General features: G+C 34.6%; 2 protein-coding genes and 1 non-coding gene across 4 annotated transcripts; 1 reads left to right on the top strand and 2 right to left on the bottom strand.

The window, feature by feature from the left end:
- Nucleotides 1–14,973: 14,973 nt before the first annotated feature.
- On the bottom strand, nt 14,974–86,202 carry LOC145269501 (pescadillo homolog). Its single transcript, XM_080125237.1, has 17 exons — nt 86,053–86,202; nt 74,036–74,115; nt 70,012–70,165; nt 66,388–66,497; nt 58,696–58,823; nt 54,936–54,979; nt 53,419–53,508; nt 48,962–49,078; nt 46,380–46,448; nt 44,057–44,143; nt 42,787–42,920; nt 34,407–34,532; nt 27,123–27,295; nt 23,344–23,502; nt 20,647–20,717; nt 17,390–17,566; nt 14,974–15,136 (listed from the first exon to the last, which is right to left on the bottom strand). Exons 1-17 carry the CDS (start codon nt 86,068–86,070, stop codon nt 15,065–15,067), a joined length of 1,809 nt encoding a protein of 602 aa, XP_079981363.1. The 5' UTR covers nt 86,071–86,202; the 3' UTR covers nt 14,974–15,064.
- On the top strand, nt 16,040–16,112 carry Trnar-acg (transfer RNA arginine (anticodon ACG)). The gene has a single exon. It is a non-coding gene; the product is annotated as a tRNA-Arg (tRNA).
- Nucleotides 86,203–97,886: 11,684 nt separating the features above from the next.
- LOC145269500 (beta-1,3-galactosyltransferase 6-like) lies at nt 97,887–117,076 on the bottom strand. 2 transcript variants are annotated; one of them, XM_080125236.1, is made up of 2 exons: nt 116,940–117,076; nt 97,887–99,922 (listed from the first exon to the last, which is right to left on the bottom strand). In XM_080125236.1, the coding sequence occupies exon 2, from the start codon at nt 99,897–99,899 to the stop codon at nt 98,874–98,876; it is 1,026 nt and encodes a 341-aa protein (XP_079981362.1). In that variant the 5' UTR covers nt 99,900–99,922; nt 116,940–117,076; the 3' UTR covers nt 97,887–98,873. The 2 variants fall into 2 exon arrangements, with proteins under 2 accessions (XP_079981362.1, XP_079981361.1); XM_080125235.1 differs by lacking the exon at nt 116,940–117,076 and adding an exon at nt 116,717–116,908.
- Between the last annotated feature and the right edge of the window lie 13,251 nt (nt 117,077–130,327).

Raw genomic sequence — 130,327 nt, 5'->3', positions numbered from 1 at the left:
TCTACATTCGAAAAAAACAAAAAACAAAACAATACTTAGACCTTTGTCTATAAGACATCCTCTTTGCCCTGATACACAAACATGATTTATTTTTAATGTTTCGATTATTCTCTGCTTCAAGTGGTTTCCATCTGTGGAACACGTTACTATAAGGCTGCTTATCTACTGGCCACAACATGGTCGTCTTCAAGTCCAATGTCAACAAATACTTGTGTAGCCGTCCTCTTGAATATTCAAAGTTTTCCCTTTTCCACCCATTGTATTCAATCCTCTCATAATATCATTCATCATCCAAGCGACAATCTCAATAACCCTTATCCTCAAATGTCTTTTGGCCTTGGTAAATAGTAACCCATTAGTATATATATATATATAAAAAAAATTTTTTTTAGAAAACATCATTAAAAGAATTAATAAAAAAGTTCAACCATTAAAAATTTTTTTTATTATTTATTGCATTTTCACCCCAAACAAGGAACAGTGCAACTATGATGTAGGGGCTACTATCCCAGGCGTAATTTTCAAGGAATCTATGTAGGGAGTTGAGCAGCAAGATATCTGTTTACATTACATTTGAACTTCTGCATATCAGTACAGTTGGGAAAGCAGGAATCAGGAAGAGAATTCCAAAATCTAGCAATCCTAGAAAAGAAACTATTAGAGTAGCGGGCTCTCTGGCATCTGGGGAACTCTACTAACTTCGGTGGGATTTTGCTGCTTGCCGAGTTTGTTGGGGGTATTTACGCCAAGTGGGTATACGGGCTTGTAGTTTGTCGGAGCACCTACCATTAAAATACTTGTGAAACAGGCAGAGGGATGCAATATTTTATCATCTAAGCCTAATTGACAGTGCGGGACTTTTGACTCCCGTCTAGGAGTGAGAGACTAGTAGCAGATGCATTAGCTCAAATACTCCATACATGAGTGAATAGTAGCCTTGTAGAGGTATAGGATACTCTCAGGCATAAGTAACTTTCTAGTATGGTAGAGAGAGCCCACTTTCTTTGCAGCAGCCTTGGCAATGCTCTCAATGTATGTGTTCCAACTCATGCTCCCTGTGAACGTTAAACCGAGGAGTTTGAACAAAGTATCATTATGTATCATTGCCAGTTGTCCATTTCTTTCAAAAAAATGTTTGTTTCATTTGCGATGAATGGAAAAAATGGATATACCAAAATAAAACAATACCATCAAACTGACTCACATACCATACCATACCAAAGTGGCACTAGTTCAAGTGTGTTGAATTGGCTTCCTCTAAAGGAGGAAGTTTTATGAGAGTATGAAATTCACAAGCTGTCTCCAATCGTACGTATATCTCTGTCAGGGAAGATATTAGGTTTCTGCAGCTCTTGCAGGGAGATGTTGACGTCCTCCTACATACAGTGCCTAGTATTCCCAAATGGTCACCCATCTGGTACTGATCAGGCTCGACGCTGCTTAACTTGGGTGATCTAATGTCAATTTGTATTATTTTTGTATATCCAATTTTTCCATTTATCTACGTACACACTTGTCGAGTGTCTTCAGTTTCTTTGTACAAAGGTTCGTCAGGATAATATGGCATGATGATATTTCACTCTACAAGTCGTTGTTGGCAGAACTCGGATGCGAGTATACAATTTTGCTTAATAAGGATTGAGCCAGTCTCAGCTACAAAGTGTTTTAGGTGATCCACAAGGCGTAATTTTGTGTTGCACACGCCTCAGATGTCACCATTCGCTGCGGCAAACATGTGCTTGACATGCAGGTTCAGGAAGGCATCTTGCAGCAGGTTGCCGGTAAACCCTTACAAGGAGTACCACCTTGTCACCTACCCACCAGGCGAGTTTATTCAGGGATGCATCTCTCTCAAAATTAAATGAGGTAAACATGTTTTAACCCTTATCCTTGAGTGGCCTCTGGGCCTTGATAATGTGGTGATGCCTTTGTAAAAAAAAAAAAAAAAAAAAAAATGTACCCAGATACCAACCTGGAAATTTCCACAGTTCAGTGCAGGACATACAACACCTAGTCTTCCCAAATGGTCACCCATCTGGTAATGGCTAAGCTCATCATTGCTTGACTTCGGTGCTCTGGCTAGTACCAGTGTGTCAACGTGATTGTACCGTACCCTACAAGTAAACCCTGACCAAATATTCAAAATAGCATAGTATTCGAAACTCAAATAAGAACCCCATTGACATGGTTATATACTAGCCCATATGGAGAATAGTGCTCCTTATCTCAACAGTATTTAGCTGGATACTCCATAATATGAATTACTTGTACTGGAACACCAATAAAATACCACAAGATACTACAAAAAACACAAAAAAAAAAAAAACAGGTAATTAACACTTGAGATAGGAAGGGTTAGGGATTAGGGGGGATCGACCCCCTTCTGTCAGTAAATGTGAGATGGGTAACTGAATTGATAGCAAAACAGTTTTGTTGAAGTAAATAACTGAAAATAAAAGATGCAGACTACCAAGCACTATAATAGATATAAATGTGTATATTAAGGACACACACACACACATATACACAGTTTGAATTACCTACAAGATATCATCCTTGACTGTCTTCAATCTCTCTGTACAAAAGTTTGTCAAGACAACTATAATAGATATAAATGTATCTATTAAGGACACAAACATGCGGTCCTGAATATGACCTTAAACTATATCCGATGGTGAGGCCCCAGCTTGCGGGCTTTGGGGAGTGTGGAGCCACCCTTTAATTGTCATTGCTCCCAGGTCCACTCTGACCCAGAGTGGTAGTACCTGTTAAGGTCCCAACTATGGGTTAAATAGAAACCGACCTGAAAAAAAATATATTCTATTAAAAATTGTTTCTTCAAAATAACTGGATTCAGCATTAAATAATCTGAAAAGGGTTGATATGCCGTAAAACAACCAACCAACCAATACACAGACACACAGAGTTTGAATTACCTATAAGATATCATCCTCCACTCTCTTCAATCTTTCTGTACAAAAGTTTGTCAAGACAACGTGGCACGAGTAGTGTTCATCCTACAAGTAAACCTTGACTAAATATTCAAAATAACACAAAACCAAAATAAGATACTCTTGACATGACTCTACACTGGTCCATATCAGGAACGGTGCACCTTCTCCCAGCGCTGCTACCTAAAGTAACAGCAATTAGCTGGATATTCCACCAGACCAAACGAATTCTTATGTTGGAATTGGGAAAGCTCAAGAGGTCACAAGAAATTGTGGAGACAAAAATAAATTAAGTCAATAAAGAATTGAATTCTTTTCGAGCATCCTTGGCCTTTTTTGGCTAAGATCAAAGTGTAGTATCTGCTCCGGCAGATGCTGCACTTAAGATGATTTGTACCAGTCAATGGAGGGGAAACCCTCTATACTGGGACAATTATTATTTTTGGTAACCAGAGTGCCCCCTTTTTGCCTACTTTTAGGGGAGCTGGTTTTTACCTCACATTAAAAACGGCCTTGTGCCTAATTTGCTCAGTGGGGGAGCAAATAAACACCATCTGCTCCGGCAGATACTGCAAGCTATGACTAGCTATGATTAGCAAAGACCAGATGTGGGGGCAACCCCGCATGCCTGACCTTTAACCAGCTCCCATTTCCCACCTCTCGGGAGCTGGTCCCCTTTTTCCCTTCACCCTCCCTTCACTCCTCACATTAAAAATCGGCCTTGTGCCTAATTTGCTCGGTGGGGGAGCAAATAAATACCATCTGTTCTGATGTTTCACTTAAATTAAGTTAATTGGTCCTTTTTCAATGTAGGGAAAACCCTTTGTGACAATTACTATTCTTTTTAGATACTGCCAGAGTTCCCCCTTTTTTTGGGGGGGGGGGGAGCTGGATTTCCCCCACATTAAAAACGACCTTGTGTCTAACTTGCTTTCGTGGAGAAGCAAATAAATACGATCTGTTCTGATGCTACACGTCACTTTTCTGACCTCGATCAGTGGAGGATAAATCTTTCTAGATTGAGACAATTTTTATCTTTGTTTTTATCCAGTGCCCCTTTTTTGGGGAGCTGGTTTTTCCCCACATTAAAAACCGACCTTGTGTCTAACTCTGCCCTCGTGGGGAGGCAAGCAAATAGGAACTTAACAGTTGAGAGGTAAAGGAGTATTTAATGCAACACTTGAATATCTATGCATCTCATATATATATATATATATATATATATATATATATATATATATATATATATACTAGCAGAGGCACCTGGCCTTGCCTGGTCATAAAATATGCTTAAATATGTTTTAATTTATGCAAATTTTATATATATTATGATTGTGTCAATTCTCTATCAATTATTATATATTATATTGTACCCAATATATAGTAATGATTTCTAAAGTAAAAAAGAATATACATATGACTTGAGTGCCATCAGCCAGAATCGAAACTGAAACCAAAATTTATGAAGAATACTTGGTAAAATTATTTATTATAAGACAATCCACAGAGTTTTATAATTATTAAGATAAGATAAGAAATATATAGATGTTATTATGCTGCATTCAAATCATCAAGTTTAAGAAATGATGATTCTAGCCAGTACCAGATGGGTGACCGTTTGGGAATAGCAGATGCTGTATGTGCTCTCCATTTATCTTGGCATCGTTTTCAATAGTCCTGAAATTTATGTTTGCTACTGGAATTTAACAGTGTCAACTCTAGAGAGGTGTGGTCGCAGATTGTGCAACTCTTGCAATAAAAATTTCATATGCAAGTCACAGTATCATCCGTGATGGTTCATGGTATTTATCAAAATTAATGGAGAGACATCACTGTATATATATATATATATATATATATATATATATATATATATATATATATATATATAAACATGTTAAAAAACACTTTGAAAAAGAGTTAAAAACATATTTAGAATATTTTAAAATTAAATATGTTTTTAACTCTTTTTCAAAGTGTTTTTTTTTTAACGTTTTATTAACTACTTGTTCTTATAAGCTCTATCTCCTATTTGGTTTTATCAAGCTTTTACACCTGGTTGAGATTACTTTATAAATATTAATTAATTCGTTAATATTTATAATTTACTTTAGTTTTGCCATCTTGGATCATTTTGATAAACTTAACTGTAATTCTTATTTTACATATATATATATATTATGCATATGCTTTTAGCTCACATCTACAAGTAAAGACTTTCATCCACAACTACTCCATAAGATAGGGAAGTGCTTCTGAATAGGCCAGGTCATAATCTCGACTTGTAGAAATAAGTAAAAAAAAAGAATCCATCTTCTTCTGACGTGCTTACAAACAAGTAATATCGTAAAACTTTAACATTTGATTCACATTAGGTGACATATCATCTCTAAATAATGTTGACAAAAAAAAAAAATATTATTAAAGTCACATGTAAAACTACTATATTTCATCCGTCCATAATTGCAACCATTCAATGCTATTTCAGTGAAGATATTTTGGAACATTTGCATCGTTGAATACATATATTAAATATCTTAGTCTTTAATTTAAAAGAGTGATATGTAAAGGGGAGATAATTCAAACTTTGGGAGATTAATACAAAATCAAATAAAACTTCAGAGAATTTGTGTCACTGATGCAGGTCTTGGTATCTTAAATAAGTCTGTGTGCTTGTAAAAAATTAATTAACTAGCTGTTATCTATCTATCTATAATAATAATAATAATAATAATAATAATAATAATAATAATTTACCACCCAAGACTAATGGTTGCCACCTACAAGAGATCAATGATAAGTGACTGTTGTGATGACACAAATTCATCTGCAAAGGTTATCAAAAGAAGTGGAGAGTACTGGAAATCTGGGGAGACTTGTTGTCACTCAGACTCCGAAGAACACCACAAGTTGTTGTCAAAGAGAAATATTTGATGATGACCTGTGTGACTACTCCTATTGAATAAATAATAAACAACCTTTCTAACTTCATATCGTTTACATCCATATTTGAAGAAATCAGATTTGATAAGTTTTATTTCATTATGTACTTATCTCCCCTTTTCATGTCACTCTTAAATTAAAGATGAAAATATTTCATTGGTACACAACGATGCAGGAGCACAGAGATTTCGGGTTTGTATTACTATACACTTAGATTCGAAAAAGTTGTCAAAAACAAATATATAACAAATAAATGTTATCAAAGGCAAGATAAGTTACTTTTCCACCCAACTGGATAATTTTTTTAGTGTTTTTATTCAATGTAACACGTTTATTCATCTCTAAACATAGTGTTTACCGATGCAGATGCATTAGAAAATTTTAAATGGCACCCGACTCTGCTGAACACAGTAGGTTTGGGAAAAATGAGTTAAAAATAAAAACAAAAATACTATACAAAATACTGTTAAAAATCCACCGAATGTATGTCAGCCTATGTCATGGTAACATATATTGAGCGAGTTTCTAACGGTATTTTGTATAGTTTCTATGTGTATAGTAATACAAACCCAAGATTTCTTTTTTTTTCTTTTCTTTTTTTTTTTTTTTTTTTTTTGTCTGGCTTTATTTTAGTCATACTTAGTTTTCATAAGAAAACTATACATATATATGCAATAAAAGACCCTACCATAAAATAAAGCAGAACAAACGTTCTTTACAATCATTTACAATCTAAACTGTGACTGTTTTAGAAATCTTGTATGAACTTTTAAAAAAATTATTTATAAATAAAAACAATTACATTCATTTGGGTTTGTTTCCAATTACTTTTTGACAACATGATTGACCAAACAGCAAGGGAGGTAACTCATTTTGCTTATTCCTCGCTATGAAGTCTAAATTAAAATCAATTCACAACTACATCGCCTTTTGATATATCAATTTTAAACAAAAACAATCTTACATTACCTGTAGATTTATGCGTTGACAACATGGACATCCAAACAGCAATGGAGATAACGTCGATTGCTTACTGCAACGCAAATTACTTGGGTAATAATCCCAGACAAAGCCATGGTGGGATGGATAGTATAAATTTTTATTTTTATTATGTTTTCTGGTTATATATGTGCATATATGTTTCAGCTAGAGCTTAAGTCTCATCAGTCCAAGGACTCAATAGAAAATGAGTGCTAAATCATAGAAAAATATATTCCGTGGACGTCATGTGACCAGACTCCAATCCAAGAAATTAATTAATGTTCAAAACGATTATTTTCAAATCACTTAATTCTGTCGGATCAAAGCATTTTTTTTTTTTATCTTGCACTTCTGATCAAAATAATGGACTCCACAAACGCTCGTGTGTAATCTAATTCTGTCAGTTTATTCAATTTTGTATTATTTCGGAAACTCAGATTAAATAAATGGATATTTTTTTTTTTTTTAATTATTTGTTTGTTTATTTATTTTTCTGATTATCTAATCATTCTTTGGTAGAATTTTTTTTTTTTTTTTTTTTTTTTTTTAGATTATTCTGACTATTTTTCTCATCTTGAGTGTTATTCTCACAAAGTTTCAGCCGGTCCAATCTCTGACCATCTTCAGGTGTATCTTGTTGAACTAGAGAATTTTTGTGGAATTTCAAACTCTGAGAGTAGCATACTCTCATTTTCGTCAGCCATCGAAGTCTTAAGTAATTTACAATTATATTCTTTGTATCACTTTTTTTTTTTTTTTTTTTTTTTTTTTTTTACAAAGGCATCACCACATTATCAAGGCCCAGAGGCCACTCAAGGATAAGGGTTAAAGAGTGTACAGTAGAAGTTGGTCAATATAGTAATCATTAGTAATGAAAATTTGGTAAATTTAATAACTTATATGGAACGGCTCATCAAGAACTTATTTACCTTAGACTTGAACACAACCATATTGTAGTCAGCCGGAAAGCAGGAAAACGGAAGACAATTCCACAGGCGTGCAGTTCTAAGAAAGAAGCTTTGTTCATGGAATCTATGTTTAGGTTTAGGCACAGATAAAGAGTGGGGGGAATTATTGATAGTGTTTACAGCTAGACGAGTGTTTCTTGTGAAAGTTTGGCGAGGGGGGACCATAGATTGAAGCTCAGTTGAACACTTTCCATGAAAATAACGATACATCAGAGACAAACTCGCAACATCTCTTCTGTGAGATAGAGGTTGTAAGGAGGAGAAAAGGACATCTCCTACGAGGCTACGAAGTCTATTTTGAACTCTATCAAGGCAGGACAAGTCCTTTCTAGCAGCTCCTGCCCAGATGTGGCAACAGTATTCCATCCTTGGACGTACCTGGCTCTTATATAGATAGAGAATAGCATCAGCAGTGAGATATCTACTGGATCGATAGAAAGATCCCACCATTTTTCCAGCGGTCTTGGCAACAGATTTGATATACGTGTTCCATTTAAGATCAGGAGTAATGGTCAAGCCCAGAAGCTTGTCAAAACTTGAGGCCTCCTGAAGACGAGAGCCATTCATTTCAATTGATGACAAATGTGGATTAAAATGTTGATGATGTAAAGAGAGAAGCTTGGTTTTAGATGCATTAAAAGTAACCAGCCACTCCTTTCCCCATTGTACTACATGCTCAAGATCAGAGGAGAGAGAATTGGAGAGTACTTGCTCGTTTACTGTCTTAGATGTGGTACCATAAATGGTAGTGTCGTCAGCATAAATGTCTACAAATGATGTAAGGATATGATTTGGAAGATCATTAATGTAGATCAGGAAAAGAGTTGGACCCAGGATGGATCCCTGAGGGACACCGGCATTAATACTGTGAGCTTCTGATTTTTGCCCCCCAACTACTACTCTTATGAACCTATCAGAAAGAAATGATTTAATAATTGAGAAGACTTTTCCAGCTATACCATAGCTAGCGATCTTATGAAGTAAACCTTTATGCCATACCCTATCAAAGGCTTTAGATATGTCAAGAGCAATTGCCCTAGAAAGATTGCCACCGTCGAGAGATTTGCTAATCCTATGCGATATAACTGTAAGGACATCTGCTGTAGATCTAGCAGAACGGAAACCATATTGAGTGTCACTAAGAAGGTTATTTTTGTTGAGATGTTTGATTACTTCTGTATTTAACACAGATTCTAGCAACTTACTCATGACGCACAGGAGACTTATTGGCCTGTACTGAGAGGGGGATGAGCGATCACCTGAATTCTTAAATACAGGGCATACTGAGGAGATTTTCCAGGGAGATGGGAAACTATTCTCCTTAAGACAACGTTTAAACAGTTTTGTAAGTATGGGCGCTAGTTCAGGTTGAAGTTTTTTGAGTACTATAATTGGAATACCATCAGGGCCAGTTGCTTTACTGGAATCAAGGTTTTTGATTAGCTTGGCAACATCACGTATAGATATACGTATATCACATAGCGTGTTTTCTGATACAGGAGGAAATATTGGGGGTTGGCGGTCTTGGTCGCAAAGGGTAGAATTAGCTGCAAAGTTCTTGACAAAGAGTTTGGCTTTGTCTGATGCTGACGAGATTACCTCAGGTCCATTGATAATAGTTGGGATGGAGCACACGCTTCTGTTCAGGATTCTGTTTGCTATTTGCCAAAACTGGTGGGAACCAAGCCGCTGCTCAGCTACTTACACAAAGGATTGAATTTTCAACCTTCAGATCCGGCCCAGATCACAGTGTAGTATCTGTTCCGATACTACACTTCACTTTTTCTTTTTAACATGAGAGATACCACACAGAGCATTCTTTCTTGCCTTAACAGAGTACAAAATCGACTTTGCAATCTAGTGGAGACTAATCAGTTCTGTTCTCTCCAGCCTAGAAGAGATATTACTAGTCTTTCTCTACTCTGAGATTGAGCTCCAATCTTTGGTTCCTCATTGTTAGACATTCACAGCAAGAACTTGTTTTCTATCACAACTGCAAATGGCTTTTCTTCTTTCCATGTGCATGATATCAAACGGAACTTCCATGAACAGAGTTTTTTGCCAAGAACTTTCCAGGGGCTACTTCCCTTAAGATTACAGCATGACTGACTTGAAATCCGATGCCAACAAATACATCTAATAAACTTCTCATAAGTAATCAAATTTTGTTTATTCAATTCAGCAGCTTCAATCCTCTTGTAATATTCTTCATCATTCAACTGATAATCTTTCTTTATCCACAAATAGCCTTTTTACCTTGATAAGTGATGTTGTACACACGCACACACTACCTGGAGTTTACATGCTCATGCCAGATATCCCAATTCTGTATGATTGTTTCCACGTCCTACCTCTTATCCCTTGCAATGACGTCTGGGTATGTGAGCATTCTACGTCTGGAGTGGGTATTAGGGTTCCACAAAAGTTGGGAGGGTCGGGCCAAGATCAAAGTGTTACAATACTACACTTCACTTTTTCTGTCCTCGGTCAGTGGAGGAGAAATCCTTCATGACTGAGACAATTTTAATTTTTGTTCCTATCCAGAGCACCCCTTTTTGGGGAGCTGGATTCCCCCCCACCCCACATTAAAAACCGACCTTGTATCTAACTCTGCCCTCATGGAGAAGCAAGTAAATAGAAACTTCTTGCTTTGACAATAGTGATAATAGATGATGCAAATGGAAGTTCGCCACAGATTTGCTGTTTGCTCGAACGGGTCTTCCATGAGAAGTTTTGAGTTTGGGCTCTTTTACAGGAGGCAAGATTTCAAGTTAGTCAATCAATCTGTTAGCTGCTAACATTTCTCTCTCATTACTCTAGGGAAATTTTGTTAAAGTTATCTTCCACTGCTATACACATATTGATTGCCTGTAAAGATCTCCAACAAACCAAGCAATAATACTAACAAATCTAATTTATAAAGCTCACTATGTCTGTCGGTCTCCATATTTTCAAACTCTATCTCTTCCGAAACCAAAAGTTGTAGAGCAGTGCTCGGGGCCTCAAATGATTGCATTTTTTTATGGACTTTTCTTTTATGGGTCTTAAGCCGATTAAAATAGTTTTTAAGGGGTCAAAATTGAAAATAAAAAAAAATCGTTATACATTTTGTAAATTCACGTTAGTTTATTTTTAATTTTTTAATTTTTTATTTTTTTTATTTTTTATTTTTTTATTTTTTATTTTCAATTTTTTTATTTTCAATTTTTTTATTTTTTATTTTCAATCAGTTTGTGTGTGTCACAATTTGGATTCTAGCTGATGCCGCCGAAATACTTTTTTTATTTTTATTTTGGAAATCATGACTCTATAATAATATATATGAAATCTGGATGAACTAAAATATCAGATTTAAGCGTATTTGACGACCGCCCCCCCCCACATCCACCTCCTTCTTCTCCCAGTAGACAAAATGAAGAATCTGTTTAACAGAATTCATGTAGACAATATCTTTGAAAGAAATTTCGAAGAAATCAGCCTTACCATAAAAAAAAGATCCCAACCAAAAAACAGAGAACTTACATTAAATGCACTTAAAGCGATGGTAAGAATCTTAAAAAGATATCACGAGTCGGATACCTCATTCCTAACTTGAACAAAAAAAATAAGAAAATTTGATACTTATACAGTTTAATCAAGACATTAAAAAATGAAAATATCGAAAAAAAAAAAAAAAAAAAGGTTATATTGTACGTATCCGTTTTGGACTGAAGATCTCTGAAAAAATTTTTTCATTTAATTTGATCGAATAGTTTTTTTTTTTTTTTACAGCGGAAAAACACGTTTTTATGAGAGCATGTTGCAGTCAGCCATTATGGAATTTGTTAAACACGCTCACAAAGAGATAACTCCAGTTAAAGCGCTGATACCCCCTCCCCATATTTAATACTAGCTTTTCTTCCTAAAAATCGAACCTTTTGCTCGGTATCATAACAAATTGTTTTTTCGCTGTAAAAAAAAAAAAAAATAAATACTTGATGAAATTAAGTGAAATTTTTTTTCAGAGAACTTTGTTTCATAATGGATACGTGCAATATAATCTTTTTCGATATTTTCATTTTTTTAATGTCTTGATGAAACTTTACAACTACAAAAAATTTAAAACAGACAGAGTGATGCAGATTTTGTACTGGATCTCTAGAGGTTGACGGCAAGCTGATAATGATTCATATCCTCCGACTTAGAGATTAGAGAAAAGTGCAGTGTGGAAGGACGGGCATATATGATCGATTCAAGAAGACTGTTTGCACAGATAGTGTATCACCGACCTTTTTTTCTGAACAGGGTACACTAATTTGCATAAAATGGTGGTGCTTTGCAGTTAGCCATTCATGATTGAGCCGTGATGAAGGCAATGTACAGAGGCATTTAGACTGCTTCCATCTAGAGGATATTGAAGAGTAAGACCAAAGATGAAACTGCTTCTAAATCATAAGAGAAATTCGGAGATCAAAATATTGAATTTCAGGTAAAACAAATGGTACTATGAAATTGTCATGTCGCAAATAGTTACATATCCAAAAATTACGAAAAACGATAATGTAGAAAAATAATTGTTAATGAAAAAAAAAATTTGTGAAATCAAGCAATTTTGCTAACTAAAAACGAGAAGAGTTGAGAAGTTCAGTTAAAACCGAGTTACTTCCCTTTTTGCTTATGTCACGTGACATTGCAAACACAATTCAAAATGTCGGAAACATTTGTTCCCCATATAATCTTTATTGAAAATTGTTTTTCATTAATTATTTTTCTATTTAATCGTTTTTGTAATTTATGTTAGGTACCATTTGTTTTACTTGAAATTCAATATTTTGATTTTCAAATTTTGCTCCTATGATGTAGAAGCACCAAGATGACTACGAAAGTGGAAGAGAAGGTCAAACATTTCCGTATTCATTTCAAGGATATGTGAGAGTACAGTTCTGATATTTTCCTTTCCTTCTGAAAGAATGCTTCAGTGCTTGGGAATGAAGGAATACTTATTGGGACTGAAGTTCTAGTAAACACCCCTGTCCACTTTATGCTAGTTTCAAATAAAAAAAATAAATAAATAATATAAGACGGCACTTGTTTAGTTTCAAGACATTAAAAAATGAAAATATTGGAAAAAAATATATTGTACATATTTGGGATGGAATAAAGTTTTCAGACAAAAAAAAAAAAAAAAAAAAAAAAAAGAAAGAAAGAAAATCAGTTAATTTGATCAAGTAGTTGTTTTGTTTTTTTACAGAGGAAAATTAAAACGAGGAGGAGGAGGAGGCCTTTTTTTTTTTACATAGGCGGCACCACTTATCAAGGCCGATAGGCCAATCAAGGATAAGAGTTAAAGAGTGTAGAGTAGTCAAAAGGACAATATGGTAATCGATAGTAATGGAAGTTCGGTAAATTTGTTAACTTAAGTGGAACGGCTCATCAGAAACTTGTTCACGTTGGACTTGAAGACAACCATATTATAGACAGCTGGAAAGCAGGAAAACGGAAGACAATTCCACAGGTGTGCAGTTCTAAGAAAGAAGCTTTGATTATGGAATCTATGTTTAGGTTTAGGTACAGATAAAGAGTGGGGAAAATTATTGATAATGTTTTCAGCTAGTCTAGTGTTTCTTGTGAAAGTTTGGCGAGGGGGGACCATAGATTGAAGCTCAGTTGAACACTTTCCATGAAGTTAAACCTATGTATAAAGAGTGGGGAAAATTATTTAAACGAAAAAGTAATTAACAGAGGACAAAAAGAAAACGGGATTAAAAAGGAAATAGAAACTCAGTAAAATAAGAGAAAAAAACTAAAATATTTATCTAGGTATTTTTTCTGCCCCCATGGTTCAAAATATTCTCGTCAAATTTTGACAAACTTTAAGCAGTGATTATATCTCCCCCAATGCTCCCTCCTCGTCTGCGAAATAAACAAGATGGCCACGACACTATCAATGTCATTAACGTTTGAAAACTTTTTACAGAGAAAAACCTCTGTAAAATCAAATTAAGCAAATTTTTTTTGTATGAAAACTTTATTCCATAACGATTACGTACAATATAATTTTTTTGTTTTAGTATTTTCATTTTTTAATGTCTTGATTAAACTAAACAAGTACCAATAAGAGAAATAAATAAATTAGGACCAAGTAAAGATTAGATAACCCATAGCAGAAGACGAAAGTTAGCGAACATTTCAAGTGACACCAGTTGTTCAACCTTGACATTACCGGTGGTTGTTTGTAAACACGTCAAATAGCAGACATGGTTGAATGTTCGAGAGCAAGATTTTTAAAAATATATTTACAAAACTTTAAGATTTAAAAGAAAAAAAATCTATATTTACAAAACTTTTTTTTAATATTAAAATTGTTGTAAATATTTAATATTAAAAAATGTTTTGGAAATATATTTTTAAAAAATCTTGCTTGCGAACATTCGACCATGTCTGCTATTTATTTACAAACGGCCACCGATAATATCAAAGTTGAACAACCAGTGTCACTTGAAATGTTTGCTAATCTTTGTCTTCTGCTAAAGGGTATCTAATCTTTACTTGGTCCATAAATTAATATAAAAGTACAACTACACTATAATAGTGAAATTCGAAATTTTTTATATTGAATTTCAAGGCAAACCAATGGTCTCTACTTAATTGTCATGTTATAGTAATGGATATATCCAAAGATTACGAAAAATGAAAAGGTAAAAATGATTATTAAAGAAAATATTTTTTGCCGAAAATTAGCGAAAATAAAATGTTCGGCTAACAAAAAACAAAAAAAAAAAAAAAAATGGAGTTCGAAAGGGAGGTAAATATTGCCAATTTTTTTTTTTTAATAAATTGTACATTTTACCATTTTTTTTTTTAGCATAACTGGGTTACTTCCCTTGTTTTTCCAAAACTATAGTGACAGGTTTTTTTTATGATAAAATTTTTTAATTGCGGTAATATTTAAGTATTTCTGACATGACAATAAAGTAGATATCATTGCTTTTAGTTGAAATTGACAAAAAAAGTCAGTAGATACCATTGTTTTTATTTTTTAAATCGATTTTTTTTTCATTTTCCAAATTTTGTTATTATAGTGTACTTGCACTAAAATATGATTAAAATAATATATATACAATATATATATACAATATATATATATATATATATATATATATATATATATATATAAAAAACTCTTTATTAATTTTACATATTTTACGGATATTTTTTTTTTTTTTGTCGAAGTGGGAGATTTCAAAAGTTTTTGGATTTCTTCTTTCTTTGCATTTTGTCAATAGCCATTCTCTTCTTCTGCAAGGCATTGGTCTGAAAAAGAAAATAGAAAAGTAGAAAATATTAACACTCATGGTCATGGTTGTGGCATTCATCATGGGTTGGTTGATCAGCTCTTTCCAACAAGTTCACTACGCCCTGAACACTGGCTGAGCAGGTACCATGATTCAAGCCTGCTTCTGTTATGAGTGGAAGTCATTCGTGGTTCCAACGATGGGCCCTGTAAAGATGGGGAGCCAGAATAAGTTCAGTATCCTGCTTCATGGTCCTGAGCCAGGTTACGAGTTGGCCACCGTAACGTTTTCTTCTAGCCTGGATCAATGCCTTCACAGATAAAGTAACTGAAAAGCATGGCTGAACCAGCAAAGATGTTTGGAAAACAGATTTTTGGAGGGAGTGGATCTTGCACCGAACGAAAATTGTACTGTTGGAGACAAACTGTTGCCAACAGACACGGAGGATGCTGTGAAGGCAGTGATGGTCGAATACCTCCAGTTTGCATAGGCCAAGTCTCACAGCCATAAAGAAGAATTTTGTGGAAAAGGGCCTGATAGATTTTGACTTTGATATTCAAAAATCATTAACAGGAAAAAATAAAAATAAACTAATAAAAAAAGATAAATAATTTAAAATAATATAAAGATATATAATTTAAAATAATAAAAAATATAAATATCTATATTATTAATAAAATTCTAAATGTTTATTTATTTACGTGTGTGTGTATATACCAATAAAACTTTCGAACGGATGCACCAAATTGAAAAATTATTTTTTTCCCTGAAACGTGTGAGTCCCTAGATTGTCCTTATATGGTCCGTAACGAACAAAAGGCCCAAAATAAGGGTGCAATTGTCAAAAAAGTTACCTACTCATGTCAATGGAATTTAACACTGTCCGTATACAATCACGGTAACATCTTTCGGCATACAGACAGGACTTGTGGCGTAATGGATAACACGTCTGACTACGGATCAGAAGATTCCAGGTTCGAATTCTGGCAAGTTCATAATCATTTTATCCAACGTTTACTCACTATCCTTACCCTTAGTTAGGTTATTTTTGTTTTTTTAGTGATTTTGTTGTGTGCATATGGGAATTTCCTATACTCCAAGTTCACAGGTTAAGCATTGATTGTAAAACGATGTTAGGTGTACTCGAGTTTGTGTTTGACTTGGCGTTGTGTGCCGACGCGGCGCAGCCGCTAGTTTTAAATATTTTCTATTAGATCTTATTTTGATAAAGGAATGCCTAATATTGTAGACAGAGAATTAATTTACAAAAAAATTCTAAAGATGAAAAATAAAAAAAAATTGTATTATTTATTGAATCAGCAAATGTTCAAAAACAGGAAATATAATAAGTTTTTTTTTTTTTTTGCTTATTCCATGGATTTTTAAAAATTTATATTTTTCGCTTCAGAGAAAATAGTTTACTAGTTAATGTAAAACTGAAAAACTTTGGAGCAGATTCATTTGATTTCTCTTTTTTTTTTTTTTTAAGGGATTTCCGATTCAGGATAGATTTAAGCAACTTAATACATTGATCTAGATTTTATCTTTGGATTAGATTTGAACTCATGGACCCTTTTTTCATTTTCACTTCTGCAAACATTGTTTATAACCACATTTTTAAAGTTTTCAGTTTTATGTTAACTAGTAAAACCTTTATTTTTACCCTGCTGGTTATTTCCTCCAAAGAGAACTCAATGGAATAAGGGAGAAAAGAAAACTTTGCTGCTTATACAGAACTACACTTATTAAAAAAAAAAAAAAAAACTACAGAAAAATTTGTATGTGCGTAATTTGGTATATAGGGTATTCAGACATGGGGAAATTTTTTTTTTTTTTTTTTAATCGGGTTTTCATCCAGAAAAAAGGGCTGCTAAGAGGTCAAAATTAGAAAAAAAATTGGTATTTGGTGGTGGGGGGGGGGGTCAGATTTTTATGTTTGTCAACCGATTCACAAGATTTGAAAATGCTTTTTATGTCAAGCTGGTCTAATGGTTATTCTTTAGATTTTGGTTCTGATCTCAGCTTAGGTATTTTTTTTTTTTACTAAGAAGAAGTGAACTGTTTAGAAAAAACATAATACTCGCATGCACATGTCTAAGTTTACTTCTGTTTTTATTTTTATTTTTTTATTTTATTTTATTTTTTTTTTTTACTTCATTTTTTTTAAAGGCATTTAATGTTACATTTAATACCGGGCAACGCCGGATACATCTTAGTATATCTAAAGAGAAAGTGATAAAATCTAAATCGATAATAGCAAACGCCAACTTACCTCCTGTGCAATTTTCTTCTTGCGAGTGACAATCTTATCATAAAGACGTCTCTTCTTCTTTGGAATCATCATTTCTGCCAATTTCAGTTCCTCGCGTGCACGTTGCTTGATCCTGACATCTACATCTTCCGTCTCCTCAGCACCAGGAATAACCAACATCTTTTTCGTGCTCGGCTTCTGAAAACAGAAAACGGAGACAATATTAACAAGTTTAAAGATTATGTATACACTGCCGTTTAACTGACGAATTTTGCTATAAAAACGATGTTTCAAGCATATGCGTTGCAGATGCACAACGCCTTTTGTAGAAATGCATGGAGATTTCAAAATATAAAACAGGATTGTGTATTCATTACTTTGCGGACTGTTATCTTCATCTTCGTTGTTGTTGTTGTTGTTTCACCACGTTTCGGCAGACTCATTTTCTGGCCTTCTTCTGCGATGGGATAGAAATGCTAAGTTTTGTAACTGCATTCTCAGCAACCACTGCCTTCCATAGTTGTTGTTGTCCCACCACGTTTTTAGCCAACTAATCCGCTGGCCTGCTTTGGGTAGGATTGAAACCGCTATCTTCAGACAATGCTCACCTGGAACTGTAGAGACTGAACGCCTCTATCCACTGCGTCACGGACCCCAAAGGGCAATCAAGGTTGGATTTTTTGGTCTTATAAATCCAAGTTTTTTTTATTCTTATCTGGTCTTCCATTTGTACCGAATGGTATATCATTTTATTATTGGAATCCTTTGAGACGAGTAAATTTGTATTTGCAGACTGTTTTCCTCATCTCCACGGTTGTTGTTTCACAATGTTTCGGCCAACTATTCCTCTGGCCGTCATCACGTAGTTAACTGCAACGTGATAGGAATGCTGAGTCTCTTAACTGCATCTTCAGTAATTACTGCCTTCCATAGTTGTTGTTGTCTCACCACGTTTTCGTTGTTATCTTACCACTTGCATTTATAGAACCAAAAAATCCAACCTTGAACGCTCTTCGCGGCCCGTGACGAAGTGGATAGAAGCATTGAATATCTACGGTTCCAGGTGAGCAATGTCTGAATTTAGTGGTTTCAATCCTACCCAAAGTCGGCCAGAGGATTAGTTGGCCAAAACGTGGTGAGATGACGACAACTATGGAAGTCAGTAATTACTGAGAATACACTTAAGTGACTCAGCATTCCTATTCCATCACAATTAACCACCTGATGATGGCCAGGGATATAGTTGGGTGAAACGTTGTAAAACAACAACTATAAAGATGAGGATAACTGTCCGCAAAATAAATTTCTACCGAGCTTATATGATAGTGCTCGATAATCAATGTTATATAGTCAGATGGGAGATATATATTATAAAACGTGTTATATGTTGTATGATGGGATAGAAATAATGAGACTTGTAACTGTATCCCCAATTATTACTGCCTTCCATAGTTGTTGTTGTCTCACATTTTGCCCAACTAATCCTCTGACCTGCTTTGGTTGGTTGGTTGGTTGTTTTTGTTTTACGGCATATCAACCCTTTTCGGGTTATTTAATGCCGAATCCAAAGATTTTGAAGAAAAAAATTTTTAATAGAATATATTTGTTGTTTTCAAGTCGGTTTCTATTCAACCCATAGTTGGAACCCTAACAGGTACTACCACTCCGGGTCAGAGTGGACCTGAGAGCAATGGTAATTAAAGGGTGGTTCCACACTCCCCAAAGCCCACAAGCTGGGGCCTCACCACTGGATATAGTTTAAGGTCATATCCAAGACCCTGGCCTGCTTTGGATAGGATTGAAACCGCTATCTTCAGACAATGCTCACCTGAAATTGTAGAGACTCAATGCTTTCATCCACTGCGCTACGGGACCCAAAATATAATGAAACAACAACTACAAAGATGAGAATAACAGTCCGCAAAAAAAAAAAAATGAATACACAAATTATGAAGCCGCAACTCAAAGGATTCCAAATTAAAAAAATAAATAAATAAATAAATACAAAACAAGTTCATTGGAGAGAGAGAGAGAGCAAAATGGAGGAAAGAAAAAGAAAAAAAGACGTGCTTAATGAATTTGTACCTAAAAATGTTATTTGGTAAAAGAGAAACAGTCTACTTGATTACGGCTTCCAGTTTCAAAAGGGAAAATAGCAAGAACAAAAATAAAATTAAATAAATAAAAAAAAATAAAAAAATTGGGTTGTCCAAAAAGTTGGTCTGTTTTTTTTTTTTTAAATATTATCTTTCCAACCTATTAAAGATCATTTTCTTTTTATTCTTGCAACCGATGTAACAAGTATGTTGACGTCTGTGTGTGAAGCAAAGGAGTTCTTACATTTTTGCTTGTATTTCATATCTTAAAATAGAAGATTAAGCAGAATATTACCAACATCTGATGCTTTTTTTTTTTTTTTTACTCCAGAAACCTGTACAAGCCGATCACGCAAGGTCCCCCTTCACAGGTGAAAAATTTACTTTCACCCAGACTAATGATTGTGCAAAATTTTTTTTTAAATCCTAGGCTTTTTATGTCAAGCTAGTCTAATGGTTATTGTACTTAACTCACTGTCTTTAGATTTTGGTTCTGATCTCAGCTTAGGTATTTTTTTTTTTACTAAGAAGAAGTGAACTGTTTAGAAAAAACATAATACTCGCATGCACATGTCTAAGTTTCCTTCTGTTTTTTTTTTTTGTTTTTTTTTTTTTTTTTTACTTCATTTTTTTTAAAGGCATTTAATGTTACATTTAATACCGGACAACGCCGGATACATCTTCTTAGTATATCTAAAGAGAAAGTGATAAAATCTAAATCGATAATAGTAAACGCCAACTTACCTCCTGTGCAAAAATTTACTTTCACCAGGACTAATGATTGTGCAAAATTTTTTTTAAATCCAAGACGTGGTTATTAAGAAAAGTGCAAACAAATAAACAGATAAAAGATTTGGGAGCAATTTTACCCCTATAATGTTCCCTAGGGGGCACAACTAGAATTATCCCGGAAAACCCGCTCTGGCAAAAATTTACTTTCACCATGACTAATGTTTGTGCAAAATTTCAAAAAATCCGAGACATGGTTATTGAGAAAAGTGTAAACGGACAAACAGAAGTGAACTACTAGGTCCAATCCCTCCTTTGTCGGGGGACTGATAAAGATATACCATGTGTATGAGGAGGTATTTAGTTCTCTCTGACTGCAAGAACTGTGACACCAGGTTCAGAAAATAGGATAGAGTAAAAGAAACAAAAAAACGTGATGAATGGTCCACTGACCTTTGGCACCGTACTGACATCCTGTTCTGCCAACTGTCGCTTCTTTCTTGCTCTTTTCTGTTTCTTCCACACTGCAATAGAAAAAAAAAGACAAATAATTAAAAAAAAGTAATTAGGACCTATGGTGAAATGAATAAAGTACTAAGAATACAATTACAAATTACTGTTCCAGTAGATATCTCACTGCTGATGCAATTTTCCACCTGTATAAGAGCCAAGTACATCCAAGGATGGATCACTGTTGGCACGTCTGGGTAGGAGCTGCTAGAAGCAGCTTATCCTGTCTTGACAGAGTTCAAAATAGACTTTGTAGCCTGGTGGGAGGATGCCCTTTTCTCTTTCCTGCAACCTCTTTCCCACAGAAGAGACGTTGCTAGCCGATCTCTGCTTTATGGCAAGTGTTCATCTGAGTTCAAATCTATGGTCCCTCTCCATTCTGACTTTCATGAAAAACACACGTCTAGCTGAAACCACTATCAATAATTTCCCTCACTCTTTATCTGTGCCTAGACCTAAACGTAGATTCCATGAACAAACCTTATTTCTTAGAACTGCACACTTGTGGAACTCTGTTCCACTTTCCTACTTTCCAGCTAACTACAACATGATTGTCTTCAAGTCCAACTTGAACAAATTCCTGATGAGCCATCGCCTTAAGTAATCCAGCTTACCAAATTTCTACTACAAACGGTTACATTAACCCTTATCCTCGAGTGGCCTCCAGGCCTTGATAAGTGGGGACTCCTTTGTAAAAAAACAAAAAAAAAACAAAAAAACTTAAGACCATGTCACAAATGAAAGCATGATACTCCCATGGAATAAATGAAGTGTTCTGTTTGAAATTACATGCAGACCCGCCGAGTTCAATGAGATACATCCGAAGAATGTCGGAGGTTACATCCACCAAAATGTAAGAATAACACTCAAAATAAAAACAGTAGTCAGAATGATCCAAATTAAAACAGAATTTTTTTTTTTTCAAACATTACTCAATCCCAGAACTGAACAACATTTTAGTGTGTAATTTCGTTATCTATACTAATAATAAAATTCTAAATGCTTATTTATTTATCTATATGTGTGTGTGTGTGCCTATATACCAATAAAACTTTTGAACAGATGCACCGAATTGAAAAATTCTTTTTTTCTCTGAAAGTTGTGAGTCCCTAGATTGAATGCCAAGTCACACAAAAAGGGTTTTTTGGGCCGTTTCATAAACTTGTTCAAAAACTTATCTGCCATATGTCAACGGAATTTAGCACTGTTTGTATAGTCATAGTAAGATTTTTCGGCATATGGACACGACTTATAGCACAATGGATAACACACGTTTGACTATGGATCAGAAGATTCCAAGTTCAAATCCTGGCAAGTTCGTATTAATTTTAACCATCATTTTATCCAACGTTTACTCATTATCCTTAACCTTAGTTAGGGTATTTTTGCTTTTTCAGTGATTTTGCTTTGTGCATATCGGAAATTTCCCATACTCCGAGTTCACAGGGTAAGCGTTGATGGTAAGACGATATTGAGTGTACTTGATTTTGTGTTTGATTCGGCATTGTGTGTGCGGACACAGTGCAGCCGCTAATCTATAATATAAATCTCACCTGTCTGTTTTAATGTACGTACGTATGTTTGTATGTCTCACAAAAACTTTCGACGGGGGCAACAGATCCTAATACGATTGGTATCATTTTGAAGCTCGACGTCTTGGACGACAAATATCGAAAAATTGGCCCAAAACATTAATTCCTTCACCCTAAACTCCGCCGTTTTGTACAAGGATGGGTCGATTTTTTTTCGCAGACATTTTAGCAAGTCATCGTCACCATTGGATTGACTTCGGTTAATTTCAACGCTTTTGACTTCCGATCGCGTCATGGAAACATCGCCTACGATGTCAGATTTTATTTCACTTTTTTTTCCACCTTCGCGTCACGAACCCACACCTCCAAACATCCGGGCAACACCGGGCACCCAGGCTAGTCTATAATATAAACCTCACCTGTTTGTTTAAATGTATGTATGTATGTATGTATGCCTAAAACTTTCGACAGAGGCGACGGATTTTCACAAGAAAAGTTTTGAAGCTCGATCCTTCGGACGACAAACATCGAAAAAAATTAGCTAAAAACATTAATCCCTTCACCCTCAATGGGCACTTTTCTACAAAGAGGGGTAGCTTTTTTGGCCAATTTTTTCAAAAGTTATCACCTCTTTTTCGATTGACTAGCCTTAATTTAAACCTTCGCCACTTTTGATTTGGTGATGGACGCAACGGTAAAACCGTCATCTTTTTTTTTGTTTTCACACATTCTTTTTCTCCTTCACAGTATGGGTTCGAACCTGCCTGCCTATTACCACTTTTTTTTTTTTTTTTGCTCAACATACACCTCCAAACACCCAGGCAACGCCGGGCACTCAGGCTAGTTAAAGTATATAAGAAAAAACGTTTAGGGAAGAAATGTTGATTTACTCAGTTTTAGTATAAAATTAGATATAAAAGCATATTTGTAATTTTGCTTATTAAATGTTATTAATTACATCTTGCCAATAAGATGTTATAAAAGTCAAAATTGGATTGGATGAATTTTAAAAGAAATAAGATTTTTTTTTTTTTGGTTTCTATTTCTAAATTTAGAAAAAAAAAAGTTTCAAAACAAATTCAAAAAAAATTTTTTTTTTTCTCCTTACATTTTTTGGTTTCTCCATTTTCTTTGTTTTCAGATTTTGTCTTTAAATCGGTCGATTCCGTCCCTGATTCTTCAGATTCCGATTCATTGGCCTCGTCCTCTATTTCTTCATCATCTTCATCCTCCTCATCTTCTTCTTCCACTTGTTCAACTTCGTCATCTGGGGAAATAAAAAAAAAATATAAATAAACATTTAGGTTCTGAAATTTTTATTACAACTAAACATGCTTGGGCAGGATAAAAAAGCAAATCCCCTACTTGTTCATTTTCGCTAAAACTTTAAATAAAGAGTTTCCTATTTTAACAGGTCCCACACTATCAATCAAGCTCTAACCCCTGTCCCATCATCACAATGTTACAACCCTGCACCTGTTTTACAACTACTTTAATGGAATGTGCTCTGATGAACTTGCTGCACTTGTACCCCTCCCCTCAATGTAAATTCCTCTGACTAACCTGACAAGCAGCAAAATTCCACCCCTTCATTGTAGAGATCCTTAGATGCTGGAAAGCTTTTTATTCTAACAGTTTCTTTCCTTGAACTGCTAGATTTTGGAATTCCCTCTCACTTTTCCTGCTTCACTGACTGTACTAACATGCAGAAATTTAAACAAAATGCAAAAAAATATCTCGCTGCTCAACTCCCTATATAAGACGTCCCTGATTACTATTTTCTGTTAATTTCAGTGTTATATGACCAGTAGTTTAAGAGTTTATAGGTTAAATATTTACACACAGACAGACACACATACATCTGTTCTTATATATCATCTATTTGTTTATTTTGTTTACGATACTTTCAAATGAATTCAATTATGTATACAAAGGAGCATTTTACCTTAATGCTAATTGGGAATAAATTTTCCCTTCAATCAGATGAGTAATATATATATATATATATTAAAAATTTAATTATCCACAGACACGTGTTTTGTTGTCTACATCTCATCAGCATGATTGAACCTAGCAAAATTTGAAACTAAGCCTCCCCAAAGTCTGAGCCGGAAGCTATCTTGGTGGATCCGCCATTTTTCTAGAAATCATTTGTTTTTGTTTTTTTGTTTTTGTTTACGATATTTTTGAAGAACTTTATTTATACAAAAGGGCCACATGTATAGCATTATAACATGGATGAAACACGCAGGCTAGTAAAATATTTTGAATCTCATATCAAACTCTTTTGCTGAATATGTTGTCCAACTATTACTTTGGAGATATTAGATCGAACCGCTTAAGTTTTGATTAGGTTCATGATAATGTTGTAAAACAAAATAACTCATTAAAAATAATAAATTATATTTTGAGGAAGGTGGTGCTTGATCATCACTGCTGGGGAAGGATGGCAAACAATCTCTACAACAATGAAATGGTGCAGTTCATGTAGGTTTTCATACCAAGTCAAGGATATGTCCTCGATTATTATTTCAGCAGAGGTAGGGTAATTTTTTTTTTACACCTATCAGATGGTTCTATGCAATTCTAGAGAATCCACCCTCCCAGGCTTTACCTTCCCACCGTTTGAGAAGAGGTTAGTTTATTGGTAATTAACTGTCTACCAAGGAATGCTAACAAGGCTGTTTAGACATTTTCTTTTGACCTTTTATCATATCTTCCCGCAGTATGTGGGGGTAGGAGTACTAATAATTCCGTGTGTAAACAAATTCTTGGGAGCAATTCCTAAAGAAAATGTCAGTATTGAAAAAATATGATACAAAAATTTTTTTATCTTAACGTTCTGTCGATGGAAAGTAAAGCAAAAATTTTGCAAATAACATCTTTAAATACAGAAAAACGAAACGAGAGAATGAAACGATGCATGCATTACAAAAGGAGTCTTAAAGCCAGGATTAGATCTGATGAGCTTATAGAGTTGGATATTGACCGTACAACGCCGAAAGGTGTGCTGGGCGATGATTATTATAGTTATTATATTATAGTTGTGTTAAAGTTTCGGCAGCTAAAATATGTTTCAGAATAATAAAAACTAACGGGACCTGTGGAAATTGCACAGCGGAATCTTTCATGTGTAATATATTGCTGCTGAACATTCTGTGAACATTCAGCGTGAACAGAGACTCCACAATATTATTGTATCCCTTTTGTTAAAACTGTAAAAATATTTATCTAAGTAATCTGGTTAATGTAGTGTCAGAATATATCTGGTTATTACGGGTTATCTCCAATATCCTTATAGGAGTTTGTGACATATTCCCAGTGCAAGCAGAAAGAAACCCCACGATATCATTATACCATCTTTAGACAGAACATATACTACCCTTGGATCCTAGCCAGAAGACCAAGAAGGTATATTTTAGTTTCATGTACAGCTTTTAAGCGACATTTTCTTCTTTTTTTTTTTACATTGCGTCTGGCTATTTTTGACAAAAGAGGGTAGAAGGTGATAACATACTACAAACATTAAATTAGCATTTTTACATACTAATTTAATGTTTGTAGTAGGTTATCACCTTCTGTCCTCCTTTTTAATAAATAGGATCACCCAATTGAATAACTTATAATCTGGAAACCGTGACACGTATGTATGTATGTTAACAGTACTACGGTATTGATAAATAAATGTTTAGAACAAATATTTATTTAGATTAATTTAGGAATGTTAACTTAAAAAATGTTATCATAACAATTTATTTGGCAACTTAGAAATAATGACGTAAAAACATCAAGTGATTATCTCAGTGGCGTATTCTAATAATGAGGGGAGATGATCTTTTTGAGATATGTAGAAATTAGTTAGGGTATTAGAAATGGCGATAGTCAGAATGTAAACGGGACTTAGATCAGTGTGCAACTTTCCAAGTGGGGGGGAAAAAAACCCACTTTGGAATAAAAAGTTGCCGAAAATAAAACGAGAGGCCCAGTCATTCTTATGGAGAATTTTCATTGCAGTTTTTCTGTCGAAACAAGATCCAAGATGGACCAGATATGTCACCCAATTGGCCAGATATTAAAACCCCAAATAAATTTTATTTATTATTTATTTTGTAAAGGTATTATATATATTATTGTTCCATCATGAACTGTATTTAAATTTACCCACTAGTGATGGGACGATTCTAATATTTTTCTCCAACTCCGATACAATTACAGATTCCGTACTAAATTCCCGATTACAATTTTTTATAAATCTCTAAATATTTAACTACAAAGGTCACTTTAGCATCTTCCGACAGTTTACAGTAAACAGCTGGAAAAAGCTGACGTAATTAGTCAATCAACGGAACGTCAGCGGAGGACAAGTTCTAATAAAATTCATTGCTACAAGAAATTGTTAGATTATAATTGAGATGAGGAAAAAAAATTTCTTGGATTTTTGTTCATGTTTTTGTTTAAAAAAAAAAGAAAATTCTTGGATTTTTGTTCATATTTTTGTTTAAAAAAAAAAAGTTCTTGGATTTTTGTTCATATTTTTGTTAAAAAAAAAAAGAAAAAAGAAATAATCACTATACTTTGCTTGAAAATAAACAAAAATTTCTATCATATAATTAAACTTGCATTAAGTGTTATCATTTTTTGCGTTTAAGTTTTATTTCTAGTGTTTTAACATTATCATCTGACAGTGTTCGCATCGTCACTTTTCCGGCTGCTCACCATAAACTGCTGGAAAATGCTGACACGATCTTGGGTTAGATTCTGGATCAGTACCTAAAAAAAATTAATTCTGTCACTCAAAGGACCCTTCCGCAAGACTTGATTTAACCAAATAAAATTCACTTTATTATGGGTGGATAACCACACAAGAATAAAGACTTTCAAACGTACCTCCATCTTCATACATACGACTGAGTTTCTCTGGGGGTACATATTCTCCATCTTCTTCAGTCACAAACGGTGACAAATGCGGTGGAAGCAACACGCCAGGGAAATAATCCTCAACCGGGAGAAGCTTACGGCAATTCACACTATCAAACACCCATTGTGGCTGGATATAATACCTGCGGAAAAAAGCGAGAAAATAATAAGTATCAAAATTATATGCAAACTAGCAGGGCTATCCGATGTCACCCGGGAAAAAATATGAAACATATTTCTATTAAAACTTGTATCTTTCTTACCTCTCTCTTGCTCATTTTCTGCCTCACCCTCCCAAACCCTTGGTCCTGGATATGACCTTAAACTATATCTGATGGTGAGGCCCCAGCTTGCGGGCTTTGGGAAGTATGGAGCCATCCCTTAATTGCCATTGCCCCCAGGTCCACTCTGACCCCAATGGCTGACCAATCATCATTCCACCATCAAAGGTGGACCACCTATATACCTGAGAGCTCAATCAAATTCTCCTTCATGGTTGTTATCCAGCTTCTGTCCACCAAAATGTTTGCACTCTGCAGGCAGAGATAGGAAGGATTACATCTAAATAAGAGTTAGGATTACTTTGTGAATTAACTCTTCCTCCAGACAATGAACTGCAGATCTGATATCATATTAAAAACCCTTTTTTCTATTTATTTCAAAAGAAAATACAACTTTGTTATATATGGATCGTGGAATTGCATGTATCTGCAAAAGATCTAGCTAATTTACATATTCTTTTAAACATTCATTTCAATTAATTCCCTGTTAGTATTTTTCAGTTTTCTTATGCGATCATCATCTTTAGTTAACTTTTACGTATAATTATATTCATGCAGATATTATACATGATTAATATTTGCGTAAAAAGGTTATCGCAAACACAAACCTCTTTCTATATATATTTATGGATACATATATTTGTTTAAAAAATTTTTGCCTACAAAACTCCTGTCAATTTTTTTGTTTACAGACATGATACTTAATATATAGGGTATCCGAACCCATGCAAAACATTATATTTGGATTTTAGCCGGGGAAAATCGGTGCAAACGTGTGAAACGATGGCATTACGAATATGCATGCATAACGTGTTAGTTATTAGTTCATGTTTAATTTTTAGCCTTGCAGCAAACATATCTTCGTAGGTCAGACATTAACGTCAAAGAAAAAAGTAAATTGTAAGTTAAATGTTTTGGTTTCAATTCTTGGTGGTAGCGCACCAGACATTTTTATAATAACTTTTTAAATCATTACTATATTCTGGGTCTATTATAATAATAAATACAAAATCTGCATTAATCAAAATATTATATTTAAGCAGATTTTACAACTGGGCAATGCCAAGTGGGGCCTGCTAGTGTATATATATACACACACACACACATCTCTACTATTATATAAAAGGAATTTTTTTGTATGTTTGTATGAGTCTGTTCCCTATGGATTCAAAAACAGCTGGGCCAATTTTTATGAAATTTCGCACAAAGGTATTTTATGTGCCTGGTAGTGTTCTTAGATAAGTTTTGTAGCGGAATGTCTTTGATAAGTATCGATAATCAATAATTGAAATAATCTGATTAAAGAATAAACAGGCAGTTTTGACCAAAGTTAACACCTTACACAGCCTAACATCACAATTACATTTAGGGAGTTTTATTACCACACAAGCCGATAGGCTCAACATAAAAAAAAGCAGCAGGTTCTTTTATATAGCAGGGTTGCGTTTGAAATTAATGTTTCTGTTTAAAGCACAACTGCACCATGATAATTGACTTTTTAAAAAAAATTTAAACTTAAATTCGAGCCATTATCACTGCACAAGCAGTAAAGCCAGGCATATAAAATCAACAGTATGTTCTTTGATATGACAGGTGTGCGTTTGAAATGAATGTTTTTGTTTAGAGCACAATTTAACCATGATACTTGACTTTTGCATTTTAAACTTAATGTATGCCATTATACATAAAAGATAATTTCATAAGATCAACAGTAGATTCTCTACAGTGCAATGTAGATTAACATGTACTGTAGACTAAATTACTGCGAGGAGGCATGTGATACTTCCTCTAAGTGCACCACGATGGGTCCCTAACTAGAGCAGGCAATAAATCAATTTGATCGAAAAATGGTCGATTTCATTGATTTTGATGACGACAGAAATATGGGAGTGTGGAACATTCTTGATCATCATTCAAGCAATGTCAGGTCTCACTGCTAGTATATATATATATATATATATATATGAGCTAACAGTTAATGAAATATGTTAAAAAACACTTTGAAATGAGTTAAAAACATATTTAATTTGAAAAGGAAACACTAGATAAATGGATAGTCCTTAATCCACGGAGTTTCGAAGAAATACTCTCCTTCTCATCAGAGGGTAGGAATTAGCAAAATGCAGGATCGGATTTTGCATGCAGAAGTATTTGATGAAACAACAAATAAGTCAAAGATCTTACTTGAAAACAAAATAAGTTAAGCAGAGGGAATATGGTAAAGAAAAAGGTGATTACACATTAATAGATAGTCTGGTGGAAGATAAAAAAAATCCAGTGACGGTAAAATCCAAATGTAAAACTTCAAGAAAGTTAAAAGAATTTCCATTTGTTCAAGTAAAATCCAAAGAAATCCCGTAATTGGAAGAAGATGGTCCATAATAATCCAAAGGCAGAAATCCATGGAATAATTCACAAAAAAGTGTGTACAAGGAAAAAATAATATTAATAAAAGAAAAATAAGATGTGCTTTTCACTCTACTTCCGAGACATAACTATATATATATATATATATATATATATATATATATATATATATATATATATGTGTGTGTGTGATGGGATGATTACAATATTTTTCCTGATTCTGTTACAATTACTGATTTTGTACTAAATTCCTGATTCCGATTCTTTATAAACCTCTAAATGTTTAACTATAAAAATGATGGTTTTGTCCTGATTGCTGTAAAAACTGATCTTACATGTGCATATATTTTCTCAAACATAAAAACACTTGTGAGGAGGTGATCTTTGGATTTTAGTTTTACTGGAAATTTAAATAAATGAATATTCATTATTTTATCGCTACTACCAGTGGTGACAGATTTTGTTTTAAACAAAATCAAATAAAAAAAAAATAATAATAATTAAAGGAATCGTTTTTGGCATCAGAAAATAGGTACAAGTTTTTCCGATTTCAATACTTCAAAAGATTCTCAATTTCAATCAATCGTCCCAACACTTATATATATATAAAAAGCACAAATTATACAGGGTGTTCCAAAAGTCTTGGGCACATTTCAAGTCCTCATATCTTCATAACTCTGAATAGTAGAAAGATGAAAGTGATACCATTTTTAAAGCTAAATGCATTAAGTTTTTTGTAAGGCTTTTGATATTTTTCATTTCTTTTTAGATCCAATATCTTAATAGTTCTTAAGATATTCAATGTTAAAATGTGCCCAAGACTTTTGGGACACCCTGTATATATGAATACTTAAAAAAAAAAAAAAAGGAAAAAATATAGATGCGAGTTAGTGGAAGTTAAATTGCTTAAATCATGAAAATATCAGCGTGCAAAGCCTAAATCCAAAAATAGTCATTCACTTTATCTCCCATCCCACTCCCTCTCCAGCTATGGGTTAAGTAGTATCATTTTGCTTATAATGGACTGTTACAATTCTTTAATTTTCTTAACTGTGTTAAGAAAACGTAAAATAAACAAGAATGATAGACTAAAATAAAAGCTGGGAGGAAAGGGTTAAAACAACATTCAGGGAGAGAAGGTGAGATTGATAGAAACTAAGACGGATGAGTGAGTTAATTGCAAATTACGGCTAATTATAATGAATTTTTTTTTAAAAACATAACTCAATCCCAAAAACTAAAGAATATTTTAGCATGTATTTTGCATGATTAAAAATATATGCGTAAAAAAAAAAAAAAAAATGTCATAGAAAAACCAATGTTGATTAACTCAGCTTTGGTATAATAATAGCTTAAGTGAATCAAATTGTCTGAAATATTTCAACAGACAATGAAGTTGTACATTAGTTTTATTACTTCTTTCATGAATACAGCCAATTTATTGGCCATTTTTTAGGTTACAGTTTGGAAGAAGATTTTTGAGGGGGGGCATTTTTAATGAAAATGTTTTCCTTGAAAATATCCCCTTCAAAAATCTTTAAACCATTGAAGGAAAGCTTTACAGCAAAAGCAACTGTTATATGATTAACAAGTGAAGCATGAATGGACCCCAGGAGTGCACAGTGAACGAGGCATAAAAATTTTTTTTTCAAAGTTCAGCATTGCCTAGCCCCAAAAGTCCCCAAGGTCTTAACATATTTAAATTTGAGTTTAGCACCATGCAAAACTGCTAAATAGACATACACAGAAAATTTTGGACAAATATGGCAAAATAGTCCCAAAAATGGAATGTTTTTATTAGCCCTAAAAGAGTCCCTGGGGCACACCCAAAAGTTATCGCAAAGTATAGACAAACAAGATTACATAAAAATCGGTTAGTTATAACTTTTCAGAAAGTTTTATAAAAATCCAAGACATCAATTTTTTTTTTTTAATAAGCACAAAAGTGTCAATTTTAGCCATTTTAACCCAAAAGGCACCCCTGCGGGGGCAACCAGAGTTTTCTCTGAAAATCTGTTCTGTTACTTTACTCATATCATGTTTAATGTTTGTGCAAAATTTCAAAAAATTCCAAGACGTAGTTATTGAGAGAAGTGCAGACAGACAAACGAACAAGGGTGAATTTACAGGTCAACTCTCCTTTTGTCAGGGGACGAACAAACAAAATAAGTTCAAAAGTTTGTTAAAGAGATATTTTTATAGGTTGGAAAGTGGAAGTTTAGATAGGAAAACATACTTTTTTTAAAAAATATTTTGAGAATCCTTGTAGAAAAAAAGGAATTCATAGAGAAAGCCTGAATTATCCACAAGTCAGAAAAATTGTAATCAAAACTTCCCCATCCAATTACAAAACTTAGATTTGATTAAAAGTTATTAATAAGAGTCAATGCTAATTTATTTTCATTGTAATAAGTTCAGTGAGAGATGTTAGGAGTATTTAAAATGAATAAGTTTATAATAATATGAAAGAGTTTAGGAGTTGTATGTATGTATGTATGTATGTATGTATGTATGTGTGTGTGTGCATTAGCTCTGTTGTGGATTTTGGCTCAAACTTACTTATTGAAGGAAAGACCTAGTTTCTTATTCAATCAGAGTGGATTAAAACGACAAATTTGATAAATTCAGAAAAATGCATCTGATTGGTTTAAAATGTTTTTATTTGTTTTTTAATCAATTCAAACAAGTGTATGCACAGAAACCATTGTAAGCATTTTCATTTTTGGACACCAAAGTGTAAACGTTGTCACTTGGTACAGTTATTGCTGTTACAACTGTGTTCATCTTGGTTGAGTGAAGCAAGCTATCTCCCTGGTCCGTACCACATCTGAAACCAGGCAGCCATTTTATCTATATCAAAGCTAATTTTAACCCAATTAGGTAATTTGTTTAAAAACTATATTAAACTTTATTAGAAAAAAAATCTAATTATATGATGGATTTAGTTTGATTGATTTGATTAAATCTCTTTTTTTTTTTCAATACATTTCTATTATTGATGACTTGGGAATATTAGTAGATACATACACAGTGTATGTCATCATCATCATCATCATTATTATTAGAGGAGATTACAAGTTGGCTTTTTATCATTATTTTCTTTTATTTTTGTCAAATTCAACAAAGGTCTAACATACGCAAAATCAACAAAGGTCTAACATACGCAAAATCAACAAAGGTCTAACATACGCAAAATCAACAAAGGTCTAACATACGCAAAATCAACAAAGGTCTAACATACGCAAAATCAACAAAGGTCTAACATACGCAAAATCAACAAAGGTCTAACGTACGCAAAATCAACAAAGGTCTAACGTACGCAAAATCAACAAAGGTCTAACGTATGCAAATTCAACAAAGGTCTAACGTACGCAAAATCAACAAAGGTCTAACGTACGCAAAATCAACAAAGGTCTAACGTACGCAAAATCAACAAAGGTCTAACGTACGCAAAATCAACAAAGGTCTAACGTACGCAAAATCAACAAAGGTCTAACGTACGCAAAATCAACAAAGGTCTAACGTACGCAAAATCAACAAAGGTCTAACGTACGCAAAATCGACAAAGGTCTAACGTACGTAAAATCAACAAAGGTCTAACGTACGTAAAATCAACAAAGGTCTAACGTACGCAAAATCAACAAAGGTCTAACGTACGCAAAATCAACAAAGGTCTAACGTACGCAAAATCGACAAAGGTCTAACGTACGCAAAATCGACAAAGGTCTAACGTACGCAAAATCGACAAAGGTCTAACGTACGTAAAATCAACAAAGGTCTAACGTACGTAAAATCAACAAAGGTCTAACGTACGCAAAATCAACAAAGGTCTAACGTACGCAAAATCAACAAAGGTCTAACGTACGCAAAATCAACAAAGGTCTAACGTACGCAAAATCAACAAAGGTCTAACGTACGCAAAATCAACAAAGGTCTAACGTACGCAAAATCAAAAAAGGTCTAACGTACTCAAAATCAACAAAGGTCTAACGTACTCAAAATCAACAAAGGTCTAACATACTCAAAATCAACAAAGGTCTGACATACTCAAAATCAACAAAGGTTTAACATACTCAAAATCAACAAAGGTCTAACATACTCAAAATCAACAAAGGTCTAACATACTCAAAATCAACAAAGGTCTAACATACTCAAAAGCAACAAAGGTCTAACATACTCAAAATCAACAAAGGTCTAACATACTCAAAATCAACAAAGGTCTAACATACTCAAAATCAACAAAGGTCTAACATACTCAAAATCAACAAAGGTCTAACATACTCAAAATCAACAAAGGTCTAACATACTCAAAATCAACAAAGGTCTAACATACTCAAAATCAACAAAGGTCTAACATACTCAAAATCAACAAAGGTCTAACATACTTAAAATCAACAAAGGTCTAACATACTCAAAATCAACAAAGGTCTAACATACTCAAAATCAACAAAGGTTTAACATACTCAAAATCAACAAAGGTCTAACATACTCAAAATCAACAAAGGTTTAACATACTCAAAAGAAGACACAGAAATAGAAAAAAAAAAGGGAAAAAGAAAAAACATGTAAAAAAATAAATAACTGCATAAAAGTGTTTTTTCTGTACCTGGATAGAAACTTTTTCTCTTGTTGTGGTCGATCAACAATCTGATGTGTGATAGTTTGATCATCTTCCTGATAAGTGTAGCCAATTGTACCCGTATTGCCCCAGGACACTGTTCCTCCAAAACACCTAAAAAGAAGACACTTTAAGATTATTTTTTTAAATACCAACCGTGTTTGTGTGTGTATGTATATATATATATATATATATATATATATATATATATATATATATATATATATATATACACACACACTAGCATGGGTGCCCGGCGTTGCCCGGGTGTTTGGGGGTGTATGCTGAGCAAAAAAAAAAAAAAAACGGTAAATTTTTAAAACTTTGACCCCTATTATGACCCCTTAAAATTTATTGTTTAGGGCTCAAATAAAGTTATTAAGTTAGATCCATGTCTAAGGAACCTATATCTAAAATTTCATGTGTTTAGACCCAATATTGTAGGAGGAGTTTGGTAGAGTTCTCAAAGGTCAAATCGTTGAACTTTGACCCCTTAATCGCCAAATTTCTGTCCGAAAACCAATCACATCGATTTTCCCAAATCTCAGTACCCTGTATATCAAATTTCGAATCTGTAGGCTTAAAATTGACAGAGTTATTGCGTAGGGAAATGTACACAGACACACGTTCACTTTATATATATATATATATATATATAGATAAAAGTGAAAGTGTCTGTTTGTCTGTGTACATTTCCCTATGCAATAACTCTGTCAATTTTCAGTCTACAGACTCGAAATTTGATATACAGGGTACTAAGATTTGGGAAAATCTTTGCAATCCGTTTTCGGCCAGAAATTCGGCTGTTAAGGGGTCAAAGTTAAACGATTTGACCTTTGAAAACTCTACCAAACTCCTCCAACAATTTTGGGTATAAACAATTGAAATTTTAGATATAGGTTCCTTGGACATGGATCTAACTTAACTTGATTTGAGCCTAAAAGAATAAATGTTAAGGGGTCATAATAGGGATCAAAGTTAAAAAAATTTGACCTCTGCAGTCTACCAAATTACTCAATTTCTGGTCCAAACATTTGAAATTTGACATAAAGGGTATTCAGAGATAGGGCAAACTTTTTAATCGGTTTAGGTAAAAATTTTGAGCTACAAATATATAAATGTATGTATGTATGTTTGCATGTCTGCCTAAAACTTTCGACAGAGGCGACAGATTTTCACAAGATCAGTATCGTTTTGAAGCTCGACCCTTCGGACGACAAATACCGAAAAATTGGCTAAAAAAATTAATTTCTTCACCCTCAACTGGGCACTTTTCAACAGGGAGGGGTCGCTTTTTTCACCGATAATTTCAATTCTCTTTTCGATTGTTTAGCCTTAATTTAAACCTACGTCACTTCCGGTTTGCCGGTGGTCATAACAGCAAAGACGTCAGGTTTTTTCCTGGTCTTTTCCTCCTTTGCGGTACAGGTTCAAGCCTGCCTTCCTACTACCACTTTTCTTTTTTTCTTTTTTTTTTTGCTCAACACACCTCCAAACACCCAGGCAACGCCGGGCTGAAATGCTAGTATATATATATATATATATATATATATATAAAGCAGTTATCTGTTTATTCTATATTTTCCATTTCAACACGCTTTTATTTGTAAACACTTTTTCAACTTACAATTTGGCATCTGCACGCCTTTCTAGCTTATTAAATCAAAAAAGAAAACTAAAAGAGTGACCTCGACAACACAACATGAGGCTGGATTTTGTACTTTTACTTCCAAGGAAAAAAAAAAGATCAACAACTTAAGTTTTGTTGATCCTTTTCTGACAAGAGATTTTTAACCCTACCAGACCTAAGCTACTGAACCTAATTTGCCCCTGTGCTTTACCTTCATGACAAAATTGTGAAAAAAATTTAAACGTGTTAGTAATTTTTTGCCTTTCATCTACCGCCAGTATTCAGCCTTCAGTTACTCGTGTGCCAGTCTACCCAACAGATGGAGCCCTCCTTGATGCACAGGTACTTTCTGCAGTGGGTGCACCAGAACCTTGTCTTCACCTTCTTTTGGGGGTGGTTTTTGTAAGATACTCCTGGGTGATGTCTGTTGTATCTCAGGTGTTTCTCCATGCACACAGAACAGATGTGGTCAGATGATGTGCCAGGGGAAATTTTAAGGTAGTGATTGCCTGGCTTCAGGCATTGAGCACAGGGTTCTTCTTGTAGAACGGTAATTTCATACCAGTTTCAAACACACTGTTTGAATGTATCTTGTTAAGTACAGAGATTTTCTAACAGCTTCTTATGTAGAAAGGTACAGCACATAAGAGTTGTAGCAAACTCACATGAAAATTTGATGAAGAAGCATCGTGGCTATTGGTAGTGGCGTCGTGAACGATGAAGGCAGGTCATCTGGTTGTTCTTGTCGCAACCGCCCATATACTTCTTGTAGTCCAAGGCAAACTGTGGAATGATCACTTCAGTGACAGTACCATCCTTCTTTTTGTTGACAGCTCCTGTCTTTACAGGATCATGGTAGTTGAAGATGAAGGTGATGGGCGTATTGTCCTGCGATACGATACATGTTGGAACTAGCTCAACCTACCCATTGGTGAATTCCACTATAGTTACAGTAAATTACAGGGTCAAATTTTAAAAAATAAATAAATAAAACAAGCTAATAATTTCTGACAACATGCATCAATAAATAATTGCTGACAACATGCATCAATAATCAAACTAAAGAATATATGTATACGAAACAGAATTCTGTATTCAGCTATACCAGTCAAAGAAATAGGGGAAAATCTTATTTTACAAATTAATAATTTCTGACAACATGCATCAAGATCAAACTAAAGAGTAAAAGAAAGAGGAAAATTTTACTTTATTTCATATATCATGGATTAAAATATCTTTGCGGATTTAAATTTTTAGTGATTGAGCATAACAGAGTAGCTTAACTTTCAAACACGTCACTAGAGGGCACTCACATCGCTCAATTGAAGTATGGAAGCACAAAATGGAAGCAATACCTCCACTTTTCTCCAAAACTGCTTACTTATATATTTGGGCAAAATATTAAGATATTTTTTGTTAATATATTTATGATTTAAAATTCATTTATTAACAGAAATATGAAAAAACAATGAATGTGTATTGCAAAATATTGTTTTAAATTCTTAAACTTTTTTTTATCAATTTTTTTATTTATTTTTGGTCACCACTTATCAAGGCCCAGAGGCCACTCGAGGATAAGGGTTAATGGGTATACATTAGTCATTGTGATTCTAGCATAGTAAACATAAGTGGGAATTTTGTAACTTGGATTACTTAGGGGGATGGTGCAATAAGAACTTGTTTACATTGGACTTGAAGACAATCAGATTGTAGTCAGCTGGAAAGCAGGCAAACAGAATAGAGTTCCACAGGTGAGCAGTTCTAAGAAAGAAGCCTTGTTTATGGAATCTACGTTTAGGTGTAAGCACAGATAAAGAGTGTGGGAATTTGTTGATAGTGGTTTTGGCTAGACGAGTGTTTTTTTGTGAAAGTCTGGCGAGGGGGGACCACAGATTGAAGTTCAGATGAGCACCTGCCATGAAAAAAACAATAAAGCAGGGACAGGCTCACTACGTCTCTTCTGTGGGAAAGAGGTTGCAGAGAAGAGAAAAGGGCATCCCCACTAAGCTACGAAGTCTATTTTGAACTCTGTCAAGGCAGGATAAGCTGCTTCTAGCCCCTGCCCAGATGTGGCAACAGTACTCCATTGTTGGCTGAACTTGACTTTTATATAGGTAGAGAATTGCATCAGGAGTAAGATATCTACTGGAGCGGTAGGAGGATCCCACCATTTTTCCAACGACTTTGGCAATGGATTTGATATACGTGTTCCATTTAAGATCGGGAGTAAAGGTAAAGCCCAGAAGCTTGTCAAAACAAGAAGCCTCCCCAAGACGAGAGCCATTCATTTTGATTGATGCCAGATGGGCAACAGAGCGTTGATGATGTAAAGATAGAAGCTTGGTTTTAGATGCCTTAAAAGTAACCAGCCACTTTTTTCCTCATTGTACCACATGCTCAAGATCAGGAGAGAGAGTCAGAGAGAACTTATTCATTTACGGTCTTCAAAGTGCTACCATAGATGGTAGTGTCGTCAGCATAAATGTTTACGAATGATCTAAGGATGTGGTTTGGAAGATCATTGATGTAGATCAGGAAGAGAGTTGGACCCAGGATGGACCTCTGAAGGACTCCAGCATTAATACTGAGAGCCTCTGATTTCTGCCCATCAACCACTACTCTTATGAGCCTATCAGAGAGAAATGATTTAATAATTGAGAAGACATTTCCAGCTATACCATGACTGAAGATCTTGTGAAGTAGACCTTTATGCCATACCTTATCAAAGGCCTTTGATATGTCAAGAGCAATTGCCCTAGAGAGGAAGCCTCCGTTAAGGGATTCGCCAATCCTATGAGATATAACTGTAAGCATGTCTGCTGTAGATCTAGCAGAATAGAAACCATATTGCATGTCACTAAGAAGGTTATTTTTGCTGAGATGGTTAACTATTTCCTTATTTAGCACAGATTCCAGCAGCTTACTCACGATGCATAGGAGACTTATTGGTCTGTACTAAGAGGGAGATGAGTGATCACCTGGGTTCTTAAATACATTGCATACTGATGAGATTTTCCAAGATGCTAGGAAGCATTTCTCCTTAAGACAACACTTAAACAACTTTGTAAGTATGGCCGCTAGTTCCAATTGAAGCCTTTTGAGCACTATAACTGGAACGCCGTCAAGGCCAGTTGCTTTACTTTGATTAGCTTGGCAACATCACGTACAGATATTTGTATGTCACATAGCATGTTATCTGATATACAAGGGAATACTGGGGGTTGGTGGCCTTGGTCGTAAAGGATAGAATTAGCTGCAAAGTTCTTGGCAAAGAGATTGGCTTTGTCTGATGCTGATGAGATTACCTCAGGTCCATTGATGATATTTGGGATAGAGCTCACATTTATGTTCAGGATCCTGTTTGCTATTTGCCAGAACTGATGGGAACCAAGCCACTGCTCAGCTACCTTGGACTTGAGCATACAACTCTCTTGCCTTCTTTATTACTTTTTTTACAGTGGTTGCTGACAGTCCTGAAAGCGGCTTTAGTCTCAGTACATCTATTACGTTGGATGCAATGGAAAAAGTGATTTCTGTGCACAATGGCAGCAGCACATTCTGGGGAGAACCATGGCTGGTTGTTAGGTTTTTGCTGGCACTTTTTCGAGGGTATGAAACTGTCTATACCTACAGTTAACCATTCCGTCAGGTCTGATACTATAGGGACACATCCATTTTAAACATGGCATGTAGAGGTAGATCTGATATAAATGTACAGAAGCTATCCCAGTCAGCCATAGAGTATCGATACACTGTATGATGGAGAGGTATGTCTGAAGATCTATTACATTTTGTTTTTACCCTCATGTAAAAAAAAGAAAAAAGAAAGCTATTTAGATATTTTAAAAATATATTTACAAAAACATGAAAAAAAAATGAACACATCACATTTTTTAAAGTTTTAACAGTTACGAAATGGTGAATGCGCAAGGGTAAAAATAGTTTAACAGTTGTACGAATCATCTTATCAGAATTCAAAACAATATTTCACATTTCTATAAATAAATATATTTTCAAAATATCTAGATAAATGAAACATTTTAAGAAAGCTCCTTTTAAGGTGGAACACAATGTGACACATTCATTGATTTTTTTTTTATATTTTTGTAAATAAATACATTTTTTTAAATATCTAAACAGTTTACCAAAATATATAACATTAAATAAACATAGTTATTAAAAAAAAAAAATGCAATAAAAAAAATGAGTATAAAAAAATAAGCAAGCAGTTTTGGAGAAAAGCAGAGGTATTTTTTCCATTTTGTGCTCCCATACTTCAGTAGAGCAATGCGAGCGCCCTCTAATGACAAGGCACAGTGCCATTTTGATGTAGGGGGTTACTATCGGGGGACATAATCTGCAGGGATACTATGTAGAGAATTGATCAGCAAGATATCTGTTCACATTATACTTGAACTTCTGCATGTCAGTACAGTTGGGGAAGCAGGAACCCGGAAGAGAATTCCAAAGTCTAGCAGTTCTGGGGAAGAAACTATTGGAGTAGAAGGCTTTCTTACATCTAAGGATCTCTACTGTGTAGGGGTGGGATTTTGCTGTTTGTCAGGTTTGTCGGGAGTATTTACGTTGAGGGGGGTACAAAGGGTTGTAGTTCGTCAGAGCATCCACCATCAAAATACTTGTAGAACAGGCACATGGATGCAACATTTCATCGATGGGACAGAGGTTGAAGCCTAGATGACAGTTCAGGACCTATCAGGTTGGCGACTCTCTTTTGAACCCTGTTCAGGAGCGATAGGCTAGTAGCAGATGCACTAGCCCAAATGTGACAACAATACTTCATACATGGGTGAATGGTGACCTTATAGATGTACAGGATACTTTCAGATGTAAGTAACTTTCTAGCATGGTAGAGAGAGCCCACCTTCCTCGCAGCGGCCCTGGCAATGCTCTCAATGTATCTGTTCCAACTCATGTTCCCTGTGAAGGTTAAGCCAAGGAGTTTGAAAGAAGTTCTTTCAGGTAATGTATCTTTAGCCATAGCTATTAGTGATTGAGAAGGTTTCTTGTAATTATTGAAGGAAATCAGCTTAGTCTTGGCAGCATTGAATGTGACCATCCATTTTTGTCCCCTTTCTATTACAGATTGAAGGTCTTCCTCTAGTGTTTCTTCGATTTCCTTAGATATGCATTGATTTGAGAAGATTTCAGAAGCATTTGTTTTCTCCTCGTGCTTGTTATAGAGCGTGGTGTCATCAGCAAATATATAAATTGAAAGTTAAGCTACCATATTATGCTCAATTACCAAATTCTTTTTAATGATTTTCTTTTGTACTATATTATTATTTGTTTACAAAATAAATTTAACATTAAAAATCATCAACTTTTTGGTACGTATTCAAATTCTGACATCATGTCAGCATCTTTGGCATGGTTACGGAAGCAGTCGGAAGATTCCGATGATGCAATGACTGTCAAAGATGATAAATTAAAAAATTTGGTGTTGTAATCAAATTAACAAAATTGGGGGGAAAAAAAAAACTAAAAATGTAAAACAAGTTACCAAAAGTTTAATTGTATGAAAGAAAAATGAATTTATCTCCCAAGAAAAGCTTCAAATTAATTAGGTTTTATTTTTTGTTTCTTCAATTAATAATTTTTTTTTTTTTTTTTTTTACAATAAAAACATGGAAACAGTGAAAGAAAAAAAAATTTTTTTTTTTTTGTTTTCAATCAAAGTTGTAAAATAATTGTTTTTGACAAAAATAACAACTGAAACAAGCCGTGAATGCATGGTCCCCCTTTGGTGCTGCATGTGAGATGATACCACAAAAAATAGTGAAGAAATGATGAATGTGAAAAGTGTGAAGGACCAACGTTGCCTTCACATTTTCGACAAGTTTCAGAAAAATCTAATGTATGGGGCAAAAGTTATGGGATGAAAAGTGTAATTTTTTGCAATTTTAGGGCATTTGTGACCCCTTTTGAGTTCCTGGGAATGTTGAATCCCAGTGAAAAATGAACAAAGTTGCAGTTTCATGCCTTAAGACACGTATATTTGAATTCAGCACCATGAAAAACCACTATATAGACATACATATCAAGTTTTTGAGTAATATGAAAAAAGAGCTCCAAAAAGGCATTTTTTTTTAGCCCTAAAAGTCCCATAGGGATGCGAACTAGAATTTTGCCAGGTCACCCATACTGGATTTATATTAAGAACAATGGGCTCCACATTTTGGCTAAGTTTCAGAAAAATCTAATGGACGGATCAAAAGTTATGGGGCAAAACGTGTCATTTTCAGCCATTTTGACCTCATTTTGAGCCCCTGGGGACGCAACGGGAATTTTTGCAGAAATAATTTTTTTTACTGTGTACATCTATTTAATGAAATACAATTTGTGGCAAAATTTCAGGAAAAACTAATGGATGGTTATCTGGCAATAGTTCGGCACCACTGAAAACATAGGTCCCTCTCCGATAAATCGGGGGACCAAAAAAGAAATTTACTTTTTGTCTTTGGCAAAGAAAGTTAAGTGGTTAACCATGCTGGAAGATGCCGATGCTAAATCACCAGAACTTGGATTAGAATCCTAATATCAAATTTTCTTATGGCTTCCAGAAAAAATAATACTACAAATATTACTGTTACCTAGGAAAAAATAAAATTACTGATATGTCACAGATGATTGGAGAAGCAGTATGCTAAACCATTGGTGTTTTGTTTGATTTCCCTCCTACCCATCCCAACTCAAACTCCAAAATAACAAACAACTAACCTGATGATGAATACCATGTATTCACGCGGAACTTCTCGATTCAGGAAAAATTTCAACCCCTGGAATAATTTTTGGAATTTTGCATGATTCTTGATTTCCATTTTAGCTTTTTCCATTTCATCTGGATCTTCAGACTAAGAAAAAAGAAAAAAAAAAAATCAACTTTACGATAAGCAAAATACAATAGAGATAAAGCGTTAACCCCAGGAAGTGGGCCCCTTGAGTTCTGAGAACTTTGAAGTAAAATAAAACCACACAAAAAAAATGTATGTACTCTTTAGTTAGAAAACGGGAAGAACTTTCTGTTATTTTAATCCCATATTTTCTAGGCATGTTTTAAGAGGGAATACAGACAAAAAAAAAAAAAAAAAATCAACTTTACGATAAGCAAAACCTAAGTTGCATAATAATAGAAGTGCAAATAAGAAGCAGAGGTAGACTTATAAACCGACTAACCACCTGGTTGTAGGTAGGTTTCAGTGGCTTGCACAAGTCTGGCCTTTGCCGACTGCTCGGACAACTGTTCACCCTTTACTTCAATCCATGGTATCCTTCTCCTGAAGTTGCCGAACTTTCAAGTCCATGATAGTTGCAACCCAAATCTTGCATGGGCAACCAAATAAGCCACCAATTTATATGATTTGTTTAGCCACTCACCACTGTGCCTGACATGATCAAACCAGCGGAGACACTTCTCATGTAAGTGCCACATTCAGATGTGGGATTTGGAGCTTTTTGCAAAGAACAAACTTGCTGACATGCTGTCAACTTTGTATGGCATATCTAGCAAAGCATAGCAAACTCACTATACAGAAGTTGCTACCTGTTCTGCATAGAATTCAAACAAGCCGAGCATGTGGGGTCCTGCTCCACGAGTGAAAAATTTACTTTTACCATGACTAATGTTTGTGCAAAATTTAAAAAAAAAAAAAAAAAAAAAAAAAAAAAAAAAAAAAAAATCCAAAGCATGGTTTATTGAGAAAAGTGTGAACAAATGAATGGATGAATGATTTGGGGCAATTTTACCTCGATAATGGTTCCTGGGGAGGTCAACCAGAGTTATCCCGAAAAATCCATTCTGGCAAAAATTTACTTTCACCATGACTAATATTTATGCAAATTTTTTTTTAAATCCAAGGATTAGTTATCGAGGAAAGTGCGAGCAAACGAACGAATGAATGGGAGTGAACTACTAGGTTCAATTCCTCCTTTGTTGAAGGAAATAACAAATGGCAAAGAGACATTCAAAGAACAGAAAAATTAAACTTACATCTGTTATTGGAAAATGATCAATTTCATCTTCATCCTGGACTCCATCACCATGTTTCTTCAATTCTGGTGTCAGAGCTCCAAGTTGCTGGAGAAGAAAAAAAAAAAAAAAGGTAAACAAATGACCTCGAGAATAACGATTTTATTCAAATACACTGAGGGGGGTAAATTTTTTCATGTACACTTTTGAAAAATTTAAGGTACTTCCACAGTTTATGAACTGAAAACATTTAGAAAGCCATTCTTAATAGAGGAGGGTTTATCAACTACTAGCAGGGTAACCTGACATTGCCCAGGATTGCATGATGATCAAGGAATGTTTCAAACTCATGTTTCAATCAAATCGATTGATTGCCTGCTCTAATTGGGGACTCTTCACGATGCACCTGGAGGAAGCTTCACATGCTTCTCACAATGACTTAGTCTGCAATGCATTTTAGTCTACATTGCACTGTAGAGAACCTAATGATTATTTTATAAAATTGTTTTTATATGTAATGGCTTGAACTAAAGTTTAAAATGCAAAAGTCAAGTATCATGCTTCAATTGTGCTCTAAACAGAAACATTCATTTCAAACGCGGTCTAGCCATATCAAAGAACCTACTGTTGATTTCATATGCCTGGCATTACTGGTTATGCTGTGATAATGGCTTGAATTAAAGTTTAAAATGAAAAAATAAAGCATCATTGTAAAATTATGCTTTAAACAGAAACATTCATTTCGAACCAAGAACCTACTGTTGATTTTATATGTTGGGCCTTTCAGCTTGTGTGGTAACAAAACTTCTCAAATTTATTTGTAATGTTAGGCTGTGTAAGGTGTTAACTTTGGTCAAAATCACCTGTTCATTCTTTTATTGGATTTTTTTCAATTATTGATACTTATCAAAGACATTCCGATACAAAACCTATCTAAAAACACTGTCAGGCACATGAATTACCTTCATGTGAAATTTCATACAAATCAACCCAGCCGTTTTCAAATCCATAGGGAACGAACTCACAAAGTTCCTTTTATATTGATACTCCTATAAATTTGTTTTATTTTGTATATTGATATATTAAAAACCTGTTTTTCTATTTATTTAAAAAGAAAATACAACTTTGTTATATATGGGTCGTTGAATTGTATTCATCTGCAAAAGATCTAATTTGCATATTCTTTTAAACATTCATTTTAGTTCATTCCCTTTTGTTTTCTTTTTTTTGGTTTTCTTATGGGATGATCATCTTTAGTTAACTGTTACCTGTAATTATATTCATGCAGATATTCTACATGATTTATACTTGCATAAACAGTTTATAATAAACTTGAATTTGAAATTTTTTAACACAACAGCGCAACACTAGAAAATCTTTGTAAAAAAAATAGAAATCCTTAAAGACTGAGGTAATGTTTCACATCCTTTGTGCTTGTTTCGGGTGAACTAGTTTTCCCCCACATTTAAAACACTGATGTCTAACTGCCCTCATGGGGAGGCAATTAAAATTATTATTTTAAAAAATTCTTTTTTCTTCCCTTTTTTTCAATAATATTGCATATTTTATTATAATGCTACTCTGGTTATTTCTAAAAAAAAAAAAAAAACATTTACTCAAACATTTGTAAATTATCATTATTTATTACTTTTTTTTTTTTTTTTTTTTTTTTTACTGGCGTATAATTAGTAAAACCAAGGCGCAATTAATCGAAAAGATAAAAATCTTTGTAAAAAATTAAGTTTAATGTAAAAAAAAAAAAAAAAAAGTGTCACAGAATTGAAAAAAATAATTGTCTCGATCTTTAAGGATTTACTTATATAAATACTTATGAATCTATTTACTTTCTGCTTTAAGAGAGAATATTTTTAACAAATAATTTATTTTTTGTAAATACTTTTTATATAAATCTAAAAATATAATTGCCAAAAATAATCACTTGATTGAAAATTGTGAATAAATTCATTTTATTGTTTATTTTAATAATACCACAACAGATTTTTACGATAGTTTGCACTGACAAACCCAATAGTTCTTTCGTGTCAAAGTTGCTTTAATAGCAAATCAGCAGCAGGAGCAAATAGGCAAACATTTTTACTAAAGCTCATTATGTACAACTAAATTTCGGCACAGCTAAACTGTCTGATCGGATCCTGCTGACTCAAGCAACTTTACACATTGTTTTTATATGACAAACAGCTGAAGAAGGCAGTCAGACATTGGTCAGGCATGAATTTTAGTCGTACATTTTTAGTAAACCCCCCCCCCCGCTTTTATTATATTCAAGAGATGTGCAAATGTATAAAAATAAAGAAAAAACAAAAAAAAACAAAAAAAAACGCACCTCTTCATAAAAATCTTGATTTGAGCATTTGTCTTCCTCGTTTACTTTCTTTTTACGTTTTATGGCAAGCTGAAGAAAAGAAAAGAAATAGCAAATCGAATTGTTAAGGAAAAAGAAAAATGGAGAAAAAAAAAAATAAATAACAGATTTATATCACAATGGATTCTGAAACTTTGTAATACTTGTAATACTTATATAACAATGGATTTATTACAATGGATTCTGAGACTGTAATGCTTGTAAAAACCAATTTCAACATTAATAATCTATATAAATAGGATAGCGTGTTATTTATTTTGTGTGTCACGCTTACATCCGAGCGACTGTCGTTTAATTGATATTGACTTCCATTTATTGTAATAAATAATTTTACCAAGAATTCTTCATAAGTTTTGCTTTCAATTATAGCCGATGGCACTTTAGTCATTTATTTTTTTTAAAATGTAAACAAACGTCTCGCTCATCTATTCTAAACATCCAAGTGGCAATATGCTTTGTTTGAGGTGAACAGGACACAAAAAACTTTTAAAAAAAAAAAAACGATTCGCTGAAAACAGTAATAACTCTTGTGATAATAGACAAACGATCCAACTCACGTAAATGACTAAAGAGAAAAAAAATTTGGTTTAATCCTCCCTTGAATAATAATGTTAAAACAAACATTCTTTAAAATCATAGAAAACTACTTTAAATTTCCACAAACATAGTACTATATTTAATAAAAAATTTATAATAATCTCAATAGGTTTTCATATAACAAGTGAAGCATGCATGGTCCTCCATGAGTGCACAGGGAATGAGGCATAAAAAAAATGACTAAGTTCAGCATTTGCCCTCCCCCACCTCCATTTAGCCCTAAAAGTCCCCAGTGGATGTTAAATCTTGGTGAAAATGAACAAATGATGCAGTTTTGGGCCTTAACATATGTAAATTTGAGTTCTGCACCATGCAAAAAAAAAAAAAAAAAAAAAAAAAAATGACTAAGTCCATCATTTTCCTTTCTCCCCCCACCTATTTAGCCCCAAAAGTCCCCAAGGCCTTAACATATGTAAATTTGAGTTCTGCACCATGCAAAAAAAAAAAAAAAAAAAAAAAAAAAAAAAAAAAAAAAAAAAGAAATGACTAAGTCCATCATTTTCCTTCCTCCCCCCCCACCTATTTAGGCCCAAAAGTCCCCAAGGCCTTAACATATTTAAATTTGAGTTCAGCACCATGCAAAAATGCTAAATAGACAGACACAGAAAATTTTGGACAAATATGGTAAAATAGTCCCAAAAATGGAGTGTTTTTATTAGCCCTAAAAGAACCTCTGGGGCACACCCAAAAGTTATCACGAAGTATAGACAAACAAAATTATATAGAAATCAGTTAGTTACAACTTTTCAGAAAGTTTTATAAAAAATCCAAGACATCAATTTTTTTTTAATAAGCACAAAAGTGTCAATTTTAGCCATTTTAACCAGAAAGGCACCCCCTAAGGGAGCAATCGGAGTTTTTACTCATATCATGTTTAATGTTTGTGCAAAATAAAAAAAAAAAAAAAAAAAAAAAAAAAAGGAAAACAGACTTTTTTATTTTTTTTAATTTTTTTTTTTAAATATTTGGAGAGTTCTAGAAAAAACGGAATTCATTAGGTGAAATATAGAGAAAGCCTGAATTATCCATAGGTCAGAAAAATTGTAATCAAAACTTCCCCATGCAATTACAAAACTTACATTTGATTAAAAGTTATTAATAAGAGTCAATGTTAATTTTATTGCAGTGTAATAAGTTCAGTGAGAAATAAGAAATCCTCACAATCTAGACCAACGAAAGGAGAACATTACCAATGCTATCAGGAGAATCACCAGAGAATATCTACAGCCAGTATCTGCAAACGTTATTAAACGTGCCCCAAAATGCATAGATGTCAACAGGGAGCACTTCCAGCATTTTTTTTTTTATAATACTACAGGTAATTTAAACAACAAAAGAACGTTCCTCCTCTACTACATTTTCTGGGCTACCGTGTATAAAAGACTATATGTCTGTCTGTCTTTATTTTCAAACTATCTCCTCGGAAACTAAAAGTTGCAGAACGGCGCTGGGGGCCTCAAATGATTGGATTTTTTACGGACCATTCTTTTATGGTTCTTTAGTCAAAATAGTTTTTAAGGAGTCAAAAACGGGCCAAAATTGAAAAAAAAATCATTATACATTTTGCACATTCATGTTAGTTTATTTTTAATAAGTTTATATGCGTGTCACAATGGTACAGTGGTAACATCACCAGCTTTATATGATACAGTTTTGATTTCAGTTTCAATTCTAGCTGATGGCACCCAAATACTTTTTTTTATTTTTTATTTTTGAAACCACGAGTCTATAATAATATATACAGAATCTGGACAAATTAAAATACCATATTAAAGCGTATTTTACGACCGGGAAAACAAAGTCCCCCCCCCCCAAGTATATATAACAAATACTGACCTAATGATTAGAACTCAATTAATATGCATTATAATAAGCAATATAAGAAACAAATGGATTTTTTTTTATTATTAAAATATAGTCTATTATAACTGGAGTTGTACACTTACCTGTGGAGGGTAAAACAAATTGATGGAATTGTACAGTCGATAATTGACAAAGCCAAGTAGTGTTGTGTAAAATTCAACAAATATTTGCATGATTTTGTAGTCAACACCAATCGAGAACTGTAAAGAAAAATAGAAAGATATAGTAAAATATAATTATATATATATATATATATATATATATATATATATATATATATATATATAGGTACTAACTTATCACAGGGTGAGTAGAATTAATGCCCCAAACAAAACAGTTTTGCATCACTTTCATATCCTCTTACTAAGATGCTTCTTCGGAATAAGAACGAAAATTGAAAACTGCAAAACTGAATTTACATTAAAAAAAATGCCATCTGCTTAATTTTTATGTGAATTTCCACTAAAAGCAATGTTATCTACCTATGTCACAATTAGTTAAATATTACTACATCTTATATATATATATATATATATATATATATATATATATATATAAAAAGGCAGAATGGCAACGCGCACGTTTTTGTATGTCCAAGAAAGGCTTTTTTTTTGGTTCGCGAGAGGGTTACCATTTCTTTCACTTTCTTTTCTGCCTTTGCGTCACCGGTTCAAACTTCCTACTACCAAAATTTTTTTTTTTTTTTTGCTCAACACACACCTCCAAACACCCGGGCAGATGTCTGTTGGTGTGAATCTATGTATGTGTGTATGTATGTGTTTGCATATCTCACTAAAACTTTTGAAATGCAAAGCAGATAAGAATGATTCCGGTACTGTCTTAAAAGACACGGACTCTGACACATTTGCAGCCCAAATAAGATCTCCTCACTACGGCTACCACACAGCTTTTCCGAGGAATGGTGCACCTTCTCCAAGTGATACTACCTCAAGTAATAGCATGAAGCTGGATAATCCACCAGACTAGATAAATTCTTGTCCTGGAAACCATGAGACCAACATGAAAGATATACTACAACATATGAAAATGGTTAATTGGAGAGAGGAAAATTATGTTCTCAATTTCTTTACTAACTCAGTGTTTGAGAAATAAAGAACTTTAATGGAACATTTGAATATCTATGTATCTCATATAGAGTTCAAGTGTTAGCCCCAGGTTGTGGGCCCCTTGATTTCTGAGGACTTCTACTGAAGTAAAATAAAACAAAAAAGTGAAATTTATAACAGAATATTCATGATTTCTAACTTAATAACCGCAGAATCGGGGGGGGGGGGAGGCATATAAAATCGTCTCTTTCGAAACGATTTTGGCATCTGCTCATGCATGAACCACTCCACCCCTCGGATACGTTAACTACATAAATTTGCAACGTCATGGTATGACTGTCGCTGTGGCCCAATGGATAAGAACATTTACTGAGGAATTCTTTTTGTGTTTGCGCCCACCTTGAGGCAGACGTTTCAGTTTTATTTTTAACATATTTTGAAAACGTTTGTTTCGGTAAGCTTTTGTATTTAAACAGTGTTAAAAGATTTTTTATATTTTTTGTTTTGTACTTTGTATTATTAACTTGGCACAAATTAAATAGAGGGAATTTTCAGTGGTTGATTTAGGCGAGGGTTGAATTTATTATTAAAGCATAAACATTACTTATATAAATCACAATTTTTTTTTTTTTTTTTTTAATCGTAACTGCTTAAAACTTTTTTCTCACTCACATGCCTCTATTCCTAATTCATAGCAGTGGGCCGATATCAGTGGACTTCTTTTTTTTTTTTTTACTAAAACAATCATTAAGAAAGGTTTAACCTATTTTAAACTGATATAAAAATAATTAAATTGAAACAAAATCATTTTTCTAATTTCAAATTTTTTTTATAGGCAGTTAATTTAAAGATCAGATCAGATTACTATTAAATGCAAGAATATTAGTTACGTAAATCACAAATATTTTTTTTCTGCTTTTCTACACTATTAGGACAAAATTTTGTTGTCGATAAATGGAGCTTTCAAATAAAAAAATATGGCTTCGTCTGATTTTTTGTCAATTCTAATAAATTACAATAGTAGCTTCCAAATTATGCAGTCAGAATTACCTGAATATTACTGAATTATTTAAAAAAAAATAAAAAATAAAAAAAATAATCGTGTTAGCAGCTGAAAAATTGCAGCCATCTTGTTTAAATCAAAACAGAAAATTACCTCCCTTTTGGACTCTCCTGTGTCTTATGATCGTTTTCATCAAATTCTATTTTATATTTCTTTTATTAATTTTCTATTTTATCAATTTTCGTAATTTTTGGGTATAATTATCTTAAAAATACAAGGACTATTGTTTCCATGTGAAATTCAGTATTACGATCTCCGAATTTTTGTCCTATTAGTGTAGAAGCGCCCTTTCGTAACCATCTAATATTTTTTTTTCTCTCTCACATGCCCCTATTCTTAATTCGTAGCAATGGGCCAACATCAATAGATTTTATTTTTTCAAACTGATATAAATTATCGCACAGTAAAAATAATCAAATTAAAACAAAAGTCATTCAGCAAGTGTAGTCAAATACAACTCCATTTTCTTTTTTTTATATGGCCCAGACAACGTCGGATAGCCCTGCTAGTTATTACATGAAACATTTCACAATCGATTGACCACCATCATTTTGGGGAGAAATGTGACAAGGAAAACTTCAGTTACCTCCCCTGTTTATTATTTAAGTATAATTTGCATATTTTGGAAATATAATTTGCAGTTTTTTTCTAAAACTATTTTCATTAATAATTAATTTTCTATTTTATTGTTTTTCATAATTTTTGAGTATGTTACTAATTTCAACATGACAATTAGGTGGATATGATTGGTTTTAATTGAAATTCAATATTTCGATTTTCATTTGAATATTGGCCCACCAATTAATCCTTATTCCAATTTTGGTCAAAGTTCATTGCATGATTTTGATTTTGGAAAATGTCTAAAAATTATAAGGCTTAGGCTTAAGGGATCTTCAAAAGACTGTTGGTTGGTTGTTTTTGTTTTACGGCATATCAACCCTTTTCAGGTTATTTAATGCCGAATCCAAAGATTTTGAAGAAAAATTTTTTTAATAGAATATATTTGTTGTTTTCACGTCGGTTTCTATTTAACCCATAGTTGGGACCCTAACAGGTACTACCACTCCGGGTCAGAGTGGACCTGGGAGCAATGGTAATTAAAGGGTGGCTCCACACTCCCCAAAGCCCACAAGCTGGGGCCTCACCACTGGATATAGTTTAAGGTCATATCCAGGACCTCTTCAAAAGAAACTGAAATTCAAGGAATATTGCTTAACTAGCATGACCCATGGAAATTCCACAGAATGAGCCATATAGTTAGTCAATAAATACTTTGATAAAGCTGATATTTTTCTGGACAGTAAAAAAAATTAGTTTTTTGAACAGAAAAACCAATAACATGCAGTAGATATGAGTGTATTAACATTTCTGTGAATAATACTGTACATTGTATTTTAAATATAAAACTGACCGAAAGAGATTATAAATTTCATATGAGCGTGTCACTTATAAGTTCTCGGAAGTGACCAGTAGGCCAAAGCTTTTTCTTAACGAGACAAAGGTGTTCATATAGACATTTCTTGAGAGGATGTTTCTTCCAAGGCAAACATTTACAATAAAATGATCAAAAATTTGTTTGGAAAAATAAAATACTCCTGATAAAACCTGGCCCAGTTTACCCTCAAAGAAGGAATAATTTTTTTTCTTCTACTTTTAGATATTATTCATCCGGGGCAATGCTGATCAAGACTGTACAAACTTTGTGGGTGCTTGTTTTGTTGTTTTAACTTCTAGCTGGATGTACAAACACACATGCAACTGCCCTTTATATTATAGATTTCATACAACGGTGTCATTCATAAGTTCTCACTTACTTCTCCAGGTGCAACATAGTGCATATGAGCGCGTAGGAAAATAGCAGCAGAAGCAAAGGATGGCTGGCTTGCAAAGAGATTAGCAGCAGCAGAAAAACACACATATGCAAATTAAGAAGTGTATGCAAGAAGAAAAAGGAAAAAAAAAAAAGGAGAAAAAAATGCACCACGTGGTCAGCAGAAGCAAAGTTGACATCAAAGAGAATGGATGTGTGAAATCGAAGACGAGAAAGGGCCGGCTGTGCCCAGCATGTGGTTCGAAGAAAGAGAAACGGGCCAGACTAAAATAGACATGTGGCAATGAGAGACTTTTTAAGTGATAAGTAATGGTAATAAAATGCTTGTGTTAAAAAAGGAAAAATGCGGACTCGGATTTTTATTTATTTGTCCATTTGCAACGGTACCACATTACACAGAAGTGACCAGTGGGCAAAAGCTTTCTCCCTTTTAGCAAGACTGAAATAAAGACAGTGGTGTCCATATAGACGTTTCTTGAGTGGGTGCTTCCTCCAGTTGATGTCCAAGGCAAACATTTACAATGAAATGATCAAAAAATAACATTGTGTTAATTATATTGAAGTCTGCAGGTTACTTACTTGATGAGAAAATTTATGGGGAATTACCCAGTTGACCTTCACACCATTGATATCAGCTTGGAAATAAATGCCTTTGATTGAGATAAACACCTGAAAAAAAAAGAAAGAACAGCACTTCTTTTAAAAATCACATATTTCTATTTATATGAATTTAGTTATGTGTATCTATATATCTCTACCTCTACTATTATAGAAAACGAACTTTGCATGCATGTGTTTGTGTGTGAGTTCATTTCTGATGGACTCCTAAACCACTGGGCTGATCGTTTTGAAATTATACACAAATGTACTTTTTATCTGTCTGGCAGTGTTCTTAGATAGGTTTTGTATCAGAATGTCTTTGATAAGTATCGATAATCAAAGAAATCCGTTGAAAGAAGGAACAAACAATTTCGATCAAAGTTAACGCGTTATATAGCCTAACATCACAAATGCATTTGAGAAGTTTATTACTGAATAAGCAAAAAGGCCAGACATATAAAAATCAACAGTAGGTTCTTTGATATAACAGGGGTGCGTTTTAAATGAATGTTTCTGTTTAAAGCACAATTTAACCATGATACTTTTGCATTTTAAGCTATAATTCAGGCAATTATATAAAAGAATAATTTTATAAAATCAATAGTAGGCTCTCTACAGTGCAATGTAGACTACAATATATTATGGAATAAGTCACGGGGGGGGGGGGAGTATGTGAAGCTTTCTCCTGATGCATTGGGATGAGTCCCCAGGCAATCAATCAATTTGATTAAAAAATGGTCGATTTCACCAATTTCAATGATGATAAAAATATGGGAGGGTGAAACATTTGTTGATCATCTAATCCCGAACAACGTCGGGTTTACCTGCTAGTATGTTTATATATTTGCATGCACAGGTTTCACTTCTAAATTAATTAACTGCTTTGACAGAGTTGAAAACCGACTTAGTAATCTAGTAGGTGATGCCCTTTTCTCTTCCCTGCAACCTCTTTCCCACAGAAGAGACATTGCAAGCCTGTCTCTGCTCTATAGTTATTTTCGTAGCAAGTGCTCATCTGAGCTTCAATCTATGGTTCCCCCCTTGCCCAACTTTCACAAGAAAACACTCACCGAGTTATAAGGACCATCAACAATTTCCATCTGTGTCTAAATCTAAAGGCAAATTCCATGAACAAAGCTACTTTCCTAGAACTGTCTGCCTGTGGAACTCTTCCACTGGCCTACTTTTAAGCTATTTTCATGTTCAATATAAACAAATTCTTGTTAAGCTGCCTCCACCTAAATAATCTATTTCTATCCTATTTCCACCACTAACAATTAATATGCTGTTGTCTCAGTGACCACTTTACAATCTTATCGTCTAGTGGCCTTCGAGCCTTCATAAATGGTGACACCCATGTAAAAAAAAAAAAAAAAAAAAATTATTTTGACTGAGGCATTATTTTATATATTAAAATTCAAACACTAGCAAAGCATGTTTTTTTTTTTTTTAATTATGATGAAGGCGCATAAAATTTAAAATAAAACAATACTTACTTTACTTAATGATCTTGAAGCAATGACATAATGCATGAATTCAACTAAAAAAAAAAAGATAAAAGTTAATAGTCTCATTAATTAAAATAAGAAAGAAAAAAAAAATCTTTAAATCATAATTTAGATCATATATTTTCAACATTTGACACAATTCACAATGTAATAATGTTTAGACATAAAAATATGGTTGCAGTGGAAAATTCCCAGTTGAAAATTGTGTAAAAGAATGGAAAATTCCATTGACAATAAGAGTAGAATGAGTACAGGAAGTTAAATCATTGGCAGAAGTTTGAAGTCGCACGGAGGAAGGTTTTCTGTGCTTAGAGGTGAAATATGACAGTTCCAAATAAATTAACAGGAAAACTCTTGGATATACTTGTGTATCAAGCAAAAGTAAATATCTACACCAAAAATTATGAAAAATTATCAAACAGAATTTTAACTGAAAATATAAATATGTTTTATCTTAAATTTCCTATTCTCCATTGGCACAACCACAATTTACGTATTTAATGAGATATTAGACCGACTTACCTCCCCTGTTCTTTTTATGTACCTCATCTAAATTAAAGATCTAAAGATCTGAGAAGTTTTGCTGTGCTCCCATATATAGCACTTTGTATTCTCAAATGGTCACTCCCTCCCTCGGTACTGGTCAGACTCATCATCACTTCAGTGAAGTACACAATAATCGCTATGTCACTGGAATTACATTGTATCTTCTGACTAGATTATTTTTACCCAACAGTTGGTGTAGGAACGAGTTGGATCACCCCACACCTTCTTCTATTGCAGAGTCATTTTACTTTCAATTTTTTCCACTTTTTTAGCTAGTCTTTACTTTCTGTTGAGTTTTCAAATTTCTATAACATGTAGTGTCCCCAAGTATCAGTGGCATTATTATACACCTTTGATATCAGAAGTCCGATAGAGTAAAGTTTTATATTAAGGAGTTGTATTTGACGGCTATAACAATGCAGTATACATGTTTGTAGAAACACACCATGTGTGTGTAAGTGTGTAGATGTGTGTGTAGATATGTCTGTAGGAACATAACACGTGTGTGTGTGTGTGTGTGTGTGTGTGGATATCACTGATGGGACAATTCCGATATTTTTCCCAATTCCGATACAATAGAGATCCCTAGGTGCAAGAAAGCCTTTTACTCCAATAGTTTCTTCCCCAGAACTGCGGGTCTTTGGAACTCCCTTCCGGGATTCTGCTTTCCCAACTGCACTGATATGCAGAAGTTCAAGTGTAATGTTAACAAACATCTTTCTACTCATCTCCCTTCATAATGACCCCGCTAATTAAGTCCCTGATAGTAGCCCCCTGCTTCAAAGTGGCACTGTGCCTTGTTTGGGGTGAAAATTGAATTAAAAAAAAAAACAAAAAAAAAAACAATTACCGAGTCCATATAAATCTCTAAATATTTAGCTTTAGACTTGTTATTTTTCCCAGATGAGCATAAAAACACACTGGGGAGTTTTACTGGTTGCTTAACATCAATAAATATTTACTATTTTATCATTATTTCCAGCAATTATAGATTTTGCTTTAAACAGATCAAATAAAAAAAAAAAAAATAATAATTCAAAGAATCATTTTTGGCATCGGAAAATAGGCACAAATTCTTCTGATTCAGATACAGATTCCGATATCAATTCATTGTCCCAACACTAGTAGATATGTTTGTAGGAACACAGGTATATGTATGTATACATGTTTGTAGGACCATGTGTATGTGTGTGTATACGTTTGTAGGAACACCCGTGTATGTGTGTGTATATATGTTTGTAAGATACAAGGAAACAAAATAAATGACAATACTGAAAGATATTAGAAATTATTTATTTACGAACATAATGTATTGAACTAAAAAGATATCGGTGATGTTATGTTTTTTTTTTTAATTTTCAAGGTAAATCTCATCTTCATAAAGACTAAAAATACAGGGTGGCCCATAAGTCACGCACCAAAGAATTAAGTGATGTGAAACTGTAAAATCTGCAGGGCAAAATATATTTTCTTTTCTTCGGGTATAAGATACATCTTTTATGATTGTATCAGCGTGTACAACATGTTTTTCAGTTTATTGGTTAAGATTGATTTTAATAAATAACGTTTATTACTATCAGAATTATTTAAAATCCTTTGCTGCGCGACTTATGACCCACCCTGTATATACAACGTTGCTGTGTTTTTTGTCATAAGTAAAAGATGGCTGTTACATTAGACTCACAGAAAATAATTTATTTATTGTTGAAATGTGATATGACATTTTTATAATTTTTTTGTTTGTTTGTTTATTTTATAGCATTTATCTTAGATGGGTTGAACCGGCTTCCTCTGGAGGAGGAAGTATCAAGAGAATATTAAATTTACAAGCAGTCCCCAGTTGCCTGTATATTTTATATTTGTGTTCATATGAGGATGTTAATATTCTGGTATTCTTTTTTACATTTTGATTCTTCAAGTTGCCCAATAAAAAAAGGGCCGCTTTTACAGAATTCCTCCATATTAAAAAACAAAAAATAAAATAAAAATATGTATGATGTACTTACCCATGATGGAAAAAAAATATTGTAAATCAAAAATCATGTAAATTTGTAACATGCCAGTTACGCTCGAATCGTGTTTGTTACAGTGCAAACATCTCTCGGACTCCCATGCCGTCCGGCATCGTCAAAAACGAACAAACAAATAAAAATAAATCCGAGTCAGCTTTTCTTTTTTTTTTAACACAAGTCGTTTATTATCGTTTTTCTTTCTCCCCGTCTCGACACCAGCTTAAAAGTTTCTCACTTCTGCTCCACTACATGCTGGCCCATAGACAGCTGTTTCTAATGCGTCCATCTTTTTCAACCACACTTTCTTCTTCTTCCGACTACGTGGTATCCTTTTGTTTCCTTTTTTTTCTCTTGCGAACTTGTGCATACTTCTTAATTTGCACATCTTTTCTTTTTTTTTGGCTACTGCTGCTAATATCCTTGCAAGCTATCTAACAGCTCCTGCTGACATTTTCCCCACACGCTCATACGCACTCCGTTACAAATTGATTAAATAGTTTTATTTTTATGTATGTTTTTAAGGTTAAACGTAGGTCAGCTTACTACAACAAAAGGATATCTACCTTCCCCATAAAACACACAAACCAGCAATAGGTTATATATTTTATGTAAAAAATATTATAACTTTATTCTTGACTTCCCATCGGAGTTGCGAGACGTATTATACTAAAGTTGCATTTCTACCAGTTTCCAAAAACGCGGAGACAATATCTTTTGTGTAAACTTGTCCGACTTTTTCAGTCGGACTCCAAACTGCACATCTCTCAAAATCTCATTACGTCAAGATCACGTGATGGCATCACTAAAATCATCTCCATTATTCATGTTTTTAACATTTCTGATATATTTCTACCATTACATTTTTATCCTATAAATATCTTTCTTATCATAGAATTTTTAAGCAATTAATAGGAATTTGTAGGCATTACAATAATAATCTTGCAAGTTTGAATTATGTTGAGTTATCTCCCTTTTTTTTTCCTCTTCAGATTTTTTTTCCAGATGGCATCTCTTTGGATAGCCATAAAATTTTTTTTTTTCTTGTTTAAAAATAAAACCACTTGATTAATTTACGTGATTTTTGGAATATGATATGTACATCGTAAAGATTTTTTCTTTATTTCTGTTCTTTACTATCGAGAGAATTCTGGACAAGCATAAAAAAAAAAAAAAGTGTTTAGTTTTCTTACCCGTAAGACGTCTGCAAAGCTGAACTCTGTGCAACAAGATGTGTGACGATTTGGGAAAGGTTGCAAATAGGAAGCACATTGAAAGACAATCATCGAGATCCCTCAAAGCATCAGTAAATGTTGGATACCTAGAAAAGAATGAAACGGAGAAGAGAGACCAAATAAAACAATTTAAAGCATATTAACCCTTTTCAAGTTACTTAATCTCTATATAAATAAAATGAACTCATTTTTTCCCGTCTGATTTTGACATTAATAGGATTAAAAATCAAGATATTTCATGTAAATATAATATGCACAAACGGCAGAACAATATCTGAGGTGTGTTATAGGCTTATTATTTCTCAAATTCCTCGATAATCTTAGATTTCTATACTTTTTCTGCTGAGAAGTCACGGCCAAAATCGGTTAAGATCAATGGAAGTGGTAAAATATTTTCTCTCTAATAAATTCCTCCTCCCCCTGCCACCACTTAACACCGTTTGGGGATCGTTCACAAGGAAAAGTTGAGAAGAGAACACCGGTTTGGCTTCGTAGTTCTTTCATGTGAAGTTATTTAAAATCACTAAACAAAGCTGCAGTGCTCTGTGGCGTAGTGGTTAGCGTGCTGGACAATTCACATTATATTTTCACGTTCGCGCCGACCTATCGTAGTCGTTTTTTTTTCCTAAACAACTGGAATGGACTTTTCTTGGTGGCCGAACTGTTAACGTTGCAGATGGTTTTTTTTGTTTTTTTTCACACTTTATTTTCCTACTTTTACTCATGACTCCGGGTTTGATCCTTCCTACTTACCTACCATAACATTTTTAATCCCCCCCCCGTCCTGGAAACAAACACTCGGGCAACGCCGGGTACCCCCGCTAGTACCAAATAAAACAATTTAAAGCATATTAACCCTTTTCAAGTTACTTAATACCAAATAAAACAATTTAAAGCATATTAACCCTTTTCAAGTTACTTAATACCAAATAAAACAATTTAAAGCATATTAACTCTTTTTCAAGTTACTTAATACCAAATAAAACCATTTAAAGCATATTAACAATTTTCAAGTTACTTAATACCAAATAAAACAATTTAAAGCATATTAACCCTTTTCAAGTTACTTAATACCAAATAAAACAATTTAAAGCATATTAACAATTTTCAAGTTACTTAATACCAAATAAAACAATTTAAAGCATTTTAACCCTTTTCAAGTTACTTAATACCAAATAAAACAATTTAAAGCATATTAACCCTTTTCAAGTTACTTAATGCCAAATAAAACAATTTAAAGCATATTAACAATTTTCAAGTTACTTAATACCAAATAAAACAATTTAAAGCATTTTAACCCTTTTCAAGTTACTTAATGCCAAATAAAACAATTTAAAGCATATTAACAATTTTCAAGTTACTTAATACCAAATAAAACAATTTAAAGCATTTTAACCCTTTTCAAGTTACTTAATACCAAATAAAACAATTTAAAGCATTTTAACCCTTTTCAAGTTACTTAATACCAAATAAAACAATTTAAAGCATATTAACCCTTTTCAAGTTACTTAATGCCAAATAAAACAATTTAAAGCATATTAACAATTTTCAAGTTACTTAATACCAAATAAAACAATTTAAAGCATTTTAACCCTTTTCAAGTTACTTAATACCAAATAAAACAATTTAAAGCATTTTAACCCTTTTCAAGTTACTTAATACCAAATAAAACAATTTAAAGCATATTAACCCTTTTCAAGTTACTTAATGCCAAATAAAACAATTTAAAGCATATTAACAATTTTCAAGTTACTTAATACCAAATAAAACAATTTAAAGCATTTTAACCCTTTTCAAGTTACTTAATACCAAATAAAACAATTTAAAGCATTTTAACCCTTTTCAAGTTACTTAATACCAAATAAAACAATTTAAAGCATATTAACCCTTTTCAAGTTACTTAATGCCAAATAAAACAATTTAAAGCATATTAACAATTTTCAAGTTACTTAATACCAAATAAAACAATTTAAAGCATTTTAACCCTTTTCAAGTTACTTAATGCCAAATAAAACAATTTAAAGCATATTAACAATTTTCAAGTTACTTAATACCAAATAAAACAATTTAAAGCATTTTAACCCTTTTCAAGTTACTTAATGCCAAATAAAACAATTTAAAGCATATTAACAATTTTCAAGTTACTTAATACCAAATAAAACAATTTAAAGCATTTTAACCCTTTTCAAGTTACTTAATGCCAAATAAAACAATTTAAAGCATATTAACAATTTTCAAGTTACTTAATACCAAATAAAACAATTTAAAGCATTTTAACCCTTTTCAAGTTACTTAATACCAAATAAAACAATTTAAAGCATTTTAACCCTTTTCAAGTTACTTAATACCAAATAAAACAATTTAAAGCATATTAACCCTTTTCAAGTTACTTAATGCCAAATAAAACAATTTAAAGCATATTAACAATTTTCAAGTTACTTAATACCAAATAAAACAATTTAAAGCATTTTAACCCTTTTCAAGTTACTTAATACCAAATAAAACAATTTAAAGCATTTTAACCCTTTTCAAGTTACTTAATACCAAATAAAACAATTTAAAGCATTTTAACCCTTTTCAAGTTACTTAATACCAAATAAAACAATTTAAAGCATATTAACCCTTTTCAAGTTACTTAAGGCCAAATAAAACAATTTAAAGCATATTAACAATTTTCAAGTTACTTAATACCAAATAAAACAATTTAAAGCATTTTAACCCTTTTCAAGTTACTTAATGCCAAATAAAACAATTTAAAGCATATTAACAATTTTCAAGTTACTTAATACCAAATAAAACAATTTAAAGCATTTTAACCCTTTTCAAGTTACTTAATACCAAATAAAACAATTTAAAGCATATTAACCCTTTTCAAGTTACTTAATACCAAATAAAACAATTTAAAGCATTTTAACCCTTTTCAAGTTACTTAATACCAAATAAAACAATTTAAAGCATATTAACCCTTTTCAAGTTACTTAATACCAAATAAAACAATTTAAAGCATATTTTCAAGTTACTTAATGCCAAAAGTAACAATTTTGAAAGAAAGTTTTTCTTCAAGTTCTTAATATTTTCAAATACTAGCAGTTCAACCCGGCTTTGCTCGGGCTTTGTGTACTCTTCATAACTTGCCCTACGTGTGAATACACTTTATTTAAGATTTCAAATGTTTAGACCAAAATTTGTCCAACTAATTTCGTAGAGACCACAGAGATCAAATTTTAAAAAACTTTAACCCCAATTATGACCCCGTAACATTTGTTTTGAGCTCAAATCAAATTAAAAAGTTTGATCCATGTCCAAGTAACCTACATTTAAAATTCCAAGTGTTTAGACCCAAAATTGGCGGAGGAGTTTGATAGAGTTTTCAAAGGTCAAATCGTTTAACTCTGACCCCTTGACAGCCAAATTTCTGGCCAAAAACCAATATTTCCAAAATCTCAATATTCCTTATGTCAATTCTTGAGTCTCTAGACCGAAAATTGACAGAGTTATTTGGTAGGGAAATGTACACAGACACACACACACACACACACACATTTTCACTTTTATAGATACATAGATTTGTTTTGGTGCTTGGTTTGATTGTTTTGTAGTGGAAGATTGCGGTTTTTGTTTTTGGATTTTGCAGAACATGATTGAGTTTTGCAAACGGAAAAAAAAAGAAAAACAATTATTATTTGGTGCATTTTAGGTTAGGAAGCCAGTATCTTTCGAAAGCCGGATCTGATAGAAAGTCCATTATAAAAATCTTAGTTTAAGAAACCAAACAATGCAGAACTATTTTTCTTTTAAATATTTTATTTATTTAAAAATCAATGAAGTTTTGCAGATATAATAGCATCTTCAGGCAAAGAAATAGTTTTTTTTTTTCCTTTTGCATAGTGTCACTAGAAAAGTAAAGACCATACAATGTTCAATGGTGATTTTTATTTTTTAAACATTCTAATCAGGTGGCTTGCATGAAACGAATTAACTTTTTTTCCTCAATGTAAGCGTGTAAATTTGAATTTGTAAATTTAATCAGAAGAAGCACTGGGAGCCATTATTAATTAAAAAATATTTCTTTCATCTTAATTGCATTTGCCTTGTTGCTGGTGTAAAGTTCAGGGAACTTCTGTCATTACTAACTAGCAGAGAGTTACAAGGTAAGAGTCTAGTAGTGTGATGATGCATGGAAGTGAAACTGGAAAAATAAGTATTAAGGATGCGTTTAGGAAATTTCTGCCATTACAACTAACAGAGCGCTACTGTTGCTAACCAAGGAAAGAGTCTTGTTAGGTGTATATACGCAGTGGGATGATATACAAAAGTGAAAGCTAATCAGTGAGAGTTGAGGATGTGTGTTGCATGAAGAGAAATGATATAAGAATGATACAATGGATGTGTAATGTGAGTGCTAAAAACAGACTTAGATCTGATGACCTCAGAGGAAAATTAAATCTGGACAGTATAGGGTGATGTGTGCAGAATTATTAAATTTTGTTGGTCTGCATTTCTGAGATGAGGATTAGTTATTGATATTATTTAGAATCTTCGGACTACTATTCTCATCTTCAGTGTCATTTTTATGACATTTCGGTTGATGTAACCTCCGGTCTTCTTCAGGAGTATCATACAGAACCTTTTATTTACTTCACAGGAGTAGCATACTTTTAATTAATACAGAAACTGAGACATGTGCATGTGAGTACTGTAGAAAAAAAAATACTCAAGCTGAAATCAAAACCTAAACCTAAAGAAAATGAGTCAAGTATGATAACCATTAGGCCAGTTTGACACGATCTTTAAAAAGTGTCTTCAAGCCTACTTATTCTTAACCAAAGGAATCTGTCATGTGAACCATTCACACATTTGTGAAACATTTAACAAACAGATAAAAATACAATGACCTCCTCTCACATAACCATGTTGACTCCTTAGAAGCCCCTTTTTCCAGGTGAAAACCAATTAAACAGTTTTCCACATGTCTGAATAACCTATATACCAAATTTCAAGTCTGTAGATCAAAGTTTAGTGAGTACATAGATTGAGAAGTATCCTCACATACACACACACACACTTTTCTATGGATAAACTTTTATATAGGTATGGCATAAGGGCCTACTTCACAAGATTTCCAGCTACGGTATCACTGGAAATGTTTTCTCAATTATTAAATCATTTCTCTCCGATAGGTTCATAAGAGTAATGGTTGATGGGCAGAAATCAGAGGCCCACAGTATTAATGCTGGAGTCCTTCAGGGGTCCATCCTGGGCCCAACTCTCTTCCTGGTCTACATCAATGATCTCCCAAAACACAGACTTAAATCATTTGTTGACATCAATGCTGATGACACGACCATCTATGGCAACACATCAAAGGCCGTAAATGACAAAGTTCTCTGATTCTCTCTCCTCTGATCTTGAGCACGTGATACAGTGGAGGAAGAGGTGGCTGGTTATTTTTAATGCATTCAAAACCAAGCTTCTATCTTTACATCATCAATGCTCTGATCCCCATCTGGTAACAATTGAAATGGATGGCTCTCGTCTTGGGGAGACTCCATGTTTTGACAAGCTGCTGGGTTTGACCTTTACTCCTGATCTGAAATGGAACACATACATCAGGTCTGCTGCCAAGGTCGCTGGGAAAATGGTGAGATCCTTCTACCACTCTAGAAGATATCTCACTACTGATGCAATTCTCTATCTATATAAAAGCCAAGTACGTCCAAGGATGGAGTACTGCTGCCACATCTGGGTAAGAGCTGCTAAAAAACAGCCTATCCTGCCTTGATAAGAGTACAAAATAGACTTTGTGGCTGAGTGGGGATGCTCTTTTCTCTTCCCTGCAGCCTCTCTCTGCAAGCCTGTCATTGTTTTATCGTTATTTCCATGGCAAATGCTTGTCTGAGCTCCAATCTTTTGTCCCCTCTCGCCAATCTTTCATGAAAAACACCCGTCTAGCTGAAACTGTCATTAATTTTCCCCATTCTTTATCTGTGCCTAAATCAAAACGTAGATTCCATGAGCAGAGCTTCTTTCTTAGAAGTGCATGACTGTGGAACTCTCTTCCGTTTGCCTGTTTCCCACCTGACTAAAACTCGGATGTCTTCAAGTCCAACATAAACAAATTCCTGACAAACCGCCCCCTTAAGACACTTTATCAAATCTCCAATACTAACGATTACTACAATACTATCCCATTGATTACTGTACATGCAATAATCCTTATTCCCGAGTGGCTTTCGTGCCTTGATAAGTGGTGACCTCCATGTAAAAGAAAAAAGAAAAAAAAAAGATGTTTAAACAATTTTTTAACTTAAGGCAACATTTTCCTTTTTATGTTTATCTTATATTTTTTTTTTAATATTTCCACTAAGTTTGAAAAATAAGTAAATAAATAAATAGTGTTTATTTTTTACAAAAATTTTTAGTGAAAAAATAAGGTGGTTATAAAGTGGGTGTTTATTTTACGTTAAATTAATGTAGAAAAGTTATCTCCCACTTTTTGAAACCACAATTTCTTCATGCCTTGGAAACTACTCGTTTCCTGGAATTTTAAAACCTATGATAGTGGTAATTTTAAAGGATTTTTTGAGGGTGAGAAGATACAGCACTTTTAAGAATGTTTGAATCATAGTCATTTGTTTTCCTAGTTTTGCATATGAATTACAAAATATCTGATATTTCCCCAAAACGTCTAGCCTTGATGGAGGGAGACAAAAACTTGTTGCGATGGTTTCAAATGATCTGAAATAACAGCAAGAGGAGACTTGATTCCAAATATTTCTCATATGTTATATTTCCCCTTTCTGGTTTACATACATATAGTAAATTTCACAGTGTATAAGGATTATTTGATACTGGAGATATTCACAATTGTACCCTATTTCCAAAAGAGGAGGGATATTTGAAATGAAGTCTCTCCTTGCTGTTATTTCAGATCATTTGAAACCATAGGAGAAAGTTTTAGTCTCCCCTCCATCAAGACCAGAGTTTTGGGAGAAATATATATATGACATATGAAAGAGAGAAAGAAAAAATTGTTTTTTGTTGTTTTTAACACAAAATCCAAGGTTGCTTGAATGACGTGTCAAAATATCATACAAATAAAGAATCAGCAGTAATCATTTGTCATGTCTTGATTTGTTGTAGATAAATAGTTAAAACCAAGCCAGGTATACAAATCAGTTTAATTTTTTTTTCATGGAAATCACTCCAGATAATACATGAAGCCACTTGATGTAAGGAGCTAAGAAAAATAAAATACTTCAAGGTCCAAAAATAGCCATCATTTATGATGGATAGATTTCAACCGAGAAAACATCAATTCTTCCCTCTTTGTCAGAAACATCACTCACAGAATGGCAAATTAACAAGATAAACAATTGCATTTTAGAAATCCAGAAAGAAGAGACGTTATGCAAAACATCCAGATAATGGGTTCTGATTAAGGACTGGATCCAATAGTTAATACAAAATATACAAAGTTTCAACCGCTGCCTACTTTTTTTCGACATGGACATAAGGGTTCCAGTCATTGGCCAGACTACAGCATTGACCCATGCCCCTTCAGCCACCATCCATATTCCTCACAAAGGACTATGCAACACAAGTTCATCAGATGAAAAAATATGACCATTTAAAAGCAATACAACTTACCGTTCTCTGACGATGTGGTCAAGCTTATACACTGGACGATTGATCCGAAGACGCTCGGCTTTGGCTCGTTCGTTCTTCTCTTTTGCTTTTTTAATCTTCCGCATGAAATGCTGAAGAACAAGATATTATTATTATTAGGGACAAAGTTATATACACAGAAATGCAAGAGAAACCAGGTGGGTTTTTAAAAAAAAAATTTTTTTATTCAATTTTCACCCCAAACAAGGCACAGTGCCACTTTGATATAGGGGGGTACTATCTGGGACATAAGTTGCAGGGATATTATGAAGGGAGATGAGTAGCAAGATGTCTGTTCACATTACACTTGAACTTCTGCATGTCAGTACCGACAGTATTAGTATTCAAGTGAACATAAACTACCTGGCAGGATTTGAATTCATACGGCTTAGTCTTAACCATTATAGGCATAAAAAGCCAAATTCATCCTCAAGAAAGTAAAAGTTCCCTACTGTATATGATGTACTCATCGAATGGAACTGGTTATCTCCCCTAATTTTCTGCTGAATTACTACCGGAATTGGTAACAAGCCAAAACAGTATCTTCGCTTTTTTTTTTTTTTTTTTTTTTTATTCAATATTTGTATTTTGAAACGATTTATTGAAATAAAATATAAAAAAAAAGGGCATTAATGAAAATTATACAATAAAAAAAAATAAATCGCTTCAAAACACAAATACTGAATTACAAAAAAAGCAAAGAGACTGTTTTGCCTCATCACCGGCTCTGATAGCACCACACAGAAAATTAGGGAAGATGCTAGTTGACTTTAAACCACAGAACTTAAGATGGTCTGACCATGTGAACAGACTACGCAAACGGATTTAATAATCGAAACTTAGAAAAGGCGTCTATGTTATCAGAAATCTAAAGTTATGAGATAAGTGCATAAACAAAAAGAAATTTTAAGAGCAGAAATATCCCTACAAGCCAATTTTCATTTATTTTGTTGTATCATGTTATTGGCAATATAACAACATACTTAGCAACAATTTATTCTAAAAATATCCCTACAAGTAGAGTTTATGCGAATAATATAAAGTTAGGCATTTGTCCAGACCCCCCTCCACACACACACAAATTTTTTTTTTTTTTTTTAAATAAATAAAAATCTTTATGATTTATGTACCCGTGACAAAAAGTAAATATTGCAGACCAAACATAATGTAAATTGATTAAGTAGTTTTAGTTTTATTATTTTTATGAAGAAAATCATTTTTAAGCGATTTGGATTTTTTTCCAATGCCTCGTTTCAAATTAAGAATGGCTTTCTAAAATCTTGCAGAAGTTTTAATTATTTGGAGTTATCTTCCTTTGTTCCTTCAGACTGTTTTCAAGATGGCGTCATATCTTGTCACCTATCTATAATATAAAAGCGAAAATGTGTGTGTATGGGGGGGGTCACTGTTTCTTAGAACTTTTTATATACTTCCTAGATTATAATATCTCCGATTTACGAGACGAGGTCATCTCAATCTTTTATTTGATATGTTACAAAATTCGAACTGTGATTTCATTTCTCTATGGTGTGATATTTGACCTAGAAAAGCACACGTTGACGTTCGTTTAACCACCTGCTTTTTTAAACGTTTAACCTCACTTTTCTGCTCTCGTAGCATCGTGGTAAGTTATCAGGCTTTCTTTTCCGACTTCGCCTCAAGGCTTCGGGTTTGAGCCTACCTTCCTACCAAACCTGTTTTTTTCCTTTTACACCTACAAACACCGAGGCACCCCCGCTAGTTTAGCCATAAAATTTTATTTTATTTAAAAATACTTTTATATACATTTTTGTGTACAATATTTTCTTGCTGTCACGATAAAGTACATCATACAGAGTTTTTATTTATTTTTGTTTTGGGGGGATGAGGGAGAGAGGAGGAGCTGAACAATCACCTTATCGAACAGGAAAAAGAAGTAGTCAAAATTTTAAAACCCAAAAATTGAAACTCCTTTCCCCGCCCCTCCTGTCATTACCCCCTCTTTTTTCTTTTCTCTTTACCATCCTCTCCCCCCTCCCCCTCCCTATATCCACATATCTCTACCCAAGGCTACCTGAATCTGCTACCCCCACACACACAATACAACCTAATATACTTTAAACTTCAAAACTGAAATATTGTCATTACCCGCCTTCCCCCTCTTTTATCTCCTACCCCAACCCCCCTCCTTTTTCTTTCTCTTTTTTCTCCCCCCCCCCCAATATTCCTCCTAAAAACAATTCTTCCTAATACTAACCAACCATTTAACGGCCTCCTGCCTAATTTGCTCAGTGGAGAAGCAAATAAATAAACAACCATTTCTGTAAGGTCTGACGAGGCTGTTAGATCGTAAACACGGTCCAACATCTGAAACATATGTAACCAAACAGATAAACGGTAATAAAAAAATAACATATATATATATATAAAATTGAATTATTTATTATTCATATATTTATTTATTTATCTTCACACAATGACTGTACATTCCTGCATCGTTCTAGCCTTCTAAAAATACCTTATATTTTATCAATTTTTTTTTTTAAATAGTTATTTTTTAATTTTTTTTTTTTAATTATATCAGTTTTTCTTATGGTGTCTACATTCTCTACTCTTGTACTTTAAATATTTAATATTTTTTTTCTCTGAAATTGTTGCTGCTTTGTTACACTTGAAACTTTGGTGTCTATAACCTGTACTGATTTCAGGTTATTTAATGCCGAATCCAGTAAGTTTTTATGCTTCAAGTTCTTTATATCTTCAAATATTTAATCGTTTGGTTTGGTTTGGTTGTTTGATAGAGAAAAAGTCTGGTGTAGCGCTAAATCAGTTCCTTCATTTTTTTTTTCTCACCCCTATATCTCCCCTATGTATGTACTCTTCCCCCCCCCCCATTTTTCCAACCTTTTTTTTTTTAATTTAATAATTATTGAAAAAATTTTTTCGGTCTTATTTTAATGAAAAATTATTGAAATTAGTTTTCATTTTTTTTTTTTTTTAATTTATTGAAAACATTTTTAAAAATATTTTTCAACTATTTTGAGAATATTATGTATTGGATACATTTTTTTTTAATGATATTTGAAATTTTGTTATTTTGATTTCAATAATTTTATGTTTATACTTTCATAAACATATTTATTATATAGATTCAAATAAAAAAAAACTTACTTTTAAAATCTATTAAAAAAACATTCTATTTTTATAATTTCATAAACATATTTCTTATAAAATTTCAAATAAAATAACTTTTATTTTTTTAAATTTTGTTATAAATATTGTGTTATTTTAACCATATAATTTTGTTAATTTTTATTGTATACTTTTCTTATATTTTATTTGAATAAATCACTTGAATAAAAATTGTTTTTGGTTTTGAAAAACGATTTGAGGTTTTCAAAAAGAAAGAAATAAAAAACAACTTTTGGTACATTTAAATCAAGAAACCATTATCTCCAGACAATCTGATCTGGTAGCACTAGACCTATGATTGAAAGACACAAGCAGAGTCTTGAAGGGATTAAACGAAACAAACCATTAATTAGTCAAATGCCAATTCCTGGAGAAAAAAAAAAAAAAAAAAATCAAAATTTTGTAGAGCTCTAATAGAAAAAAAAAAAAAATTACCTTAAATTCTCTGAACTTTCTGATAATTGGCTCATGTGACAAAAAGGCAATGTCCTTGACATGATAGTACGTCCGTGGTGTCTTGCTGCCATGACCTACAACCTTCTTCTTTTTGGGTTCCTGGGGATAGATTCCTTTCAAAATGCAAAGACGTCTGCAAGAATTGAAAGAAAATGTTTCCATGTTAAGTAGATTCTTCGAATTATTCACACAATGTTTTGGACAATGTAACCCCCAACCTTCTTCAGGTGTATCCTGTCAAACTCTAGAATCTGTACGAAATTTCAAATAGAACCCTTTATTTAATCTACAGGGGTCACGTTCTTGTTCCATCAGCCGTAACTAAATTGAAAATTCGCAATTATATTCTTTGTATCGCCCACACTGAGAATTGAACCTTCAACTTTCAGAAGAGTGTCACTTAGAACTGAATGTTTACGTTATAGTCAGCTAACATATTTCCTAACTTCTAGTGTAGCGTTACCAGAAGCGGCGACAAGGCAAATAAGTTCCTTCACTTTTTTCTCTCACACTTATTTCTCACCTGTGCACATACTTTTTTTTTTTTTTTTTTTACATTTTTCCGGCCTTTTTTTTTTATTGTTAAATAATTACTGAAAAATGTTCGGATTTATTTTAATTAAGAATTATTGAAATTAGTTTTCATTTTTTTTTTTTTTTAAGTCTTAATTTTATTTTTATACTTTCATAAACATATTTTTATTATAAATTTTAAAAAAATATATATTTTTATAATTTCATAAACATATTTCTTATAAAATTTCAAATAAAATAACTTATTTTTTTTAATTTTGTTATTAAAAGTGCAAATAAAGATTGTGTTATTTTAACAATATAATTTTGTTAATTTTTATTGTATACTTTTCAATAATGTCCTTTTCTTATATTTTATTTGAATAAATCGCTTCACAATAGAAATACCGAAGAACAATAAAAGTGAAAGAATTGATTGCTTCCAGTAACGCTACGCTGGAAGTTAGGAAATACGTTAACTAGAACCAGATTTTAACTGGCACTTTATCTTAAAAAAAAAAAAAATAAATAAATAAATTGTTTTTGTTCGAAGTCGTTTTGAGGAGCTGAATTCTGTTATAACCTGGCAAACTGCCAAGAACAGAGGTTTTCAATGTGATAACAGCAGCTAGTTATTTGTGCATCATCTTCTAACATCTAAAATTATCTTGTGGACTTTTCAAAGTCAGACCCAGGTAGCAATCTGTCTGATATATCAATACTTGATTTAGACTAGCCTATTTTTTTTTTTTTTTTCATTTGTTTCTTGCACTATGTTATTGCGTGTGTCGAGGAAGTTTCAATGGAATATCAAATTCAGAGGTTGTCTCCAGTCACTTGTAATGTTTGGTGCATTTTTGGTCAGGAAGCCAATCTCTTCAGACAACCTGCTCTGGTAGCACCAGATGCTCTCATCAATATTACCACTCCGCACCATCGAGGACCTTGGAGCAACGGTAACTAAGAGGCAACTCCATATTTCTCACATCCCCTAAATGCGGCCTCATCACTGGATGTCTTTCAAATCATACCCAGGACTATGCTATTGGCAAGAATATATTTTATTTGGCATCAGTCTAATTCAAAAAAATATTTGTTCAAAATAAGAAACTTGTTAGAGTGAATACTTTTAAAAATTCTTAGCAATTAATCATGTATTAAAAATTTTGGAAGCTGTTTATTCGTTTGTTGTATGGCAATCTGTGGTACAATGACGTAGCTCCCATTTTGGAGGAGCTGAGAGCTCATACATTAATAAAGCTTACGCCTAACTTGTTCTGTACTTGTGTGGAGGCAAACATGCACACATTTCAGTGAGTACATATTTTTAAAGGTTGACACTGTCGGCACACGAAGATTGACAGCTGTTTATGAATTTGGTGCACCGAATAAGTTAAGCTATGTTGATATTTAATTTTGAAAAACAAAATATGGCCGATGAAATATTTCTCTCTTTTTCAACAAAGAAAAAGAGAATTGAATACATAATTTTATCGTTTTTAACCAGTTGAAGTTTGGATGCTGTATACGACAGACGCAAATAGCAACTAAATATGCTCCCCCATTGTTAAACATAAAATAAATTTAATATTTTTATAAAAATGCATTTGTTCGCTATTTTTGTGCAAGCGTTCAATTTTGGCATGCGGTCACTGCCATTTAATGCCAACGATGGAAATGCTGCCTGTAACGATGCAATGAAGACTCAAGAAGCGACCCATGCCAGCCAGTTATGGCTGATAACATATCGACCCGTTGATGTTTCCATGTGCATATTCGTTTGATATCGTTGATCGGGGAGCTGGTTTCCTCAACCAAGTAACACTTCCCGGCAAACGATAGTGTCATAATTTGATGTATGGCAATCACCCTAGGTGGTTTGAACCAGCTTCCTTCAAAGGAGAAAGTGTCAAGGGAATATTAAATTCACTTTGCCCGGTCATGAAATATGCTTAAATATATTTTAATCAAAACAAAATATATGCACACACGGACATCTTGACTCGTACATTATCCTATATAGTATATATGCTAGTGATGGGATGATTCCAATATTTTTCCCCAGATTCCGATACAATTACCGATTCCGATTCTTTATAAATCTCTTTATAATCAATTAAATATAGAATTGTTATTTTCCCTGATACTCGTAAAAACAATATATTTTTCCTTAACATAAAAATACACTCGTAGAGGAGGATCTATCGATTTTAGCTTTGCTGGAAATTTAAGATCAATAAATATTTATTATTTTATCATTATTATTACCAGCAATAGAAGATTTTGGTTTAAACAAAATCAAATAAAAAAAGACAAAAGAATCGTTTTGGCATCGGAAAATCAGTATCAATTTTTCCGATTCCGATACCCCCAAATCTTCTGATTTTTCCAATTCCGATTGTCGCAACACTAATATATGCACATTTGTGGAGTTTTAGTGCACCTGGGCACTGCTTAAAATGATTTAATTCTAATTTTAAATTAGCAGGGGCGCCTGGCCCGGTCGTAAATTTTAATTCATGCAGATTTCGTATTTATTATTACAGAGCTAATTCTCTATTGAATATTATATAGTGATTTCAAAAAAAAAAATAACTTGGATGCCATCCGCTAGAATTGAAACCAAAACATTTAGCACTCCAGCCATGCTCCTTACCATTTCAGCTACCCCCAACAGATAGATGAAAAAGATTTAAAATTAAACCACTTCAAGCAATGAATGAATTTGCGCATGCACAAAAATAATAGAAATATGTCAGCAAATTGAAATTAACATTTTGTATTTCAACTTGTTGACTTCTTTACGTGTTATTCATTCATTCAAAGATTTTACTTGTTATAAACAATCCTTGGTGTATGATTACTATTTTCTGTTAATTTCAGTGTTATGCGACCAGTAGTTTAATAGTTTATCAGTTAAATAGTTTCAGACATACATACATACATTCATTTACCGCTTTATTTACATAGATTAATCAAAAATGAAGAATGACAGGGAAAAGGAAAAAGGGTTCTTCATTATTGTAGCGAAATTCGAAATTTAGAATTTCAAGTGAAACCAATGGTATCTCCTGTATTGTTATGTCATAGTAATGAACATATCCAAAAATTACAAAAAAACGATAAGGTAGAAAATAAATTAAAAATGAAAATAGTTTTCAAAGACAATTAGTGAAAATTGAGTTTTACAAAAAAAAAAAAAAAAAAAAAAAAAAAACCCGGAGAGTTTTAATTGGAACAAAAGGGAAGTAAATATTTTCTGAAAACTGAACATCTTTGGCTAATTTAGCAAAACTTAATTTTTGCTAATTATCCTTGAAAACTTTTCAATAATAATTTTCTACCTTATTTTTCATTATTTTTGGATATGTTCATTACTGTGACATAACGATTCAGTAGATACCATTAGTTTCAGTTAGAATTCAATTTTTAAATTTCAGTACAATAACAAAGAATCTGAAAAGAAAGAGAAAAGGAGGGAACAACATACCTAAAATCGGGCAGAGACAGCTGCAGCCTTTGAATAGCCTTTCGCCTGGTTATAAATTGGGTAGCCTCACCCTTCTCGTACTGAAAAAGGAAAGAGAAGGACAATAAAGTTGACTGTAAATTATGTTTACATTTCAAGTATTATACTTGAGCATTACAAAAAAAAAAGTTGATATCCCATAGTACAAACAAACCAAACTATATCCCTTTGAGTTCAATGAAATATCACATAGGAAAAAAAAAAATTTTTTTAAAGGCTGTTGCAGGTAAGTATAAGAAATACTACCACCGCCACTACTACTACTCTTATGGTAATAACACCAAATTTCACCCACCCCCTCCATTTTAAAGTTTGTTGAGTTTTTGTTGCGTTCACTTACTTCAGAAATAAAAAATGTTATATCATGGTGGTGTTCAATCACGTCGGGGGTCACCAGTTTATGTGGTCGGATTCAGGGCTGTTTTGAGCTGCCTCTTCCTTACTTTTTATTTACTTTTTTTTTATTTCTGTCTTAAATTTGATTGGTCGAAAGGAAGAAAAGAATCACAGAGATGAAAATAAAGAGGGTGGTACAATTTGGTATTATTACCATAGTAGTAGTGGTGGTGACGGTAATATTTCTTAGACATACTCGTCACAAGGTCTACTCCACCACCTGACAATAAAGAACAGAAGAGCATAAACCACTGCTACTGTTAAAATGGTTTACCCTGGATCCGGTTTCTTCCCAAATCATGATGACAGCGTTACTGAGCAAAATCGCACGAGATGTCTATTACATATAGTCATTGTCATGGTTGCGCTAGCTCTTACAAGTTCACCATGTCCTGAACACCAGCTGACCAGATACGGCGATCAAAGTTATGAGTGTAAACCATTCGCAGTTCCAGCGACAGACCCCGTAAAGTTAAGAGTTTAGAATCACTTCAGTATCATTTTTTTTTTTTTTTTTAATTACATTTTCACCCCAAACAAGGCACATTGCCACTTTGGTGTAGGGGCTACTATCAGGAGCAGCAACTACTGAGGCACTATGTTGGGATATGGGCAGCAAGATGTCGGTTCACGTTACACTTGAACTTCTGCATGTCACTACAGTTAGGGAAGCAGGGACCTGGAATGGAATTCCAGAGTCTAGTGGTTCTGGGAAAGAAACTACTGGAGTAGAAAGATCTTTTACATCTAGGGATCTCTACTGTGTGGGGGTGGGATTTAGCTGCCTGTCGGGTTTGTCGAGAGTGTCTACGTCGTGGGGGCACAAGTGTCTGCAGTTCGTCAGAGCATTCACCATTAAAATACTTGTAGAACAGGCAGAAGGATGCAACGTTTCGTCGATGGGACAGAGGCTGAAGCTTAGATGCCAGTTCAGGGCCTATCAGATTGGCGACTCTCTTTTGAACCTTGTCTAGGAGTGAGAGACTGGCAGCAGATGCACCAGCCTAAATCTTGCTTCACTGTCCTAATCCAGATTTTGAGTTGACGACTGTAACGTTTCTTTAAGCCTGGTCATGGTGTTGGATCGATGAATTCACATTGGGTGTTGCTGAAAAGCATGGCCAAACCAACGTACGTGTCTGGCAAGGAGAGATATTTGAAGAGAGTGGATGTTACGAGTGCGACTTGTACTGTTGGGAATAAACTGTTGCCAGTGGACGCAGAGAATTCGGAGAAGACAGTGATAGTTGAATGCCTCTAATTTGCGTTGGTCTCTTGCTCATACAGACCAAGTCTCGCAGATAGACAAAGAGTTTGGGTACAAGCATATACAGATTTTTCTTTTAGAGATCATTTTAATTTTTTGATGGTTATATACAATTCAGGCCAATTTCATGCGTGAAAAGCAAAGTAAAAAAAAAAAAAAGTCAGAAGATATTAACTGCATTTTAGTTCATTTAGAATCAAAATTCATTAGAATCTGACAGACAGTAAAATCACAAGCCTTCACTGTACAGTGATTTTGTTACCTGTCAGATTAATATCATTGAGAGGGCACCAGTGCAAGTTTATAAAAATGGCGACGATACTTTACCATCATTTCATGTGTACATTCAAGAGTATCTTGTCGTATTCTAGAAGTTGCATGGAATTTTGAACAAAACTCTTTGTTTAATCCATGGGGGGTAGCATGCTCTTGTTCCATGACCAGGTAATAGTCAGGTTGCTTCTGAACTATTTTGCATGAATCGAGCATCAGTTTTTGAGTGGCATAAGAGATTCAAGGAAGGAAGGGAGTCTGTGAGGGATGATGAGGAGTATGGGAGGAGTAAAGACGTCAGAACATCAGTTGATTGGCCAAATAAAGAATTTTACGGATAAGGATTGTCGTGTGTCTATAGAGACAATAAGTGCACAGTTTTATGTCAGTGTGGGAACTGCACACACAATTATTCGTGAGGAAGTGAAGATACAGAAGATTCGCACAAAGTTTGTCTCAGGAGTACTCAGAGAAGATCAGAAAGAAAAACGTAAGAAAAATGGATAAATGTTACAACAGAACACCGACCACTCTAATTTGTTTTTTGAGAGGTATTCAAGGTCGCTGACAACGAATCTGATAATCAAACCTGTCACAAATTTACTGTTTGCATGGTATGAACCCTTGGACCCTGGAATTATTTTGTGCCATTTCACCGTCTTCAGTAGTGTTTTCTTAGAGTGAAGTGACTTATCACATCACAGAGGAATCTTTAGCAGACATTTTGAATAAGTTAAAAAACAAAAAAAAAAAATGGTTCATTTTTTTTTTTTGTTTTTAATGTTTTTTAATTGATCTAAAAAATTAAGTGTTGACGAGCGGTTTACAAAAACATTTTTGTTTTTCGTTCTTTTTGGGAGGAGGGGTATTCAATTATAGAACTTCTTGTAGTTTAACAGGTGCTTCTGCAGTTTAACCGTTTTTCTGTAAGTAATGTGTCGACATTTACTGAGTAAAATACCGTTTAATATTTCACAAAATATAATTTAATCCCCCCCCCCAAAAAAAAAGAATGGAAAGCATAAAAATGTTTTTGTAAACTCGTGTAAACTTTTTTTAGATCAATTAAAAAGCATTAAAAACTACGTAACATACAAAAAAAAATAAACCACTTTTTTTTTTTGTTATTTCAAATGTCTGCCTAAGATTACTGGAGTAAAAAGATCTTTTACATCTAGGGATCTTTACTGTGTGGTGGTGGGATTTAGCTGCCTGTCGGGTTTGTCGAGGGTGTCTACGTCGTGGGGGCACAAGTGTCTGCAGTTCGTCAGAGCATTTACCATTAAAATACTTGTAGAACAGGCAGAAGGATGCAACGTTTCGTCGATGGGACAGAGGCTGAAGCTTAGATGCCAGTTCAGGACCTATCAGATTGGCAACTCTTTTGAACCTTGTCTAGGAGCGAGAGACTAGTAGAAGATGCACCAGCCTAAATCTTGCTTCACTGTCCTAATCCAGATTTTGAGTTGACGACTGTAACGTTTCTTTCAGCCTGGTCATAGTGCTGGATCGATGACTTCACAGATGAAGTCACCTGGGTGTTGTCGAAAAGCATGGCCAAACCAATGTACGTGTCTGGCAAGGAGAGATATTTGAAGAGAGTGGATGTTACGAGTGCGACTTGTACTGTTGGGAATAAACTGTTGCCAGTGGATGCAGAGAATCCGATGAAGGCAGTGATAATTGAATGCCTCTAATTTGCGTTGGTCTCTTGCTCATACAGACCAAGTCTCGCAGATAGACAAAGAGTTTGGGTACAAGCATATACAGATTTTTCTTTCAGAGAAATCATTTTAATTTTTTGATGGTTATATACAATTCAGGCCAATTTCATGCGTGAAAAGCAAAGTAAAAAAAACAGTCAGAAGATATTAACTGCATTTTAGTTCATTTAGAATCAGACAGACAGTAAAATCACAATCCTTCACTGTACAGTAAGAGGGCACCAGTGCAAGTTTATAAAAATGGCGACGATACTTTACCATCATTTCATGTGTACATTCAAGTGTATCTTGTCGTATTCTAGAAGTTGCATGGAATTTTGAACAAAACCCTTTAATCCATGGGGGAGGGGTGAGGGGGTTAGCATGTTCTTGTTCCATGACCAGGTAATAGTCAGGTTGCTTCTGAACTATTTTGCATGAATCAAGCATCAGTTTTTGAGTGGCATAAGAGATTTATTCAAGGAAGGCAGAGAGTCTGTGAGGGATGATGAAGAGTATGGGAGGAGTAAGGACGTCAGAACATCAGTTGATTGGCCAAATAAAGAATTTTACAGAGAAGGACTGTCATGTGTCTATAGAGACAATAAGTGCACAGTTTTATGTCAGTGTGGGAACTGCCCACGCAATTATTTGTGAGGAAGTGAAGATACAGAAGATTCGCACAAAGTTTGTCTCAGGAGTACTCAGAGAAGATCAGAAAGAAAAACGTAAGAAAAATGGATAAATGTTACAACGGAACACCGACCACTCTAATTTGTTTTTTGAGAGGTATTCAAGGTCACTGACAACGAATCTGATAATCAAACCTGTTGAGACACTTGTAGTCTGTCTAAACTGTACGAACGAACTGACTAAACCAAGATGGCCGACTCCTATTTATATCACCACAAGCAAGGGAGGTAACCATGTAACTGAAGCAAGGGAGGTAACCAATGTCTACATTAACATTGCTGCTGTCCTCAAGTGAATAATTTATTTCTGATTTAACAAGTCCCTTAGAAGCTCAGACGAAGCTCCTGCCTTGGTCAAACAATCAGAGACCTGATCACAACCCTTGATCCATTCTATCTGTATCTCTCCTCTACTCTTCATTTCCTTCAGCCTTGCTACATCTATTCTCAATCGTCGATCGCTTACCAGATTGTTGGAATTCAATGTCTCAACAAGTGATGCATTATCTGTCTTGCAGAGAACGTCTGGCAATTTAGATAACTGAAATACCTCTTGTATCATAACCGCAGTCAAAACACCAGCATCAGCTCCCTCATTCAGAGCAAGAGTCTCTGAGGCCAATGGGCTTTTTGTCACTCTGTCCAATTTCTTTGACGCCCAACACATGGGGGCCATTTTGTCAGTACTTCCTCCAATAAAGACAACAAAACCACCCTGTGAAGATCCATCTTCCAGACTGGCATAAGAGGCATCAGTATAACACAAAATGTGTAAATCTGAGGGCTTTCCCAATTTTGGAAATGTTATAGAACCCTTCTTGGATTTCAATTTTGATAAGGCTTTATTCGCCTCAAATAAGGCTTTTACTTTGGGATGCTTTCCAGTGTTGCTCATTTTACACACATCAAAAGCTATATCAGGGCGTGTTTGAGTTGAAACCCACATCATCTGACCTGCAAGTCTCTTCAACTCATGCTTTTCTTCTTCATTCAGTTCATCATTTTTCCTCAGTATCCTCCCTTTGCTTATTTCTATTGGAGATATGGAAGATACATATAGATCTTGTTCTACAGTGATCCCATTTTCCTGTTGATTAACATTCAGTCCAACATATTTGAATGTTCCACTTTCATGAGATCCCACCTTAAATTTTTCTTTCAATGTTGCAATCACATCCCTTTCAAACTCTGTGTTTCCACAGAAAACAAAATCATCCACGTGCATAGCAAGAATTCCAGTCAAATTTCCTTTAATATCATGCCACAAAAACAATGCATTATCATAAGCACTTGCTACTCCTTTTAATTCAATCAAAGCCTGAGTAACTCTCTTGTACCATGCCCGTGGAGCATCATTCAATCCATAGATGCATCTTTTTAATTTCCACACTTGAGATTTAGGACAAACATCAGATGGTGGCCTCAGGTACACATCTCTCTCTAAAATACCACCTTGCAAAAAGGCTGAGGTAAAATCTATGGTCTGCAGCATCCAATTCTTTATTGATGCGGTTAGCATGACCATTCGCATAGCTTCACGGCTACATGTTGGGGAGTCCGTTTTCAGATTACTATTTTCTTCATAGCCTCGTGCTACAAGGCGAGCTTTCATTGTTTTCTGATTATCCTTGAATTTTTCAGTAATCACCCATCTTGTGGATATTGTTTTTTGACCTGTGTATGGCACACATTCAAATACTTCATAGGTGTTCATGTTTTTTATTTCTTTATGCTTGGCATCCATTACAGCTTTCGACTGCTCTTGTTCAGCGGTGAGCAGGACTACATTTTCCTGTTCAGTATATTGGGGCACTTCTCTCCAATGATCAATATGATTCCAGTTGATACAAACTTGATCCTCGTTTTCATCCTCAGGTTCTATATTGATCCAATGACTATATTTGCCAGTTGATTTAGGCTGTACTGACATAACCTTTCCTTTCTTCCACTCCCCACTTCCATTTATTTTATAAGTTATGGTCTTATTTCGGCCAGGTTTTTCAGTCTTATCTCTTAAACTGGTAGAACTATCAACAACTTCTTCTCTGTCTATATCTTCACTTTCTACCACTTGATTCTGCAACTCCTCCTCCTCAACTGAAAGGTATTCATTCTTCCCTTCTGTAGTGTTTCCCAGCATTTCAGCTTTTTTTGTTCTTTTTTCGTTGTTTTTATTCACTTTCATCAATTGGCACGGATGCATCCTATAAAATGCTCCGCCATGTCTGATTAAGACAAACTGGCCTTCTCTGCCTAACACTTTTGCTGGACCACGCCATCCTTTAAAACCCTGCCTCCGATAATAGATTTGGTCTCCGGTAGCATAATCTTCATCAGCATAAGTTCTGACATTAGACCTGAGAACTCTCCTAATTCTCTCACTGGACTCAGCTTCCAAAAAGTTTCTCCTTGCACTATGGAGAGCATTTAAATTTTTTCTCACCATGTCACTTGTAGTAGAGGACTCCATAGCAGGTAACTGGTCTGTCAGAATTGAGGGTGTATTTACATTGAAACCGAATACAAGTTCATTTGGACTGTGTCCAGAGTAATTGAGGAGGGCATTTTTTGCACAAATAGCCCATGCCAAGGCAATTTCAGGTTCACACTTCTCATCGTCAATTGTTTTTTTCATTGCCTCAGCAACTATCAAATTATGACGTTCTACAGTACCGTTGCTGAATGGACTTTCTGCGGCAGTAGTACAGGTCTCTATGTTGAGTTTTTCATTCATCTGTCTATAGTGTTCGTTGTTGAATTCACCCCCATTATCACTCAGAAAACGAACAGGAGATCCGAAATAGGTAATCCACATCATAAAGATGTTTTTGATGATCTCCTCCTTCTTCTTTGTTTTGATCAATGTTGCCGCTGAATACCTGGTAGCGGCATCAATGAGATGTAGTATCCACACCTCATTGTGGATGAACTCTTTCAAATCCATGCAAACTGTGTGATTAAATCTATTGCCAAGAGGCAATCCCACAACCGGTCGCAGTGGAGTTTTTTTAAATCTAAGGCAAATTTGACAGTTTTCACAAACCTCCTCAATCGCCTTTATAAATTCCTTGTCATTGAATTTGCCACTTTTTTTAACCAAGGAAACAAGTTTTTCCTTCGAGGCATGAGCAAACTGTCGATGAAGTTTTTCTGCTTTTTTTTTTTTTTCTGTGAAAGAACACTGACCAAAATTCTGAACATGTAATACAATGTTCTTAGTACCACTATGATCCAACAACTTATTTGTTAAGGGGAGACAATAGTGCCCTGAAGTTGTGGTCTTTAGTTCAATACATTTATCAAAAATCCAGCACATATCTTTCCGGAAATCTAGCACTATTCCTGCTGTCTTCATTGATTTGTGACTTAATAGAAGAGGCAAGTCGTTTTTCACAATATCTGCTTCGATATAAACTCTTATACCTCCGAGTGTAACCGGAAATTTAGCAACTTTAATTGCTGTGACAGCCACTCCATCACCAAAACAAAAACTCCGGTCTGAGTTCGTATACTTCACTAGTTGCAGGTCACTTTCATTTAAAGTATCTAAATAAACATCAAGCCACACTTCGCCAGCCAGTGTGCGAGTACAAGCAGAATCCAAGACTGCCATTCCAAATGTTTCCTTTACAAGATTTGAGATTTTTTCATTTGTACTGTTCAAATAAATATTTTCTTGAATGAACAACGTAATGTGTATTTGTTCTGTCGCTTCCGTAAACCTGGGCGTATTTCTAGGACACTCTCTAATTAGATGGTTCGGAGACTGACATTTGTAACACAACAACACGTTTCCACTTCGGTCACATGGATTAGATTGTCCTCGACGAAAACGCCTTTTGTTGTTACCCGGTTTAGAATAATTATAGTTGACGATTTCGGGCTCTGATTTCACTGCCGGTACATTTTCATCACGATAAATGTCACCAAATACTTTCTTTATCGATTCCTTCATGTTTTGATACGTCAAAACAGAACACGTTGTCCGCGCTAATTTTTCGTTCTCTTCCGATATGTTAACCGCATTCAAAACAAGAAAAGCTTGCACTCCTTCCGGTAGAATAATGTTGAATTTTTTTAATCTTTGGTACAAAAACTCATAATGAACAAGAAAGTCATTTATACTGGTACCTGACGATCTTTTATAAGTGTAAAATTCCTTAAAAGTCATGTAAGCGCGCGTGTGTTCATCCTTTAAATATATGTCATCCAGTTTCTTTATTAAGATCTTCAAGCCATCTCGTCCGCCGATGTCACTTGTTGGCAATTCACGGACACATTCTCTAATATTCGGTGGTAGCGTCAAAAACACTGCTGGCCCTTTTTTTTCCTCAGAAAGATCCGTGAACAACGACCACATTTCAACGTCTTGTTTCCAGTTCTCGTAAACATCCTCCCCCTCCAACAATGGAGGTTGTTTGTTCGAAGTTGCCATATCCGATATCCGATCTGTCTAGTGCTACAGACAAGCTGTACAAAAAAAAAAAAAAAATTTTTTTTTTTTTTTTTTTTCGTTTTGTCGCACACAGAGGGATATCTCTGCTACCATTTGTTGAGACACTTGTAGTCTGTCTAAACTGTACGAACGAACTGACTAAACCAAGATGGCCGACTCCTATTTATATCACCACAAGCAAGGGAGGTAACCATGTAACTGAAGCAAGGGAGGTAACCAATGTCTACATTAACAAAACCTGTCACAAATTTACTGTTTGCATGGTATGAACCCTTGGACCCTGGAATTATTTTGTGCCATTTCACCATCTTCAGTAGTGTTTTCTTAGAGTGAAGTGACTTATCACATCACAGAGGAATCTTTAGCAGACATTTTAAATAAGTTAAAAAAAAAAAAAAAAAAAAATGGTTCATTTTTTTGGAGTGTTACATAATTTTTTTAGATCAATTAAAAAAACATTAAAAACTAAGTGTTGACGAGCGGTTTACAAAAACATTTTTGTTTTTCGTTCTTTTTGGGGGGAGGGGTATTCAATTATAGAACTTCTTGTAGTTTAACAGGTGCTTCTGCAGTTTAACCGTTTTTCTGTAAGTAATGTGCCGACATTTACTGAGTAAAATACCGTTTAATATTTCACAAAATATAATTGAATCCCCCCCCAAAAAAGAATGAAAAGCATCACCTGTTAAATTACACAATTGAATACCCCCAAGAAAAAAGAACGGAAACCATAAAAATGTTTTTGTAAACTCGTGAAAACTTTTTTTAGATCAATTAAAAAGCATTAAAAACTACGTAACACACTAAAAAAAAAAAAAAAAAAAAAAAAAAAAAAAATGAACCACTTTTTTTTTTTTTTGTTATTTCAAATGTCTGCCTAAGATTCCTCCACGGTGTGATAAGTCACTTTACTATGTGCGTGCGCATGAGAACGCATCATGTAAGAAAACACTACTAAAGGGGGTGAAATGGCGTAAAATAATCTCAGAGTCCAGGGGTTTGATTATCAGATTCGTTGTCAGTGACCTCGAATACCTCTAAAATAAAACAGATCTGAGTGGTCAGTGTTCTGTTGTAGCATTAGGTAACATTTACCGAAAAATCATATTTTGCAACTACTTTATTTATTTATTTTTTTTTTTTTACAAGGTAGTCACCACTTATCAAGGCCCGGAAGCCACTCGGGGATAAGGGTTATTGTTTGTACAATACGTTAGTGTTGGAGATTTGATAAAGTGTCTTACTTAACGAGGCGGTTCATCAGGAATTTGTTCACATTGGACTTGAAGATATCCAGGTTGTAGTCAGGTGGGAAACAGGCAACCGGAATATTCATATATTTAATTAATAACAACATAAAATGCGACGATATTATAATTTTTCTTAAAACATGTTTTTTTTTCAACTACTTTAGTAAAATAGAGGGTACTCATTTAGTGCATGAGTACCCTCTATTTTACTAATAATTTCTATTTTCTGCATGAGTCATGCACTTATTGATCCGTGCTGCAATAATAATATTATTTAGAAAGCCATTCTTAACATGGGGACGGTAGGGTGTTGTGTACCTATTCTGTGCTTTCACTTAACAATTTAATAAAAACGGATACCGTTAAACTTTAATTAAACTTAAAAAATACTATTGAAAAACTAGCGCGGCGGATCAATAAGCGCACTAGCACAAAATAGAATTGCCTCCCTTAGAAGAACAAATTAAGCTTGCGAATTGCCAATAATTTATTTGCTTGTGGATGTTAAACTGTAGTAGTGCCACATGCCACACATTCTAACATTAAAAAAAAAAAAAAAGTAAAGAAACGTTTCCGATATGCGCCTTGTTTTGTGTAAATGCCGTACTAAAAAAAATGTTGCAGTCCAAGGTCCTTGGACTCCAAGGATGCGAATAAAATAAACGCATAAACATTTTTTTTTTGGCACTTGTACAGTTTAATCAAGACATTAAAAAAGGAAAATATCGAAGAAAAGGTTATAGGGTACGTATCCGTTTTGGACTGAAGATCTGCGAAAAAAAAATTCATTTAATTTGATCGAGTAGGTTTTTTTTTTTTTTTTTTACAGCGGAAAAACGTTTTTATGAGAGCGCGTTGAAGTCAGCCATTGTGGAAATTTTTGACACGCCACGGGGAGATAACTCCAGTTAAAGCGCCGACACTCCCTCCCCATCTTTAATACTAGCTTTTCTTCCTAAAACTCGAACCTTGGGTTTGTATTACTGTACACATAGATTCGAAAATGTTGTCCAAAAAATATATATATATAACAAATAAATATTATCAAAGGCAAGATAAGTTACTTTTCTACCAAACTAGATACATTTTATTTTTGTTTTTATTCAATGTAACATGTTTATTCAGCTCGAAAAGCATAGTGTTTACCGATGTATTGGAAAATTCAAAATGGCGCCCGACACTCTCTTTAACATGGTAAGTTTGGGAAAAGGTGTTATAAATAACAAAATACTATTAAAACTAGACAAAATACTATTAAAAAAACACCGAATATATGTCAACTTATGTCACGGTAACATATAATGAGCGAATTTCTAACAGTATTTTGTCTAGTTTATTATTTATAACATCTTTTCCTGAACTTACCGTGTTAAAGAGAGTGTCGGGCGCCATTTTGAATTTTCGAATACATCGGTAAACACTGTATGCTTTTCGAGGTGAATAAACATGTTACATTGAATAAAAACACGAAAAATATATCCAGTTAGGTAGAAAGGTAACTTATCTGGCCTTTGATAACATTTATTTGTTATATATTTGTTTTTTGACAACTTTTTCGAATCTATGTGTAGTACAAACCCAATAAATTGCCACATGCTTTTAAAAAAATAAGGAAATACAAATATAAAAGTTTAGTTTTAAAAAAATAGTCTTGCTGTTAAGCAAGTATTTTGTAAATTACTTAATCTTTAGTCGTACTTTAATTTTCAAACAAATAAAGAAATCTTGATTATGAAAAAAAAAAAATTTTAATAAAAACCCATATTTCGAGAAGGTGTATGACGGGAATAGTTGTTTTTGTTAGGCAAGCTACGATTTTTAATACGTAAAATAAAAAACGTTCTCCAATATTGATTCATTTCAGAATTTAATTCAAATTATAATCCTTTATTTTAACGATTATGCTTTAAAACGATATGGTGATATAAATAAATAAATTACCTTTCTGTCTCTTTGCATCGTGATAGATACCAGTTAAAAAGCGAAACACGTGGTGGACTTTAATATTTCCAACCTTTTTTCAATGAAGAGCTCTCATACGAAGGGACGCAACTCTGTTTAATTTTTCAGGATCTATTCAATTTCTTAGCAACTAAGGCTGGAGAAAGGCAAAATAGTTTTCATTAGAAAAGATCTTATCTTCGGGTGTAGTATCTGTTCTGATGCTACATTCCAGTTAATTTTTCCTTAGTCAAGGAAACCCTTCTATACTAAGGCAATTTTTATTTTTGCCTACTTCCGGAGTGCCCCTTTTTTGAGGAGCTGATTTCCCCCCACATTAAAAACGACAATGTGTAACATATTGCTTTCATGGGGAAGCAATTAAATACCGATAATTTCCATTTGTTAATTTAAAAGTGTTTGCTTAAATCGAACTTTATTTAAAAATTGAAGTCAAAGATGATTTAGGATTGTAAAAATAAAACTCGTTGAAAGAAAAAGGAGAAAAAAGAATGGTTAGTCAGAATCAGCTATTGATGTGCTAGATAAGATGCTATCTAGGTTTAATTTCTAAACTCCAAGAAGATAACTTAATCTATACTCCACTAAATTTGTGTTTTTTTTTGTCTTTTTTATTGTAAAAGAAAGTACAACTTTGTTATATATATGAGTCGCGGAATTGCATTCATCGGCAAAAGATTTAACTAATTGGCATATTCTTTTAAACATTCATTTTAACTAATTCCCTTTTAGTTTTTTCAGTTTTCTTATGGGATAATCATCTTTAGTTAACGATTACGTCTAGTTATATTCATGCAGATATTATACATGATTTATACTTGTGTAATATTTGCATGAAACGGTTATAGTAAACACAAACCTCTTTCTATATATATTTATGTATGCGTACATATATTTGTTTAAAAAATTTTGCCTACCAAACTTCTGTCAGTTTCTGGTCTAGAGACATAAAACTTAATATATAGAGTATTTGAACCCATGTAAAACTTTATATTTGGGGTTTAGCCAGGGAAAATCAGTACAATAGTGTGAAAATTAAAGAAATAAATTTTGCTAGGTGAAGGTCAAATGATGGTATTACGAATATGCATGCATAACGTAGTAGCTATTGGTTCATGTTTTAATTTTAACCTTGCAGACATGTACTTGTAGCTTTGGCAATCATGTCAAAAGGAAAAAGGAAATCATAAATTAAACGTTTTGGTTTTGATTCTCGGTAGTGGCGCCCAAATCATTTTTTTTTTTACCTTTTTAAATCATTACTATATATTGGATCCAATATAATAATCTCTCTCTATATATATATATATATATATATATATAAAAGCGAAAATGTATGTATGTATGTATGTATGTTCGCTTTTTGTGTATGTCTGCAAAGGCTTTTTTCATCGACCTTCTCGTTCCTTTTTAAAACTTTTTATATCACGTCTAAATCGTAATATATATGACTTAAGAATGAGGATCACGTGTGTATTTAATTTGCCCGACTTTTCCCAGCTCGCTGCGTCTTCAAAAAGCAAACGATGTGGCGGAAAAACAGTAACTGGCTTGCAGCGCAAAACTAGGTCAAACATCACGCCACTTCCTCACACCTGTATATTTCACTTTATAACCCTTAACTTAACACACTTATCAATTCCTCTCCCCCTCGTGGCCGAGATGGTTAAATGCCTGGCTTTTTTCCCTTTCGTTTCCACCTTTGCGTCAAAGCTTTGGGGTTCTATCCTATCTTCCTACTAAAACCTTTTTTTTTCTTTTACACCTCCAAACACCTGGCCAACATTTTATTTTTTTTACACACACACCTCCAAACACTCGGGCAATGCCGGATACCCCTCTCCCGCTAGTCTAATATATAAAAGGCAATATAAGCGTGCACGTTTGTGTATGTTCACGAAAGGCTTTTTGCGTCGGTTACATTCTGGGAGAAGTTTTCTTATACTTCATAGATCATAATATTTCAAATTCACAAACAGACATTGTCTCTATCTTTTTTTGGATCGAGTTTTAAAATATTCCCTTGTTCCAAGTGTTTCTTTGTCTTTCGTATAAAACAAAACTAATCGAACAAAAACGCCTGGTGCCTGGCCTTCTGCCCTTCTGGCCGGGTAGTATCAGTTCTGTTATTGGTCCTTGGCCAATGTAGGGAAAACCCTTCATATTGAGACAATTACTATTTATTTGGATACTGCCAAAGTGACCCCTTTTTTGGGGGAGCTGCTTTTGCCCCCACATTAACAACGACCTTCGTGGAAGCAACGCCATTTCTGCAAATCGTCTTTTTGATTAACTACGTTTAATTTTAACGCTTAACACTTCCGGTCACATCATGGATTAACGGTAAGACGTCAGATTTTCTTTCTCTTTCTTTTCCACCTTTGCGCTACGGGTTCGAGCCTACCTGCCAACTGTCACTTTTTTCTTTTTAAACCTCCAAACACCCGGGCAACGCTGGGCACTGAGGCTAGTTTATATATATATAAAGGGCGAAATGTGTGTGTGTGTGTGTGTGTATGTCTCGCAAAACTTACGACAGATGTGTTGGAACGTGACGAAACAGGCACCATTTTAAACCTCGATCTTTTGGACAACAAATATTGAAAAATTGGCCAAAAACATTAATTCTGGAAAAATACTTAACATAATTAAATCCTTCTTAGATAAGAGAAAAATCCAGGTTGTCCTCGATGGTCGTACATTTAAACAATCTATAAATATAAAAGTGAAAATGTATGTATGTATGTGTGTTCGCTTTTTCTGTATGTCTACAAAAGGCGTTTTTCAGAGAAGCGGTCGGTTGGTTCACAACTTTTTAAAACTTTTTATATCACATATAAATCGTAATATCTCAGAGTTAACAACGAAGCTCACCTGTCTATTTAATTTGCTCGATTTCGGGAAGATAAATATTCAACATTTGTTGCTCGCCGCATGTGTGTTAGTCTTTTTCCTATAACATCTTGGGAAAATAAAAATAAAAAAAGCGTTTCCGCAGTAAATGAAATACTATCCCGCAGTCAAACTTGACCTCATTAAGTCATTAAAACGGGCACCTGCCAAATTCAAGTAATTAAATAAATTCAAACGTGTTTCCGTTAGCATTTCGCGGTGGGGCAATGGTTAACGTCGCACTTTTTTTTTTTCACACTTTAATTTACAACTTTGCCTCAAGGGTTCGGGTTCGATCCTCATACTTACCTACCAAAACATTTTTTTTTACCCCACCCCTACCCCCGGAGTTTCCACACACACCTCCAAACACCGGGTACCCCTCGCTAGTCTATATATATGAAAGCAAAAATGTATGTATGAATGTATGTATGTTTGTGTGTCTGTTAAAAACTTTCGACAGACATGACGAAAATTCACAAACTCGGTATCATATCGAAGCCCCATCCTTCGTTCGAAAAATTGGCCAAAAACGTTCATTTTTTCACCCCGAAATCGACAATTTTTGACGAGGGGGGAGGTCAACAAAAACGGTCTTCTCGTGACGACGAGCGGTTCTACGCATGCGCCTGATGACGTCATGACCTGATTTACTTTAAATAGTATAAAAACTGAACAAATTTCATGTATGTTGCGTTAGGTCAGTTGATTAGCGCATTAGCTCATTATCTAAACGTTTTGGGTTCGAATCGTGGTGTGAGATGTCTTTCTTTTTTTTTTTTCAATTTTTTAAATTTAAATATTGAACCAGTGTTATTTAAGCCATTTTTCACGTAATGTAACGTTCGTTTTCTGGGGGTTTTTTAATTCGCTTATCTATCCCCGACCACACACCGAAAAACACCCGGTACCCACCGATTTTTTAAATTTTAATATCGAAACAGGCTTATTTAAGTCATTTTTGACATGTTCGTTTTTCTGTTTTCATCGTCTGTTTGCCTTACGTTAGTTTTTTTTTTGATGTTTTGATTACCCCCCCCCCCCCGCTTAATTAAAACATTAAAACGTTTTCTTTTTTTTACTTCACTTATAACAAACGAACCTGGTCATTGACATCGTCGTCGTGACGCTCGATGACTTCCGGGCGCGCACCTGTCAATTTGGTTCTTATTTAAATAAATTCAAACATCTTTCACTGACTCATTCTGGCTGGCCGATTTTATTTTCAAACTTTGCCTCAGGGCTTCGGGTTCGAAGCTTATGTCCCTAATAGTAGCCCCCTACATAAAAGTGGCAATGTGCCTTGTTTGGGATGAAAATGTAATAAAAAATTTTTTTTAATTCCTTTATCCTCAACTGGGCAGTTTTCTACAAGGAGGGGTCGCTTTTTTTGCCGATATTTTCACAAGTCGTTGTCTCCTTTCGACTGACTAGCCTTAATTTCAACGTACGCAACTTCTGGTTTTGCCATGGAGACATCGGCTAAGATGTTACGTTTTTTTTTAACCTTCTTTTACTCCTTTGCATGATGGGTTCGAGCCTGCCTGCCTACTACCACTTTTCTTTTTTAATACTGCTCTCTTCCCAAACGCCTACTGTCGTTTGACTCCCCCCCCCATACTACCATTTTTTTTTTTTTCGATGTTCCTTACTACACCACCTCAACACATTTCGGTAACGCTGAGTACTCATGCTACCATAATAAATATGAAATCTGCATTAATCAAAATATCATATTTAAGTGTATTTTATGACCGGGCAATGCTGGATGACCTGCTAGTATGTTAGAAATGAGAATAAGAAGTTTATAGAAGTGAAAAAGTAAATATAACAATAGTAATATGGGGTTCTTGGGGTACTCAAAAGATTCTCATTCATTTTCAGACATTTGTGATATAGTTGAGTTGAACAAATAGTGGTTTTTCATCAGCCCAAGAAAAATGAACTCACAATAGAAATTCATTTGTTAGAAAAATATAAAATATTTTATTTTTTGGTTTGGTTAGGTGTTGTGCACTTTAATTGGTAGACAGGAAGGAGAGAGCAGGGGGGCGGATTTCAGCAATGATTCATGACTGTCATTGCTCTTTTGACTGACTCCTCTTCGACCTCGCTTGTTTATATCAACCTGTTCTCTAGCTGGTGTCTTAACCTCCGCAGCTGTGAAGTCAACTATTTGACCTACTCATCCCAGTGATGTCAGTTTTGACAGGTCTACCTCATCACTTGATGCGTTTAGCCTGCAGACTACCCTGCGTGCATGATGTGTGTGTAGGGGGGGGGTAGGGTTAGGGTTGGGGGGGCATTGGATAGCAGAATAATAAAAAACAAAAATCAAGTGTTAAAATAAAAAAAAAAATTTTATTCAGCAGTTATTTCTTTTTTCATTGAATTTTATTTTCATTTTTACACCAGAATTCTCGGAATTCAATTATTTTTTTAAAATTTATTTATTATGCCATTTTGAGCATTTTTGTATTTTTATTCATGATCCCATTTCAACTTTTATTGAAAAAAAATATTAAAAAGCAATAATTTTTTTAAATAATAAAACATATATACAAATATATATACAAACACATACAATCTCAGAGAACATAATATCAGTATGCAGATCAAATTCTATCAAATATTTCATTAGATAGCCCCTCCAAATGTCCTTCCATGTTCATTCTTACTCAATTTATTTAAAAAATGTTATATACTAAGGCTAATTTTAACTTTATTAGGTAACTAGCCATATATACTGGGCGTTTCCAGGTCGAAACATATTGCTGGGTGGAGGGTTTAGTCATCTATTACCTAAGATATACAGAAGTTCTAATTTGTTATGATATTCCTGAAAGTGGACTACACGTTGGCTTTCTGGAAGCATAAAACACATCCATTTGTCTCTATGAAAATCAAACAGGAAATAACTCTAATAGCTAAAAGGGGAAATAACTCTAATAGCTAAAAGGAGAAATAACTCTAATAGCTTAAATAAAATTTACTTCCGGTTTAAATGCAACTGATACTGCCTAATAAGAATTGAAAATAAATTATATATAAGTTAAATTAAAGAATAAATAATTAAATCAGCTTTAAATAATATTTCTAAATAGATCAATTAAAAACGATTCTATTACAACAAATAATTAATAACATGGAGGTAATTTTTAAAATAGATTTTCTTTAATGTAATATGCAAATGAAGTTACTTCTTGAATATAGATTTCTTTTGAATAAATAGTATATATAGAAATCATGTGGGAATAAAAGTGCACAAAAGTCTGTTTTCAGTATGAAAATTAATTTGTGAGACAGTGTACCCTTTTTTGTACGTTTTAATAAAATTGTGAACAAACAGACAAAAATACAAATTTATTATAATAGACTATTCCATAAATCTATCTCTCTATCAGAAAATAATCAAACAAGCCAAAGACTATATGGTCCCCTGACTGATGCCTTGAATTTTAGGAGAAAAATAAAAATTAGCCATAAAAGGTGTGTTTTTGACCCCTAAAACATCCTGGGGCTCAAGCCACAGAATTTTCCCAGGTTCAAATATTACATTTCCAGGTGTATATTCATGTAATCTTGCTTTTGAGTAATTTTCAGTAAAACCTAATGGTCGGAAAAGAGTCTATGTCCCGGAAAATGCTATTTTTAACCATTTTGACCCCCCTCCCTTCCTTTTGAGCCCTGGGGACACAACCAGAATTTTTATAAAAAAAATCTGAGAATGTTACATTTCCTCCCTTGGGTACTTGTAACTTCATGCAAAATTTCAGAAAAATGTAATGAGTAGTTACGGAGAATTTAGGGACAAGGGTGTATTCTAAGGTCCAAATCCGACTAAGTTGGTAGACCAATTATGTGGTAGATTTAGTTTTTGAAATCTTTCTTATAAATAGATCTCTAATGTGACAAAAACGAAAATATTTCTTATAAAAAGAAAAAAAAAATTTGTATCCCTTGACATTGAACTTCTAATCAAACGTTTTGTCTTTGACACAATTGATAAAATATGATCCTTGAAATTTATTCTGAATGAAATAAAAAAATAAATAAATAAAAACATGAATAAGCAATCAATATAAAAAGCAAAGAAAGTTCTATTGTCTGTTAAAAGACAAAAAGTCATAGTTTTAAGTCTTTTTTTTTTATTATTTGGAAATTTCAACATGGTGACCAATTATAGCGGACAAGATCATTTGTGAAAGCTGAAGCGATTTAAGAACAAATGGAGAACAACAGACGAAATACTGTGACATCATTAATCATCAGATGTGAACTTGAAATTTTTAATATCATAAACAAGTTTTCTGCTGCCCTAACATATATGCAGATTTCGTATATACTATTATAAAGTTAATGTTCTATCAATTTTTATATATTTTGAAGTTGAGATTCTAAAAATAAAAAAATATATCCATATGACTTGAGTGCAGCAACTTGAATCAAAACCAAAAACTTATGAAAAAAAAAAATATATATATATAACTTGAGTTCCAAAATCGAAACCAAAACTTATGAATAATTCTTGGTAAAATTATTTATTACAAGAAATGAAAGTCCATAACAATTAAACGATGGTCACTTGAATGTAAACATGACACACAAAATAAATAACACACACTATTAATATATAGATTATATTTTGCAAAATTTTTGCTAAAAACGTTTGGACTCCCCCCCCCCCCAACCCGGTCCTTCCTGGCTTTGTCCTTGATTCTATTTGGCTTTATGTACACAGAGGCAGAAAGGAATGTTGCTACTGTGAAAGCTTTACACAGTTTACAAGAGATTATGAGCTCAGTTGAACACCTTCCATGACGGAGTAGAGAAAGACTAGCAATGTACAAAGAAGAAGAGATTATTTCCCACTAGATTGCAAAGTCAATTTTGTACTCTGTCAAAACAGGAAAGCTTGTTCTGAGCAGAACCTCCTCAGATGTGGAAAGATGAACCTGAAGAAGGTCAGAAGTTAGATTGACCGAAACATTGTGAGAATAATACCAAGATGAAAAGAGTAGTCTAAAGAGACCTGGAACAGGGTGTCCAAAAGGTCATTGAAAGGTTGATATCTTTGTCATTTTACTATTAATGCTTTTTTTGTTTTTTCTCTATTGCAGATATTTTGGAAATTAATTATGGATAAATATAGTATGGAACACCGTATGCAAGTTGTGAAATTTTTTTTTACCAAAATCAGGGGTCAATTGGTTTGACTCAAAGAGCTTAACGACTTGACTAGCCCCGACTTTTTCTTGTGGGGATATCTTAAAGAAACAGTCTATGTTAACAAACCTCAAACCCTGCAAGAATTGAGGGAAAACATTTGGAACGAAATAAGGGAGCTAAATCACAATCCAGAAATTGTTTTACCAAAATCAGGAGTAAGTTCAGTGACTTTTTGGACAACCTATATAAGGACAACCAGACAATGTTGAACCGCTTGTTGAAGGAAAGATAGGTGATAAACCTGGGTAGTGTGTGAATGACATGTGAGAATTAAATAGACACTTTTTGAATGTGTCCAAACATTTCTATATGATGCTCTGTCTGTCTGTCATGCTAATATTTTGTAATAGCAATTTTACATGTGTCCACATATTATACTATGGCAGCATAAAACAATTAAAAACAACAATGTTTGTACGTCCAGCTAAAAGTAAAAAAATACAAAACTAACCACTACAAAATTAGTATTGCTTTCACTGGCATTACCTTAGATGTATAAGAGATAAAATTTAGAAAAACTAATTTATTCTATGAGGGTCAACTGGATAAGTTTTTGTGAGATGAAGGTCTGGGATATTCTGGATTTTAAATGTATTTATGTAATAACATTTTTGAAGATATCTCGGACAGAAAAGAAAACAAACCAAGAGGTATTAGAAATTGCAAACACAGAAACGTCTCTAATAAGAATAGTATGAAAAAGGCAAATGAGGTTCATGGGTCATGTCTATAGAAAAAATGGAATAGAACAGATTAGCTTGACAGGAAAGATTGTGGGTAGAAGAAGCAGAGGACGACTGTGAGAAACATACATTGATAGTCTGAATACCTGAGTAACATCAAAAATGATGAGCAACAATGAATTCATGAATGCATCGAGAGAGAGAGAGAGAGATAGCTGGAGAGTGATAGCCGTTAATGCCTGTACCAGACAGGACACCACTTGATGATGATGATGTAATAACTTAAAAAAAAACAACAAAAAAAATCAATATATTTAAATTTGTAAAAACTGTTGAGTAATTCCTAGAAGTCTTCTGGAAATGACATCATTTCCCTTCAAGGAAGGTAAAGAAACAATGTTTCATCGCATCATATCCCAACGATAGAATAAAAAAAAAAAAATAAAATAAAACTCAAGTTCTGACTATGGAATTGTATAAATTCTTTCTTTCATAACACTTTGTTGGCAGCATACAGCAATTGTGTGAGTTCCATATAGAAACGTTTATTTAATTTGAATAAAAATAAAATATGCATCAAGTGTGCTTGAAAGCCAAATCACAACGTAATATTAAGAAAATAAACAAATATTTTACTTATTTAAATTTATCACAAATATATTTCAGAGGTATACTCCATCTTCAGTGTTTTGTTTCTTTTGCTTCTTCCTTGCCATGTTGTAAATTTGGAGAAAGAAGTCTGTATAGGGCCGCGCGTTGTATCTGGCGGTTGTATTTTGAATTATTTGAACTGTGAGCAGGACACACTGAATATGGAGTCTACCTCCGAAATATATTTGTGATAAATTTAAACAAGTAAAATATTTGTTTATTTTCCTAACATTGTGATTTGGCTTTCAAGCGCACTTGATGTGTATTTTATTTTATAGTTATGTACATACGAAAGACGTTTCTTAAACTTGCTACGACAGAGTTTCCCCGTCATCATCAGATAATTATGTTGTCTCGAATATCACCCGGAGTCTGCTTGTGTGTAATGGGATACCGACTGCTGCAGCCTCCACACACAAACTTGATGTTCTTGTAAGGGAAAACCATCTTTGTGGGTCAAGACATCTTGAAAGAAGCAAGGGGTCTATCGCCACTTGCAGACATGTTGACAAAAGCAACTTGCAGAGACCTAAGACCGGACAGCAAAAAGAAATCTGGGCACTCTAAAAAGACACAGAAAGAAACCATCAGGCAAGACTGTAAACAGAAGCAAATGGACACAGTCAGCCCTGCACAGTTATGATCATTACAGGCTTAGCATTCGTACAGCTAAACAACGTCGAACCTTTGGTCAAAGCGAACATAGACAATAAATTAGGATTACAGGTGAGTGCAAGTGTATATTTTCTACTTTGTAATATATTAGCATTTAAGCCCAGCATTGCCCGGGTGTTTGGAGGTGTGTGCTAAGAAAAAAACAAAAAACGGTCAATTTTTTTAACTTTGACCCCTATTATGACTCTTTAACATTTATTGTTTTGGGTTCAAATCGAGTTATTAAGTTAGATCCATGTTCAAGGAACCTATATACAAAATTTCAAGTGTTTAGACCCCAAATTGTGGGAGGAGTTTGGTAGAGTTCTCAAAGGTCAAATCGTTGAATTTTGACCGCTTAACAGCCAAATTTTTGGCCGAAAACCGATCACATCGATTTTCCCAAATCTCAGTACCCTGTATATCAAATTTCGAGTCTGTAGATTTAAAATTGACAAAGTTATTGCGAAGGAAAATGTACACAGACATACAGACACGTTTACTTTTATAGATATATAGATTATAGACATCAGATTTTGGTGTATAAACCCACTGTCTTCAAAAAGGAGATTACGATTTCCATCCTGAGGTCATTAAATATTCCTTCATAGTATATCAGCACTTGCAGAGAGCAGAGACCTACGACTGGGCAGCAAAAGAAAAAAAACGGAAGCCTTAAGAAGACACGAAAAGCATCAGACAAGATCATAAATAGTGACAGATGGAGACAGTCGATCAAATTAAATTAAATAAATTAAAAACAACCTTTATGTTATTTGGATTCATCCGACTACTGTTCTCATCTTGAGTGTCATTTTTCACAGTGTTTCAGCCAATGTAATCTTCGACTTTCTTCAGGTGTGTCTTGTCCAACTCTGGAATGTCTCTGTTCCCGAGTTCGACAGAAACATTCCCGAGTTCGACAAGATACACCTGAAGAAGGTCGGAGGTTACATCGGCCGAAACGTTATGAAAACTACACTCAAGACAAGAACGGTAGTCGGATGAATCAAAATAACACAAATAACCAATCCTCATCTCAAAAATTCAGAAACATCATAAAAACAATATATTCTATCGTTCACCAAGATAATGTTCCATCTTATCATCTCCCAACGATATAATTTAAAGAAAAAAATAAAGCTGAGTTCTAACTATAGAATTGTATAATCATTTCTTTTACCACACTTTGTTAGCAGCATACTCTAGTTTATATATAAGTTTAATGATTAAAGTTTAATTCTGTAGATTAAAATATATATAAATATATTTAAGTTAAGAATTTATTGCTTGAAACAAGGAATATATAGAGAAAAATTATGTTCATTTCCTTAATCCATGGATTTTCAATAATGGCTCATATAATCAGAGGAAATGAAATGCAATTAGCAAAATGATGATATGACCCATTATCGACAATCCATGGATTAAGGAAATGAACATAATTTTTCTCCATATATTCCTTGTTTCAAACAATAAATTCTTAACTTAAATATATTTATATATATTTTAATCTACAGAATTTAACTTTAATCATTAAACTTATATATTGCTCTACTTTTTTAAATATTGAACTTTACCTTTTTGGCTAGGACCGTCCTGAAAGTATTATCTCAATGTAATATCTGTCAGGAAAATTCACTTGATTTCTAATCTGTGGCTTATCTCATTTATATATATATATATATATATATATATATATATATATATATATATATATATATATATATATATATTATATATATATTATTTTTTATTTATTTATTTTTTTTTTTTACATATCCAACATTTTTGTCACATTTTTATTTGGCAATTTATAACTACAATAAATTGCGGTTTCGCTTATTGCCATAACTAGCAAATTCTAGCATTGCTACAAATTTGCTGATTTCTTTATGTCCTTTGATGAGAAGAATAACAAGAATAGCATTCTTTGAAACTCCGCGGAATAAGGATTTTTTCAATTGTTTTTTGAGTATTCAGTCGAGCAATAAATTTTGATTGTAAAGTTTGAACTTACAGTTTTAATTTTCTTTCTCTTTTATATATATATATATATATATAATATATATAAAAATATTTTTAAAAAATTCCCCATCATCATCAGATGATTGTGTTTGCCTCGAATGTCACTCAAAGATTTATGTGTAACAAGATACTGACTAATTATTGCAGCCTCAAGACACAAACTTGATGTCTTTGTAAGGGGGGAAAGCATCTTTGCTGGTTCAGACATGTCAAAAGAGGCAAGGGGGTATATCAGCACTAGCAGCGACCCAAGACTGGACAGCAAAAAGAAAGCCGGACGCTCTAAGAAAACACAGAAATGAACCATCAGGTAAGACTATAAAAAGTGGCAAACAGACACAGTCAATCCATCACAGTCAGAATCACTGGAGACTTAGCATAAGGACGGCTAGACAGCATTGAATCTCTTGTCAAAAGAGAAGAGCGGCAATAAACCTGGATAGTGAGGGGGATGACGTGTGACTATTAAATCTTATTTTGGATATGTCTAAGCACTGTCCGTCTGTCACACTTTAGTTTGGAGCATTTTTTTCTTGTGTGCATACATTATACTACGGCAGCATAAAATTAAAAATAACGTATCCGCTTTCTCACCAAGACAGTGCTCCATCTCATCATCTCACAACGATATAATATAAAAAAAAAAATACAACTGATTTCTGATTATGGAATTGTATCATTCTTTCTTTCACAACACTTTGTTGGCGGCACACTCCAGTTATATACATAGGAGTAACGTTTCTTAAACTCGTTACGACAGAGTTTCCCTGTCATCATCAGATAATTGTGCTTATCTCGAATATCGCCCGGCGACTGCTTATGCGTAACGAGATACTGATTGTTGCAGCCTCGAGAAACAAACTCTGTGTCAAAGCGCACATCGTGGATACGGTTGATCGCCAGTGGGGCCAGCCACACACCAATCGACACGTCCTCGCTGTGGAAACGCTGCAGAAGCTGCCAGTTTTGAGCAATGTAGCGAACAAGATCTGCTGAAAGAACATAGCCACCCCCCATTGCATAGGGGAGGTAGCGGTCGCAAAGAACAAAGTTCTTTTCTAGCCATTTTCCTTGTTTCTTTACATGAGCCCGCCCATCAAAAAAACCCCAATAGATTCTCTGCAACCCGTATTGCAACAGGGCCTTTTTCAGCTCGTCGACTCGCACATAGGTGTCCTGGTCAGTTTTCATCAGAAACTTGTAATTGACATTGGTATTAATCCATATAAGACTTTCCAGCAATTTCACCGTCAGGTTTTTGTATGAGTCGGCAAGCATTGGAAGGAGGAGTAAGTCTTTGTGTTTTAACTGTTCTCGTTCAAGTTCTTGGAGTTTCTCTGGTTCCAGAGTGGCGGTTCCAATCACAAATTTAGCCAGTACATCCTTGGAGGTTTTGCTTAACCAAGTTTTCCGGAGAAGGTCTCGTTGGCCGTGGTTACTGGGGCCGGACATAATAAGAATCACAAGAAAGTAAGTTGGCGACTGCTGTGGCGCAGGCTCCATAACCTTCTTTACAATGATTTGGTTCTGGAGAGAAATGGCTTCGGCCAGATGATGTCGGCTTAAAGGGGTGTCGCATTGCATGGAGCATAATGAGAGACAAAGAATCAGGCTGATCGACACAAAGAGCCCACAGACAAGGACTGTTGTCCCATACCTTGCGCTAAAGCGCAGCAGTTTCGACACCATTTATGGTAGAGTTAGTGATACACCTGCAAGAAAATAGAAAGAATTAATTCACTTTGTGCAGCAAAGTCAATATTTTCATGAATTTAAAAAAAAAAAAAAAAAAAAAAAAAAAAAAAAAAAGGGGGTGCTTGTGTAGATTAGTGATTTTCTAAACCAACAAGTTTCTGGTGAAACCATTATTACATAGAATGCAAAATTCAAAATTTAATTTAAATAAATAAATATTTATTTATTAAAATTAAATTCGATATTTTGATTCATATCAGAATCTTTATCAAGAAATGTAAGTTGTTTTTTTTTTCTTTTCTTTTTACGTACCGTGATGGTGGTGAAGATTATGCCTGGCATGTCCTCTCTCAGATGGTGAAAAGTAATGTCCGATATAGTAGAAAACGCTGGTACAGCGTGCATTGTTAAGTGATAAAAAAGTCTATTGTATGAAAAGCACTGTTAACATGGAATTTATTACATACTTACAGGTCATACCGAAATTAGTAATATATCCAAAAATTAAGAAAAATGATTGGTGTTTGTTAAGAGAGAGGCGACAGATCGATTTTTTTTTTTTAACATGTCATTTTAAACAAAAAACAATATTACTTACTTGTCACGTCAAAAATAGGAAAACTCATCAACTAGAAAGTTATTTATAATTAAAAGTAATTTTCATGGAAAATTGCAATTTTTGGTAAATATTTGAGAGTAGATAATGAAGATTTCACACACAGGGGACACAACTCAGAAAACATTTTAGATTACATTGTAATGGCAGTCGACCTGTGCAGACTTTTTTATTATTAAAAACACAATAACAGTTGTTCTACTCACTGAATTTTCATAATGTTTGGATATATTACTATTTTTGACATGACAAGTAAGTACGTAGTATTGTTTTTGCTTAGGATGACATTTTTTTTAATCGATCTGTCACTTCTATCTCAACAAGCACTAAATGATCTTAGTAGAAAAATAACTACAAATAAAAATAGAATTTATCGAATTATCGAGTTTTATCAAATGTTTTGGTGTTAAGATTTGTGCAACCAGTTCAGTATGACAGACTGACTTATCTCTCTTGACTTAAATTAAGGGTCTTCCATTTTAAAAACACAAGATGTCAGAACCTAATTGTGGATGTTTTTGTTTTTTTTTTGTTAAAAAAAAATAGATCAAGCTGCATCTTTCATAATGTTTGGAATATATATTAATTTCGACATGCCATGTAAGTACATAATGTTTTCACCTGAAATGGCTAGTTGTTAAGATATAGTCAACAAATCGATTTCTTATAAATAGACTGTTTTAAGCAAAAAGCAATATTACGTACTTAATTGTCATGCCGAAAATAGTAATATACCCAATAATTACGAAAATTCATCGCATAGAACAACTGTTGTGTTTTTAGTAAAAAAAAAAGAAAAAAAAAGTCTATAGCTAGAGCCAACAAATTAGTAATTTAAAATATTCGTTTAAGAGTTATGTCCCCTGAGTGTAGTATCTTACTATCTACTTTATAACGTCTATAATGCAATTTTACCCAATTTTGCGTACAAAAATTACCTTTAACTATAAATACCTTTCTACTTGATGGTTTTTCGTTTCTTCTTTTTTTTTGTTGTACATATTACAATTTTTGGCATGACAATTAAGTAATTGTTTTTTTCTTAAAACGACATATTTAAAAAAAAAAAAAAAAAAAAAAAAAAAATCGAGGTAAATTTTTACAACATGCCCCAGTGTATTATAAACACCCCCAGCCCCCCCATGTTAAGAACGACTTTCGGAATAAACTACCTCCAACCTCGAAAGCCGTTCTTAACATGGGGTGGTTTTGGGTGTTTAAACTATGCTAGGGCAGGTCGTAAAAAAATACCAAAATCGATCTGTCGATTCGATCTTAAGTACTCTGGAATGTGTTGGTTTAAAAGATCACCAAACTAGACAAAAAAAAAGAACCTTCAAAAATACTTAGAAGCAATCCCTGGGAAACCAAGCTGTAAGGAAATACAGATAGTAGCCATAAAGGGAACAGTGTCTATTCTTAAAAGAGTCCTCGGATGTAAATTTAAACTATAATAGAATCAAGTGTTAGCCCCAAGAAGGAGCCCCTTGATCTCTTCAAACTAACAAAAGTAAAATTTAAAAAAAAATAAACACCAGAATAGTGTTTGTCGACATACCAGGAAGAGTTTCATTAAAAACTAGACGAATAAACACCTGCATTAATAAAGCTGTCAAACAGGATCTTGTGTAGGTGTGTCACTTATACATAATTTGGTGCTTCTACACTATCAGGACGAAATTTCAGAAATTGTAATACTGAATTTCACATGAAAACAATGGTATCTAAGTACTCCTTGTATTTTTAAGATTATTATATCCAAAAATTACGAAAATCGATAGGTAGAAAATTATTTTTTAAAAAATAAAATAAAATTTGATGAAAACGATGCTAAGACACAGGAAAGTTCAAAAAGGAGGTAATGTTCCATTTTGATTTAACCAAGATGGCGGCAATGTTTCACCTGCTAACACGATTAGTTGTTTTGTTTTATAATTCAGTAATATTCAGGTAATTTCGACTGCATAATTTGGAAGCTACTATTGTAACGTACTAGAATTGACACACACACACAAAATGTTGAAACCATTGTTTTTTTTTATCTGAAAACTCGATTTATCAACTATGAAATCTCGTCCCAATTCTGTAGAAGTGCCCGTAATTTTGATAAATACAAACCGTATTATTTCTTTATTTATTATTGATTGGCTATTTATGGAAATAGAACAAACAAAAAAAGTGGGTACTTGAGCAGTTTTCGGACCATACTATTTTTTTAGATGGGATTTTCAAGTTAAATTCAATTTTTATAGTACCTATTATTTATCAAATTGTTAGATCAAAGTACGGAATAGTTAACAAAGTCACCCATGTTAAGAATACCTTTCTAAATAATAACATGCCTTTTATTCGTTCCGGCTGCATTGTTGAAGGCAGTTCCAAGAAACATTTTCTGAAAACTGTCAGACAAGATCTCGCATATACGTAACTCTGATAATATTGAAATGGAGGTACTTATGCACTTATTGCACCGTGCTGAAATAATAAAAGTATTTAGAAAGCCATGGGATTTTTATAAAGTAAATTTTTTTTTTTTTTTTAACAAATAAATAATTTAAACGAAATATTTTTCGAATTAAAGCAACTTTGAAGGGTCGACAACAAATTAATAATTTAAATGAATCATTTTTCCGAAATAAAGCAACATTGGATTTTTCCCGAAACTTGTTTTTGAATTGAAGTAAAATTGTGAATGAAAAGTCTACGTAAGTTCTTTGACAGCCACTTTTACAAGTAGGGATGTACCGATGTGTCAGAAATTTTGTGAAAAATGTTGAATAATTCCACCCGTCTTTCCAAGCTTATAACTCCTCGAAAAATGTAATTCAAGCCCTAATTTTCTTTTTTTTTTCAATTAAAGGAGCAAGGACCAAGGTTTCATTAAAAAAAACAAAAAAAAAAAACAAATGTGTTTTTTTAAAAAAAAAGGTTTTAAACTTCGTACTTTACAGGTAAATTTCTAAAAAACACTACTTTTTTTGTTTTAAATTTGAATATATTATTTATTGATCTTTTATCTTCAATTTGTGATATATAATACTTTGGTGAGTAAATTAATTATTTACATTTTAATAGACATTTCAAAATGGGAGGCATGAATTAATTCGACCCCCTGTCTTTCCAAGCTTATAACTACTCAAAAAATGTAATTCAAGCCCTAATTTAAAGTTTAAAAATTGAAAAATATTGAGCTCGTAAAATTCAATTAATTTCATTACTGTTTAAAAAAAAAAAAAATTTCTATTACTTTTAAAACAACTTTAATAGTTTATTTTGGAAGTAAAGAAAATAAACAACTCACTTTTAAAAGAGAAATTACGAGTTTCTTATATTTTATTCGCAGTTTCGTGTTAGAGGTGTCCAAAATTCCTACAAAAATTCTGATACACCTACCGATTATCAAATTGATCGAATACCGAATAATCGGCATTTGATAATTGACCGATTAATAGATTTTCTAATGTCGATTTATCAGCAAATTTTGTTCTCATAAATGATACTAATATTAATTATATTATAAACGAAGACAAACTAACTCACTCTTTTGCTTGCCAGTGAAAATTTATCGAAGAGACATTATCAAATGACGCGCTATTAACATGTAAACTTTTACAGCTGCACTGAATTTGGGGCAAATAGATGTAAGCATATGAGAAACTTCCCTCTTTTCTCGTCCTATCGAATTATCATTATCATTTTTTACTTTAAATAATTCGTCAAAGAAATCGGTTTTCATGCAGAGGGACAGTAAATTGCAACGATGTGTGAACTGAAAATAAAGCATTCTTCATCTTGTTTCTTCATTTTCAGACTCTTGCTACCATTGCAGATATATTTTATTGCGATAAATTACTAATTAGATATCAGACATAAGTAATTTAAATATGTAAAAAATTAACTAAATATTAAAAACAATCTTCAACCATTATGGCAACCAGTTTCTGCTGGAAGTATTTTGATGGCTATCCCAAGAATAAGAATACAGCTGCTTGCAAGTTATGTCAACCATTACATCAAAAGGCTTTCATTCCACCCACCCCCCATCATTCTTATATCATCATCATCATCGGCGGTCACTCGTGTCCGAGTAAGACTGTCCTCTGTTGTGGCTTCTGTGGGTCCTCAGGTGAGCATAGAGCCCAATCCTAGACCCAATTTGTCTTGTGCAATTTGGGCAGATAAAGGTAGTGGTGGTGGGGTGGGGTTGGGTGTGTCTGGTTAATAATCTGTCCTTTCTGTGCTTGTGTTTATCCTCAGCAGCTTTATTTAGGTCACTACTATAAAGCGCAGCACCTTTGTGGACAGCGCTCCTCCATGCCAACCTGCTCCCAGCCACGTCCTCCCATGTCTTAAGGTCCATGTGAAACCGCTTTAGATTTGCTTTGATGTTGTCCTTATACCTCATCTTTTGGCCACCCTGGGCACGCTTTCCCTCAACAAGCTGAGAGTAGAAAATCTGTTTTGGGAGGCGGAGATCCGGCATTCGGACAACATGACCAGTCCATCTGAGCTGGCGTTGAGCAACAGTAGCGGTGATAGTGGGAATGTCAGCCTCACTCAGGACGCTGGTGTTGGTGCGTCGGTCCTTCCAACTAATTCTGAGGATTTTTCGGAGGCATCTTTGGTGGTACGTCTCCAGGGTTTTTACGTGCCTCCTGTATGTGGTCCAGGTCTCCGATCCATAGAGAAGAGTGGGCAGCAAGACAGCTTTATATACCATGATTTTGGTCTTTGCCAGAAGGTCACGGTTCTCAAATACTCTCTTCCTTAGCCTTGAGAAAGCCCCACTGGCACAGCTGAGACGGTGTTGTATTTCATCATCTATGTTGGCTTTTGATGATAGGATGCTGCCTAGGTATGGGAAGTGGTCCACATTTTCCAGTCTAGCGTTGTCAATGGAGATGTTTGGGGGTGAGACTGGAGTACTGTTTGGTGGTGATTGATGGAGGATTTGGGTTTTTTTTATATTAATTGTTAGTCCTAGCTGTTTGTACGCCCTCGTGAAGGCAACCAGTGTACACTGTAGGTCCTCTTCTGAGAGGGCTACAAGGGCGTTATCGTCTGCATACTGTAGCTCCATAATGGATATGGTGTTCGTTCGACCTTTGGCCCTAAATCTGTTGATGTTAAAAAGTCGGCCATCGGTTCTGTACATAATCCGAACTCCATGGGGAAGATGTTTGTCCGTAAGATGGAGGATAGCAGTAATGAAGATGGAGAACAGGGTTGGGGCAATGACACATCCCTGTTTCACTCCCGTGTCAACCCTGAAGGGCTCTGTTTCATCTCCACTACTACTGAGGACTGTAGCTGACATATTGTCATGCAGCAGTCTCAGTACCCGAATGTACCTCTCTGGGCATCCAAACCTTGCAAGAACCAGCCAAAGGGCTTGACGGTTCACAGAGTCAAAGGCTTTAGTAAGGTCTATAAAAGCCATGTATAATGGTAAATTTTGCTCCCTGCACTTTTCTTGGAGTTGACGAGCAGTGAAGATCATGTCCATCGTGCCTCTATTTGGTCGAAAGCCACTTTGGGACTCGGGAAGGATGGTTTCTGCAAGGGGTGTAAGCCTGTTGGCCAAAACCCGAGCTAGGGCTTTCCCTGTGGTAGAGAGGAGAGAAATGCCCTGGTAGTTCCCACAGTTTGCCTTGTCTCCCTTCTTAAAGATGGAGACAACTAGGGCATCTCTAAGTTGTGCAGGGATTTTCTCTTGTTCCCATATTTTGAGCAGCAGGGCATGGATGTGTCTGAGAAGATCAGGCCCGCCTTTCTTCAGGATTTCTGCTGGGATGCCGTCAGAACCAGCCGCCTTATTGTTTTTCATCTTCCTAATTGCATCCCGCACCTCTTCCAGACTGGGTGGTTCTCCCATGCTCTCAATTATGGGCTGTTGGGGGAGTTTTTCAAGGGCCTCCATCTCTGGAGTGGTGTCCCTGTTCAGAAGATCCTTGTAATGCTCTTTCCATCTATTTGTTATTTCTCTCTTTCCTTTCAGCAGCGTGAGCCCATCCTTAGACCGAAGGGGGGTCAGAGAACGGTAGCTGGGGCCGTATACCACTTTTGTGGCTTCAAAGAATCTTCTGGTGTCCCCAGAGTCAGCAAACTGCTGGATCTCCTGAGCCTTCTTCATCCACCAGATGTTCTTCAGCTTCCTGACTGTCGATTGAACAGCCGCTTTAGCCTTGGCATGGGCAGCTCTTTTAACCTTGCAATTGATGTTATTCTGCCAGGTGATAAAAGTTTGCCTCTTGGTGTCTATAAGCTGTTGGATTTCGGTATCGTTTTCATCGTACCAATCCTGATGTTTCCGCTTTTTCTGCCCTAGGATGCTTATACTGGAGTCCATGATGGCAGAAGACAGCTTGTCCCAGTGCTCTTCAGCGTCATGCGGATACTGCTTAGGCAGGTCCGCACTAAGAGCCGCCTGGAGGTGTTGTTGGTAGGTGATATCGCCCAGCTGCTCGATGTTGAGCTTTGGTCGGCTCTGTCTTTTTTGCATCCTTTGCTTCCGCATTAAATGGATAGACATGATGGAGCGAATAAGACGGTGGTCGGTCCAACAATTGTCTGTACTGGTCATTGCCCTGGTGTTCAGCACATCACAGCGGTCTTTGGCACGGACAATGACATAGTCAATGAGGTGTCTGATTTTACTTCGAGGGTGCATCCATGATGTTTTGAATGCGTTTTTTTGTCGAAAAAGTGTGTTCGTGATGATCAGGTTATGTTCTGAGCACTTTGTCAGTAGGAGTGTACCATTTGAGTTAATGTTCCCAACTCCTTCTCTTCCAAGCGTTCCTCTCCAGTGCTGATGGTCTCGTCCCACTCTAGCATTGAAATCCCCAAGTAGGATAATCTTGTCCCCCTTGGGGGCCCCGGATAAAATGGTGTCAAGGTCAGCATAAAAGGTCTCCTTTATTTCATCATGTGCATCAAGTGTTGGAGCATACGCGCTAATCACAGTGGCCATTTGGTTGCCCGCAAGCATCAGGCGCATGGTCATTAGCCGTTCGTTGATGCCAACAGGGGGCTCATTGAGGTGGCGGATGAGGCTGTTCTTTATAGCAAAGCCCACGCCATGGATACGCGGCTCTTCTGCAGGCCTTCCTTTCCAAAAGAAGGTGTACCCGCCTTTCTCCTCCCTCAGCTGCCCGTCGTCAGCCAGTCGGGTTTCAGAGAGCGCAGCTATGTCAATCTGGAACCTCCTTAGCTCTCTTGAGATAATGGCAGTTCTTCTTTCGGGTCGATCACTTGTTTTGTTGTCCATGAGGGTCCTCACATTCCAGGTTCCAAAATATAGGCATAAATTTTCTTTCTTTTTCCGACCGCGTGGTGGTGATCCCTCTGGATGCGGTAGTCCAGACGGGTATTTTTGAGGCAGGCTATTTTTAGGGGTACCTTTTCTAACCCCCCTCCCCTACTGGGGTGAGCAGAGTGGATCCTAAACAGGGCTGCTCAGTCATGGATGCAGCTGCCGAAAAACTCTTTCTGCCTCGGTCCGTGAGGTTAGCGACTGAATCTGGCACCCACCGCCTATGTGCCAGGTTGCAGCTAGGAGCTGCCAGACTACACTGTCCTGCTCCCGTCACCACTTCCTGGTCGCCACAGGACTTTTTCTATCCGGGAATTAAGGGAGAGCTCTCTCTGCCTCAGTCCGGGAGCTTAATGACTAAGACTGTCACAAGACTTTTCCATCCATGATGTAGAGTAGGATGTGTTCCCTTTCGGGAGAACGCCTGCGCGTGATGTCTTTTAACGTGGGGAGACTGATGCGCCTGCAGCCACCACACGACCCCTTGGCAGAGGAGGGCCTGATACCAATGGCATGGAGAACCACGATGACTGGAGACTCTCTTCTGTTGCAGCCTTCATCCGCCTTCAGTGCCGTTGTGTCATTATTGTCATCATCCGCCGCATCAGCCGTTGAGGTCTTTTGGATCACTCTTTGTCTGGAACCTCCCCTTCAACCTTACCGCCATGGGTGGCCCTACCAGGAGCCTAGGCTCCGGACGGCATCGCTCTCAGGTTCATCGGAACACACAAGGTTCTCCACCACGACAAGGTGGCGATCCAGGGAGAACCATTCTTATATATCATACACATCACAACTTCATATATCATACACATCACACAATTTTTGTATTTCAAAAAAAAAAAATCCCTAATATATATATATATATATATATACATTAACATATATATGTAAATATGTCATTTTCATTTCATCTGGTTAGATTTTAAATAGCTTAGGTTCATAGCGTGAATGCGGTATTGTGGTAATTGCAACTAGTCTTAGGGAATAAACCAGTGGACGACCCCCCGACCGCCCCCCATTCCCTTCGGGCTTCATGCCTAATCATTAAATTGTAGCATTTTTTTGTTATATAATACCTGCCTAGTAGGAATTGTATGTTCAACAAAATGTATTATAATTTTTATGATAAATAAACAACCATTACATCAAAAGGTGTCAAATCAGCGAAAACTTTTACAATGACTAATATGTTAAACCATCTTAGAAATGTCCATTAAAAAGAAGCAAAAGTCGCAAATAAGAAAAGGAAGCACAATGAATATTCAGGGAACAAGTGGCAGCAACTACAAGCCTCCAGTGAAACACCAAACTATTATAGAATCAAAATTGCCCAAATGAAAATTTGGGATATTAATGATCACAGATCACAAGAAACATGATTGCTGTTGATATTCAACCATATTCTGTAACATCTGAGATTGGATTTAATAGGCTTGTTGCAAAACTGTTCAAATTACAGCATTCTATAAAAAACATACTTCACTGCAAAATAATTTGATATATTTACAAAAGTAAAACAAAAATTCAACTGTTTCTTGCTGAAATCTATGAACTACAGACATTTGGACAGCTACAACAGATAACGCTCCTTTTCTGAGTTTAACACGTCATTGGTTCTCAAATGATTTTGAACAGTGCAGAGCTGTACTTAGAGTTATTCCATTCCTTGGTGCACACACAGGATGAAAGAATAAGTAAAGAATTGCACAATGTTCTGGATGAGTTATAAAATACTCAATAAAATTTTCTTAGTCTTGCAGGATTCAGCACAAATATGGTTGCTAATGTCAGAGAATGCGATTTAGAATAACTATCATACATCGCAACTAAGGCTGTGAAGACAAGCATTACATCTAACAGAAATACATCGCTTTCTATTAGCAATCAGTAAATTCAGTGAAATATAGAAGTACCTATTTACAGTGCCTCCCCACGGGACAGAGTTAGACACCAGGGTCGTTTTTTAACGTGGAAAAAAGGTACAAAAATAAAAAATTGTCTCAGTCGTGAAGGAAATTGAGTGCAGCATCTGAAGAACAGATACTACACTTTGAGGTATTTATTTGCTCCCCCACTGAGCAAATTAGGCACAAGGCCGATTTGTAAAGTGAGGAGTGAAGGGGAAATGGGGACCAACTCCCCGGGGAGCAGGGGAGCTGGATAGTGACAATTGGTATGAAGGATTGCCCCTACATTGACCAAGGTCTTATATGTGGTCTTTGCTTGCAGTATCTGCCGGAACAGATACTACACTTTGATCTTGTTTATATATTTTATTGCTTTTAAAAATTTTGAAAATACAATTAAGTAAAAAACAAAAGATTCTTAAACAACAAAATTAGGCACAAGGCCCTACAAGAAATTGGGGAGGGAAAGGGTTCAGGGTCTTTGTGACTAAAGTGATTAAAAGTAATAAATGTAGACTTTGGAGTCTTACTCTTGACTGGCAACATTTACCAAAATACCTCGTTCACTCTATGGATCTTAATCTAACTAATAAATCCCCAGCGTTTAAGAATCAAAACCATATTTACAATTTATTAACAGTTGTCTGTGTGTTTGTGTATGCATTTTTTTTTTTTTAATTTTGTGTGTGTGTGTGTGTGTGTGTGTGTGTGTGTGTGTGTGTGTGTGTGTGTGTGTGTGCATGTGTAAAAAAATACACTTTGATCTTGACTAAAAGGCCATAAGTAGCTTAATTTGGAAAAACAAAATCATTCAAGATGTGATCACATGGTGGAATTCAACATATATGCTGAAAATAAATTATGAACAACGAAAAGCTCTTGTAATGTATGCTGTTGATAAGATTCCAACCTTAACAACTTACGAATGGGGACTTGTTTGAAAAATATCCAGTTATTGAATCCATTTGAAAATATTGCCAAAGAAGTACATTACAGAACATCAACCATATTAATAATAATACGAACAAATTTAGCTGTGATGTAATTTTTGTCAAAAGCTGTCCAATCTAAATCTAGTATTTCTGACTTTAGTGGAATCCTTCTTACCATTGTTGAACAATTCAGGTTATCAACCGAAACAAGATTTTCATCCTATCTAAAAATTTATGTACTTTCCGAGATCCATGATTCCAATATTAATTTTAAAAGATTGGCATGGAAAACATTTAGAATTGGATTCTACATCTACTTTTCACTGATGATCAGCAGGATACACTACCCTGCTAAGGATGAAGAAGCACGAACACGTGTAAATTACAACATGCAAACTTTGAAACCAACTGACAAAAAAGTAACCAGTAAAAATGTCACAAAGGATGCTTTCCTAATATAAGAAGACAGTAGGAAGTACAATTATTTCTAATTCAACTTCAACCTTCATTTTTGATGCGTGAAAAGTGAACATTGTATCAAAATGACAGTAAATATGAACATTCAATATAATTCTATACATAATGATTATTATGGCTATTTTTTTTTAAACAATTCTGGGTGCAATTTACTTCAATATAAGTCGATCAAAATTCTGATATGTTCAATTTTGGTGGCGAAATAAAGTACCATGTGTCATAAACATATACTAATTTCAAAATCACAAAAACTATTAGAAGATCTAGAATTTTGCATGCCTAATCAATATATATTGTAGAATTCTATATCCAAATGCCGACTCTTCACACCATGTACTTCTTAAATAGCATCCTAAAGAAAATGTAATAATTTTATGTAGTGTTTTTCACTTTGTTTATCATGGTGATGTAATTAAGTAAACGTACATGTGCAACATCAATTTAATTTTAATACGAGAGGGAGCTGCATGTTATCAGCAATAGAGTTCTTTATATAATTGGTATTTCTTTTGCGATTCTGTTGAATTCTTCGCTTTGAACTGTTCACATTCGTCCATTTGAGGTGGTTTCCTCAACCCCTTCGCCAGTCAAACACATATAAAGAAAAAAATCTTCAGTTGTCCTTCTTCAATACTTGTGGCACAAATCACTTGTTTTGTATTGTTTAATCAATTGTTAGGTGAAAGTACAGATTAGTTAGAAAAACACCCTCTCCTCCACATGTTAAGAATGGGTTTCAAAAAGTTCTCTACGCAAGTACAATTGTTTTTTTTTATTTTAACATTTTTATTTTATTTTTGTATTGACTTTGTTCAAGTTAACGTTGTGATTGTTTACAAATTATTTATTTCTGGTTTGCGCGGACTGTTCTGCTTTACGTTGAATACACAGAAAAAAGTCCCTTCTGATTAATGTTTATCACTTGGCTGTTTTTAGTTGCGTGCAAGCGGCTCTATAAGTCACTCCGTCGGTCGGTCCATCCGTCTGTCGGTCGGTCTGTCTGTAAAACTTTTGTGCTTGGCCTTTTTGGTTAAGATCAAAGGTCTGTTGTTAATAGATGATGTTCTTAGCTTTATTTAAGTCATTTCAGCCCATTTTTCGGTCATTTTAATTCATCTTTAAGAATTTCATATCAATCCTACATTCACACATTCATTCATTACACGGCCTTGTTCAGAATAACAGAATATATTTTTAACTGGTAAACATTAATCAGAAACAACTTTTTTTCATGACATATATATAAAGTAGAAGGATTCACAAAAACCAGAATTTTCTAATAAGAGATTCATTCATTTGTTTTCTTTTTTTTTTCATACGAGAATTTGGGACGCTATAAAATTCCTACCTTAACAACTTACCATTGGGAACTTGTTCAAAACATTGTCAAGTTACTGAATCCATTTGAAGAAATTACCAAAGAACAAAGTCGTGGAACTTCAACCATATCAGTGATAGTACCTATAATTTTAGCTTTGAAGTTATTTCTTTCAAAAGCTGTTCAATCTAATTCTGATATTTCTGACTTAAGTGAAATCTTTACCACTGTTGAACAATTCAATGAATCAATGGAAACAAGATTTTCAGCCTATCTAAATGATAAAACCTCGTGTGTCTACATTCCTAGATCCAAGATTTAAATTTAAATTTCGAAAGAATGACATGGAAAGCACTAAGAATTGGATACATCTACTTTCTACTGATAATAATTAAGCAGAATTGGCAGTTTACCCTTCTTCAAACTCTGTTGATGGTCAAGATCCAAGTGAAAGTAAAACTGTATCTCTTTCAAACCTGTTTGATGAATTAGCTTCAAATATGCCTACAGTAACAGATCAAAGCTTAGAGCAAGTAGAAGCCGAATTAAACCTGGAGACTACAACAGAAATACAAGAATCACAATCTAAACTCAAAAGGAGTAAATCCCTTATGGTTAAGTGCACAAAAGAACTTGAACATTACGTAACTTTACAACTACTCACAAGAAGTGATAGTCCTTTTAGTGTTGGAAGAAGACACAGGAGACTTTATTGCTGAGTAAAAAAAAATGTTCTTACAGAGTACGTTTGAAGAAATCACCAAAGAAGTCACAGAACCATATCAATAATACCTACAATATTAGCTTTGAGGTTATTTCTTTCAAAAGAAATCTTTACCACCGTTGAGTGAATCAATGGAAACAAGATTTTCATCCCATCTAAATGATAAAAGCTGTTTATTTTCCTAGATCCAAGATTTAAATTTCAAAAGAATGACATGGAAAGCACTAAGAATTGGATTCTACATCTACTTTTTTCTGATGATTAGGGTTGTGACAACAGAATATTCTTTTTATTGTTTTGACTCTTGAGTATATATCCGTTAATATTTTATGTTTTTATATAGACTGAAGTGGTTCTCGGTTGATTAACTGTGTCTTACTGTGTTGGATATATACTTGAAAATCAAAAGAATGAAAAGAATATGCTGTTGTCACAGCCCTAATGATGATAATGAAGCAGAACCAGCAGGATACACTTCTTCAAGCTCTGTTGCCGGTCAAGAAGATCAAAGTGAAAGTAAAACTGCATCTCTTTCAAGCCTGTTTGGTGAATTAGTTTTGAATAAGCCTACAGTAACATATCAAAACTTAGAGCAGGTAGAAGCCGAGTTAAACCTGGAAACTGCAACTACAACAGAAATACAAGAACCACAATCTAAACTCAAAAGGAATAAATCCCCTATGGTTAAATGCACGAAAGAACTTAACTATTACCTAACTTTACAACTACTTGCAAGAGATGATGATCCATTTCAGTGGTGGAAGTAGACACAGGAAACTGAGTAAACTGGCTTCAAAATATTTAAGTGCACTACCTTCATCCTGGAGGGTAAGAGGCTCTTTAGTAATGTGTATGGACCTATGAGGAACAGGCTACGTCATGAGAATAGAGAAAGTCTAACGTTTCTACATTACAATTTAAAAGTATTCAACTTTAAATGCTGAGGAGATTATGAGAACAGAGGAGGCAGGCAGCAAGAATAGAAGAGGAAGTAGAGCAGCAGCAGGTGCAGAACGTAAGCTTATAGTTAATCACTTAAAGAATTACAATTTGTACTTTGTAGTTGGTTTGTAATTACTTTTTCTAATTGTTTAATTATATTCACTTAAGAATTAGAAATTGTATTTCGTAATTTTATTTAATAAACACAAAAAGCCATAATAGTGGCCAAACACTTTAACAAATGTTAAGTTAAATTAACAGTTACTATGTCAATGTGTCAAAGCTATCTGATGGGTTACTTTGCAGTGATGGAAAGAGAAAAGTAAATAATCGGGTAAATTTGCCGATTACCGATTAATCGGTACAACCCTATTTACAAATTATATTTTCGGTCAATGTCAAGTTTCTTTCCAACTCAAAAAAAACTTTAAAATGACGACTTTTATAGGTTTTCGGTAGAGTTGACAACGAATATCACATTTAAATTTTGGGCAGATAAGTAGTTTTCATGATATGAAGAAATTACTTTTTCAAAAAAGTGGGGATCACTTTCCTATATAAATTTAATGTAAAATAGGCACCCACTTTCTAATCACCTAGTAATTTCTTCATATTATAAAACAAATTTAACTCTGATATTCGTTGCAGCACCCCCCCCCCCCGAAAACCAGCGCTGTTTTTTTACTAAGAGATTCGTTCATTTTTCATAAGACGCTAATAATGCTGTCAGTAAGCTTACACGAGCAGTTTACAAAAATATACTTTTGTTTTTCGTTCGCTTTTTTTTTTTTTGAGATGAGTATTCAATTATAGAACTTGTATAGTTTTTAGCAAGTGCTTCTGTAGTTTAATAACCGTTTTGCCGTAAGTAATGTGCCGACATTAACCATTGAAGCAGAAGAATCGTCTAATATTCCACAAAAATTCTGTTTACTTTGAGAGGCGGGTGGTGTTGTGGCAGCCACGGCCGCACAATTTCTATAATGAAAAAAAGAACAAAAAACAAAAGTATGTTTTTGTAAACTTACTGACAGCATAATTAGCATCCTAAATTATGAGATGAAAAAAAAGTGCTGGTTTTCGGGGGTGCTGAAAACGAATATCACAGTTAAATTTGTTTATGATATGAAGAAATTACTAGGTGGCCAGAAAGTAGGTGCTCATTTTACGTTAAATTTATATAGGAAAGTGATCCCCACTTTTTGAAAAAGTAATTTCTTGGTATTCATGCACTTATTGATCCGTGCTGAAATAATAACGTTATTATTTAAAAAGCCATTCTTAACATGGGGAGGGGAAGGTGTTTTGTACCTATTCTGTACTTTAACCTTACAATTGAATAAAAAGACATATCATAAAACTTTAATTAAACTTGGAAATACGATTTAAAAAATAGCGCGGATCCGCCGGATCAGTAAGTGCATTAGCACCAATTTCTTCATATCATGAAAACTACTTATCTGCTCCAAATTTAAATGTGATATTCGTTTTCAGCACAACCGAAAACCTATAAAAGTCGTCATTTTAAAGTGTTTTGAGGAGTTGAAAAGAAACTTGACATTGGCCATATTTTCTATAATTAAACAATGATTCAATTTTTTTTAAAAATTCTTTTATAATAATTACGTCATTTTCAATATAGCGAATCAAATGACATTCTTACAGGCGGTGTCGGTGTACCGTCAACTATGTCCCCGTAGGGCCAGGGTATTTTGTAACTATTCTGTACTTTCACTAAACAATTTAATAAAAAAAGATATCGTAAAACTTAAATACTATTAAAATAAATAAATAAAAATAACGCGGTACAAAATGTTTATAAGCATCGAAATTGATAACAAAATAGAGGAAATAAATTATAAACATGCCTATATTTTCAATTATTTTATTTATTTATTTTTTTATCTAAATCCCTCCTCTCGAAAACATGCCTACACCCGGGCAACGCTGAGTAGATAGAGCGAGTTAATAATATTAAAATTGAATAAAGGGCGAAATTTATTGGCTAAATTATTAAAATTGGCAATTATATTTTTTGCAGTTAAAAAAACAAAAAGTCAATTTTTACGACGTGCCCCAGTATATTATAAACACCCCAACCTCTCCATGTTAAGAACAGCTTTCGGAATAAACACACCCTCAACCTCCTCATGTTAAGAACGGCTTTCGAGGTGGGGGGTGTTTATTCCGAAAGCCGTTCTTAACATGAGGAGGTTGGGGTGTTTATGATCGAGGCTACGCGTGGCGGTGGGTGTGGGTGGCCTTGTTATAATCTGCTGGGACACGTCGTAAAAATTGACAAAAAATAAAAATAAAATAAAATAATAAGTTAAGTGCTTATGCAGAGATGGTATTGTGCTATTTTTTTTTTTTTTTTATAGTATTTTTAAGTTTTACGGTATCTTTTTTATTAAATTGTTAGGTGAAAATACAGAACCCTCCCCATGTTAAGAATGGGTTTCTAAATAATAATGTTATTATCTAAGCATGGCACCTTCTCTGCATGAGTACCAAAAGTAAAAATAAAGGCAACAATAATTCTTAAGACATAACAAAAAATAATAAGCCGGGATTTACTTTTAAACCAGTGGATGCTGCTCGGACCTTTCCCCGGTTGACCAGGAAGACTTGGTAGCGCCGACGTGGATCAGGAGCAGAAAATACTAACGTTATTCATATTATCTACGGATAATCTTATTAGAGAAACAAAGCGAAAGCAACGACATTTCTCTCATGTCAACAAGACGACGATTCAAGAAGGAAATTGATTTCTTCCAACATAAAGTAAAAACGCATTTACCTCCCTTACTCTATTTCGTCAAATTAACAGCAGCAACTTTTTGTTTGTGTGTGTGTGTGTGTGTGTGTGTTTTAAGCCTGGCTTTCCCGCTGACGAATTAAAAGTTTGTACGTGCACAGTACGTGTCTCTGTCTGCGCATGGCACACGCGGTTCCTAGTTTTGTCGAGCCTCAACCTTTTGGACAAGTCAGCCTCTTAGTTCAAATGAACGAATCCTGCCCCCCCCCCGTTTGAAATTTTTCACAATAAAGTTCCTCCAAGACGCGGAACTTCCTACGCTTATTTTTTGCCCACGACCTCCCTAAATCTGTATTTACATTGAAAGTACACTATCCACTCCCAAACATCATCCTTGTTTCTTTTTTTTTTTTTTCCTTCTACTCAGATTCCACTCTCATTTAGAGATTGACCTTCTTGTTTTTAGTTTGAAACAAATTGGAAAAAATTTAGGAGGGTCATGCTAACGGTTTTTTTATTTGTTGTTTTTTATCCCCACCCACAGACTGCCAATGAGTTTATAATGCGGTCCCTGGCTTTGCAATACACCATTTTGAACAAGGACAGCATCTTCGAGTTGTGAGAAATCCCATTTACATTCGCCATCTCTTTTTATTCTTTTTCTGTCCACGCAGTTTAGTGTCCGGCCGTCATTGGTTAATTTTGAATAAGTCAGGTGATTTGCTTGGCGCCTTTTTTGTATCATGCTTTCATTTTCAGTCCACGTAGAACTCGGCAAAAGGGAAGGACTCGAAACCCAGCAGCTCCCACACGAGCAGTGAGCTACATTAATATCTTCATGTTGTTTCACCAAATTGTTGGTGAACAAAAGATCACATCTCTACAAGCAGAGACAATTTTATATTGCTGAAATTATCCTAATTACAGGATGACATTCATGAGCATTTCTCCATGGTTATATTTAACAAATATTGGATCTTATCTCAATTCAACTAGAGTCCGAAGAGATTCGCATTATGCCAACAATCCCACCAAATGCACCATGAATTTCATGGATCTTTTCGGGGAAACAATGAACTAACATTCCGACATTAGGAATTCGTACTACCAGTTCCATGCGTATGGAGGCAAAACTGGCCATTGTTTTGCAAATGGACAATACCAGAACCAATTTCATTGCTATTACATTTAAATAAATTTGGAGTTTGAAAGGTATGGCTTTTGTATTTATGGATTCTTTTGCCTATGGAGGGAGGAAAATGTGGGATGTGAGAAATAATTTCTTACAGAGTATTGCCAAGAACCACGCCAACATTTAATATAAATTGTTTATAAAGTTATGTTTTAACAAAGGAAGAAAATGAAATATATATATATATATATGCATACATATATATATATATGTATATATATATATGTATATATATGTATGTATATATATGTATATATATGTATGTATATATATATATATCATCATCATCATCATAGGCCCTTAACGTCGAGGACGACGATTGGCAAGGCGCTTCAGTCTTCTACAGTTCAGGAAGTCTGTGTATTGCTGGCAGGATCTTTTGGCACCAGATCTTATAGCAGCTTGCCACTTTGCTCGGTTGCCGGCAGAGGTTTCCCAAGTGTTGTGAGGGATGCCGAAGACCTGGAGGTCACGTTTCAGGACATCCTTGTAGCGGAGGCGTGGCCTGCCAGCACAGCGAGGGGCATCAGCTATCTCTCCAAAGAGAAGTGCTTTTGGTAGCCGGCTGTCGTCCATGCGGCAGGTGTGGCCAGCCCAACGTAAGCGACGGATGCGCAGCACTGTGTACATGTCAGTACTCTTGGTCGTGGAGAGGATAGCTGTGTTTGGTACATGATCCTTCCATGTGAATCCAAGAATTGTGCGCAGGCATCGGAAGTGGAAGGCGTTCAGACGGTGTTCGTGTCGGCGGTAGGTGCACCAAGTCTCACTGCCATACAGGAGAGTGCTGAGGATGCAGGCCTCGTAAACCTTGATCTTTAGGTGTAGCGAGAGGGACTTGTTCTTCCAGACTCTCTCACTAAGCCTGCCGAAAGTTGTTGATGCCTTTCCAATGCGGGAGTCCAGTTCACAATCAAGACTGTTGGTGTTATCAACTGTAGAACCCAAGTAAGTGAACTTGGTGACGTTTGACAGTACATGATTGTTTACGGTTATTATGGGTGAAAGCCCAGCAGGCTGGGCAAAGACCACCGTCTTGCCTAGGCTGATTTTGAGACCAAACTCCTCGCAGGCAGAAGCAAAGGAGGAGCACATTGCCTGAAGCTCAACCTCCGAGTTGGCGATGAAGGCAGCATCATCAGCGTACAGGAGTTCACGGATCTGTACGCGGTTAACCATAGTTTTTGAGCGTAGCCTGGCCAGGTTGAATAGGCCTCCAGTACTGCGAGTGTGAAGGAGCACTCCAGTTGGGTTTGGGAAGGCTCGGCGCAGAACAGCTGAGAAATATATTCCGAACAGAGTAGGAGCTAACACGCAGCCTTGCTTGACACCACAAGAGATGGGGAACTCTTTAGAACGAGAGCCCTCAAACTGTACTGTAGCCTTCATCTGATCGTGAAATTCTTGTATGGTTTTCAGGAGTTTGGGAGGGCAGCCCAGTAGACGGAGGACTAGAAATAGCCCTGATCTGCTAACATAATCAAAGGCCTTCGTCAAGTCAACGAAAACTGCACAGAGAGGACGGCCTTGCTCAATGCATTTCTCCTGGATCTGACGAACAGAAAAGATCATGTCAGTGGTAGAGCGGCCAGGTCGAAAGCCACATTGACTCTCAGGAAGAATTCTGTTGGCAATAATCTGGAGACGTGGCAGGACTAAGCGGGCATAGATCTTTCCAGGCTGGGAAAGTAGAGATATGCCACGGTAGTTGTTGCAGTCGCAGCGAAACCCTTTGTTCTTATACAGGGTAACTATGTTGGCGTTACGAAGTTCATCGGGAATAGTACCTTCATTCCAGCAGATTGAGAAGAGATGATGGAGTTCCTCAGTTAGTGAGTCACCACCGCATCTGAAGATTTCTGAAGGTAGCCCATCCACGCCGGGGGCTTTGTTGTTCCTCAGTAGCTTGATGGTCTTGTGTACTTCATCGATGGTGATGTCGTAATCTAGCTCATGGAGGACTGGTAGTTGGGGAACAGCAGCTATTATAGCAGCCTCACTAGCTGCTACAGGTTGAGCATACAGAGAGCTGTAGTGCTCCACCCAACGGTCAAGCTGATCATCAGGATTGGTGAGTAGTTCTCCGGACAGAGATCGCAAAGGAGATGATTTCTTCACAGGAGGACCTAGAGCCTCTTTCAGAGCTTGGTACATGCCACCGGTGTTGCCGGTGGCAGAGCAGTCTTCAGCACGCTTGGAGATGTCACTCCAATAGTTGTGTTTAGCCTCTCGAGTTAGGCGCTGCACTTTTGAGCGGCTCTGCTTCCAGAGGCTAGTAGCTTGAGGAGAGGGGTCCTGCATCACAGCCAGTCTTGCCGCTCGCTTTTCTGCTAGTGCTTGATGGAGTGTGTCCGCGTGGTGTCTGAACCAGTCCGGCTGCTTTACTGTACGTCTACCAAAACTGGAGAGTGCGCAAAATATATATATATGTATGTGTATATATATGTATATATATATGTATGTATATATATGTATGTATATGTGTATATATATATGCATATATATGTATATATATATGTATATATATGTGTGTGTATATATATGTGTATATATATATGTGTGTATATATATGTGTATATATATATGTGTGTGTATATATATGTGTGTAGATATATTTGTGTATATATATCTCACCAGGTGAAAATGTTTGTTTTTTAAAAAATAATTATTAGATCAGGGTTAAGGTTTCGAATGAAGCAGATTTCATTTTTTTTCCATCCTATTTTCCCTTTTGGCAATAGTTTCAACCATTTGTTTGATTAAAAATTCGATAATATGTGTAAACGCTTACTTTCTTAAGTGGTCTTATGATTTTGACCAGAACTGTATATATATATATATATATATATATATATATATATATATATATATCACCCTGAAAGTATTACCTCTAGTAATATCTATCAGGATTTTTCATCGGATTTTAATCTGTGTCTTATCTCGCTTATATGTATATACATTTTCCTTCTTTCCTCTGGACGATATATATATATATATATATATATATATATATATATATATATATATATATATATATATTATTTATTTGTTTTTTTTTTTGCGATACTTTTTGCATGAATTCAATTATTTATACGAAAGTGAATTTTTACCTAAATGCGAGTTGGGAATAATTTTCCCTTTTATCAATTTAATACCCCCAAATGGGAACGGCATTTATATTGTTTATAAAATATAATTATCCACTGACACGTGTTTCGTCATCTACGATTTATCAAAATGGCTGAATCTAGCGAGATTCCAAATCGGAACCCGATTAAAAGAAGCCTAAACTTCTACCACTAGGCTATCTCGCACGACTGATGGCCCAGTAGTAGAAGTTTAGGCTTCTTTCCATGGGGCCCCGATTTCGAATCACTCTAAATTCAGTTACTCTGATGAATCGTAGATGAAACATGTGTCAGTGGATAATTATGTTTTAAAAACTATATATATATATATATATATATATATATATATATATATATATATATATATATATATATATATATATATATATATATATATTTCCCAAAAACCTCTGGCCTTGATGGAGGGTAGGTTAAAACTTGCTGCTATGGTTTCAAATGATGTGAAATAACAATATTTATATATGTTATATCTCCCCTTTTTGGTTTTCATACATAAAATAAATTTCACAGTGTATAAGGATTATTTGATACTGGAGATATTCATGATCGTACCCTATTTCCGAAAGAGGTGAGATATAACATATGATAAATATTTTAATCAAGTCTCCCCTTACTGTTATTTCAGATCATTTGAAACCATAGCAGCAAGTTTTAATCTCCCCTTCATAAAGGTCAGAAGTTTTGGAGAAATATCAGCTATTTTGTAATTTACATGCAAAACTAGGAAAACAAATGACTATGATTGAAATATTTTATGGCTGTAAAATAGTGCAAAAGATAGGCTATTGATGATGGATGACCCTCTTAATGTGCGACTTTAAGGGCAAATCTTACATAGCTCACTACACAATTCAGGTCATTACCCTTCCAACAAGCCTTCATTTGTTAAATTCTGATCAATAGTTGCTGAGATTTGAAACTTATAAAATTGCCAAATTGGCAAATGTTTTAATCATAGTCATTTGTTTTCCTAGTTTTGCATATAAATTACAAAATAGCTAATATTTCCTAAAAAGCCTCTGGCCTTGTTGTAGGGGAGACTAAAATTTGCTGCTATGGTTTCAAATGATCTGAAATAACAGCAAGGGGAGACTTGATTCCAAATATTTCTCATATGTTATATCTCCCCTTTTTGGTTTTCATGCATAAAGTAAATTTCACAGCGTATAAGGATTATTTGATACTCAAGATACTCATAATCGTACTCTATTTCCAAAAGATGGAAGATATAATGTTACAGGTAAGGTTGTGGGTTGTTTATGCACCTCACCGTAAACAAAAATATTAAAAGGTGTCAGAAGCAGCATAATGGCGAAAGCGAATTTTAACCTTTATAATAAAGTTTTATTTAACAATGAAAATTTTTGTTTTTTGTGGTTGTGTTTTGGTATAGGTGTGCGATGTCGACACAAAAGAGAAAGATTAAATCATTAAATGTTTTACGAAATGTTCGTATTTCATGGATTGAAGTGTTTAGATTTTCTTGAATCATGTATAGCCGTGAAGACTTAATATGTATTTATTAAAATAGAGTCAGAAAGAACTTGGATAAAAACTGTATCAACAGTTTGGTTTTTCTTTTGCATAGGCCTCACCACTTATCAAGGTCAAGAGGCCACTGGAGGATAAGGGTTAAAGAGTGTACAGTAGTCAATTGGACAATATAGTAATCGTTAGTAAATGGAAATTCAGTAAATTTGTTAACAAGTGGAACGGCTAATCAAGAACTTGTTTACATTGGACTTGAAGACAACCATGTTGTAGTCAGCTGGAAAGCAGGAGAATGGAAGACAATTCCACAGATGTGCAGTTCTAATAAAGAAGCTTTGCTCATGGAATCTACGTTTAGGTTTAAGCACAGATAAAGAGTGGGGGGAAACTAGTGATAGTGTTTTCAGCTAAACGAGTGTTTCTTGTGAAAGTTTGGCGAGGGGGACCATAGACTGAAGCTCAGTCGAACACTTTCCATGAAAATAACGATACAGCAGAGACAAACTCGCAACATCTCTTCTGTGAGATAGAGGTTGCAGGGAAGAGAAAAGGACATCTCCTACGAGGCTACGAAGTCTATTTTGAAAATGAAAAACCTCCTCTGATTGAGGAAATCTTGAATTCTATAGAGAAAAATGTTTCTTCTTTTTTTTTAACAAAAGGAAATAAAATTTGTTACATTTGTTGGTTCAGTAATGTGATAATTTTGCTTTATAAAAGTGTCTGATGTGACAAAAGGTTATTTTTTGGAGAATGATTCCAGTGAGATTTGAACGTTAATATTAGCTGCAAAATGTTTCTTCTTTTTTTAATACAAGGATGATTGGTTTGTTTGTTTTATGGCATATCAACCCTTTTTCGATTATTTAATGCCGAATCCAGTTATTTTGGAAACAGAATTCCTGTTGCATCCAGTTATTTTGTAGAAGGTTTTTTATTCTTCAAACTCTTTGTATCTTCAATCGTTAGTTTGTAGTGTTTGGTTTGGTTGTTTTATAGTGGATTTTATCGTTTTTCTTCCCTCGCTTGCAGAACATGAATGAGTTTTGCAATGGGAGAGAGAAAAAGGGCTACAGTATTAATGTTTGGCACATTTTAAGTTAGGAAACCAGTCAAGGAGTGGGGGCAGATAGAAAGAGAGAGGGGAAATGGGAAGAAGAAAAAGGGGGAAAAGGTGGGTTGTTGTTTTTTTTTTTTAGTTTTGCAGAACATAATTAAGTTTTGCAAAAAGGAAGTAGAAAAACAAAGAGCATCAATGTTAGGTGCATTTCGTCTCAGGAAGCCAATATCTTCAGACAGCCTAATCTGGTAGCGCCAGTAAATATAAGGAAATAAAAAAATTTTTTTTATATGAGTGAGTTCCGTAATGTAACAATTTTACTCCATTAATGTGTCTGATGAGACAAAATGTTATTTTGGGGGAGGAATAAATCCAGTGAGATTTGAGGCTTTATCTTAGCTGCAAAAACATATTTTTTCTTTTGTGTTTGCACCATGTGCTTAGCCTGGAATGACAGGCAAGAAGAGAATGGAGGAAAAAGAGTTAATTCTTATTTGATATGGTACTTCCATGTTGAGAATTTAGATGTGCAAAGTCCTGTTGATGGTTTTAAATCAGCTGGCGAGTTGCTTACTGCATCCTGAACTGGTTTGGATTTTGCGCGCAGTGCCTTTTGTATGCTTCTTGCTGGCTCCCAGGGAAGGCTGTCAGGAAAAGATTTTATAAAAGTGTTTTCTTTGAGTGTTGATTGGATAGAAAGTGGATATCCTGTCATGTGGTATAGTCCTGAACTATGTCCACGTGCAGAGGCACAGATAAGGTTAGAATCGAACTAGATAAGTGAAAATGATATAAGGAAAAGGCTAGAATCGAACCCTGAAGGCAAGTGTTAAAGATAATGGAAACTGAAGTCTTAGGATTTCAGTCCATTGTTAATTCTATTAGAAATAGTTAAATATTGTTTATGTCAGAAAAAGAGTCGATTGTCCAATTTTTTTAGAAATCTGGATATTAAATATGCCAGTTAAATGAATGCACAATGCAAATTAAAAATATATTGTTTAAAAATAGGTGAGAATTAGAATTGAGGATTCTTTGTTTGCCAAAAGTGTGTTGGACAGACATGTGTAGAAAACGTGATATAGTCACGTTGGTAAACACACGTTTGATGTCATAAACGAAGGAGATTTCTCAATATAAGAATCTGAGGGTTTGAAGAAGAGTTGATGAGAGATGATCAGATAATCAGAGCAGATCACACACGGTGATAGAATCAGTTGGAGAGTGGGAGCCCCTTAGAGGTGAAGGGAGAAGATTAAACCATGTAGTCCAAAAGGTTGGAATTCCTGACATCACTGATCGGTCGATTGAATAATAAAGCAACAATGTATGTTTGTAACTGTTTTCTTGTGTCGTTATTCCTCACAACCAAAAAGGTAAATGTGTTTTTAATCATCTTGTAATGAACCTTGTACAACCCTTACAAGAAATTTGCCTCCTCCATCATAAGTGAAGTATCTCCCCTCCTCTATATGTGTTAACAAGAATCATCCCAGTCTGATATAAATGTCTCCCTCATTATCATCGTCATCTGTTTTGATTCCCCCCTGAATGTGTCCCTAATATGTACCACTATGCAACAAATCTAATTTCTATTCTCATTTATTCAATAGTTTTTTTGTTTTTCTTTTGAGCTCTCTTAACTCTTCTTATGTTGTTTCTCCAAGACCATTTTGTGATGGTCTTCCACCATGCATTTCCGATGTGGTTTCAAAAAGTTCCCCACTGGTACGACCACATTCCTACTAAGCAACAGGGGAAAAGTTTGCAGTTTAATTAATAGTGAACCAATGCCTATGACAGATAACTTTCCAATTTTCCTTATCACCTTCATTGAGTTTGGCCAACAAATCGGCCAGGATTCTGTGATACCTCTCGACCTTAGAGATAACATGATGCTGCCTCTTGTATTACGAATCTACAGACGGTTCCTGCCTCTACACTGGCTCTAAGAGCTGCTATTTCACTATCAGTTTGACTCCTTTCAATAATGCTCTCCCAATAGAGATCCCTAACTATTTGGCTCGTCCTCATCTATGCTGTCGCAACTTGGATGCTGATCCCTTCAATGGGAATTTACAACCTTAATATGGTATGCTTTTCCATTGAAACCTGGTTCTAACATAACTGACTTGGTTCCTTATTATTTGAGGATTCTGGACTTTAGATCTACATAGGTGTTATCTTTACCTGGAAAGTACTTAACCTTACATCGATATATACTAAGCTTCAAAGCTCATTGCTGTATCTTATTTGTACAATCTGCTTCTAGCAGATGGTTGAATGGTTTATGGTCAGTCTTCATAAAAGTAGTACCACTCACCTAATAGTCCAGCTTTTGTGTACATAATCACAAATGCCTCCTTCTCTATCACTGGACACCTCTGCTGGGTTTTCAACAGCTGATTATGATAGAAAATACACCAGTACCTCTTCTTGTATGTTGAGCCCAGGTTTATACTTCTCTGGACATAGCTGGGTTCTCACAGCTCCAATGCATTTATCTCTGGCATCGGTATACAACACTATTGGTTTACTTAAATTGGGATGCATCAGCAAGGACACTGCAGTCAATTGCTCTTTAATTTTCTGTCCACTTGAACTGGGCATATTTCTTGTCTGATACCACTAATGGTCTTCGGCTAAAGGCACGCACAAAAAAGTGGTAATATCCAATTGCATGAATAAACCCTTGGACCTGCCTCACCATCTTAGGTTCTGGCATGGCCTGAAGGATCTCGATTTTGTCAACGTCCATTCAAATCTCATCTTTATCTTCTATAAGTCTCACCTGTCCATTTAAATGTATGTATGTTTGTATATCTGCCTAAAACTTTCGACTGAGGTAACAGATTTTCACAAGATTGATATCAGTTTGAAGCTCAACTCTTTGAATGACAACTATCGAAAAATTGGCCCAAAACATTAATTCCAGTACCTTCACTGAGCACTTTTCTACAGGACGGGGGTCCCTTTTTTGACGATATCTTCGAAAGTCATCCACTCTTTTCGATTGTCTAACCTTAATTTAAACCTACATCACTTCCGGTTTGGTGATGAGCGCAATAGTAAAGTTGTAAGTTTTTTTTTTTTTACATTGTTTGTCTCCTTTGCGGTATGGGTTCGAGCCTGTTTGCCTACAACTACTTTTTTTTTGGCTCAACAGACATCGCCAAACACCCGGGCAATGCCAGGCACCCAGGCTAGTATATAATATAAATTTCACCTGTTTGTTTAAATGTATGTACGTATGTTTGTATGTCTCGCAAAAACTTTCAACAGAGACAACGGATCCTAACAAGATTTGTATCATTTTGAAGCTCAACATCTTCGATGACAAATATCGAAAAATTGGCCAAAAACATTAATTCCTTCACCCTAAAATCGGCCGTTTTGTAGACGACTATGTTATAGTTAGTTGGGAAGCATACAAACGGTATCGTATTCCACAGACAGACAGACAGTTCTAGGAAAGAAACTCTGCTCATGGAATTTTCATTTAGGTTTGAGCGCTAGGGGTAGGGGATGAAAAAAGGGTGTCAGCGGTTATTTCAGCTAGGCGAGTATTTGTTGTGAACATTTTATGGGGAGGGACCATAGAATGGAGCTCAGTCGAACACTTACCATAAAGGTATTGAGATAGACTTGCAACATTTTTTCTGTGAGAAAGAGGAAGTAAGGAGGCGAAAATGTCATCGCCCATTAGATTTCGAAGATGGTTTTGTACCCTGTCAAGACAGGAAAGGGTACTCTTTAGAAGCTTCACCACAAGATTGGTAACAATACTCCACCTTTGGATGTATTTGACTCTTGTAAAGGTATTATATTATATAGCTGGTGTGTGTGTATAACAATATGGTCAGTGTATATATAATGAGTTTCTGTTAACTTATGAGTGGTCAACACTTTGCGATATGTGATTCATCTAGTGTATATTTATAGCATACTGGGGAATGCCGACGAGGCTACCCCAGGCATTTTTTGCAAGTCAGAGTGCCCCTCCTTGGAAGCGCTGACTTCTCAATCTCACTTTCCGTCACAGTCACAGTTCTTGCAGTTGGTGTCACAGTTCTTGCAGTGGGAGAGAACTAAATACAAAGTCTCTGTGAACTCATGATTCTGATGTATATTTATAACAGTACATATAGCATTTATGATCGTCTTAACCGTCTTGTCAGCTATGATTGTCTAATGTTCTCTATTGTGTGTTGCTGTGTGTATACATATATTAATAGTTTATCGATAGGGTTTAAACAAGAGATGACCATCGTTGTCAGTGGGAACACCAGCAAAGATACGTACCTCCATTTTCCTTTCATGTATCTTGAAATCTCCAAAAAAGTAAAAACACCAAGGCCGGAATAATACATAGATATTTCATTAATTCATGTTGGGTTCTTTTTCAGAGTCGGCATGCTTTGTATACAACTACATCTTGCTAAGTCACCCTGTTTTTACATTCATGTGCATCAAAGTCCAAAATCCTGTCCGTCCGCTAACACATTGCGTATCGAATTGATCCCCCCTCGTAACTAAACTGTTGCATCTCGAAATCTATCTTCATCACTATACATAGCCTAAAGATCCTTGCCTGGTTTTTGTCACATATATTTCTTTATTATTATCATTAACTTACATTCCATCTATCAAGTTAATGTCAACTTAACATTCTTGAAAGCTACTAAATGCAAATATTTCAACTTAACATAAACTTTTCGCATCGGTAACATTTTTTTTATCTAAACAATTACAATCATAATACTCAACTATAATAATTTTTCTCTGAGAAGTAAAAACACCAAGGCTGGAATTATATGAGGATATTTCATTTATTTCTGCTGGGTTCCTTTTCAGGGTTGGCACACTGTACAGGACTACATCTTGCTAAGTCGCCCAGTTTTTAACTTCGATGGGCGTCAAAAGTCCAAAAACCCGTCTGTCTGCTAACACGTTGCATATCGAACTGATCTCAAATCCATCTTTTCCATGATTTCATCACTACACGCAGCCTAAAGATTCTTGCCTGGTTTTTGTCACGTATCTTTGTCTATTATTATTGTTAGCTTAAATTCCATCTATCAAGTTAACATCAACTTAACATTACTGGGAAATATTAAATGTAAATATTTCAACTTTATATAACTTTTCGCATTCATAACATTTTTTTTTTTTCTATCTAAACAATTCCAATCATAATAATCGACTATTTTACTTTCCTGTGTTTTCCGGTAGACTAACAACATGACACAAGTAGAGGATTGTGTCAGGCGTGAAATGATCGCGTTTAGCATGCACTAACACAGTATAAGTATATCCATAAGTTTTTCTATTATTTTTAACTAGTTATTATTGTTATTTTTGGTTAAAAAATGAAGACAACGGAAGAAGTCTCATTCTAACATTTAATAGTAACTTTATGGTCATCTTCGTCGGGTAAGAATATAGGAGATAAACGGGTTATTAGTTGAAAGTGCTTTGTGTTGAAACACAGATTAAATATTAGACAGGCTTGTTGAAGAAGAACTGTTTTTTTTTTAAATTTTTACATGGAGGTCACCACTTACCAAGGCCCATAGGCCACTCGAGGAGGTGGGTTAATGGGTATATGGTAGTCATTATGATTTTAGCGTAGTAAACATTAGTGCGAATTTTGTAACTTGGATTACTTAATAAGAACTTGTTTACGTTGGACTTGAAGACAATCAGATTGTAGTCAGCTGGAAAGCAGGCAATCGGAATAGAGTTCCACAGGCGTGCAGTTCTAAGAAAGAAGCTTTGTTCATGGAATTTACGTTTAGGTGTAGGCACAGATAAAGAGTGTGGGAAATTGTTGATAGTGGTTCTGGCTAGACGAGTGTTTTTCATGAAAGTCTGGCGAGGGGGGACCATAGATTGAAGTTCAGATGAGCACCTGCCATGAAAACAACGATAAAGCAGGGGCATGCTCGCTACGTCTGTTCGGTTGCAGGGATGAGACAAGGGCATCCCCCACTAAGCTACAAAGTCTATTTTGAACTCTGCAAGACAGGATAAGCTGCTTCTAGCAGCACCTGCCCAGATGTGGCATCAGTACTCCATTGTTAGCCAAACCTGGCTTTTATATAGGTAAAGAATGGCATCAGGAGTGAGATATCTACTGGAGCGGTAGGAGGATCCCACCATTTTTCCAGCAACTTTGGCAATGGATTTGATATACGTGTTCCATTTCAGATTGGGAGTAAAGGTCAAGCCCAGAAGCTTGTCAAAACATGAAGCTTCCCCAAGATGAGAGAAATTCATTTCGATTGATGGCAGCTGGGCAACAGTGTTGATGATGTAAAGATAGAAGTTTGGTTTTAGATGCATTAAAAGTAACCAACCACTTTTTCCCCAATTGTACCACGTGCTCAAGATCAGAGGAGAGAGAGTCAGAGAGAACTTGGTCATCTTGGGAAGAATTTCTAATGTGGAGACGTAAATTAGACAGGCCAGTTTAATGAGAAAGAAAGAGAAAAATGTTCAGTGGATACGTGTATTGGAGATAGCCATGTTGGCTTGT

This window comes from Euprymna scolopes, chromosome 45 (genome assembly GCF_053919585.1).
Source record: "Euprymna scolopes isolate OS-2025 chromosome 45, ASM5391958v1, whole genome shotgun sequence".
Lineage (NCBI taxonomy): Eukaryota > Metazoa > Mollusca > Cephalopoda > Sepiida > Sepiolidae > Euprymna > Euprymna scolopes.
Note: the sequence above shows the minus strand (reverse complement) of the source record. Positions and strands in the feature narration are given on the sequence as shown.

Excerpts from the sequence above, each read along its gene's own strand:
- LOC145269501 (XM_080125237.1), bottom strand. Across the intron at positions 42,921-44,056 it reads ATCATTTTCCAATAACAGAT|TCTGAAGATCCAGATGAAAT; the intron begins GTAAGTTTAATT and ends CTTTTTTCTTAG. Across the intron at positions 17,567-20,646 it reads ATGTCAGTACGGTGCCAAAG|AAGCCGAGCACGAAAAAGAT; the intron begins GTCAGTGGACCA and ends TTCTGTTTTCAG.
- LOC145269500 (XM_080125236.1), bottom strand. The coding sequence starts at position 99,899 with ATGGTGTCGAAACTGCTGCGCTTTAGCGCAAGGTATGGGACAACAGTC.